General features: G+C 39.5%; 6 protein-coding genes across 6 annotated transcripts; 2 read left to right on the top strand and 4 right to left on the bottom strand.

Annotated features, from left to right (window-relative positions):
* Positions 1 to 7,821: 7,821 nt before the first annotated feature.
* LOC148099928 (uncharacterized) lies at positions 7,822 to 17,826 on the bottom strand. The gene is made up of 3 exons (XM_087850504.1): positions 17,591 to 17,826; positions 8,554 to 8,836; positions 7,822 to 8,052 (listed from the first exon to the last, which is right to left on the bottom strand). Exons 1-3 carry the CDS (start codon positions 17,824 to 17,826, stop codon positions 7,822 to 7,824), a joined length of 750 nt encoding a protein of 249 aa, XP_087706630.1.
* Positions 17,827 to 28,616: 10,790 nt separating this feature from the next.
* hcrtr2 (hypocretin (orexin) receptor 2) lies at positions 28,617 to 62,711 on the top strand. Its single transcript, XM_006800739.2, has 7 exons — positions 28,617 to 28,833; positions 57,934 to 58,112; positions 59,771 to 60,014; positions 61,499 to 61,614; positions 61,711 to 61,931; positions 62,101 to 62,222; positions 62,542 to 62,711. Exons 1-7 carry the CDS (start codon positions 28,617 to 28,619, stop codon positions 62,709 to 62,711), a joined length of 1,269 nt encoding a protein of 422 aa, XP_006800802.1.
* Positions 62,712 to 68,148: 5,437 nt separating this feature from the next.
* Positions 68,149 to 71,725, top strand: gfral (GDNF family receptor alpha like). The gene is made up of 9 exons (XM_087849718.1): positions 68,149 to 68,185; positions 68,491 to 68,604; positions 69,041 to 69,196; positions 69,357 to 69,416; positions 69,517 to 69,832; positions 70,953 to 71,212; positions 71,304 to 71,384; positions 71,495 to 71,573; positions 71,656 to 71,725. Exons 1-9 carry the CDS (start codon positions 68,149 to 68,151, stop codon positions 71,723 to 71,725), a joined length of 1,173 nt encoding a protein of 390 aa, XP_087705844.1.
* Positions 71,726 to 76,256: 4,531 nt separating this feature from the next.
* On the bottom strand, positions 76,257 to 89,685 carry hmgcll1 (3-hydroxymethyl-3-methylglutaryl-CoA lyase like 1). The gene is made up of 9 exons (XM_006800741.2): positions 89,430 to 89,685; positions 87,019 to 87,096; positions 86,432 to 86,539; positions 85,966 to 86,061; positions 85,618 to 85,766; positions 84,942 to 85,005; positions 84,331 to 84,519; positions 77,534 to 77,659; positions 76,257 to 77,154 (listed from the first exon to the last, which is right to left on the bottom strand). Exons 1-9 carry the CDS (start codon positions 89,523 to 89,525, stop codon positions 77,035 to 77,037), a joined length of 1,026 nt encoding a protein of 341 aa, XP_006800804.1. The 5' UTR covers positions 89,526 to 89,685; the 3' UTR covers positions 76,257 to 77,034.
* A 15,999-nt stretch (positions 89,686 to 105,684) lies between these two features.
* On the bottom strand, positions 105,685 to 116,117 carry bmp5 (bone morphogenetic protein 5). Its single transcript, XM_006800742.3, has 7 exons — positions 115,086 to 116,117; positions 112,578 to 112,770; positions 108,435 to 108,583; positions 107,877 to 108,074; positions 107,097 to 107,173; positions 106,861 to 106,971; positions 105,685 to 106,728 (listed from the first exon to the last, which is right to left on the bottom strand). The coding sequence occupies exons 1-7, from the start codon at positions 115,576 to 115,578 to the stop codon at positions 106,579 to 106,581; spliced, it is 1,371 nt and encodes a 456-aa protein (XP_006800805.1). The 5' UTR covers positions 115,579 to 116,117; the 3' UTR covers positions 105,685 to 106,578.
* A 995-nt stretch (positions 116,118 to 117,112) lies between these two features.
* col21a1 (collagen, type XXI, alpha 1) lies at positions 117,113 to 140,683 on the bottom strand. Its single transcript, XM_006800743.3, has 29 exons — positions 140,548 to 140,683; positions 136,335 to 136,462; positions 135,653 to 136,207; positions 135,314 to 135,479; positions 134,994 to 135,222; positions 133,733 to 133,903; positions 132,436 to 132,513; positions 131,238 to 131,312; positions 130,028 to 130,090; positions 129,552 to 129,605; positions 129,413 to 129,466; positions 129,269 to 129,322; positions 125,525 to 125,578; positions 125,386 to 125,439; positions 125,257 to 125,310; positions 124,854 to 124,907; positions 123,359 to 123,403; positions 123,207 to 123,260; positions 123,082 to 123,135; positions 122,010 to 122,063; positions 121,386 to 121,457; positions 121,014 to 121,049; positions 120,363 to 120,407; positions 119,917 to 119,949; positions 119,680 to 119,826; positions 119,519 to 119,573; positions 119,245 to 119,436; positions 119,089 to 119,166; positions 117,113 to 118,952 (listed from the first exon to the last, which is right to left on the bottom strand). Exons 2-29 carry the CDS (start codon positions 136,429 to 136,431, stop codon positions 118,765 to 118,767), a joined length of 2,865 nt encoding a protein of 954 aa, XP_006800806.1. The 5' UTR covers positions 136,432 to 136,462; positions 140,548 to 140,683; the 3' UTR covers positions 117,113 to 118,764.
* Between the last annotated feature and the right edge of the window lie 3,496 nt (positions 140,684 to 144,179).

Below are 144,179 nucleotides of genomic sequence, written 5' to 3' on the forward strand. Positions count from 1 at the left end.
ATAGTCCGGACTGATAAAGTGTAAGAAATGCCTTGAGTGCAGCGGGCTAAATGCAAACACGCTTACACACACATACACTAAATTAGGATAAGTCCTTGGGACATTCTGAATGTTCTAAACCAATTCTGAATCACCAAAAGATCAGTAGACAGCAACATTAGATTGTTAGAGCTAGGAAGAGAGGTGTTTTGGTTTTCTGTCTCTTACAGAGAAAGGAACAGACACCAGACAAGGTCACAGATATACGAGGATCCTTGGCAGCAGAGACAGATACGGTGACTGCGGAAACATCAACTGGGTTCAAGTGTCGTGGCATTTTGGGCTCCAGTTAGTCACCTAAAAAGGATGGATCAAATAAACACAGCGATAACCACGAAGGGGTGGACGGAAATCCAGGAACACCACACCAACGACGTTCGAGAGGCTGTTGGTCATAAGGAGAACACCTTTCTGTTCCTTTTCCTGGGGAACACAGCTGTGATCCCAGAATACACAGATCATTGTTTGAAATCGGGGCAGAATAATCCCCTGATCTGTGCAACGACTGAAGGGTTGTCTAACCCCTGAGGTTGAAGGAAACAAGAGCAGAGAATAACCGACTGGAAGACACTGGTGCCTACAGCAATAAAATAAAGGTTAAAAGCTCCTCGGACAGAGGTTCTAGTCCGAGTACGTTTGGAGGGTATAAGGTAGCACCGAAATAAAGCTGTGGGAGAACTGGGGAGTGATGGGAGTATCATCTGTACCTACTGTTGTTGTTGTAATAAAAGTTTTTCTTGCATCTGAACTGCGTAAACACAGAGGTCATCTCACATATGGTTCACCCAACAGGGGGACAGAGGCCTCAGGAGTAAGGAGAAATGAACCCGGCAAACACTGGATTGCGGGGTGTAAGTGAGCTCTTTATGTCTAAAGAGCTCATCAGGGGGAATTGTGGGATTATGATATTATTTTATGCCATGTTAGACCCCTAATTAAAGATTGTGAATTATTATGTAGTTTCAGTTTGCATTATGCTCCTGAACTAGAAGAAGGTGATAATTATTACATTTGGTAAACTGATTTGCATTACATTAGACTGTTGATTTATTGTGAATGAATGATATTGTTTTATGATGCATTATACTGCTGAGTTATAAGAAATACTGTTCACAGAAAGTCATCGTCTCATTTGTCTGATTAGAAGAGAACAGAGCATACTGCCCCATTTCATCAGGAGCAGATAAACAGGGAGCCAAGGTCGTAGCTTAGGCGCTGTGTGAGAAAGAATGTTTAGGCTCTGATGATTAGGTGGGGGCCACTAGAGGCTATAAGAGTTTGATCAAGGCTCCACCATTTTGAGATCTGATGCTGTCTGTGTATGGTGTCCATCTCCCACGCGTGTGTTCATTAAATCATCGTTTGACTTGACCCGGCCGGACCAGTGTTGTTATTTTGGTTTTCCTCTTGTATCCATTCCCAATATTTGAATCCGTAACAGTACCATATCAGTACCACATGGATCCATTCTGAGAGCTACACAGGTACCTGTGTGATGGGGTGAGGGTTCTGTATGTGTAGCACTGTAGTACAGTAATATGTTCTCTTTTTTTTACAGAGAATCTTGGCCATGGATGGAGCTGCACTGCCTCATGAATTCATTTTCATTGATGAAGCTGGATTTGACCTGTGCAAAACAAGATGACGGGGTCGTAATGTAATTGGCCAAAGGGCAATTGTGCACGTTCCAGAGGAAATATCACGTTGTGTGCCGCCATAAGCCTTCGAGGGCTTCTGCATCATCATGCAAAACTAGGTCCATACAATAGCCAACATATACTCACATTTCTAGATGCTCTCCATGATATAGTTGTACAGAACAGACCAGATCAGCCCAGGTTTGTAGTGATATGGGATAATGTCAGTTTCCATCGGGCTGCTCTGGTCCAGGCCTGGTTTCTACAACCACAACTAACTTGAAGTGGTATACTTGCCCCTTATTCACCATTTTTAAACCCTATAAAGGAATTTTTTTCGGCTTGGAGATGGCGTGTATATGACTGCCAACCACATGCCCGCATGCCTCTTCTGCAGGCAATGGAACAGGCCTGCGGTGACATTCAGGTGACAGCAATCCATGGATGGTTTCGACACGGAAGAGGATATTTTCCCCGGTGCCTAGCAGGAGAAGACATTGCTTGCGATGTCGATGAGGTCCTGTGGCCAGACCCCAACAGACGGCGGGATCCATGAGCCCACGTATGCACAATTGTCATGATTTTTTGTGTTTACAGTATGGTGTTTTTTCTATTACTGTATTATGTTTTTGTTTTTTTGCTTTATCTGAATTCATGGTACTGCAATGTACAATATTGAGTAGGCCTATTTGCTTTTTTGGTTGTTTGAAAATGTGTCTCCTGAAAATATGCCTTCTGAATAAACAATGAACATCAAAGACTGCAGTGTTTTATATAAAGTAGACTAGTGTGTTCCCCCTGATCTGTAAGTGTTTGCACATGATGCAAGTATGTGTCATTTTGTCAACAGAGTTACATTGTGACAAAGGAATGTTAGGTTTTGACAGCAGAGTTTAGGTTTTGAGAGTAGAGTTTCAATTTGGCACAGATGTGAATGGTATATTTCCCAGTGTTGTGTCATGTTTACTTGTGTTTAGAGTTTTGGCACAATGAGCGAAGTTTTGCAAAATGTGTTCAAGCAACGGGCAAAAACTGTAAATGAGGCTGTAACCGATTTCCCCTCTCTTCTTTCATTATTCTTTCAGTAGCCAAAAGGCTCAACTAGCAATTTAATAACCTGCACAGTTCTTCAGTTTGACTGTTAAATGTTTTTGTTTTTTTAGAATATGGGACTGCTTTTAGGTTATAGAGGATGAAACCCCATCTTTTCTCAGTGTAAAATAAAATGTTTAATGTCTGTTTGGTGCTATTGAGTGTAAATTAAACCCCCCCCCCCCCCCCCCCACCGCAACACAAAATATATTTACATCCTGGAACAAAAACCTCCTCTGCCTGTATTAAGTATTATGCGGGGGTGTTCATTTGAATTAACTGACGCGTTCTTTTCTATTCTTAGCTCATAAGCTACAAAAAGCATTCTTAGGAGCTGTTCAGTTTCCGAGGTAAGTACATTTTGTCTTAAGTCTGTTTACCTTTCCAACTTACCATTCCATATGTAATTGTCCCCATTCCTCCTCAAATTAGTCAGTGGAAGAATCAGATGCTAGCTAAACATTCCGGATTTGCTTTTCTTCAGTTCTCAGATTTCCACTAAACCTAGCTAGCTGCACTAGCTGACATCACCCCAGAGCCATGTACTACAAAGCAGAATTTGAACCTATCCAAGTAACTTCAGCGTTAACCCTGGGTTATCAATAGAGGTGGGCAGATCAATCCAAATATCAATTGTATTGAAACCAACACTGGTATCAGTGTCAGATCGATACTAACGCAACTGGATCGATACTTTGTTTCTGTCCTCAAAGTCTAGTATGTGAGGAGGGGGGGGCTGGAGCTTATCCCACCTGTCTTAGGGCGAGAGGCAGGGCGCACTCTGGACAGGTCACCAGTAGGGCTAACACAGAGAGACAGCCAATTATTCACACTCACATTCACACCTATGGGCAATTTAGGACCACCAGTAAACCTAAACCCACTGTCTCCCACTGAACTGTGTTAATTAAATATTGTGGCAGTTAAAACCACAACACTATTGTGTGGGTGTTCATTAAAATGTGTTCAAAATTTACCAAATGTACAATGATTCACACACTGCTCTCCCCTACATAAGCCCCCTTTATAGGTTAAAAGTATCTGTATCAGTAGTAGTATTAGCAATATTGCACACAGTTTACTTGGTATCGATCGATACCAAAATTTGCAGTATCACACACCACTAGTTTTCAGCGTTACAAAGGTGCCTCTCTTCTTTTGGAGAGTGCATTGCCATGGTTACGCTGCAGCCCTTTACCTGTTCAGAGTGAATTATGTTCGATATTAAAGATTTTTTCCCCCTCTGGTTAAATGGAAACAATTTTATACAAACGTTGTTGTTCTATATGTCTTATTATATGATCTTAAAACAGAACACCTATCTATACTAGTTGGCTATGACTTGTTAGAAGAATTTATACTTTTAGACTACACTGCTTTTCCTGCCACACACCCACGCTGCTGCTTTGGAAACTATTGCTTTCATTCTCTTTGTAACCCTCCGTGTGTAACCGCTTCATATTTTTCTCATATTATAATTTTGTCTTCTTTTGTAAAATCAGTTGCTCTGGTTCCAATAGATTTATCTATTAACTCTGGTCTGATCCAACCAATGCCACCCCTTTTATGTCCATGAGCTCATTGCTAGATTGAGTTATTTAGTTGATAACCTTTGTGTTACCACTTAGCCTGTTTGCCACTGTTTGGGTACGTGAAGCCAGATCAGGAAAGAGATCCTGGGTATGTTAAATTTGCTTCATAGAGCACAACTCATATTAGTCTTAAAAAAATAAAATTAAAAATAAGCTGATAGACAAGTTGCAAAATTTCAGGCTTCAAAGGGCAGTACAGTAACCAGCTGCTATTATCACATCGCAGAGGCTTCACTGTCTATTTTCTATGGCGTGTGAAGTCTTTGTGATTGGATTTAGAAATGTAGCCTGTCAGTGCAAAATCCAGATTCAAGGCAATCCTACCATATCCCATCGTATTCAGTCATTCTTTTTCATATATATAAATCTAAATTTGTGTACAAAAGTGGCTTCTTGCAATAAAAGCACACAAATATCTGACTTAGTTATCAGAAATAATAATTTTCATGCACATTAGTTAGTTATTTGGACCCACTAGTTAGTGTTTTTTCTAATTTGACAACAGACAAAACTGACAAAACTGACTGCAGCTAAACCCTTCATCACAAACAACAGCACTGCTATAGCAAAAATGAAGGAAAAGCTGTGTTATATACCAGCAGCTTACTGCAGCAAATTAGCAGATACCCTCACTCCCCTGACAAATCTGACTGAGTGACAGAATTGCTGCTGGCAAGTAACAAACAGGCAGTTATTACACATAGGCGATTTTCTGATACAGAAACCTGCCACTCCCGAAGAATCGTTACTCTATGCCATCCTATCATATTCTAAAATAACCCATTAAATCTTATTCTGCAAGTCCCTTCCTCTCTATCTTAATGTAAAAAGCCCAAGCAATATATTCAGTAACAATAATCTCAATATCTGATGCAATACAGCATTAATAGATCCTTCCTCCTCCTCATCTCCATTCACTAAAGATACTCTAACTTTTGATGGCAGTCATGAGTAGTGAGACTTTGAACTATTTGGATACAGCAAGCAACAAAAGCATATTCTCCACCTCCCTATTCTGAGCCCGGTGATGCTGTTGGTATGTCTTTCCATCTGATTGTAATGCAGTCCACCTCCAGCTGTAAAATTTGCCACAGGAGTGAATAAATATGACCCAATTACATTATTGTTGTCCCCGTGTGGGAGGGAAAGAGACGGTCTTGCTTACATGGTCCCTTGACAGCCTGATTGCGTCCTGAACACTATAGATTTTGGAAAATTTAACAGACGGCTGTGTCTACATTAGAGATTAGCTTTGAATAACCAGATAACAGAGGCATTGTCTTCTTGCAAGTCTTTAGAGAAGAACATATTTGTGTCCCATTAATCCATTTAGGAATAAGATCAGTGAAATGATCTTGATTAAGTAGTTTTTAATCAGTTAAATTATTCAAACAAACATGTTATAGACTGCTCCTATTATTCTGCATAGATTGCAGAAGTTTGGATATGAACTTCACTCCGATATGACGTTTTCACATTTTTCACAAAGATTCACTCTTTGAAATTCTGCACACGTCATATTTAGAGGTTTCAACAAAATGTTTCACAGCAGCATATAAAAGAAGCTGATTCAACAGCAGCACAGAGTTGCAATAAAAAAAAGCCATCTCCTAAACATTGAATAGAAAAGAAGGTGGGCAAAAGAATAGATGCTTGACAAAGAAGGACAAAAAGACTCTTTGTTTGACACCCTCAAAAGTCAGCATTAAGGTGTTGTGCCTTTGTTGACGCTGCTTTACAGGCACCATTTATTTTATCTCTTAGCTTTTTCTTCAGTTTTAACACGTTGATGTACCTCTTGCTCACTTTTTTTTTTGTTTTGGTTGTTCAGTGTGTGTTCTTGCGTGAAGGGACTATTAAAATTGTATCTTCTTTGCCAATTTTGAAATACCTTTCTTAAAAGAAAGCTCTCTTTTCCAGGCCACATTCAGACTCTAAAACTGACAAAGGCTGATACGTCATTAATTAAAAATGTTGCTTCTTTAATCATCACAAATGTTTTCACCTGCGCTTACATAATTGGAAAAGATTTTAATGATTAATCAACCTTTGCGAACATAAACTTGCCAGAGTTAAAAACAAAGTGGACCTCTGTAGTGCTTCCTACATTGACGATCATATTAAAAAGTTGCTAATCATTTATGCCTTTGTTAATCTTTAATTTAACTTTAATTTAATCAAAAAGAATTCCTTCATTTTCATCAGGTATTCATTCACATTAGGTAAACAATGAAGGATGCCATGCATTTGAAAAGACTGTGGAGTCTCATCAAAAAACTGGAAAACACACTTAGGCAAGAACTGATGTCTTCGTCACATAATTTGGTGTGTGGTAGTAACAGGTAAATGAACTTTTTTTTTTTTAATTATTTGAATATACCACATATATTTCTATATAAACATATATAAATAAAACCACTTTTTTTTTTACATTAGTAATTCCTTTTGTGCATAATTTTATATTATTGTTAATAATAACCTGAAGAGCCGGTTTGGAGCCGAAAGCGCCGGCTCTTTTTAGTGAGCCGAGCCGAAAGAGTTCTCGGTTCCCGGTTCTCTAAAATGAGCCGGAAATCCCATCACTAATAAGAAGTCTATTTATACAGTTAGATGTAGTAGAGAGACTAAGACTGCTCGGCTGAATGGCGGGGCTCTCTCCTCAGATTGTCCATGGGGAAAGAGCCATAGACTAGAGAATTATCCTGGTATGATTACTGTTCAGGGGAAAGAAGCCAGCAACAGAATGAGTTTGAGCAGTTGGGAGGTTACTGACAGAAAGTTGAAGATTAGTGGTTGAGACTGGGAGTGTAGCGAGCTGAAGGGTGCAAAGAAACTTGAAGACTGTTGGCTGAAGAAATGCCAGGGCAAAGTGTAACAAAGCTCAGCCAGTGCAGAAGCAGCTCAGGGGGGGCAGCAGGCAGCAATTGGCTGATTCTACAATCTGGCGGTGCAGTGGTGCAAAAGAGTGGAGGCTGGAGCTGCAGCAGGTGATTGGATAATTAGAACCCCTGAAGCCCCTCCTGTATTACAGTTTTTTCTGATTGCTTAAGCACATTTTTTGTAACTATTGGCTATTTTTGCAAAACTCTACACACAAATAAGAAAACCTGTCACCCAATTATCAAAACATTGTAGTTCACTTGCAAAAGCGAACACAGCTAGATTAACTCTTCACACCTTCGTAAAAATGGTGTTTTCGTATCAAACAGTACACACAAGCCATCATCTACTAAGCACACAATGCGCCAACTGCACACTGATGGTATGAATACAAAACACATCTGGCTTTTGCTTTCTCTGTGTACAAATGTCAATTTGAGGTCACACTTTTGTCATAGTGTCATGTAAACATACAAGGATCCAAACTTCAAGTACTGGTGTTTATTCACACTCATCAAAACCAAGACAAAGTCAGAACACAAAATAGGAATTTCACAAAAAAAAGGAAAAAAAAAAGACAATCAGCCTACATCATGTCGTCTTTCTGGGTCCGGCCACAAAATTTCGTCCACATCGCATGCAATATCCTCCAGTCCAAGGCACCGGGGAAAATATCTCCTTGAATGCCGTATCCAGGCCTGACATGATGCCTGGTCAATATCTCCACATGCCTCCTCCATTGCCTGTAAAAGGGCTACCTGTTGATGAGGATGACGGTCGTACACTTTCCAGCGCCAGGCAGAGAAGAACTCCTCGATGGGAGTGGAGAGTATGGAGGGAGGTTGAGTGCCATGAAGGATGGGTGGTCTGTAAATCAGTTGCGGACCAAAGCAGCCCTATGGAAACTAACATTGTCCCATATGATGACATATCGGGTCTGCTCTGGTCTCTGAACAGTGAGCATGTCATGCAAGGTGTCCAGGAATGCAATAATGTGTGCAGTGTTGTATGGGCCTATGGTTGCATGATGGTGAACAACACCATTTTGGCTTATAGCTGCACACATGGTTATGTTACCACCACGTTGTCCTGGGACATTGATGATGGCACGGTGTCCAATAATGTTCCTGCCACGTCTCCTGGTTTTACTGAGGTTAAAACTGGCCTCATCTACAAAAAGTAGCTCATGTCCCGTTGCATCTGCTTCTAGTTCCATCACTCTCTGGACAAGACAAAACAAATGCAACACATCAGGCCCATGCACAGCACTACAGTATGCACTTCCAAATTCAGAACCAATGACACTAGCTTACCTGCACATAGTCATATCGCAGTTGCTTTACACGTTCTGTGTTTCTCTCGAAAGGAACTCTGTAAATTTGCTTCATTCTTATTCTGTGGCGCGCAAGTACACGACTTAGTGCAGAAATGCTTGCACTGTGTATATTTTGAAAGATGGTGTCATTATCAATTATGCGCTGCTGTATTTCGCGCAGTCTTATTGCATTATTGGCAATCACCATGTTCACTATATGGGTCTCTTGCTCTGGAGTGAACATTCTGCCTCTGCCCCCAACATCTGGACGTCTAGCAATTCTGTAAAGTAACAATTTCAGTATTTTTGCATGTATGGTACTGTTGTGTTTCTCATTAGAGTATGGCAGTGTTAAAAGTACTTACCGATTCTCATTTCAAAATGTCCTAATGATGCTTGCCACAGTGTAGCGGCTCAGTTTAGGCTGAACCCGTTGGCCAGCTTCCCTCAAGGTCATCCCATGGTTGATGACATGGTCCACTATTGTAGCTCTGATGTCATCAGTTATTCTGTTTCTTACTCTTCTTACCCTTCCTCTTTCCCCTCCTTGTCCTCTTCTTGCTCCTCCTTGTCCTCTTCCTCTAACTTCCTCTAACCCTCTTGCTTCTTCACCTCCACGTCCTCTTCCTCCAACTTCTTCACCTCCACGTCCTCTCCCTCGCCCTCCTCTGATTCTCACTCTTCTCACTCTTACTGCTCCTTCCATTGTACTCCACATAGACAGCTTACCTGTGGCCTGTTTATAGTGCTTAGGCTGATTGCAAAGTGGACTAATTATCTAAAACAGTTTTCACATGTGAAAGTGTGCCAGACAGTTGGCAAAATAGTGTTAATGATAGCCATACATGTGTATAATTTTGCTAGGAGTGTGTTGGAAATTTGGTAATTGAGTGTAAGCAGTGAGTTGTGTTTAAAGTTCTGCAAAAAGAGTGTTGTGCAGTGAATTGTGCCTGCAGTTTTGCAAAGTGTGTGTTACAAAATTGCAAACTGAGTGCAAAGCAGTGTTTGTGCTTTTAGTTTTGCAAACTCAGTGAGTGGTTTTGCTATAAGTATTAATAGTTTTAGGAATTGTGCTATAAGAATCACAGTTAGGGTTAAAGCCATCAGAAAAAACTGTATAACAGACAGAGAAAGGGGAGGAGGGGAGTGGATAAGAGATGTCCACAGTAGGAGGAGGCAAACAAACAAAAAAACCCAGAAACAATTATTTTATTTTATTTTATTTTATGATGTACGAGAAGTTAGAGTTGAAATTCTCACTCTGACTGTTGTGTTTCACAGCTTCACCTCTTTATTATCGGCCTATTGCTTTAGTCTTCAATTTTCACATACACGAATGGACGCACGCACACATACACTACACATACACTGACCTTTGGGTTTTTCAAAAATACTCAACAAAACTGTGAATGAAAGGCTCTAAACATGAAGTTTAGGAACAGAGTCATTTAACACAGAACACATACTGTATCCCATATGTATTATGGATTACAGTAGGTGGAGTTTTAAGTAGGTTATTGCTGCTAGACAGACAGGTGTCAGACAGTGAGATCCAGCAGTGAGCACAGACCTGTGACTAATGGCTCCATGTGGTTCTATAATTGCTTTCTGGACCATATACTATACTTTTTGTTCACTGTTTTTGAATTAGCCATGATGGTTATTTTAATAGCTGCATCTTTAATGAGCTGTCAGAAACTTCTGTAAAAATTTTGCATTTCACCTGATCATTTTAAAAGACAAACTTTCTTAACATGAAACTTTTTGCAAGGTCAGACCTGCTGTATTTTTTTTTTTTTTCAAAATTCAAAATTCTGTTTTTTATTCTTTGTTTAGCGGTGACTCAAACAAAACTGCATCTTAGATACAGATTTTGGTGACCATTGTATGTTTGTACTGGTAATATACGTTAACTGTGACATGTGAAACAAACGCAAATGGACAATATAACATTGCATTTGCAGGTACTGAAAAAAAGAGCATGTTGGTTTTACTTAATTCAATAGCGGAAATTGGTTGCGCACAATTGTTTTGCTTTGTCAGAAACTTAAACAACTGAGTTAAATCAACACAACTTATTCATGTTCAATAAACCTGTGAATTTTGTGATGATAAACCGTGATTGAAACATGTCTAGATGAAGTAAGTGAGCTCTTGGAATATTTTAATCCTTCACAATTGTGTCATGTTTTTCCAACACTGTTCAATAACTTTTACCCCAATACAACTTGGTCACATAAATACTACATGTTGTTTTCATATTACAAATGTTTAACGAAGTCTAGAGTGTAGTTAATATAAAAATTGTCCTTGAATTTCATACAGATCCTACATGATTTAATTACTTGAAATTATTTTGTTCAAATTAGAAGTTAGACTTTTTAAAATGTAATTTCCTTTTATCAGTATACCAAAAAAGTGGCTGACTTTGACTTGACTGAGATGGATGCCTTCCTCAAACCACGATCCAAAGTCTGTGAGACAAAAACATGTGCGGTGCCGCGGGATTTAACATTGCTACATTATTGACTTACTTCACTCGAACATGATATGAACAATTTAATATACCCTCTCTGCATATCATGTTTCTACACTATATAGTTATACTTAACTTTAAAGCATGGGGCAATTATGTTAAATACACGCAAGATGCTTACATAAATCCAAGAGATGGCCAAACCCTTTTTTTCAGTGGGGTGCTGATGGATGAAGGAACAGATGTAATATTTAGGACAATATTCATGCAAAGTGTCGTTCAGATTCACCCTTCCATTAAGGAGGAAAAAGGGGTGACATACATGTACAGACATATATCTATTATCATTATATTATCATTATAGTAAAATACTTTTATTATCATTCCACAGACTGTATGCAAAAGATGGCTGCAGCTACCATGATGTCATTCATTGGTTTCTGTCTCCCATTTTAAAATTTTTGCCCATTTCCATCTTGTTTTTTAAGATGTGACAAGGTGTGAACCCGATTTGAAAGTCAAGGAAACCCAAAGTCACAAGGTTGACCCCTGCATTACTGTCTTTTTTCCTCTTAAAAGCACAACAATTTACTAAATGGGTTTCTTGATTTCCATGTCACATGGAACAAAGAACTGAAACAAAAAAGAAAAATAGTCATCACCTCCTGCAATCATCACCTCCTAGAAGAAATGCAGCTTTAGCTTTTTAAACCCCCAGCCTCTGTCGATTCTTTATATACAGTCTGTGTGTGGTATTTAGTTGTCAGTTCATACTGCACTGAAAAAGGGATTGGCCAACTCTTGGATTTACGTAAGCATCTTGCGTGTATTTAACACAAGTGCCTCATGCTTTAAAGTTAAGTGTCACTATATAGTGTAGAAACTACATGATATGCAGAGAGGCTAGATTAAATTGTTCATATCATGTTCGAGTGAAGTAAGTCAATAACTTACTGCGACACTGCACAGGATTTCAGTCTCACGCGCTGGATCGTGGTTTCAGGAAGGCATCCATCTCAGTCAAGTCGAGCAGCTGCCTCTACTTTTTTTGGTATACCGAAAAAAGTAAATTGTGTGGTTGTTACATTAAAAAAGTCCAGCTTGTAATTTGAACACAATAATTTCATGTTTCAATAAACGTAATTAAATCATGAAGGATCTGTACGAAATTCAACAACTTAATTTGTTCTTGTTGAGATGACATGATACAATCTAGTAAGAGTGGTTAGTTGCTGAACTCATGAAATTCACAAGATCGCACGAGATTTCAAACTACAGGAAAATCACTGGAGTTACAAGAGGCAGACAACGACACACACACCACATGTATGCTATTGCTATTTATTGTGGGTTAACCTGTCAAGGACAAAAACGTACAAAAAAATTCTGCATCAAACCTTGAAATCATAGCTTTCCTACATTTGTTAAGTCTGGATTGGTGGCATGGTGGTTAGTGCTGTTGCTTCACAGTAGGAAGATCCTAGGTTCAAATCTGCAATTTGGCAGGTTTGCACTGGGTTCTCTCTTGGTATTCTGGTTTCTTCCCACAGTTAAAAAGTCATGCAGTTGTTAGACCAGGGTGTACCCTGTCTTATAACCTATCACTTCAGGGTTATTTCCCAGCCCCCCTGCAACCAGGATAAAGATAGGAGGATGGTAGTTGTAGATCCATTGAATTTTTATGGTAACCAGACTCTAGACTTTGTTGAACATTATGTAATATGAAGACAACATGTTTTATCTAAGTGACCAAGTACTATTGGGGGTAAAAGTTATTGAATAATGTTGGAATAAAATGACAAAATTGTGAAGGATTAAGATATTCCAAGAGCTTACTTAACACAACTTACTAAACATCTAAACATGTTTCATTCGCGTTTTATGAACACAAAATTCACAGGTTTATTGAACATGAATAAGTTGTGTTGATTTAACTCAGTTGTTTAAGTTTCTGCCAAAGCAAAACATTTGTGTGCAACCAATGTCCGCTATTGAATCAAGTAAATCCAACATGGCCTTTTTTTCAGTGTGAATGAGACTATAAGCTGTGTCATATATCTGCCATTAATCAGCAACAGTGAGGATTTATTGCCCCCACAGCCATTATATGAGGTGGTGACATTAATGAGAAAAGCAGGCCAGGTAATGTAAAATGGTCATAAGTAACTAAGAGTAACACAACAGGAATAAAGGTCCTGCTGAAATGAGTTTAGTCAAAGGTCACTAGGATATACTGTATATAATTGACATTTATAATGCTAAGAATCATTCAAGAACGAAAGACCCTTGAGTCAAAGAAGAAAGGTGAGTTTAGCAGAAATTGTAGTAAATCTAAAGTTTACATCCACCCAGAAAAATCCAATACAGGTCTAAATTTTAATCTCTGCCATCTCTTCCCTAGGAGTACCCAGACGTTGAGACATGCTCATACATGCATAGAAAGTTGAATGTTGCAAAAGGGGTTTGGCAGATATAATCAGAACCAACCAAACCTGCAAATCATGATAAGGGGGAAAAAAACTTTAAAAAACAACAGACGATGAGTTCTGCATTGATGTCATTTCTCAGTATTTACTGAAATCCTGATTATGGATCGTTTTTAATATCTCTGCAAGGAGATAATAACAAAAATCAGAAACATTTAAGGTCATGTAATTAAAAAAGTGCTTAGATTCTGTATTTTCAATTAAAGAACAGGCTACCGTGGATATTGCTCATTGGGGATTTTTGGCAAACTGAATTGGGATTCAGAGCCTCAGGTTGACATTTCAACAAAAAATTAGATAACATGCTGCTTAGTTGTGATTATTATTTAATGCTGGACTTTATCTGATTAGCGGAGCACCAAAGGCACAATATCTGATTAATTTTTTTTATTTCTTTACAGTTAGGATACTTTAGAAGGCTCAATACTGAATGAGTATAGATCCTGGGTGTTACTAATTTTATGAGCGTGAGCTTCAGTCACATATTTGGTGAGCAACAACCAACATATAAACTCAAAAAACATAGCAAGAATAAAGAAGAGAACCTTAGAAATATTTTTGTTTAAACTGACTTGACTGATACTTTACACTCATTTTTCAATTACAGTGTGTGAGGATTAACATTAGGTACTCGTTACCCACACACAGAAATGAAAATGTTGCATTAAACAAGGCCTTTTACTAGAGATTGAGACCAATATCTCATTTGGAAAGTGTTTGCTGAAGCCATAAGAGAGTGAGCAATAGGGCCTAGATGTCTTTACAAACTGAGAAGCCTCCTGCTGGCAACAAGCTATGCATGTGTGCTTAAATGCATCAGGGCTAAAGAAACAACACATGATCACTGAGCAGTATTTTACATGTTTCACTCATGTTTGTATTGAAAGATGTGCAATTTCACAATTGCTCACATCAGCTTTTTAAGCAAAGAAAGACCAATTTTTTACCATCGTAATTTTATGTTGTGCCTGAATTCTGCTGGAGCCGTTCTTCTGGTTTGGGGGTTACAACTTCTAATGTTCCTGTTACTGCTATTGATTTTAACTTTGACATCTTTCATCCCCTGGTACTGCTCAGTTTTCTCGTGTGTCTTCTTTATGATGTGATAAATGCGGCAATCCCAGCTGATGGAAAATCAAAAGGAATTTCTCTGATGTGTGGCTGATTTGCTCTCAGCCAGGATTCCCACATCTTCAAGCTACCACTGTGTCTGGTTGGTTAGCCAGGAGCTGCATGTCTGTCTGGAAGTTGAGGTCCCACAGCACCTTAGCCTCTTTGTTTTCAATCACCTTAGCTGTTGTCTCCCATCTGGAATTGGAGCCTTCTAATCCATATGTGGCACAGATGTTTCTGTATACTATCCCAGCTGCTTAGTTGTGCATCTCTGTGTACGCTGTCCCATCTTGCTTCTTCCATCCTGCTACTATGAGCTGGGCTGTATCCAGGGCACCTTTGCACTGCCATCAACCTGAGTCCTGAGCCACTCCCTCTGTCTGTCAATAGCACATTAAATGCAGGGTCTTGGTCTTGCACCATACTTCCTCCTTTTGTTTCTTATCACCATCTGTCTTCAGCTGCCTGGGGCACTCTTGTAGCACCTCCTCTCAAAGGGGCCATCTTCCTTGTTGTGGTGTCGCAATGAGGAATAACCGGGGACGGTAACTAAGATATTGACAACGCCACCTGGGGGAGGGCGTTACACCCCAGGAAAGATTTCTCTAGCCAATGTACGTGTTGCACTGGCTACCAAAGCCCACAGACTCGTTATTAACGGCAGAGGTGAGACAAAGGAAGTTTACAAATCAAAATTTCTTAGCTGTTTCTTATAAGCCTGCTAATTATCGGCTGGGAAGGTGTGGATGTCAGTGGTGCGTTTGTGGATATCATGTAAAATCCTACCCCAGAATCTACTTCACTACATTATGTATTCTCATAGCTCTGACACCCACTAGTCCCCCTCTTCCACCCTTTATGGCTCAGAGAGCCATAGGGTGGAAACATCCATGCAAACATCTATGCATTGTGAGGAACTTTCATGTTTTGACATCCATGGCATTGATTTCCTCCTTTGGCCTTTTGCTATTCCAGCTGGGTATCTGTTGACCAGTAAGGCCTATGTATTGATTGCTTAAATCTTATTCATGCTGTTGATTTGGCTTCTCAGCTCCCATTTCACTAAATGGGAGTAACTGGCTATGGCTGACCTTTTGCAACTTCATCATTGTTCCCATTAGACGTTGGAATACCAAGGTGCTTGTAGCTGTTTTTTTCAATAACCTGCCAATATATATATGTACATTCTCTCCAGTATACATATAAAGCATTTTTATATACAGTATATAAATAGAATAACAAATGACACAGATAGTTTGTTTCATATTGCACATATTGCAAGAATAAAAGAGTTGTGATTTTGTAAACAGCTCAGTGTTCTCAGGTGTCTAAATGAAGACAAAAACCTAGCTGAGCAGATCGATACAAACAAAAGATGGATGTATTATTCTCAAACATGAAAATAAAAGCCGACTATGACAGCAGCTCACTCCTACATGGCACAAAATTAATGGATCAGACTTAGGATTTCATAGCTGATGCCTACTCATTATTGAAAATAATCTTCTTATATTTGGGTGCAAAACAAATTGCGATAATTTTGTCGACAGTCTTAGGTGAACCCTCTGAAGAGAAGCTTACCTGCATCGTGTTTGACATTGTTTTGCTGGAGGCTTGCTTCCTAAAATAATGAGTTCTGCTTCTATGTTCTGAGTGTAAATTGGGCTCAAAGAAAATAATCTGCTTTCACTGATGACACCTGAAACATATAGCATTAATTTAATAGAAAAAGGCAGCTTTGAAAAAGTGCATGCTATTCTCCTGTTAGAGACCTTGACACCCACTCAAAGTGACATGAACCCCAGGAGTTATTTCCGAATGCATAGCATACACGCTCAGAAATTTGGGAACAGTAAAAGTCTATTTCTGGTTTTATAGGTACAATATTTTTGAATGCACCCCCCGGGGCTAATCTTGGGCTTCCAGACTTTAAGATGCAATGTGAAAAAACAGCTTGTTTTTGGCTAAGGTTAAGGTTTTATGAGTTATTTATATTAAATGAAAAACAACTGTCATTCTCCGTCTGTCTTATATATATGTATTTAAAGGTGAAGAGCACTGCCACCTCACATCAAGAAGGAGCTGGGTCTGAAGATGTCTGCAGCCTTTGTTCTCTCTGTGCCTGAAACATTTTCTCCAGGTAGTCTCCTTCAAAGGTCCAAGGACATGTAAGTTAATTGCTGATTGTTAGCTGTGGGTGGAGAAAAAGACTCACATCACAGGGTACTCCTGCAGTGCCACACGGTTGTAGCAAGCAGCTGCTATTTTTTCTGAGAGTTTATTATGGATCAGATGTTTTTTCCTCTATATTATTCTTTGGGTATCGGCTATTACATCTCCATAATTGCATTAAAGTGGAAGATAAACATGAAAGGGTCTGCAAATTGGTGTGACACTGATACTTTCCCCATTTTGTCACAATAAACAAATTATGCACATTAGCAACTATAATAAATTGACCTCACAGTAGGCCAACACACCTCTCAACATTTTGAGAAATGTAGATCACTTTAATGTGCACATGTAGCCGCTAAACTGGTGGACCTAACTCTTAGCCACCACGTCCGTATATATACACAAGCGGAAAAGGGAGTGAGTGGGTCAGCGCTCGGAGAACAGAAGCTAAGCCAGCTTTAAACACACCATTTATTTTCAGGGTAAAACACAGTCAGAACCCCCAAATACAGGCTAAAATCCCCGCTACACAATAAAAATAATGGTCGCAACCCGCTAAAAGCCCTGCCGGCAGGAATAACTATACACTAAAAACCAAAAATAAATAAATGTTTTTTTGTATGATAAACACTTCCCCCCCATAGTCCTATATTCCCTCTTGTCCAGCCACACGCATGCGGGCAAATGTTCCTTAGCTGGAGAAGAAACAGGAGAGGAACTCCTCTTCCGGGATGGTAAAACTCGCCAGCAGCAGACCAGGGAGGAGGCTCCTATCTTCGCCTGACGGTACGCGGCCGCACAGTCCAGCCACTCTCCGCACCTGCACACGGCCTCCCTCGCAGCCCCGCCAAATGCAGGCAGAGGCGTCCCCCTGCCCTACTGTGGATTTCACGCGTTGCCTCCCACTGTTGCTATTTTGTCCGTCTGGACTGGATCGCCGGGTTATGCTGGCCGATCGTCGGCTATCTCGTGCCGTCCCACAGGCAGGCCGGTCTTTCTTTGCAGGTGCTGGGCTACACATGTTTTGTTTCCTGCTCCTCGTGTGTCTCTCCTCTCTCCTCTTTGTGCTCACCATCTCCCTTAAGTCCGTTTGGTGGCTGATAGGCCACCTCGGGAAACGCCCCCACATCACAGGTGCCTACAATTGTCCGCTTAATACACAGTGGAAAAAATACTATACAACAACACCAAACACGCACTATAAATATGGGGATAAAATCATGCAATAAAAATATAAATAAAAACATGCAATATCCCTATTACAATAAAAACATGCAAATAAAATCGACACTAAACAAAATATAAAAACACAATTTTCCACTGTGTGACATCCCCCCACATTTTACCTGTGACAGTCCCTGTCACACTAGTCAAGCGTCTGTCCAGGAGAGTGGCTCGCCAACATTTGAACCTGCTGGATACTGTGGCTTTGCCATTCCCTTCTGTACACATAACACATAAAACATCAGCAATAATCTGCTACCAATCAATCAGTTCTTTCGAATGCATCCTAGAAACATTACAGCATAGATGTGAGATGCAGTCTAGTTACCACATCCAGGTAACCTGCTTTTCTTCAATTTCGTGACCACATAGCATAGCTAACGTATGGGATTATCAGACTATTGGCTCCTCTCAGCTGGGCACTGCTGGGATCCTTCCAGGCATAACCTGGTCTTCGTGCCTCTCCTAAGCACTACTGCATAGCAGCAACCCACAATCCCACAGCCAGTAACTCTTGAAGCTCAACTCCTCTGATATCCCTGTGGTTGAACACTACTCATGACTCCTCACGTGGCAACAAAGTCTTTCCTGTACACCCTTTGCTCACAGTCCTCAGTGTGAGTAGCTGATTTAAACACTTGGCTTTGCATTCTATCATCTATATCTGTACCCCAGGTGCTGAACACTGCTCCCCAAACTTGTATCCTGTCGACAACGCCAAAATTATGTAGCCGCTAAACTGGTGGACCTAACTCTTAGCCACCACGTCCGTATATATACACAAGCGGAAAAGGGAGTGAGTGGGTCAGCGCTCGGAGAACAGAAGCTAAGCCAGCTTTAAACACACCATTTATTTTCAGGGTAAAACACAGTCAGAACCCCCAAATACAGGCTAAAATCCCCGCTACACAATAAAAATAATGGTCGCAACCCGCTAAAAGCCCTGCCGGCAGGAATAACTATACACTAAAAACCAAAAATAAATAAATGTTTTTTTGTATGATAAAAACTTCCCCCCCATAGTCCTATATTCCCTCTTGTCCAGCCACACGCATGCGGGCAAATGTTCCTTAGCTGGAGAAGAGACAGGAGAGGAACTCCTCTTCCGGGATGGTAAAACTCGCCAGCAGCAGACCAGGGAGGAGGCTCCTATCTTCGCCTGACGGTACGCGGCCGCACAGTCCAGCCACTCTCCGCACCTGCACACGGCCTCCCTCGCAGCCCCGCCAAATGCAGGCAGAGGCGTCCCCCTGCCCTACTGTGGATTTCACGCGTTGCCTCCCACTGTTGCTATTTTGTCCGTCTGGACTGGATCGCCGGGTTATGCTGGCCGATCGTCGGCTATCTCGTGCCGTCCCACAGGCAGGCCGGTCTTTCTTTGCAGGTGCTGGGCTACACATGTTTTGTTTCCTGCTCCTCGTGTGTCTCTCCTCTCTCCTCTTTGTGCTCACCATCTCCCTTAAGTCCGTTTGGTGGCTGATAGGCCACCTCGGGAAACGCCCCCACATCACAGGTGCCTACAATTGTCCGCTTAATACACAGTGGAAAAAATACTATACAACAACACCAAACACGCACTATAAATATGGGGATAAAATCATGCAATAAAAATATAAATAAAAACATGCAATATCCCTATTACAATAAAAACATGCAAATAAAATCGACACTAAACAAAATATAAAAACACAATTTTCCACTGTGTGACACACATGCTAAATGCAAGGTCACGTCCAACAAGCAATTAGCCTAGCTTTATACAAAGCAGGGGCAAACATGCTGTTAAAGGATACCAGGAGGTAAGTCTTAAAACAGTTTGGGATTTTCAGAAATACACTCATTTGCTTTTCCTAATGATGCAGGTTTCATAAGAGAAGATAAGATGACTCTAGACTCAGCGAGGCATTTTTACCCATGAACTATTGCTCATAGGCTATTTTCTCTTTTTTTCTTTAAAACCCTTGAAATGGTTTTGAGGCGAAATGCCAGAAGATCAGCAGTTTGAAAAACTCAGACCAGCATGTATGGTACCAACAACTACCCCACATCCAAAGTCCCTTGAATCTGATGCTCAGCTTGTACCTCAGTAGCTCGTCTCAAGCATGTTGTAGCAAAAGACCCGACACACACAGGATTGACGTGCTTCGGAAATGTTTATTTTGCTTGTTCTGCCGTTTCTTTTGCATTACAGCACAGGTGACTCAATGAGCAGCTTCTTCCTACTAGTGGAGGGCGGATCGATCCAAATATCGATAGTATCGATCCCAAGTCGGGATCGGTATCGGATCGATACTAGCCTGGTTAGATCGATTTTTTTACTTTGACTTCTGCTTGTTTGCTATGGTGTGCTTTCGGCAAAAACGAAACAGCCAGGGCGCTGAACTCACCGCTCATGTGTCAGAGGAGAGAAGGCACGCTAATGCTAGCTCGGTGTCTCACAGGCTAACCACTCACCTTTCATCCGGAGAGCTGCTGCAATTCCGACACCAGTGTGTGTTGGGCTTTTGTGAAACAGAGCAACGGTGAGCAACATGTTCTTAGCTGCTCTAAAGCTAGTTTTTGTCAGTTCACTGTGAGTTTAAAGTAACCTAGAGGGTAATTTTTAGTGCATTTCTCTCTCAGGAATAGGCCTATAGTGTGGAGAAATTAAGCACACTGCTTTAATACCTCTGAACTGAACTCACATGTATATTTTGTTGCTTATTTGCACATAGTTCTGAATTTGTTATGGTGTATTGTATTTTGAATGTCAATGGTTACTTACCATAAGTATTGTTTAATTAATGTTTACATGAATAGAGACATATTTGAGCAACTTAGATGTTTAGTTCTCATATTTGATATATTTGAAAATTTAATGTTGTACAACAGAACTGTGAGATTTGATAAGATTTAAGATGTTGATGCAATGAATATGAGGTTGATGCAATATTTTGATTTTTTACATTTTAACCTTAAACAATGCATCTGAAACAGACTGATTAGAATGTACATTTTATGACCTGGATTATAGGTCAGGTTTTTTTGGAGAGGACAGAAAAGTCCAAGGACCAGGACGATATTCCGGTTGTGATAGATGGCGAGCCAACCACTTTGAGGACGATCTACCCCAAAAGAAGATACACACCACACACACATACATTCCAATTACACTCACAAGGACCTTTGAAGTTGGCTATCGCCAGCTTAACTCTAAATTCTTAAAGGGCCCCAACGAGTACTTTTATTTTGTTTGAGTGTGCACACTATTTATTTTATTTTTTACTTTATCTGTACAAATTGGACAAATATCTGTTATACCTTGTAACAATACAAGAGTGGCTACTCAAAAGTTAACATTGTGTCCAGGTCATTATTGCTGCTCAATACTTTGGCTCCATACGAATTTGGTGTCTTCTGATTCTGGCCAGGGTCTTATTACGAGCCCAAGTAATTATTGCGCTGTAATTCACCTTTATACCTTAAAGTTGGTTACAATAGTACAACAGTATTTGTTTTGTTTATGGTTTGCGTACACTTAAGATTAAAAAAAAAAAAAAAAAGATCGCCACCACGGCAGACCCCATGGCATTTTCATGCTTCGCAGCATCATTTATTCTTACAATAATCACACGGTTGCTGTAACAGTACATTTAACGGCTGCAGTTCTCCCGCTGGCAGCCGTACACATCACCACCACCAAACCTGCAGCGGCATCGCAGAACACGCCCTGCCACATACCCCCATGGCCCGCTTCACCCCAGCCCGTGAGCATGCGAGGGAATCGGCCCGGACCATCGGCGCCCCATGCCCCGGCCCAGCCGCCTCCAGCGGAAGCCCAGGAGCTGGCCTGATGGCCACCCATATGGCAAGCAGAGGTGGCGAAGCAGGAGTGGAAGTGAGCCGGGGCTCAGAGGCAGCTGGGCAGAAGGCCAGTACGCAGGACAGTACGCAGCCTGCGTGCCGAAGCGGACAGCATGCAGCCCTCAGGCAGGACCCTCGCGCACCTCGACCTCCATCTCCAGCTTGGCAGGTCCCGCTGGCGCGCCAGCCTCCGGCTCACCCCGAGCCGCGGGCTGTTCACCCTTACAGTGATCACCCGGTTGCTGTAACAATAGCCTACATTCAACGGCTGCAGCCCTCCTGCTGCCAGCTGTACACATCAACACCATAAACAACAACAGCACAAGCAGCGCACAGGTTTTAAGCCGGTGAGGCATGATTGTAGATGCAGTGAAGGTGAGTCCATCTCACCTGCAGCAGCATCGCAGACCACGCCCGCCACAATAATAAAGCATTTTTTATTTAATTATAAATAAATTATTTCTCCTAATTATGTCCTGGGTTTTAAGTAATTAATAATACAAAAGGAAAAATCACAAAAAACACTTAAGGTCATGAAAATTAATTGCGATTTAGCAATTCAATGAGGCATCCACCTTTATTGAAAAGTATCGTATTGGTATCGGCGATACTGGCCCGTATTTACTTGGTATCGGATCGATACCAAAATATGCAGTATCGCACACCACTACTTCCTACCTACTGTGGCGTAATCTATATTGATGTACATCATGCGCCACTAGGCGGCAGTACTTACCCACTAAACAGGAAATAGGGGGCATGTAAAACAGCACGAGAGTAAGCTGTATTAAAGAAAGATTGTTGTTGCTCCACGTTATGGCTTGAGCGGGAGTTTTATTCAAGAGCCCAACACAACACCTACTCCACTCACACTTGTCTCCGAGGTCACTCTAGATATGGGGGGGAGAGAGAGCGCGCGTCATCAGTCACCTGCACGTACACCTGTCTCCTCTGTCACCTCAACGCCTACACTGCAGCAGGCCAGAGACCACACACCTGCCACACATGTCTTAGTGATGGAAATTCCGGCTCTTTTTAGAGAACCGACTCTTTCGGCTTGCCTCACTAAAAAGAGCCGGCCGTTTCGGGTACGAAGCGGTTCTTCAGGTTGTTTTGTTGCTTTAATTAATTTATTATCAACAGCAATTTAAAATTATACACAAAATGAACTATTAATGTAAAAAAATGTTTTTTTATTTATATATGTTTATTATATAAACTATATATATATATATATATATATATATATATATTAGGGGTGCAACGATACTCGTATCGATATTGAACCGTTCGAAACAGTGCTTTCGGTTCGGTACGCATATGTATTGAACAATACAAAATTTTTAATTTATTTTATCAACTTTCCTTCTGACGATGCTGTCTGTGTTGAGCGCTCAGTGGATCTGCGCTCGACAGTGCAGCCTAGGCGGAGTAGTCGAACGCAGATTCACTGGGCGCAGGGCAAGCTAGCGAGACAGAAGTTAAGCTCTCCTTGCAACATGGCAAATTGAACTTCCCCCACCCTCATTCAGATCTGGAGTTTGGAACTATTGGTTTTCATGTGACGTATGACCCTGAAGGTAAGCACATCATGGACTAAAGTAAAACAGTATGTTGGATGTGCCGCAATGCTCAATTGCGTGGCACATCCACAGTGGGGAACTAGTGCATTAGCGCAGTTAGCTCGTTAACGTGTTGGCCGTCCAGCCCCACGCACTGGGCGATCTGCGGTAGCTCGTTAACGGAGATTTGCCGTGTTGTGGTGTTAACGTCATTTCAACGAGATTAACGCTGACAGCACTTGTGGGAACACAACGAATATGACTGCACATTTACTCCGACATCATCCTAGTGCAAAGACAAGTGGAATCAGACAAAAACAACAAGCACACATGCTACAAACTTTACCGAGTCATTTAGACAGCCGTTAGCACATGATTCTCCTTATGGGGACTGATATGTTTAATATGCTGCTGAGAGTATAGCCCAGAAGAAGCTTATAGTATATCTTTTATTTTGGAAAGAGCCATTTCTCTGTAATAAAATCTCTTTTCCAAAGATGAGTGATTCCTCAATCAGATATATTTATTTTTTTATCCCTTTGTTGTTTCAGCAACATTAAATTTAAAAACTGTACTTTTGAGGTAAAATATATATTTATAATTTTAATAAATGACAAATTAAAAAGGCATGAACATTTTTTTTTGTATCAAAAAAATATTGAACCGTGACACCAAAGTATCGAACCAAACCGTGAATTTTGTGTATTGTTGCACCCCTAATATATATATATAGATATAGGTTGGCATTATTTAGAAATATTAATATCAAACTCAACTCACTGTGTGCTATCTTCCCATTGCAGTGATGGGTGGACAGTTCTCAGGTGCTTGTGCATTTTGTGTGTGGAGCCGGCTCTATATGATAGTCTTTTCTTACAGACTCTACACTCTGCCTTTGTATTGTCAATAAAATTAAAATGGTTCCAGATTTTGCTTCTTTTCTTGGTGTCACTCATTTTCTTTACCATACCTTTTTAATGTGACGATGTTGTCACTTGTTGTTGCTCCCGGTGTTCTGGGAATCCATCCTACCTGACAAACCATCCTACCCGTTGTTTCTGCGCATGCGCACAACACGAAATTAAGTGGTGAACAGTCCTAACTTTGTGAAAATGAGCTAGAAGCATACTTTAACAGCTAAAATTAAGTGGAAAATCATCATACCTTTATTAATAAGAGCTAGAAAAACACTTTAACGGGTAAAATTAAGTGGCAAACCGTCCTGGCTTTATGAGCTACAAGCCTACTCAGATGGGCGAATTTAAGTGGCAAACCATCATACCTACTTAAATTTGTGCTGGTATTACTCTGTGACAGCAGAAATGTGCATTAACTACTTACGGTAGGACATTTTGCCAAAGTAGGATGGTTTGTCAGATAACCCGGCTCTCTTTCTCTTTCTTTCCCTCCTGCTCTTTTCGTGTGCAAGTGTAACTACCGGCTGAGCAGAGGAGGCGGGGCGTAAAGGCAAGGGTCTGTTTGTTTCCTCCCATCTCTGCTCAGCGCAAACAAAAGGCTGACCTGCAAAAAAAAGAGACAAAGAAAAAATCCCACGGCTCCCAATAAGGAGTTGGCTCGCAACGTTCACTTCAACAAGCCGGCTCTAAGAGCCATTTCTTCGCGACCCATCACTTATGTCTATGTACCTAAATGCACTGAGTTGCTGCCATGTGATTGGCTCATTAGATAGTGGTTTTAACAGGCAGGTAAATAGGTGTAAGCTATAGTGAGCAATCAGTCTAGCATTAAGACAGGAAACATGGTGTGGGGTGACAACTAGTCTGCCACTTCTAACGATTATAGCTGAGCACTTGTTTGTCCTTCCTCTTGCCTGAACATGTTCTTTTTGCATTACTTTATGTTATCAAGAGTGAAGTCTTGAGAAAGGACACATAAGTGTCTGACCTTCAGGATAAGGAGGCATAGTTGTAATTACTCAGTTCATGGCTGCACTAAATAAAAAACTCTTTGATAAATCTCCACTTTGTGTCACATTAATGCAGTAAAAACGACTAATGAGGCATATGTAACACAAGTCTTCTCTGACATACAAGAAACGTTCATACAATGCAGTAAACAAGGCAAATTTCAGTGTAAAGAAAAAAAAAACCCTGCTGTCCCCTAATAATGAAATCACAGTCAGAAAAGTCAATACCTGGATGCTCTCTGGGAAAGCTAATGGACAATGACAATGACCGGGGTAAAAACAAATATTAATCAATTTGCTACAATAAATATAGATGACTCATGTTGCTGAACAGACCAATGTCTCCTAAAAGGTTTTAGCAATAACATTGACTGCAACAACAATTAAAAATTTATTATTTCATGAGCCACCTTCAAATTAATGTCAAGAAAACATTACAGTTTTTTCTGAATGCTTAAACCCTAACTGTGATTCTTATAGCACAATTCCTAAAACTATTAATACTTATAGCAAAACCACTCACTGAGTTTGCAAATCTAAAAGCACAAACACTGCTTTGCACTCAGTTTGCAATTTTGTAACACACACTTTGCAAAACTGTAGGCACAACTCACTGCTTACACTCAATTACCAAATTTCCAACACACTCCTAGCAAAATTATACACATGTATGGCTATCATTAACACTATTTTGCCAACTGTCTGGCACACTTTCACTTGTGAAAACTTTTTTAGATAATTAGTCCACTTTGCAATCAGCCTAAGCACTATAATACAGGTAAGCTCTGTGTGTGGAGTACAATGGAGGGAGCAGGAAGAGTGAGAAGTAGAGGAGGCCGAGGAAGAGGACGTGGAGGTGAAGAAGTAGGATGAAGAGGACGACAAGGACAAGGAGGAGCAGGAGGAGGATGAGAAGGGGGTAGAGGAGGACGAGGAGGGGGGAGAGGAAGGGTAAGAAGAGTAAGAAATAGAATTGCTGATGACATCAGAGCTACAATAGTGGACCATGTAATCAACCGTGGAATGACCCTGAGGGAAGCTGGCCAACGGGTTCAGCCTAACTCGAGCCACTACTCTGTAGCAAGCATCATAAGGACATTTTGAAATGAGAATCAGTTAGTACAGTCACTTTGCACTAAGATTTGTAGCACAACAATACCATAGATGTAAAAATACTGAAATTGTTACTTTACAGAATTGCTAGACGACCAGATGCTGGGGGCAGAGGAAGCATGTTCACTGCAGAACAAGAAACCCATATAGTCAATATGGCGATTGCAAATAATCCTATACTTGGAAATAAACACTTATGTTTGTTTTGATGTGTGTGAATAATAGTACTTGAAGTTAACTGACATAGCCTACCTTGTGCACAGAGAAAGCAAAAGCCAGATGTGTTTTTTATTCATACCATCAGTGTGCAGTTAGCGCATTGTGTGCTTAGTAGATGATGGCTTGTGTGTACTGTTTGATACGAAAACACCATTTTTACGAAGGTGTGAAGAGTTAATCTAGCTGTGTTCGCTTTTGCAAGAGAACTACAATGTTTTGATAATTGGGTGACAGGTTTTCTTATTTGTGTGTAGAGTTTTGCAAAAATAGCCAATAGTTACAAAAAATGTGCTTAAGCAATCAGAAAAAACTGTAATACAATTATTAGCAGTACCTCAATCAATGACACTTTTGAGGTACATTGAGGGACTAACTAGACACTAATGATTTTATACCACAGTGGATGGCTGAACAAATTTCACAACCGCTTATCCACCGAGACTCTCAGCTGACACTGGCTGAGAAGAATATAAAATGGACAGGCTGACAGTTTACGTGGCTAACGGACAGACAGATAACCGTTATATTCACACACACTTAAAGCTAAGTTTAAATTAATCTTAGATTAGATTTTAAACTGCAAGAAGAAAACAGATCACTCTGACAGGGAAACAAAATAGGGAAAGGGAGATCATACAAGGAGCCAACCAGAACTCAGTAGTGGGTAGCAATGTCCCCTTGGGACAGTTTGCTTCACAGGCACAGTAGCCCAGTACAATGTACGTGCATGCACACATAGATACATAAAGCATAATTTACAAAACCTAATCCTGGATTCAAATGTATTATGATGTCAACATAAACCATGAGGAAGAGGATTCAAATAAAAAATAATAATAAAAAATGCAGAGGCTTTTTAAAGGACCCTCACTTGATGTATATGTCTTATGTTATCAAGGGTACTGAAGCTTCCTGTAAGGCAGCCTTGTTAAGCACTGCTCCACCATGATACTCACATCTTTAATTCAAATGTACCATTTAATTCATTTTTAACTTCTCAGCAGGAGTCCGTGCAGTTGTGCTTTGACTGCTGTGCAGATTTAATCTGGTCTATTCATTTTGAATGGAATCATGATTTCCATACCGTCATCATAACACCATATTTGGCTCAGAAGAGCTGCCTAAACAAACCCAGCGACAGTATGCAGTATATGCCCCAAAAAAACAAGATGCTGAGATGATGTTCAGATTTATGATTTGTTCACACCAGAGCTGTTCACAGCTTATGACAAAGAGAAATAAGACTAAATAAATACAAATAAGGAGTCTTAATGGCATAAAAACAGCAGTTTATGTTGTTGTCATTGTTTCGTTTTGTTTTTTTAAATAAAAATTCGAAAACATGTCCCCAATAAATTGGTACACAGTCTGAGGCTTGTCCCACCATTCAGTCATTACCTTCACACAGTCACAACAATTTGCTCAAGCACTACAGGAGCCAGTTAAACCAATTAGTTTGAAACAAGTGCACTGTTGGATTAAGGGGGTTATCCGTGTCCGTTAATTGGTCTCAAGCCGTCCGTCCAGTGTGCCCTCTTTTATATGCTTGTAATTGAATTTCGCACAGAATTAGAAGCAGATTAAGCTGATGCATTTTAAATCACCCCATTCATTTCCAAACCTTGTTCATGCACCATGCGCCTCTCCGCAGAAATGCCCGAACACCCCGATTCTCTCTATTTTTACGTGAGTGGGCATTCGGGTTGCAGCTCAGAGCTCGTTGCTCGCTGCAATCTGCTGTGTTGGTGTTTGACCCTGCAGTGGCTTTGAATGGAGACAGAAGGGAGACCAGCGTCATTCTGACGAGTGGTCCGTGCGGAGCGCATTTAGAATCGCGTTTGCAGTGTGCTCAAACAACCTGCGGTCACTGCAGACGCACAAGCAACAGCTGCAGTTCATCGGGCACACAAAACACCTGGAAGCATGTCTGGCATCACTGGGAACGTGGACTGCGAGGAGTGCTTATCTTCTGGACATCTACCCAACAGCACGGAGTTACATGTGCATCCCACCTTGGATGACGACGAGGAACTTCTGAGATACATTTGGAGAGAGTATTTACACCCCAAGCAGTATGAATGGGTTCTCATTGTGGCTTACATTATTGTATTCTTCGTTTCACTTATTGGGAACTCGCTTGGTGAGTCGTACCTTTAAATACATTCATTTCTCTCTCTCTCCATTCATCTTAACAACTTGCAAAAATCATAAAGCAAAAGCACACTTCGAGCAACTTTTTCCCACCTCCCCATAATATCAGCGCAAATATTACTTGAAGTATGAGAAAAATCCAAATCAAGAGCGATCAATAACTAAAGAAGCGCATTCCCCCCCTCTGTGATGTTCACTAATCGCGGTCGCGTCTCTGCTGATGTGGAAGCATCAATGAGGAGGAGAAACCGTCAATCAGTCCAGGAAAGCGAGGTTCATTTTGGAAAATCGGTAACCTTTTGATTTCTTTGAAGATACATCGAGTAAAAATAAATTATTTCACACCGTGCATTTGCGTAACTTGCAAGTTTTGCAGACCGATTGTCTGCGAAATTCCATTATTGGACTGCTTGTGTATTTTCTCAATGGTTTAGCAGCAGGGGCAGTTTTACTATTTAGCAAAGAGAAGTCAGACTGACCTGTAGCTCTGTTTTTTTTTATTGTGAAATTTCTTATCGGGCTGCTACCACACATTTGAGAACCTCCTTCTTTGTGTCAGTGTGGGAGTCTTAGTTATGCTCTACTGAAGCTCGATTGTCACAGTCACTAAAATAACCTGCTCTTTTTCCGCTTGCACTTTGATCTATTTCAACTTTGAAAGCTGTCTTTGTGCAGGCTTGTGTTCTATGCCTCATCTCAGGGATCCCACTAGCTGTTTTTAGACTTTTTTTGGTAACAAGGAAAAGGGCCCCCACATAGATGCAGCTGTGCATTGCAGAATTGCACTCCAGCTTGGAAGGCTGAAGGTGTGCCACATTACCTGTCATTTTAGGCAACATTTATCAATCTAATAATTTGTATGGTATTTCAGCGAGGAAGACAGCATTCACCCTCTTGCCATCTTCATTATCCTTAATGCAACACCCACTCCCCAGACAGTGGATGACATTTTGAAATGGGCCACTGGAAATGCTGTCCAACAGAATTTTGTAGATGCTTTCAGAAAACAGCTTCCCACCCTTGTGCAGAGTCTACTTCCCCTTTTATGCTTTTAGTCTCACAATGGAATGAACAGACACTCTGAAAATGATACATGAGTGGATAAGTTACTATTCCAGAAATCAGACAGGCCAGCTATTCACAGTCTAATGTTCAACAGTTTCATATTAAACAGGTTAAGTGAAATAAGCAGGGTTATCATTTGCTTTTTAAAGCTCAGATTACAAAAATATGTGCTTTATAGTACTGGTTTACTAATAATACCTGGTTGCTGATGTAATCAATGCTTAATACTTCATAAATGACACAGAAACAAATTAGTTATTTTGTTTATGAGCAAAATTTGCATTTCTTTGCCGAACAGAGCAATCAAGGACATTGGAGGGGTCCATGTGTGTTTAATCAGTATGGCCATGAGTTTCAAAGCCAGAGATGACAGGTTCTCATTATAACTGTCAGTGTTAGATGAGGAAGCACAGCGCAAATCTTTTAAATCATCGCAGCTTCTCTTTCTTTGTTTCCTGCACTGTGTGCTGTTTTCTCTTGCTGCAGTTTTACATGCTATGAACAGCAGGAAGTGACAACAGAGGTGTCACCCCTGCCTGGAGAATCTCTTCCATAGACAGAAGTGAAGAGAAAAAAAAATCATAAAATCAGCATTTACGGTTGCATTTTTTATTCCTATAGGGGAAAAGGAATCCAGTGGAATTTTTGCTAGAGCTGAAAGTATTTGTTCTCATAGTAAATGGCCTTGCTGCTGTAATGGATTCAGGCAGACATTGTACAGTAGGTACTCAATTTAAAACTTTAGTCTTCCTTTTTGTAGAGGGTCTTTCAGTGTAATCCTCTTTAGCATTTCTTTCCTGCTGCTGTAAGTACGAATTTTGATTCATCAAATCGCTGCGTGTATTAACTTCACTGTTCACAGACGATGTTAGCGACCACCTGGCGAGCATAACATTAAGCAACTAAAGCACCAGATATTTCCCTCAGAGAGTTGGCAGAGACTGAACATGGAGTAAAAAGTAAAGAGAAACCACTAATAAATCTGTTCTGTATGTGATGGATGTGTAACTACAAGAAGCTTTTTGCTAAAATGTTTGCAACATTATTATGCTTTTGAACCTTGGACACAGTGTTTACACTTTGTGTTCAAGGCTCTCACCTTCCCATGCCAACATTTTACCCCATAGGCACTGAAACATTAGCTAAAATTCCAACTAATAATGGGCGGGCAATTGCCATTAGATCATCAGAAACATTAGGGCTACTTACCCTGCTCAACTTCTTGTTAACACAACAATCCAATGAGGCAGACATATGGCAGCAACTCAGTGCGCTCCTCCTCATGTTGACACGGTCAAGATGACCTACTGAAGTTCAAACTGAGCATCAGAATGGGGAAGAAGGGTAATTTAAGTGGCTTTGAATGTGACACATGGTTGTTTTTGCCAGAAGGACTGGTTTGAATATTTCAGAAACTGCTGATCTACTGGGCAGAAAACCATCCCTCTGGTTGCCTTATTCATTCAGAGGTCAGAGGAAAATGACCAGACTGCCTTGAGATGATAGAAAGGTAACATAAGCTCGAATAACCATTCTTTAGAACTAAGGTATACCAAACTGGATCACTAAACACATAAGATCTCAAACCTTGTATTCTGGTGCTGGGCTACAGCAGTTAAATTCCACACTGGACGCCACTCCTGTCAGGAAGGAACGGGAAACTGAGGCTGTGATTCACACAGGCTCATCTAGATTGGACAATAGAAGACTGGAAAAATGTTGCCTACTCTGATGAGTCATAATTTCTGCTGCAACATTCGTATGGTGAGAATTTAGCATGAGCAACATAATCAACATGAAACAACATGATCCTGTCTTGAATCACTGGATCAGGCTACTGGTGTTGTACTTGTGTGAGGGATATTATCGTGACTCGCTTTGGTCCCCTTATGAGTGTAGTTTAAACACTACAGCCTTCTTGAGCATTGTTATGACCTCAGTATACCCATCTTTCAATGGCTGCTTCCAGCAGGATAAAGTACATTGCCACAAAGCTCAAATCCCACTCAAACTGGTTTCTTAAACATGACAGTGAGCTCACTGTACTCAAATGGCCTCCACAGTCACCCGAGCTCAATCCAATAGAGCACCTTAGGGCAGTGTTTCCCAACCTTTTTGTTGGGAAACCAGAGCACCTTAGGGCAGTGTTTCACTGAAATATGGTTTTCTAATGTGAAAATCATATTTCACATTACAAAAATCACAGGGCACAACAAACAAAAATATCACAAAAAGCATATTGATCATTTTTACCTGCACATCAGGTATAGCAGAATTGGCTCAGTTTGTCCACAGTACACGTTTTTTCTTCTTCTGACCACTACTCACGCTAGGGTCTTAATATGTTTCGGAATTTCTCCAAGAACCAGGTCAGATTGACTAATTTTCCTTTCAAATATTTCTCTATTGCTTTTACAGATGTGCTTTCTCCTTTGCCTTCTTCTGTTTTACTGGCAGTTGGCAGCCCATTTAATTAGAGCAGGCAGTTGTACTGCCCTCTAGTGGAAGAGAATGTAATTGCTCTGCATGTTACTCACGCTAATTGCTTAGAGCAGCGGCCCCCAACCCCCGGGCCTCGGACCGGTACCGGTCCGTGAGTCGTTTGGCCGTCTGAGCGAGAGTTGAGGCTCAGGTGTGAAATGTATAGTTTTCAGGGTTTTTATCGGTTTTCAGCGTTATTTTGTTATCGTTTTTATCGTTTACTCGGTTTTCCTTGGTCTTTTCGTGTGTTATGAATAAATTTTCTTTTTTTTGGTACCGGTACTAGTTTTATTTTGTTGTATTTATCCGCGGCACCTTAAAGGCCGGTCCATGAAAATATTGTCGGGCATAAACCGGTCCGTGGCGCAAAAAAGGTTGGGGACCGCTGGCTTAGAGTACCTATCAGGTGGATCCAGATAATCTTCCGAGGCACACCTGATCATTTCTCATGGCACACCTATGTGCCGCGGCACAGTGGTTGGGAAACACTGCCTTAGGTATATGATGGAAGGAGCTCTTCACATCATGGACGTGAGGCCAAAGAATCTGCAGTAACTGTAATGCAACCATGTCAATATGGACCAAAATCTCTGAGAAATGTTTCCATCACCTTGTTAAATGTATTCAATGAAAAAATAAGACCGTTCTCTAAAACTCCAAAACTACCAAGGTCTACCTAACAAAGCATCAAGTGAGTGTAGAGTAGGTAACTAGTCTCCCATTTATTTCATTGCAAACTTCAGTTGGTTTTAACCATAGCTGGACTGGCCATCGGTGGGCAGGCCCGATGCTGACCGATGTGTAAAAATAACTCAGTTGTTTGGTGGTGGTTTCTATGGCAGAGCTTTCACAGAGTCCAGCAGGTGGATGAGGGAAAGGGTAGGCAGGAGGAGGAGAGACCTGAGGCGGCGGTCCGAGTGTCAGGTGAACTGAACATCTGGTAAGAAGTTATGACCTGGAGTCTGTCTGGGTCAGATGCAAACCAAGTTTAGGTGGAGTTTATTTTCGCTGTGCTGACTTTTTACAGTAAGTTACAATAACTCGTACTGCATACTAGCCAACATGACTGAGTTTCTATACAGCTGGGCGGGTGCTATGATGTTACTGATAGTGAACTTTATTTTATTCATAAGATTAGTTAGTAGAGTTGCCAACTGCTCCTTAAAAATTTGAATGGTCCCTCATTCAGAGAACGTTATTGTGTCGTTTCGCTGTCAGCTGGCTCTTCTTCTTCTCTCATTCTCTGCCCCTCTCTCGCCTGTTGCTACTTCAATCATGAAACTGATCAATGATCAGCTGATCGGCATTGCTGTCTTGTTTGTTTGTCTCCCACTTTGCACCAGAAAGAGGAAACCAGCGGATGTCGCGCTAAACAACAGCAGTACGTTTAAGCTTGATCAGCTGTTGTTAGAATTTATTTAATATTAATTTCTAGTATCAGCTGATGTTTGCTGGAGCCACAGCTGTAAAAGCTGCTGGTCATGATATCGGTTTGGTTATCTGGTGAGAGGGAAACATGAAGATGAAACCAGGAGATGTCCTTACTGAATTATCAGAGCTGAACAGGTGATGGAAAAACAGATTTACCTTTTAGGTGACATGAATGAGTTGAAGGGAAGTTATAAAATGTTCTAAGTAGCTGACAGCTGGTAACTGTGCCCTGCACAGTTACCAGCGGCGGGTCTAGCAAAGTTTTGCCAGGGGGCCAGGTAGAACATTAACAGGGAAAGGGGGGCACAAAGAAATACTTTTCTTTCTTATTCTCATTTAAAATGTCTAGCTTTTAATAAATAATTATCTGAATCTTACAACCAAAGTTTTTATCTGATGTAAAATGTATAGAAATCATACATATACCAACAAGACAGTGTACATCACTGTCACAACAGTGTCTGTTTTCATTCAAAGGCTTTATGGCTTTTCCTGTAATACCTGGTGGGTCTCTAGTCAAAATGCCCAGGCCGATATTTTGTCCCAGTCCAACCCTGGTCTTAACTGATCCACGCTTTTTCTTTAAATCCACAGATGATGAAGCTTTTTAAAATTTAGTGCATAAACTTTGGAATGGCATTTCCTCACTCATTAGGTCAACAAAATCAATAGTCTGTTTTTAAATGTCTGCTGAAAACACATTTTTAGAGATTAGATTTTCTTTTAAACGCACTCTACTTGTTTTCACTTTTTTTGGCAATGTGCCCTATAAAGGGCAGCGGGTATATTATTTGCCATCCGCCAGCAACGTATATCAGAAGCAGATGCTGGCCTTTTTTTTTTTGCCTTTAATGATAAACTTATATATAAACTTATTATGACTGCAATGAGAGGAGAGATCTTTGAAGTAGGCATGCACATCTGCTGCTGTGGCAGACACCCACAGGCAGCTGCAGGGGTGGCCGTGGGAGGTAGAGTGGGTCGTCTACTAATCGGAAGGTCTGTGATTCAATCCCCGGATCCTGTAGAATGCATGTTGAAGGATCCTTGGGCAAGATGCTGAAACCCAAGTTTCCCTTGATGCTGATCCACTGCAGTGTGTGTGTGTGTGTGTGTAAATGTTAGACAAAGAATAAAAGTGCTGTATAAATATGTGTGTGAGTGGCTGAACAAGTCCACAGTTACCATAGAAAAACACCCAGTCCATTGGGTACCTTCTGAAATTACTAGTTATTTCCTCAGCTGGGTTCATCTCTGGACCTACAGTAGGTTCATTCTTTTTTCTCTCTCTGTGTGTGTGTGTGTGTGTGTGTGTGTGTGTGTGTGTGTGCGCCAACATCTCAGATCTGACTTGCTGACTAAAGAGATAACCTTCTTTGGAAAACCAATCAGCATATTTTATACATTAACTTGAACCACACAAATCTGTGTACTTGTTTAATAAATCATACTGTTATGTAAAAAGTAGAGCAGTAAATGTCCTGTGAAACAGTACTATCTCCTGTATGATGCTCTAATCAGTAAATGCTTGGCGAAAGTTCAAACAAGAATTTAAACATGCATGTTAAATTTTAAAGGACTATTGACATTTATAAGTCTTTTCTGTTTAAGAATAATTGATCACAAGCTCTTTAAAAAAAGCAGTCCTCCATACTATTTTTTTACTATAACAACAGTAGAAACTGTTTGAATTAACTAACTAATTACCACACAGAGCCTGCAACAATTCAACTCAATAATCGTACACTGTGCACAGCTATCCAGCTGAAACAAGGAAATATTATCCAGCTCGAGTGTTTTTCTAGTTACCTCTTGTCCATTACTTAATAGCTTTTAGCAGTACATTGGTTCCAGTTCCACCTGAGTGATTCTGGCTTGCTAAATGTAGCTATATATATATATATATATATATATATTTTTTTAAAGCCCCTCATTATCTTTGCTTCAGCTTCTATGCACTTATTATCTACCTGTGAGTTTCTGCAAGTAGGTTACTGGGAGTTTTCAGGACAAACATTATCAGCTGTTTGGATTATGTTGATATTTATAAATCTATGGTATAATGTGCATTAGTCCTTTTTATAGTTTCATTACAGTGCTATGTTTATTTTGATTAAAAAAAACTTAATTGGGCTGTCAACTGGATCATTTGTTCTCATTCTAAATATAAAAAGAATCCCAAATAATCCACAGTTCAGGTTATTGTTGTTTAACCTCATCAAAGGGAAGCCTGAGACTTCTCAACACAACACTCAGTTCTTGTAACCTTGCTGTGTTGCAGCTAAACTAAATAATAGTTTTAGGATTTATTTTTGATCTGTTGTTTGTAGTTTATTTATTTCTTACCTCTCCTCGGCTCCAGTCTCGCTTGAATCCAGCAAATCCCAAACCAGGTCCCGGTCCTTTACACTAGAATTACTGAGCCTATTTTCCCTGGTGCAAGTCCCTACTACTAGATTTACTAGCCCTGTGCAAATTTTCGTAAATTCCCCCGACCCTAACACCTCTTGGCACCCCGCTGAGATTTTCACAGGTCTTCAGCTCCATTGTTCTCCTGCTTTTGTTGTGCAAAGACACCCTCCCCCCAACCATGAGAAATTCAGGTCTTTCCTTCCCTGCAAGGCTACTTTCCTTCCTTACCTGCAGCGTACAATACACCATGTTAGTTTCTATGTGCAATATTTCTCATATGCAATATTAGTTCTTGTCAATCCTTGTCACTACATTGCATGCCTGTCCATAAACATATATACACAGAGTTGTACATATATTTATATAGCCACACCTTACATAATATGCAAAAAGTCTAGTTATACACACACACACACACACATCTATATCTACATATATACATATGTGTGTATATATATATACATATATATATATATATACATATATATATATATATATATAATATATATATATATTTAAACCTGCTGTGATTCCTGTTGCAGCTCTCTTGCACCTGGCACTGCGTTGTCTTTACAGTCCCTGGCACAGCAGCTAATGTGCTAATATTTCCTTGAGCTGCATGAATCGGCAACGAAGTTGCTGAGCTAGAAGACTCAGAAACAATCTTCTTTTGCCTGTCCACCCTGTACATGCCTTGTACAAAATGTAGGCATTCACCGCCGCCAGGTCCAGCATATTGTAGAAAACCGCTACTGGCCACCTGCATGTTGCTGCTCTTACGGAATACATCCGCGCCATTTGGTCCAACACGTCTACACCACACTGTAAAAGCAGAGAGAGAGAGTCATGAGTATATGTTTTTTTCTATAGGCCTGTATAGCACACATCAGAAAACATTGTAGCACTGGTGTAAAATTGTACACACATTCACATACCTTCATGTGGTTATAGTCTGTTATTGTGTTGGGTTTCCTCTTTCTGCCGTCACCGATCGTCACGTCTTGGTGCATGGAACTTAGAACACACACAGTCTTGTTTTTTTTAGGTGCATAAATTGTCAAGGAGACACTGCCACTTCTAAGCACTGAAGTGGAGAATACCTCTCGCTTTGCAGTATCTTTTGCAAGTTGAGGAAGTTTACGCTGGACTTTATTCACCGTGCCCAGTAACGTTGTTTTGCACTGCAGCAGTCTGTGCGACAGTAACAGTGAAGTAAAGAAATTGTCCGTTGTGACATTTCTCCCATCATCCGAAAACGGCTCCATCAGTTTCATGACCACGTTCTCTGCCAGCCTCTCTCCCTTCTGACGACTGGGGTCCTTTCCCAAGTAAGGAGATGCACTGCAGACATATTTGGTGTCCAAATCCGTGGCCATCCAGAACTTGATCCCAAATTTGTCTGGCTTGGTTACAATATACTGTGTGAATGGACAGTGAAGTGAAGCACGAACGATTTGCTACTGCACTGGGCATTCCAATGTCCTCCTCAACCCACACAGTGCCGTCTTTTGCCGTGTGGCTCTGGCTGGGCTTCCCAGTACCACGGAGCCTCTTCCATGGAGGCATGTTGGGTTCTTGTTCCGTCTCCTTTTCAGATTCTTCTGAGGAGGTATCAGTGGCCTGCTGGACAAATGAAACCTCTCCTCCATCAGAATCTACTTCGTCCATTTCGTGAAGCAAGGCCAAAGCCTGTTGTGCGGAGAGGTTCTTCCTGCGTGGCAGTGATACGGAGGCCATCCTGATGTGCATTCTCAGAAATGCGAACAAGAAATCATTCTCCCGCCTGGGTCGGTCTGCTTTTATGCACAGCACTGTGCTGTAGTCAAGCAATGCCACTTCCTCACATACACAGTGACAATGGAACAATGGAAGATCTGTGCTGAGAGTCAAGGAAGGTGTGAATGTGTGTCTTTTATATTTGCAGGTCAGTCAATGTGTGGGATATTTTGTATAGGTACGGCAGGCATTTCTGAAAGTTATAACACAGAGGTTTGGCCTGACTTGGATCTGAGCAACTCTGTGTGAGCAAATGCAAATGTGCCAGGCCTCAAGGATAATGGGTGGTTTGCACAACAAAAGCTGGAGGAGAAACGAGCTGACGACCTCTGAAAATTTCAGCAGGGGTGCTTAACACCTCGGGACTTGCACCAGAAAATAAAAAAACAGTAATTCTAGGGGGTGTTGGGTTTAGGGAAGTTACGCAAATTTGCGCAGGTTTAGTAAATCTAGTGCTTGACTCTTTTTATCGTCGTGGTCCTGGGGGATGTCAGGGGGAGTTTTGTCTGATGTTTGAAGGATGTTTTGATTGTAAGCAAATGTAAAGCAGGCCCACTCTCTTAATGAAATTTAATTTGTTTTCCCACTGTTTCTTTATTATTCTCTTTTGAATGAAGGATTGAGCTCTGCTGTAAGTTAATTTTGTGCTCAGTATTTAATTTCCTGAATTGGGAGGTGCTTCTGACTATGCAGACATGAGTTTTAGCGCCTCTAGAGTCATTTTATATTAGGTTGTTTATTGAGCAGGCCATAGTAGGTATATTGACAGGGGGAAAAGCCTGGTGCAAAGCTGTTTCCTCAGTTTTTAGTTTTCATCATCTTTTAGATGGAGATTCTAAGTAAATTCTACATGTATTTTTCCACAACTCCAATTCATTTTCTTAGCTTTGTTTTTTTTTTTTTTTTTTTTTTTTTGTCCAAATGCAGTAAATAGGGTACACCAACCCACTGCTCTGAAGAAAAGGAGAATAAAAAAAGAAGATTGGACCACTGAAAGAGCCTTTTATTTTTGCCTCCACCACTCACTCAGCTTGGGACCATAATTGGCTGATTTTTAGCATGGACTGGTGACAATAAACATAATGAGCTTCGTAAATCACCCTCACCGTCTCTGTTATTTTATTATGTTTTGTGATATGTTGCAGCTGGTGAATCAGATCAGGAGGAAACCCAAAGCCGTGAATTTTCTTTGGGTTATTTTTTTGCAGGGCTACTTATGACCACTGAAAAATGAAATGGGAAAGCAGTGGCTCACATATTTTCTACTACAATTATTTAGGCAGTAGCATAGTTTTGGATTTTTTTAATGATTGTTTTCCATTTTTGTAATCACTCACCTCTATGAGCTCATCTTCAGCCCCCCATCAGTATCAGTATAATATTAATTTCTATGGACAGAAATTCTGTGCATATCCAGGTGATGGAGCGTCTTCACATCAGTCTTATCTCTGCTTTTTGTAGAACATATCCTTTGGTTTTATTGGGCATTGACCTCGCTTAAGAGTAGTTCACAACTGAGTGTGAAATGCAAGGAATGAGAATTAGCACTTCCGAGTCCAGGGCCGTGGTTCTCGGGTGAAAAAGAATAGAGTGCACACTGCACTGCACTCCACCTTTTTCAGGGCTGACTCACTGATGAGTGCTTTTTGAGGGGGAGTTAACATATTTTAAGAAACTGTAGCAGGAGACCGACAGATCAAGTGGTGCGGTGTCTGCAGTGATGTGGATGGTGTGCTGATCTGTTGTGCTGAAGAGAAAGCTAAGCGTGTAGGCAATACAGTAGATTTGACGGTTGAACTATGTTCCTACCTTCACCTATGACCATGAACTGTGGGAATTCAAAATCAAATCAAAACCAAAACAAGTAGCTGAAAGGAGGGTGGCTTTGCTCAATTTTAGTAATAGGATGAGAAGCTCAGTTATTCAGGAGGGACTAAGAATAGAGCCACCACTCCTTCACATTGAAAGGAAACAATCAGTAAGGGTTTTTGACCACGATGTTTCCAGGACACCTCCATTCTGTGGCCGACCAGGACACATCGTAACTTTTGACTTCATCTGTGGAAGCTACAAGAGGCCGAGCCCGATTGCAGCGTAACTAAGAAAGGTTTCAGAGTCACAGACCTAACTATAAGCTTTATCCGAAAGGAAAATTTTAAGCCCGATATTAAAAGTGGGGAGCGTATTTGTCTCCTGAATCCAAACTGGGAGCTGGTTCACAGGAGAGGTGCCTGGAAGCAGAAGGCTCTGCCTACCATTCTACTTTTAAGTACCCTAAGAGTCTTAGGAGTAGGAGTAAGTAAATCTGCAGTTCAAGAGTTAAGTGGTCTCTTGGGGTGATACTGTATGATAATTTCTTTAAGATAAGATGGGGAATGATTATTTAAGATATTGTATGTGAGGGAGAGGATTTTAAATTAAATTCTGTGTTTAACAAGGAGCCAATGAAGAGAATTCAATATGGCTTCTCTTCATTGGTTCCTTCATTGATTTGGCTCTCTGTTTAGTTCCTGTCTGTACTCTCACTGCAGCATTTTGGAACAGCTGAAGGCTTTTTGGGGAGTTTTTCGGACATCCTGATAATAATAAATTACAATAAGTCAGCCTAGAAGTAATAAACAGAATCTATAGGTATATAATTTAAGTTGAATTTACTGTCAGAGGCCATAAGAAGATTATTTGTAACTACTACAAACATAGATTGATTTTCACAAGGATATTTCTCCTGTATAGTAAAAAGATAATATTTTATTTCATTTTTCTTCCTCATAATGTAAACACTAAAACTAACTGTAGAATCTTCCATTTCTTCATTTTTAAACTCTTATTTTGTGGTGCAGTAATTTCAGTAACAGTAATTGTTCAAATATTTCATTTACAAAACATTACAGATAAAGTGGGAGATACTGCATATAATTTTAAACTGATTTTAGCATTTTATTTTGGGTTTAGACCAGAGAGTAATAGAAAAGCCTGTAATCTGTCAACATTTTCTTAAAAATTATGATATTGAATGTTAGTATTCTATCGTGGCCATAAACAGACTCTAAAAAAGATCTATTAATCATACATTTTTATAAAGAAATAAAAATTGGACTTGTCATCAGAGTTGGCACTGAAAATTGCAGTTTCTTTATTTGTAGTTCACTTCTGGCTCCAAAAACAGTAAGAGACAGTATGACAGCAGGCAAAATGCAGTCATTTACCCTTTAAAGCCTGACTTCAGAAACCAGTAAGCAATCAGCTTAATCACAATTTGTATCACGTCAGCTGCTTCCCCGATACTCACTCCTGTTTTTGGATTTAACTGAAATCAACAAGATGTGAGCAGATGTTTCACAAGTTATCGTGGCTGATTTCTAACCCCTAGACATAAGGTAGTATGAAAAGTTGAATTCTAAGTGAATCTATTCAGCATCATCACTTTAAACATAAACGGATGTTTTCTAGCCTTGATGTAATCTAACATTGAACGCCACAGCCTGCCCTGCACCATTACTGTAAACCTTACAACAGTACGTCAAACTGCCTGATATAGTATTTGAATAACAATGTTAGTGTAGTCAGAGCATGCAGTATTGCCAGTGAAAACTCTGATGATTTGCTCTCAAAGCTGCTCAAATAATCCCCCCCCCCCCCCACACCACACCACACCACACCACACCACACCACACACACACACACACTGGCTAGCTCATGGTCTCGGCATCACTGAAGTAAGGAGAGCATGATTAGTATATTGGGTTCAGCTGCCCCATCAGCCAGCCCGGCACCATTGCACCATTACCCATTGCACCACCCCTCCTCTGCAGCGGAACCGCAGACCACATCCCGCCACAGTTAGTATACTTCATTTGTTATGCAAGATGTTTTACAGAAACATAATTCAACAACACACGGCACATAGATCCATCGGATCTAAAAACTAAAAATGTATTAAGCCATCACTAAGGGCATAATTGAGCAGTCCGTACCTATGAAAATCTCTCAAACTTTCTTGCATCTTTTCTCTCCCTGGGAAATATAACAACTGTGTATTTATGGAGCTAGCGGACAGAGTTTGTGTCAAAGTGTACGGAAAACTTTGTGTGTTTGGCGATATTTGTCAAACTGTTTTAAAAGCTGCATTTTAAATGATCTTCCTTTAAAAAATTGGTTCATGCTCACTTGTACCAAGTGCCATGACTGCAGCTATATTTACTTTGCACCATAAATGCACAACCAGGTGAGAAGAAAAACAGGGCTGACGGATGTAATTATTTTGTCATTACTGTGCAAGTGTCACCTTGCTATCAATGCAAGCAGCATCAGGCTGCAGCACACAATCAAATATGCATCAACCTGCTGATCAGATTCAATTAATCTTCACGAATTGAAGGTGCTGTCCCAAATCGTTCCAGCACTCTTAAAAAACCTTGGTGTTGTCAGATGATCTTCATCTCTTCATCTCAATATAGTTTTTTGGGTTTTTTTTACTTTAATATCTTAGTCTCTGCAATCTGTTTCTTGATTTTAGCATGTTGTCTTTACATTTTGGGCACATAAAGTATCAACAGCGTGTTGACAGGTGCTTAAAGTCTGTTCCGAGTTCAGATCTCACTTGTATGCACAACAGGTCAGCATCATTGGCTGAGTCTGTGAGCGTGAGCGTTAAATGGCAGAGGTGGTGACCCCTATTCTGTGTCAAAATGTCAGTCTCTTGTTACTTGTTGATTGCAGTGATTCAATGTTTGATGCAGCTCGAGTTCCCTTTCCCATCTAGCATCTCGTTTTTTTGTGAAAATCTTCAGATCTAAGCAAGTATTTTTTAAGAACTTACTGAAAGTTTGTAGTTTTTAGTCTAAATGTTAATTAAATTGAGAAAAATCTCTGATAGCACAGCTTTATGGACAAAGATTTTAGATGCTTGTAAGATCTGAACCACATCGCATTCTAGGATAATCAAGTCATATTTCAAATGGTGCTGAGATGCGTGACAGTTTCTTTCTAGTATGGCTCAAGTGAGCTGTGCTGAACTCAGATGCCTTCATTCCTTGCAGGTTAGCATTCACATGCCTGTGCAGACTCTGCCAGTCGAGTGCTTATATACCATTTCACTCTGACACAGCCTACGTTCAACCGTTTATTCTGAAGATCAAAGTGCTTCAGAACAGCCGTCATATATTCTCTTTGCTTGTTCAAAACTTGCTGTCACTTAGAGAGAAAGGTGGAAAAGGATGCTGCCATCTTAGAGCCAACAGTTAACAACATTGTACATTAATTTAATATGATTTTTTTTTTCATGTATTAGGACTCCTGATACTGAAAAAACAGTCACATATTCATGTGCATCACTTGACTTTACACATAAGGTTCTTGATCGATACAAAAAGCTCTTCAGTGAAATCAAGTGGATAAACAGCATTTTCAGAACTCGTTTGATACAATATGAAAAATAACATTGCCTACTGAAGCTTAAATGCCAACAGCGCTGTGTTGTGCAAAAGGTATCTCAATTTTGATTAGAAATTATTCATAGATTACCTAAATCAACATATCTGTCTCCCTGATGAGCCCAATTCAAATCCTTGTGTGGCTGAACAAGAGGGAATAAAAATGGAAAGATGTATGAAAATAAAGCAACACATAAGCAGACATGTGTTTTTCCGTAATATTGGAGAAATCATTTCTCAGAACATGGAGCCTGTAATCAGGGCTGCTTTTCACTCTCTTTTGAGTTTGTTTACACTGTGAACATTTGTAGAAGAACATATTGTAAGTATAAATTTCTTTGCTTAAGAGCATAAAATTGTTTGCTGTGCATCCAGATGGATTTTAATTAGATATAAATTAGACAGAGACCCAGATACAGATAAGTTGAAATAAGACCTTTTTTATCTAACTGAAGCATTTATATCAGGCGCTGCCAATTCAAAGTGACTTTGCCTGACATAGACTGACATGTGATATGGACTTTTATGCAGCTTCCCTAAAGTTTGTTGTGATTTGCTTGCCTTTGATCTGAAATGACATGACGTTGAGACTGTATTTTCTTTCAGACGGTATCTGAAAAATGACAAAGAAAGAAATCCACACTTAAACGAATTTGATTAAAGAGGTCAACCAGATGAACAAAGACTACAGTGGACCATTCGATTCCTTCATTTCCTGCTGTTTGTGGAAGAGATGTGCTCTCCTTTCATCTTTTGTCCCTGCACGTTGCTAATCAAATTACTATATGCTTGTAGCGCTGGCCTTATAGGGTTTCGCTTTTTTTTTCTTTTTTCTTTTTTCTTTTTTACATTTAACTGATCAATGAATAGCACATGTGTAAGAGACCAATTGAATATGGGTAGGCAAAATCTTGCTGTTTTCTGTCACAGGAGGTCATTTTTTCTAAAGATTTGTGTGGCTCTTTGTTGAATCTGTTCATGGTATATAAAGTATAAAGCTAAAGAAAATATCAATTGGATGTTAATACTTCTGTTTTTCATATTATTGAATATAAATTCATCCCCAGCATTGCAGCTTTAATGCAAGTAAAGTAGTTTGCGTATTTGCCTAACAAGCAAAAAATCGCTAGAACGATCTGAGGAGGAGACACAAATACCCCGGAGGTGGGTTTTGTCAGGAAGGACAGCCAGTGTAGAAAATTTGCCATATCAAACATGCGGAGCTACCCGCTGTGGCAACCCCTCATGAATAAGAGCCAGCTGAAAGTAGCTTTAATGTAATGTTTCAGTTGTACACAGTGCCTGTAGTGCTTTTGCCCCTATTCCTGAATGTGAAGCTTTAAACCTTCGTATATGTATCCTTTACTGATACACATCTCAAACATAGCAAGTTGGCAGCCGCAGGCAGCGCCCAGAGATTCAAGCTCTAAGCCAGCACATTGTTCAAGAGCAGTAGCGGTTTTAGACACGGGCGACACGGGGGGCATCGTGGTGGGGGGCGGCATCACGGGTATCGGCAAAAAAAAAAAAAAAATGCTCGTACTCATGATGGTGCCCCGACGTCAGCCAGCGCATACTGGGAATGGCATAAGCACCGATCGGTTTTCTATCGCCCATTTGCTGGGAGTAGGGCGCCTGCTGCTTGCAGCGCAGAGAGGAGAAGGCGGGGCGGCGGGGGATCTTCTGACCGGCTGGAGCAGCATCAAATAACCATCTCGCAAAGTAAAACAAAATAAAAACAAACCAACAAACACGAAAACACCAGACATTATAATACAGATTTATAATTTGCACCGATGTTTTTTCGAAATTCTATACACGAAAAGTGAGCGCGAGAGCCCTCGGTGCGCCTGCTTGCTGCTGAAGTCAAAGTAAATGTGTTGCCCTTAAGGCATTTCTCTGAATAAATAGGTTCATAAGTTTGAAATAAATAATTCTAAAAAGATTTGCCATTAAAAAAATTAATATGTGTTGTTAAAATGAATAATTCATGCTTTACTTAAGTTTTAGTTAAAAGGAAAATATCGCTAAAATGTATTTCCTGTTCTGGCGGGGCACTTCCGGTTCCGGTCAAGCACTTCCGGTTTGGGTCAAGCACTCGGTTTTGCTGAGAAACAGGCTCCTCATGCTAAAGGCAGTATGGAGATGTAATCAAATGCCATCTACTCCGAATTATCAGGCTGGAACGCCGTAAGTTACTTTATATGACAGTTCATGCAGATAGCTTTGGATATTAATGTATATTTTGCTAACATGAATGTTTTAGTGAGAGTAATGCACTTTATTGATGTAAACATACTTCTGCCTGTTGAGATAGAGTTTATTTTCTGTCATTTCAGTTTTCACCACATGTTCATGGAGACAATTAAACAAGCTGCAACTAAACTCCAGGGTCTTCATTTGTGGTTTAACTCGGTGTCACCAACATCCTCGTTGAAAACACTACAGTGAAAAGGCGCCTACTGATGATTCATCACGGTCAAAATGGCATCCAGTAACAAGTCTGCACGCAGTATAAGGACCAGCCGCTCATCTGGATCAGCAGTAAGCGCTGCCCATGCTCGAGCTAAAGCAGAGGCTGCCAAGGTGAGAGCATGCTATGCAACAAAAGAAGCACAGTTAAAAGTTGAAAAAGCTCAAAGCGAACTGGAAAAAGCAAAAATAGATGCGGAATTAGAAGTGTTAACATTACAGAGGGAAGCTGATGCTGCTGTAGCTGAAGCAGAAGTGCTAGAGGAAGCTGAAGCAATACAAGAAGAACCTGAGAGTAGAAAATCTCCATCAGAAAGTGTAAAATTAGAACGTACAAATGAATATGTACGATCTCAAATGGACACCAAGCTATCTCCCAGTCCACAAAAATTACCAGCCACTTCTTGCCCCCAAGCAAGTTCACCCAACACATTTGTAACGTGGCATCCCTCTGAAGAAGGCAATTTAGAGCCACAACCCATCGACTCTGAAACAAGGCTTACCAAAGATAATATCGCTGCTCTAAATAAGCCCAGCCATATGAAAGGTGAAACAAAACCTAAAGTGGAGAAACAAAATACCTCTCTCAACCCATGCGGCTCACCATTCATACCTCAACATAACTATAACACCACGGCCAGCATTTTAAATCAAGCAGAGCCCTTTGCCCAATACATGGCACGTCGGGATTTAATAATCTCAGGCCTTTACCAGTTCGACGATAGGCCAGAGAACTACAGAGCATGGTGCTCTTCATTTACCAGCGCAACAGCTGAGGTCCAACTCACCCCCATTCAAGAGCTAGATCTCATGACGAAGTGGTTAGGGAGGGAGTCAAGTGATCAGGTGAAACGCATACGTTCAGTATATGTCAACAACCCCACATTAGCTCTATGCAAAGCATGGGAAAGACTGAATGAATGTTATGCAGCATCAGAAATAATCGAAAGGTCACTTTTCCAACGGTTGGACAGTTTCCCAAAAATAACAGTCAAAGATCATGTCAAGCTACGTGAACTAGGAGATTTACTGCAAGAGATTCAAGGCGCTAAGGAAGATGGCCATCTGCCTGGTCTACTCTATCTGGACACTTCTCGTGGAATTAGCCCAATCGTAGACAAACTCCCATATGGACTTCAGGAGAGGTGGATGTCACACGGCTCTCAATATAAAGAGAACAACCAAGGCTGTTTCCCACCCTTTGAGTACTTCTGTGAATTCATATGTAAAGAAGCAAAGAAACGTAATGATCCAAGTTTCCACCAGCAAAACTTAAAACCAGAAAAACCTTTTGCAAAAAACTTAAATTCCAGCAAGCCAATTACTGTACACAAAACCAATATTTCTCCCCCTAACAAGGACTTTAGCCGGAACTGCCCACTGCATAACAAGCCACACCCACTCAAAAGATGCAGAACATTGAGGAATAAACCACTGGACGAAAGAAAGGCCTTCCTCAAAGAGAAAGGAATATGCTTCAGATGCTGTTCTTCAGACACTCATCTTGCGAAGGAATGCAAATCTTCAGTAAAGTGTTCTGAATGTGACAGCACAAGTCACGACGCAGTCATGCATCCCGGTCCTCCACCACAGACCAACAAGGCTCCACCTCCGGCACAAGAGAATGGCGGGGAGAGAGAAAACAGTCATGACACGGTTGATGTCACAACAAGCTGCACAGACGTGTGCGGTCCAGGTCAGTGGGGACGTTCATGTTCCAAGATATGTCTCACATGGGTGTACCCTAAAGGTTACAAGGACAGAGCTGTTAAAGCATATGTAATACTAGACGATCAGAGCAATCGTTCTTTAGCCAAGCCTGAGTTCTTCGAACTTTTTGACATTAAAAGTGAACCTTTCTCCTACAATCTTAGAACATGCTCTGGTGTTGTAGAAACATGGGGTAAAATAGCTGAAGGCTTCCATATTGAGTCACTGGATAGGTCAGTAGTTATCCCTCTACCATCGCTCATAGAGTGTCAGGACATTCCTAACAATAGGAATGAAATCCCAACTCCTAGCGCAGTGCTACACCAGCCGCACCTCCGTACCATAGCAAAGTACATCCCAGAGCTAGACCCTAAAGCCGAAATACTCCTGCTACTAGGGAGAGACATTTTACAGGCACACAAGGTCAGGCAGAGAATTAACGGCCCCCATAATGCCCCCTTCGCCCAGCGCCTAGACCTAGGGTGGGTTGTAGTTGGGGAGGTCTGTCTGGGTAATGTTCATAAGCCTACAGTCAGCACTCTGAAGACAGTCGTTCTGGAAAATGGCCGCCCTACAGTTTTCAAACCATGCAATAGCCTTCTGCAACTCAAAGAAATGCCACACACAAACAGGCCAGGTAAAGCGCCCGAACAAACTCTGGGTCAAACGGTTTTTAACCGGACAGATAACGACAACAAACCAGCTCACTCAATACAGGACACTCTCTTTCTAAAAAAGATGGACAATGCTATGTACAGAGATGTGGACAACAGTTGGGTCGCCCCACTTCCATTTAAGGAACCCCGCCAGCAATTACCAAACAACAGACAGCAGGCGGCCACAAGGTTCTCCTCCCTAAAACGCACCCTTAATAGGAAACCTGAAATGCGGGAGCATTACGTGGCCTTCATGGAAAAAATCCTCTCCAATGGTCACGCTGAGGTGGCTCCTCCACTGGAAAAGGGAGAAGAGTGTTGGTATCTTCCAACATTTGGAGTCTACCACCCACAAAAACCCAATCAGATCAGGGTTGTCTTCGATTCTAGCGCCCAGTACTTGGGTGTCTCACTTAACAATGTCCTCCTTACTGGTCCTGATTTAAACAACACACTTGTCGGAGTTCTTCTCCGCTTCCGGACAGAAAGTGTTGCAATCATGGCAGATATACAGCAAATGTTTCACTGTTTTATGGTACGCGAAGACCACCGCAACTTCCTCCGTTTTCTGTGGCATAGGGACAACGACCTAAACAACGAAGTTGTGGAGTACCGGATGAAAGTCCACGTGTTTGGCAACTCAACATCCCCGGCTGTTGCCATTTATGGACTACGCAAGGCCATCAGGGCAGGTTCGAAAGACTATGGTGCAGATACAGTAAAGTTCGTGGAGAGGCACTTTTATGTAGATGACGGCTTGATCTCTGTCCCCTCTCCGGCTGAGGCTATAGACTTGCTTCAAAGAACACAAGCCTCACTCGCTGAATCTAACCTGCGCCTGCATAAGTTTGTTTCCAACTCTCAGGCAGTTATGCAGGCCTTCTGCCCAGAAGATTGTGCTCCTGTCATTAAAAACTTAGATTTAAGTGGCGAAGAGACACAATCCCAGCGAAGCCTTGGACTCATTTGGGAAATAACAAGAGACACATTCACTTACTCAGTGGCCACCTCAAGCAAGCCATTCACTCGCCGTGGCGTATTGTCCTCTGTCAATAGCGTCTTCGATCCCCTGGGCCTATTGGCACCCGTTACAATCCAAGGAAGGGCCCTACTCAGAGAGCTTACTTCAGAATGTTCAGATTGGGACGTACCTCTTCCAGAGGACAAACAAAGCAGATGGGAAACGTGGAGAAATTCCCTTCAGGATCTAAGAGAACTACATGTTCCCAGACCCTACACATCCACCTCACTAAGTCGAGCAAAGCGAAAGGAACTGTGTTTATTCTCAGATGCATCTACTAAGGCCATAGGAGCTGTAGCCTACTTAAAGGCAATTCAAACAGATGGGCAGGTCGAGGTTGGGTTCATAATGGGCAAAGCAAAACTAGCCCCCCTGTCAGAACCTACAATACCAAGACTTGAACTATGTGCAGCCGTCTTGGCAGCAGAAATGGCCGACCTCATTCAAGATGAGTTGGACTTAGACTTTGATGCAGTGCACTTCTATACGGACAGTAAGGTAGTGCTTGGCTACATCTGTAATGAGTCAAAAAGGTTTTACACATACGTTCACAACAGAGTACAGCGCATTCGCCAGTCATCAAAGCCAGAACAGTGGCATTATGTGCGCACAGAGGAAAATCCAGCAGACCATGCGTCTAGGTCACTGTCGGCATTCCAACTAAAAAAGTCCACCTGGTTCACCGGACCACCCTTCATCCACCGTCCTGCCGCAGAGACAACACAACTGAGTGGAACGTTTGACCTGATTGAACCAGATAAGGACTCAGAAATTAGACCAGAAGTAAAAACTTACGTCACTCACCTCCAAGTACTCATCTGTAAGCGTTTTGAGCACTTTTCTACTTTTCAGTCTTTAGTCAGAGCCATAGCAAATCTTATCCACATTGCAAAGTCCTTCAATGGGACTAATCCAAACAAAAAATGTAGAGGCTGGCACAAATGTCATCTGCCCCAAACTCCAGAGGAGATTGCTCAAGCAAAAACTGTCATCTTCAAAGAGACACAGAAGGCATACTTTGAGAAGGAACTTTCTGCCCTTGATGCTGGCAAGCCAATCTCAAAACAGAGCCCCCTCAAGAAGCTCAGCCCAATGTTACAGGACAGTCTCATTTCTGTTGGAGGCCGACTCAAACACGCAGAAATTGAGAGTGTTGAAAAGAGCCCAGTAATTCTTCCAAAAAACAGTCACATCTCCCTTCTGCTCACTCGCCATTACCACGAGCTAACAAGGCACCAAGGTCGCCATCTGACGGAAGGAGCAATCAGAGCTGCTGGGCTGTGGCTTTTAGGCGGCAAAAAACTAGTCAATTCAGTAATCCACAAATGTTTAACCTGCCGCAAACTACGTGGAAAACAAGAACAACAACTCATGGCGGACCTACCACCTGAACGCCTAAAAACTTGTCCTCCTTTCACCTACGTTGGCCTTGATGTCTTCGGACCGTGGTCCATAACAACCAGGCGTACCAGGGGCGGAGCAGCTGAAAGTAAGCGGTGGGCCATCATGTTTACCTGCATGAGTTCGAGAGCTGTGCATATTGAGGTAATCGAATCTCTGGACACATCCAGCTGCATAAACGCCCTCCGCCGCTTCTTCGCTCTGAGAGGCCCCGCCAAACAGCTGCTATCTGACCGTGGCACCAACTTTATTAGCACTTCAAAGGAACTTGGAATGGATAAATCACTCCAACAGTACCTAACTATCCAAGGCTGCAGTTGGGAGTTTAATCCACCACATGCATCCCACATGGGAGGCTCTTGGGAGCGCATGATCGGAGTCGCCCGCAGAATCCTGGACTCCATGCTACTACAAAATAAGGTTCAACTGACTCACGACGTGTTATGCACACTCATGGCTGAGGTTACAGGCATAATAAATGCAAGGCCGCTCATCCCAGTGTCTTCTGATCCAGAGAACCCTTTCGCCCTATCCCCTTCAATGCTCCTTACGCAGAAATCTTGTCTCCTATCCCCACCTGGAGACTTTTCGGATAAAGACCTCTACAACAAACAATGGAGACGGGTCCAAGCCCTTTCCAACCAGTTCTGGACACGCTGGAGGCGAGAGTATCTACCCACATTGCAGCAAAGGCAGAAATGGACTGGGTCGCGCAGAAACCTCCAAGTTGGTGACCTGGTTCTGCTCAAGGACAAGCAGGTTGCACGAAACAGCTGGCCCATGGCCAGGGTCACTGCCACATTCCCAAGCAAGGACGATCGAGTAAGGAAAATTGAGGTAAAGACATGCGATCAAGGATGCATAAAGACATTTATGCGACCAGTTACAGAAGTTATCCTCCTCATGCCAAAGGACTGAATGCATAATGTTTGTTTAGCAGAGTGGCCTCCCGAGGCCAGGCGGGGAGTGTGTTGCCCTTAAGGCATTTCTCTGAATAAATAGGTTCATAAGTTTGAAATAAATAATTCTAAAAAGATTTGCCATTAAAAAAATTAATATGTGTTGTTAAAATGAATAATTCATGCTTTACTTAAGTTTTAGTTAAAAGGAAAATATCGCTAAAATGTATTTCCTGTTCTGGCGGGGCACTTCCGGTTCCGGTCAAGCACTTCCGGTTTGGGTCAAGCACTCGGTTTTGCTGAGAAACAGGCTCCTCATGCTAAAGGCAGTATGGAGATGTAATCAAATGCCATCTACTCCGAATTATCAGGCTGGAACGCCGTAAGTTACTTTATATGACAGTTCATGCAGATAGCTTTGGATATTAATGTATATTTTGCTAACATGAATGTTTTAGTGAGAGTAATGCACTTTATTGATGTAAACATACTTCTGCCTGTTGAGATAGAGTTTATTTTCTGTCATTTCAGTTTTCACCACATGTTCATGGAGACAATTAAACAAGCTGCAACTAAACTCCAGGGTCTTCATTTGTGGTTTAACTCGGTGTCACCAACATCCTCGTTGAAAACACTACAGTAAACTTTATTGTAATCTCAGCTACATACAGTCCAGTATATAGAGAGAAGAGACGACGAGGCTCCAGTTGCAGCAGTGCAAGTAAACAAACAATATATATAAGAAGAGTACGAAAATAAATATGCACTTTAGGACCAGGGGTAAAGGGATCAATAACAATTTAAAATTTACAGTTTGATGATTTAAAGTCTCACACACAAGCCGTCGAAAGGGGAGGGGGGCCCTGCTGCTTCCAAATAGAGCACATTTCATTTAGAATGTTGTAAATCTAATCCCATTATGTATTCATGATTTGAATCCTGGGTTGTGTGAAGAGGGAGTGTTCGCCCAGGGCGCCAAACAGGCTAGGACCTTGAAGGCGAGTTTACCTATCATGATTTTGACAGTGAGAGCAACCAGAGTTCCTACAGGAATCTCCTGCTAGCACGTGGAGAACATGCAGACTCCGCAGAGAAGGGCCTCTCTCTGGTTTGAATGTCTAACTTTTTGCAGTGATGCAATGGTAGTCAGTGATGCAGGCATTAGAAAGAAAAGCAGCGTACAGACAACTTTCCCTCTGCAGAAAAGATATAATCCTCCAACAGTAGCTCACACTGCATGTTAACATACAATAGAACAAAGGGCAAGGAGAATATTAGTTTATATTTGAACAGTGTGTTTTACTGCAAAAAGATCAAACACTAATTCAGTCAAACCAAATGCGTGTGTTGACATCAGTATTACTCTATTCTAGATCCTCTGATTTATTCACAGCATTGTAGCAACTTTTCATATTCAAAGCACTGATCAGATATGCACAAGAAGATCATTTAAGTTGACTGTATCTTCTCTTTGATGTTGTATGTAGTTCAGTTACAGTCTAGACCTTTTATCCTCCTTATATAATCCACCCCAGGTCTGTACCATCACAGCACATATACAGGCCTGAGGCAAAAGTAAATATATGAGCCCTCTTTATACACATATCTTACCGCAGTCATAATTGAAGCTACAGGGTACTGAATGGATTGAGGAGCAAACTGAAGAGCCAGAAAGCCAGTCTGATCTGCATGGGTATGTATGCATTGAGATTTTGATTGGAATTTTCCAGCTGTTAAGGAGGGGAAAGCTTCTTTCTTTTTCATTATTTCTGGTATGTTTACTTGTGTGAGCTAATTGGAAAAGTGTACTAAGAGGATTTTTTTTTTTTTTTTGCCTGTCCCGTTTGGATCTTTAGCCATCAGAATTGTTTTCTGAAGGCCAAGAAAGATGCCAAGTGGATTTACTTTACCAAGTGGATCATCATGGCCTTGCCATATTGGTCCATTTGATTGACCTTTATTATAATTATGTATTTATTTTATTTTCGTTTTTTAAAGACGGGACAGACATGACTGGGGGACAGGACAGGGAGAAAGAATGAAAGAAAGAGAGGGAGAGAAATAAAAATAGAGGGGAGAAGAGATGGTGAGAAAGGGGGGAAGAAAAAAAAAGAAAAACAAACAAAACACCTGGATCACCTGTATGGAGATAAAAAAAAACCAGAAGAGAAAACAAACAACAAAGAGCAACATAATAAAAACAACACCATCACAATAAACTAGCTAACAGTAGATAACAGTAGATACTTTTTAAATTTCACCTGTTGAGAATGAAAAAAGAAAACAAGCAGAAGAAAACGAGAGCAATAGAATAAACAACATCACGATGATCTATGGGAATATAACAGTAAATACTAAATATTAAACATTATTGTGCAACATATCTTACCGCAGTCATAATTGAAGCTACAGGGTACTGAATGGATTGAGGAGCAAACTGAAGAGCCAGAAAGCCAGTCTGATCTGTATGGGTATGCATTGAGATTTTGATTGGAATTTTCCAGCTGTTAAGGAGGGAAAAACTTCTTTCTTTTCATTATTTCTGGTATGTTTACTTGTGTGAGCTAATTGGAAAAGTGTACTAAGAGGAATTTCTGTTTCTTATTCATTCTAAAGTGAATCCAAGCCTAGTGAAGACTTTGCTCACCTCCTGTAGGGTCATTCTGATGCAAAATTACAAGCTTCTGTAACATCTGCATGTCAGAGTGGGAAAAAAGCATATGCATATTAAGTAAATTCAGCGGTTTGCTACATTTTGCTCATCATGTGTTATCACTAACAGCACCTGTGCTTTTCCTGATATGACAACTGAAAATGTCTGCTGCGAAAAAGGCCAGTGTGCCATCCCTCTGAAGTTGCCCTATGCTATCTGGCAACAAGATGTTAGCAACAGATCATTTAAGTCCTTCAAGTTGTGAGACGGAGGTTCCTCTGAACATATTTTTTATCTTAGCATCATCCCTTTCATCTGTGAGTGGATATAATGTCTTGGCCCATTGGTGTATATTATGAAACATGCAGGGGTATAAATCCGATACATACTGTTACTAAAAGATAGTAGATTGTACCTGAAGTCCACCCTGGTCTCTGTCTGTGAGGTAATTTTCTGCTCTATTGTTTTTAGTTGTGCAGTGTTGCATTTTCTTGTCAGCCTTTTTCCAGGAGCTCTTCTTGGAGTGAATCAATTCTCTGCGGCAATACCATCTAACCTATAATTCTTATCCTCGCTAGAAACAAAATGTTGAAATGGCAGCACATGAAATGAGGGAAGGCAAAGCTACAGCGGGAGGTTTTTTTTGCGTATTTGTCAGTCACCGTGTTGTCGAATAAATCAGAATCCATTTGGGAAATGACTTTTAAAGTTTTAAAAAAGTGTACATTAAAGCTTCATTTGCATTTGAAAGCCTCTCACCTTGAATCATTAAAGGAGTTAGACAACCTTTGGCAAATGTGTGCATTGCATTCCCTGATTCAAACTGTTACTTTCGGGAGTGCTGTCTAATTTGTTTTTGTTTGTTTTCTTTCCTTCTGGAAAAATATATTTTGTGACAAAAAATGCATTTCTTCCACTTCAGAGATATTATTTTTTTCTCTACCAACCTTCCAAATCTTTTTATTTTCTAGGTTATAATTTCCCTGCACAGGAATGAATACTAAAAGCTATTTCAGAAGCAACAGCTGCCTCCCAGATACACAGAATATACCGTGACTATGCACTAATGTGGCATGAAAAGAAGAGAGAATGATTTTTATTACTTTGACATGTGACACCACTGATTTTAGCTGTGCATGAAGAAAACAAAAAAGGCAATGTTTGAACCCACAGTACCGTGCAAATATCTTGAGCCACCCCACATTTCTTTATATTTTACTTTCAAAGGTACTTTCTTCTAATTTTTTATTTTTTAGTGTCTTACAGGACAGCTCTTTAGACTTTTTTTTCCTCATTTGGACCGCTTTTCACTGATTTTCAGTCCAGTCCTTGAACCTGACCTGTAGGAGTCATTTTTTTGTGTTGTTACCTCATGTGTGCCGCTAGGGGTCACTTTTTGTAGAAACATGTAATTAGCGCCAGGTGTTATTGGTCGAAAGAAGCAAACAGTTTGTGACCGCTGCGCTGTTGTGATAAATGACGTTGGATAAAGAGAACTGTTCAACAACTACTGATGGAAGTGCATTAAAGATGGGGCAAGACAAAATAAGTACGGCTGGAGTTACTGGACTGAAGTTTCATGCATAACAGTGGCGTCGCGTCACCAACGAACACCTCAGTGGTTTCAAATGTAGGTTTAGCCTCTACATGGCCGTTATTAGAGGAATGGGGTTTTTTTGGTTGTTAAGCCAAAAAACAATTGAGTCATTCAAGCATGAAAAAACGTGCCTACTGCAACTCTATTAAGTGGAGTCTATGAAAAATCCCAGAGATAAGAGAAAGTAGCGTTTTTGCACCAACATGGTGATTCCCAAATAGTTATTAACTGGAAAGTTGGCATATTTCAGCATGGTGTGCAGTATATCCTTAAAAGATTGGGGCGAACTGAACAAGTGGAGAACAAAAGAAGAAATAGCAAACCTAAAATAATTTCTACAGCAGATGAGCAGTATCTGAAAGTCATGTCCTTAATAAATATGAAGAAATCCAGTAAAGACATGACACAGGACCCAATGGTTACATCTGGCCCTTCTACTGTTTACTGTAGTCTAATTTGGCTACGTTTTTGGTTTTGGTTATTCACTCCACTTGGGCACATTCTACGTGTCACTTACTGTTTACTTTTTCGTGCAATGGGTATGACAGAAAGAGGTGCTAACATGCTAAATAATGAACTTGAACTTTCAGAGTTCTTCAAACAAGAGCTTTCAAGAAGTGAAGTGTTTTCAGGTTAACACACAAGCAAAAGTGTTCTATAGTGTTTTAAATTGGTGCTTTGCATATGGAATAAACATGTGTAGTCAAAGACTGTAGACCTTCACTTTGTGACTCAGGGAGACAAGAAGCCATTTTTAAGATAAGATAGATGAGATAAAATACACTTTATTAGTCCAACAGGTAGGAAAATTCACATTATTAAAAAAGCAAAGTGGATGTGGCAGAAATAAATAGATGCAGCACAACTGATAATGCTATACAGAAGCAATAAAAGAAAATGTTACAATATAAGGTAGAAGAAGATTAGATGCCTAGCAGCAAACCAGGATACTTCATAGTGGCATAGCAGGCATTGAGTGTTGAACTTTGAAATATGTACAGACCACAGAGTGTGCATGTGTGTGTTCATATGTGTACAATCACTGCTGTCATGCATTTACTGCTGTTGACTCTGACAGCAGATGGAAGGAAAGACAGCTTGGCATGCCGTGGGTGCAGCAACCTGTCAGTGAAGGAGATGCTCAGTGCTGTCAGAGCGACCTGCATGAGATTGGAGGTGTTCTCTAGAAGGGATGACAGTTTAACCACCATACTTCCATCTGGTCAGGAGGGTGTCCCAAAACAGAGCTGGTCTTCTTGAACAGCCTGTTCAGTTTTTATTATCCCCAGCAGACCACACACACACACACACAAAAGATGGCAGATTCCACCACAGAGTCATAGGAGGAGTTCAGGAGCTCCTCTTGCAATCCAAAAGACCTAAGTCTCTGTAGCAGATACAGCCTGCTCTGTCCTTTCCAAGATTGCATTTCTCTTGTTAGTCCGGTCCAATTTATTAGTCAGTTGAACACCCAGGTACGTATATGAGTCCATCATCTCGATCTCCACGGAGATTAAGAGGGTGAAAAAGCGAGAAAAGGCTTTGCTATGCCAGTTTACGTAAGAACTAAACTGAAAGTCAGTGGCAACAGGTCTTACGGAGTAATCCAAACCTGAATGTTTTTAACTGAAATTGTTGTCAACATGTACGGAGGAGGTCAGGAGAGAGGCACAACAATGAGTGTCTACAGCCATGTAAAAGAATAAAGGTGACCAAATATTCACTTTAAAGCGTGTTAGAATTGTACAAACTGTGTTTTGCCTTGAATTCTGTAATTCCACGTATGTTTGTTCATGACTAAATAAATCACTGCAGCTGTTTTCCTGGCAAAATTTTAAGAAAGGCTCAAGATTTTTGCACAGTACTGTACATGAGCTTTTTTCTTTTAATGTCTAAAAGTTTTATATTTTTTTCCTGATTTAGGCAACTGAAACAATGCTGCAGTTAAATTTTAGTTCAGACTTTGTGTATGATAGCATACACAGAGTATCAAGACACTGGTGGCTCAAATAGAATTCACATGCACTGATGTGATAAATGTTTGCCTTTCTTTGGCCCATCCTTGATTGTGCATCACTTTCAGTTTGTTTTGCAGTATGGAAGAACCGTCACATGCGCACCGTGACAAACTATTTCATAGTGAATCTTTCCCTGGCTGATGTGCTGGTCACCATTATCTGCCTGCCTGCGAGTCTTGTGGTAGACATCACAGAGACGTGGTTCTTTGGAAACACTCTCTGCAAAATTGTCCCTTATCTGCAGGTAAGCCTTGAACCCTGACATCTGCTTTTCAAACAGGATATTGGAATCTTTGACCTTTTCATAAGCAATTCACAAGGTCTGTGGATGCAAGCCAAGCCATTTCTATTATTCTACCATTTTTCTCCATGGTATTCATGAGGGTAAAAAAAAAAACCTCTTTTTCATATCCCCCAGGATGTGCACTGAGTGAGACCTTTGATGTTACTCTAAAGTGATTTAATGCCTCGGGCAACACTGCTTTAGCGCCACTCTGGCAATATGTATGCAAAAAAGACAATCTTATTTAATATTGTTGATCACAATGATATGTATCGAAAGCATGAACCAAAGTCCCAAACTACCCTGCACAGATTATATATCTCATACTCTTAATAGACTGTGTTATATTATATTGTTTATGCACAGCAAAGTAAATTCTAGCCTCATGGTGGCACGACTTTCACTATATGTTCTGCAGGGATGCAGCTGTAAAGCAAAGAAATTCTAATGTGAATTCTTGTGTGTCAGGAGCTAGTTTAGCAAACATGCTGCACCTCATGGCAATTAATTAGCAATCTCTTTGAAGGTTTTCATAGTGACATTCACCCCATTTACTGTTGAGCTTTGTATCATAAACTGCCGCTGCAGTATTTGCTTGAGGGCCATCTCCCGCTGCTTTCTTTTTAAATCCAGGAGCATCAACTCTAATTCCCCTTTGGTGATTCATTTTATGTAACATTTTGGTATGATTCCTATTCTACTGTTCTACATTGTATGCTGGGGGTCTATAATACCTTGAATAGGTTCACAGCAGGGCGCAACAGAAGCCAAATGCAGCACATTGTATAATATTTTAAAAAGGGGGTCCATATTTCAGCTTGCAGCTGGTGTCCGGATTAAACCCATCCATGATTTCCCAGTGTAATGTGCAAGCAAGTGAAAAATGATCATTGCAATTTACAATGAGCAGTGTGGTGGAAATAATGCTGTTTTGGCCTAAATGCAGCAGGTTGTTTTGTGTGTGTGGGAACGTCATTTTAACATATACATTTCAAAGCATTTAAATGTCACAGACAGTTCCTGTTGTCTCGCAAACAATGATTCCCTTCCCTCAAGGTTTCTCTCACTGGTTTCAGTGTTTACATATGTTTCATATTCAGCATACTTCACCTGTAACCATCCAGGATGCATCCAAACTCAATAACATCCAAACTCAATGAACAATTGACTTTCTGTCAGTTGAAGGGCAATGAGGATGTGCCCTGCTCTGCCTAAGGTGCAATCTTTCCTTTCTTTTTTAAGATAGTTTAAATGAACATTTTAAATTAGGCAGCGAGATTTATTTTAAGCTAACCCTTTACAAAAACAAGGAACCACTGCCTTTTATTTCCAAGAAAAATTGACCACCCACTGCTTTTAAACCTGCACGTGGAATTTGTGCCGCTCCTCTGAAGTGAACAGACTCATCTGCAACACGGAGATAAGAGCATCTCCAGCATAGGAGGTGTCCCATGCATCAGTGTTTGCCAATCTATGATTCAGGTCTACAAATACATGTTCTGAAATTATTTTCCTCATGAGCATTTAGTATTTTCTGTAACAACTGCAAACTGTATCAATATTAAATGGTGAACATCTTTGTGTATCTAGTTAAAAGTTTTTTTTTTCATTCTTCGCAGACCATCTCTGTTTCTGTATCAGTCCTAACGCTGAGCTGCATCGCCCAGGACCGTTGGTATGCGATCTGTCACCCACTGTTGTTCAAGAGTACAGCCAAGAGGGCGCGCAAGAGTATAGTTGTCATCTGGGTTGTGTCGTGTATCATCATGATCCCCCAGGCCATCGTGATGGAGTGTAGCAGCCTGCTGCCTGAACTCACAAATAAGACCAGTCTGTTCACGGTGTGTGATGAGCACTGGGGAGGTTAGTTTTCACAGTTCACAAACTAAATGAGCGCATTATGAAAATGTATGTGTCCCTTGCTGCTAGAAGCACAGTTTCAACTTTAACTGAATGACTCACTAAATTACTTAAACAACAACTGCAGTGACATTTATTAAGCTTTTCCACCCCCAGTATAGATGGGTTGATCACGTGTCATACCACTTTTTATCCATAAAGCGTGAGCACCTAAGCGGGATGGATGGATGGATTTTGCTTTGCTCAGATGAAATAGCTCAGGATGCCTCTGTGATTGAAGAAGTCAAAAGAGGAAAACCTTACAAAGAGAGGAAGCTTTTCATCTACTCACATTAATTATATTACAGTAATGATGGGTACCTTTAATGACTACCTTTGAAACGTGGATTGCTTTCTTTAATAAGCTTGCAGTCATCATTGAAAGTGTGCAGTGCAAGACTGACAGGCAGAGCAGTAATAAGAGGAAAATTATGTTTTTTGTTACATAAAGTACACAAAAATGTCAGAAGTTGATGAGGGGTAAATGAATCAGTAATGACTAGATTTTTAAATGGCAGTCAGTCAGTATCTCATGAATGACTCTGATCGAAGAACTATACAAGGACAGAACACAAAGTTCAGAGACTCCGCCCATGAAAACAGCCTTACCAAATTTGCATTTGGCCTAACTCACCTCTAATTTCGTCTCCTTCAGCAGCACTCCAACAACCTTTCACAGATGCTGTTTTTTCTTGAAACGTTTGCGCAAAACTTGATTTCCTGTAGCATGTCAAAATGGCAACCCCTCAACTTCATCTTCATTCTAAAAAGTTATCAAAGTAGTTAAAAAACAAGATAAAATGATAAATATGACTGAGGAATTCTTCCGTGTGCTGATGCAAGATGGCAGGATGACACAGTGGTATGCACCACAGTTCAGGTTGTCTGATATTGTGGCATGAATTCACAGTGCTCTGTCAACAGAAGAATAATTATGAGCAAGAAGTTGAACCCCTTACTTATTGTGCCACCTTTGGGTTTGGACGCTGAAGATTCTTGTTTTGAAAGCAGCTATTTGGCTGACTAAGAGGCAGATCAGCTTGGCAAAAAAGTGGATGTTTGCTGGATGCCTGCACTGGCAAATGGTGAAAGTTGTCAGGCCTTTCAGGAAACAAAAATACCAGCCACATGGTAAACTGGGGGAAACTTAAAGGGGAAACTGACTATATTTGTGGAATCTGCTGAATTTGGAATTTTATGAGTAGTGTTGCAGAACATTTAGTATATAAAAAAAGCATTAAACTTTACCCGCTCTCAATCATTAAGCCATTAGTTTGTGCCACTCAACAGAAGGTTCAGTTAATAATAAGCCGCTTATGAAAAAGTGGTCAGTGGACATGTTTGTTCTCTAGACGATCTTCATTATCTGCTTTTTAGCCTTTAACTACTAAGTAACTACTCATGTTTTCTCTACAATATTAAGTGTTTCCTTTTAAATCCTTCAACAGCTGAGATCTACCCAAAGGTGTACCACACCTGTTTCTTCATTGTCACATACTTCGCACCACTGTGTCTCATGGTCTTGGCATACATTCAGATTTGTCACAAGCTGTGGTGTCAACAGGTGCGTATTCCACCATTTGCTATAAATATTAATTTCACAATGGGCTTCCAGGGTCTGGTGTGCGAGTGTATCCACTTTAATGTATTCATTCAACAGATTCCTGGAAGCACATCAGTGCTGCAGAGGAAGTGGAAGTCTATCAAATGCTCAGCTCCAACTCCAGGACCGGGAGAGTCGGTGAGGGTTAGAACCAGCACGGTTTGTGCTGAGATCAAACAAGTCAGAGCCCGGAGGAAGACAGCTCGCATGCTGATGGTGGTGCTCTTTGTTTTCGCCCTGTGCTACCTGCCAATCAGTGTGCTCAATGTCATGAAAAGGTAATAATCTCTCAAGGAAGCTCTGCTGCATCCCGGATCTACAGTAGAGCTTGCTATAAGCCATATTTTATATAGTTTTTCCCCCCTGACAGGTTTGTGATTAAAATGCATGCATGCATGCAAAAAAAAAAGAATGAATAAAATGATACCATGTTTTTTTTATCTCCAGAGTGTTTGGGACATTCAAGAAGACAAACGACAGAGAGACAGTGTATGCGTGGTTCACTTTCTCACACTGGCTCATATATGCCAACAGTGCTGCAAATCCAATCATCTACAATTTCCTAAGTGGTAAGTTTTGAACTCTCCTCTAAGGATTCATTACTGCCCTCTAGTGAACAAACTGGTAACAACAACACAATTCACAGCTTTATCTGCTAATAACCTGAAAACAGAAAAATGTAAATGCGAGCTAAAGTTAATTCTGAGAAAGCAGCAAGTTCTTAATTCATGCATTCATGAAAGAAAAGCTCTTAGAATGATTCGCTGTGATGCCCAGCAAATTAAAGCTATTTTTGCAAAACATTTAAGCTATTTTTAATGCAAGCTTGTAGATGGTTTTTAAAGAAGGTGGACTTTATAAAGATTTTGTTGTCGTTTTTTTCTTAAGGGAAGTTCCGCGAGGAGTTCAAATCAGCCTTTTCTTGTCATTGTTGTGGCCAGCATGAAAATGAAACAAGGAGGATAAGGACCAGAACGCGCACAGACAGTCGAAAATCCCTCTCCACTCAAGTTCACAATGTGGACAACGTGTCACGCATATCAGATCAGATGGTGTAGTCGTCTTATATTCCAGCTGGGGCGCCTGAAGGACACGGTGATCTTTAAGTTAGACGTGTGATAATGTGCAGATCTCATTATTTTTGGATGACATTTAAAGGGAAAAGAATTGTATTTGATGTTTTCTGTTTGGTTGATTTGAAAAGGACAGACTTTCTCTCTTCTGTTATGCAAATGCAAATGTTGATTAATTATGAAAGACACAGTTTGTTCAGTGTTTTACATCTCTCTTTTATGTGTAATTTCTGTAAATTTTGTATGTATTTTTGTTTTGGTTTGCCTAATTACGTCTAATTAAGTGGTAGCATCACCTTTGATATAACTAGCTGGTTTAAGGGATTTGAAGCTTTAAAGGTGCAGTCGGTCACATGTCCATCTCAAGTCCTCAGTGTAAATGCCCAGAAATGTATGTTCCTGTGCACTGAGTATGTTAATGAAGCCAGCGCAATTCATCAAAGTACAGAATATTCAATGTGACCCCTGCATGAACGTGACCGCAATGTGAAGCCTGTTTCTTGCATTTGAAACACTCCAGGTTTGTGTTTGGATAACATCGGCAAAGCGGACATTTTCCAGCAAAATATATGTTACAAAATAATCATTGTGGTTGAATTTTTCAGCTGTGGGTAAGAGCTGCTCACAGTCACATTTACAGGCGACTCTATGGTGGGTTGTTTTTTATACTGATGCTAAATGTAAAAACAAGAAACATGTCCTGCATGTGCTTTCCATTTTTTTTTGTGGCAGTCTGCAAGCATGTATGAATAATAACTGTGTTGCCAACATATTTTGCTGATTATCTGTTATTACTTAATTATCTGCTGTTTTAAGTTATTACTGGGTCAGAAAAAAGTGAATTATGGCAAGATTTGAAACTGTTTGCACAGATGAAAAAACTATCACTGCGTCAGTAGGTCCTCAACTTCCTCACAGACAGACTCCAATCAGTGAGGGTGGGAAAACAAGTCCCCCCCCTCCATCTCACTCAGCACTGGAGCGCCTCAGGGCTGTGTTTTAAGCCCCCTGCTGTACTCACTGTACACTTATGACTGTGTAGCCACATCAGACACCACCTCCATCGTCAAGTTTGCTGACGACACTGTTGTTGTGGGCCTGATCTCCGACAACATCGAGACGGCCTACCTGGTGGAGATTAGGAACCTGGAGACCTGGTGCCAGCTGATCGTGGACTTCACTACAAAGCAGGCGAGGAATTACAAACCCCTCATCATTAGTGGCACGCCAGTGGAGAGAGTGGACAGTTTCCGATACCTGGGTGTCCACATCACTCAGGACCTCTCATGGTCCTGTCACATCAATGCCCTGGTTAAGAAAGCCCGTCAGCATCTGTTCTTCCTCAGAAGACTTAGAGACTTCCATCTACCACTGAAGGTGCTCAAGAACTTTTACTCCTGCACCATCGAGAGCATCCTGACGGGAAACATCTGCACCTGGTTTGGGAACAGCACCAAGCAGGACAGACGAGATCTGCAAAGAGTGGTGTGCTCGGCCGAACGCATCATTCAATCAGAGCTCCGTGACCTGCTGTCCATCTACACCAAGCGGTGCAAGACCAAAGCTAGGAAGATTATGATGGACCTCTCCCATCCCAACAATGGACTCTTCTCACTGTTGAGGTCTGGGAAGCGCTTCCGCTCCCTTAAGGCCAAAACAGAGAAAATGAGGAGGAGCTTCTTCCCCCAGGCTATTCGGGCCCTGAACCAGGTGTAGGACTGGACTCTCCCACACACATCACATCACTATAAGACTGGACTCTCACACACATCACATCACCACACGCACTCTGGTTTTTCTTCATGCACACTTCCTGTAATTTATAATCTCTTTCTGCTATTTGCACATTTTTACTGTAAATTTCTAAGTTAAATCTGTAAATTTTGTAATAACCTGTAAATTGTAAATACTATAAAACCACTGTCATTTAATGGTCGGGCATTGCATCGCACAGCTTCAAGCATTTCACATTATGTCATACTGTGTATGGTTGTGTGTGTGACGAATAAAATTTTAATTTGATTTTGAATTTGATACGCTGAAAATTGTATTTTGTAAAATAATTGTAAATTTTTTTATTTAAAGTGTAAGTAAATATTTATTGTGATAGATTTATGTATCAGAATAAGAAAACAATCCAAATCTTGATCTCTGATTCATCAGGACATTTTTCTGCTCCAGAACTCTTGGTATAAATGTTTTGACCTTTTCTTGATAAGAAATGATTGTACTGACAGCTACAATGCGTATTGTTTTTCTTCTTCTTCCGTATACTTCATTGTTTCTTTCGCAGGAATGGCCTACTCGTACTTGATGACACACTTAGAAGTTGCCTTTGAGCATCTCTGATAGAGCATCTGGGAGGTCAAAGGCTTTGATCAAGGGCATCTCAGTGGTGAAAATGAGGCAATTACAAACATGCTTTTTCATGTTCCCCACCAAAAATTACCTGCTGCTGCAGAGACAGCGTGTATAAAGCCTTCCTCCCATTTCTAACCAGAACAGTGAATTTCCCATTTCAAACGTGCCTCATTCAGATGAGCAACTTGCAGCCTGACTCAGTAATTGCAGTCATTCATAGCAGCCGATTTGGATTGTCAACACTTTGCTGTGGTGGTTCAACAGCATTGGTTTAGAACGGCAGTCAGTCGGGCATATAGTATTTGGTGATATCTTAAATGATTTTATATGCATGAGCTAGCATTTAAAGACAATTGCTGCAGCTTGCCCTGTGTGTGCCTGAGAAGCACAGTTAATGCCCACATACATCATTTTTAAAAAGGATTCCCTAAACTGTGCACAACTGTTTGTATGTGTGCCGAAATGTTAACGCTAACATGCAGGGCTATTTTTATTAGTTGCTTGCAAGTTTGATTTTATGTCAGTGAATGAAGTCTACACACACAAATACACATATGGCTAACCCTGTTCACAAGCAGCGCTGACTTTTTGTCAGACCCCTCATCCAAACAGCATCAGATATGACTTCCTCAAAACTGCAGCAATTGCCTAGGGTGAAGTGGATCAGAGTAATGGTTGTGCAGAACAGAAAGACATGCACACAACTCTTTATGCAGAGAGCACCCTGATTAAACCGATGTCCCTTCAAGAGTAGCTTCCATCTTTCTTGAGAACCCCTCACCCAGTGAACGTGAGTAAGCGGCTGAAGCCATTCATTTTAGCTACTTGCACATTACTGGAAGAAGATAAAAGCAGAAAATTTATTTAAAGAGTATTTGCAAAGAGATTTACAACTGTACACTGCAGCACACTGGAAACTCAGAGAATCCACATCCTCAAACATACAGCACAACAAAGTTTGCATTCAGAAACACAAAGCAAATATTAATCATCAGTGTAATCAACAGTAGACAAAATCCTTAAGACAAAGTGCTATAGTTTGGATGCAAAGGACAAAAATGAATAAACAAGGAGGACGTGGAAATCTTGTCAAATCAGGCTAATCAGTTTAAATAAAACTAAAAAGGCAATCAGGAAAAAGGCATAATAGGAAAGAATGACAGAAAAAAACCAATAACAGGAAACAGAGAGGAAAACAATCCCTGCCAGGGCAGCATGATTGTAATTAATCTAGGTTTGATTGTTCAGTTCAGCTTGATGTGTTTAATGTGGGGAAATTGTTTATGAGCATAGATTTGATTTAGTAATTATGTTTATAAATTTTATAGACTTTAAACTATGACTATGACACAACAACGACACATGTGGGACTTTTTTCACAAGAATTTCTTCATTTTGAACTAAATGTGAAATGTTTGCATCCCCACATAAAGTATTTAGAAAACCCTTCTCAGCCCAGGTCTTGAATGCTGTTCAGAGTAAAACAGTGCATACAATTGTCTTTAACAACTTCTGAATAGACATGAAGCTGTCAAATTAAAGTCTCTTCTTTTTGCATCACTTTTTACAAAAATGTATAATGTATCTTGTAACTTTTTCCAGTGCACTTTAAGCCTTTTTGTCTTCCAATGTTTCATACTTCATTGTGCAACACTTTGATCAGTATTTGTTGAATTTTTTTTTTTTGCTTGATAAATAAATCATCTTGATTGGAGGCTTTATGAAAGTTAATCACTGTTGACTTCTAGCCACTAGGGAGCAGCAGAAATGAGCTAAAAAGAGAAGGTTATTGAGAGAACTTATTGAATAAACTCTTTTAAATATTTTACATTTTTCTTGTATTATTGTACTTTGTCACTGGTCTATTGAAAAACTATATAGTTTGTCCCATTGCCTTTAGTTGAATATATGAAAAATGGCAAAATGACACAGTTTGACAGATCTAAATGCTATTAGCTTAAAATTTGGCATGGTGTGCAATTTGTCCTTAAAAATTTTTGAGGATGAAGGCAGAACAAAAGCAGAGGATAAAAGAAGAAGTGGTAGTTCTAAGAAATTATGCCACATTCCTAAAAGTATTCACACTCCTTCCTTCACACCCATGTTATCTTGAATGACAGCCCATTCTAAATCCATATAAAATATAATAAAATGTAATAAAACACCTTCAACTCTTCTGGAAAGGCTTTCCACAAGGTTCCACTGACTGTGGAATATTTAGTAGCGAGGAAATTCCAGGACTGCACTTGTTGCAGAGCGACCCATTCTTTCACAAATGTTTGGAGAAGGGACACAGATGTTTGAGTTTATACACCTGTCGTCATTAAAGTGATTGGAATACCCGAATTCAGCTATTTGGATGGGTAAGTGGTTCATTTTGACAGTGTAGTGTATCTTTGTTTTGGTTTTTGGTTCAAATCATCTTCAGGATGTAAGGGCATGTCGACTGGCAACAGCAGTAAAATCATACCTGGCAGGAAAAGACACAATGCAAAACTTCAGTCATGGATTGGTCTCCCAAGAACAACATTGAAGCCTCAAGCCATTAAAATATTAAATAATATTAAAAGTCTTTTGTTTGCTTGTTTGTTTGTTTTTTGATTATTTAGAGCACATCCAAAAGCATTTTGTCTGAAATGTGCTGCATAAATATGTTTACTTTCCTCTTAGTTATTGTTGGAAAAAGAATGCAAGTGAAAACAATCTGACACAAATTTAAATCAGCAGATCAGACCAGGGATCAACTGTTTTTTATTTCCTATCTCTGAAGTAATATCGCACTACTCCTAAGAGATAATACTATTACTTAAGCCCACAAAATATAATAATGACAATATTAAAATACTATATGCACTAATTTTTTCCCCTTTTTTGTTGCAGCTCTGTTTCATTGCATTTGTCATTTTTATTCTAAGATGCAGGGTACAGCCTCCAGTAAATGTGTTACATCCTCCTGACAGCGGGTGGTGTATCCCAGCTTAAATGCTGACACCAACAAGAGGGACACATCAGCTGCTGGTGAGAGCTTCATTTGTCTGCTCAAAGCTTTGCAACAGCTATCATGCAACTGAGACGACTGGAAGCTGCAGTTATATTTGGTGAGTTTAAGCCGAACCATTACCATAAAATTACAGATTTCTGATAGAACAAACAAATTGATTAGTGTTATTGTATGTTTTTTGTGCTATAAAATTAGCATTACTAGAAGTGTTTCATGTCTTGTAGTTTGTACCACATGTATAGTCAAAGCGTAGCTACAGTTAGTCATGTGAGACATTAACATTTAATTTTTGAATGTCCCTTTTCATATAAAACCTCAAGACAAAACTTATCTCCGTGAAATAAATCCACATAAAAACCAATGATAAAGTAAATAAATTCTTAAAGTCTGCTTGTATTTCAGTGATTATTGCTCCTCAGATTTCATTGCTGGCTTCTGAGTGTTTGGCTGCTGTGAAAATCTGCATGTCAGATTTATGCAAGCGTGAACAGGCATTTTATGACGGCATCTGTGAAGGTAAAAAAAACACATTTCCATTATATTGTTATTATTACCAAGGGTTGAGACACATAAGTATTACGTAAAGTGATTACATTTCCTCAGGAAGTTCAGCAAATGAGACTATTCGACCGAATTGCTTTTCATGGAAAATGGCTAAAATGTAATAAGTGAGGAAACAGCCCGAAGCAAAATGTATATAACAAAATAAAGTGACAATAAATCACTTTTCTGATGCCTTTAATGCACACAGTATGTCTGTTTTGACATCGAAATCCTCCATTATTACACTGAATTTGATATACCAGCCTATATCGGGATACATAACCAGACATCACGAGGAAAACTGTCAGAGCAGCAGGCACATAGAAAACACCTGTTGCTCAAACAAGATCTTGCTCGCTTATGGAAAATCCTGTTTTTCCACCTTCCTCTTATGTTTCTGTCATTCAAGATGGAGGGTGCCAAATAAAAGGCTCAGAGGTCTGTAACATGACCATCCAGACAATACTGCACCAATTTCCTTCTCTGCCAGGGTGCGTGTGTGCATGGGAGGAGGAGCTTTGTGATTCTATACAAGTGCTGGCCACACAATGCCACCAAAAGCCAGGTGCGGTATTCTCAGAAGTCTCTACGATAAGCATTTAGATGTGAAATTACGTTTTTGTTTGCCAAAGGTGGACAATTATTGCGCTACAAAATGACTGTTAAGAGGATCTTTAATGTGCCTTTGTTGGTGGGAGAGATAATCATGTTGATTATTTGAACAGCAGTTCAGCTCATGAGGAGTGCAGTAATGGATTGGCAGTCAAGCACTTTATTAAATTATGGTAATTATATTTTATTACGCTAATCTCAGATGAAATCTAGTGAAGATGAGTCAAAACTGGTGAAACCCATTCACTACCTTTCTCTCTCTTTGTTTTTTAGTATATGATGGTGCCGGATCATGTTTGGATCAATTTAGGGCTTGTCTCAGCGATTCAGTTTGCAACAGGTTCCTGGCTCCTATGCTCCAAGCCTGTAAGTCAGGCCAGTGCAATGATGAAGGGTGTCAGCAGGAAACTCTGCAGTTCTACAGGAACGTACCCCAAAATGTTGCAGAGATGCTGGTCATGTGCGAGTGTGAAGCTTCAGATCAGAGCTGTCTGAGCATGAAAACCGAATTGCACAGTGGCACCTGTGGAGATGAGATCCGGGTCTGTCAGCGTGTACTTAACCAGTGCACTGAGGACAGTAACTGCAGGTATGCTGTTCTGTCCTCAGATGTTTTTGTTTTTTTTGTTGTTGTCTTTTTCAGGATTATTGTACAAATACTATTATTATTAAATGCACGTTCGGGGATGAAACCACCAAATCAGATGCAAATTCATTGTTTGCACAATGATGAAATGTATGAGCAGCATCTGTCGGATGAGATTGCTGGAGGGAATAACAAAAGCTGATAGGAACATTGTTGTGCGAGGCATGCGGGGAGGAGAAAAAAGGTGTCTTGTGTATAGGCTGTGCAGCAGGAAGGATAAGCACTTTAAAATGCAAGGAAGGGATTCAGTCAACAAACTAACAATCACTAAATTGGAGAAGGAAAAATAGCGTTCATCATTCGAGAGTCCTTTCCAGCCTTAAAAAGGCTGTGAGTGAACGAGTGAGTGATACTGGAAATGAGTGTATAAAATAATGCCAGCTCACTGCTAGTAACAGAAAAGAAGAAGTCTGCAGAGGTGGTACAATAGTTGAATACGTAACTACCAACACTGAGCCAGACACAGAAATAACAAAATGTGAATTCTCAACCTTTAAGCGAACAATGAAGAAGAACTAATGCTGAGGTAGTCCAGTATAGGGCCGCATTAGTGTACAATAGCACTCCTAACCGAAATCCTTTTTACATTGTCCTGTTTGTCCTTTTAGAACATACATGGCAGCAAGCTTTCATAGAGAGTGCCAAGTGCTGGTCCAGCCATTAGGAGCAATTTGTGGTTCAGTGTCTTCTTCAAGTGGATGCCCTCCTCACTTGTCCATACTCGAGCTGATTTCATTATAGAAACCTAGATTTTCAGGTTATAGTTCCATCAAATCCAATGCTGTTTCTTTTTTTTAAAATGGCCATTTTTTAAGACCACATCTCCAATTACTATCTAATAAAATTTTTCAGAAACCACTTTACACGTAGACTGCAGCCTTTTATAATCCAAGTTCCACCTGTGTGATTGGTGCACTTTTCCCGCTGCCATTTTTAATGTAATTCCATAAATATATGTGAAATGATCATGAAGTAATATGTACAATCTACCATAACACATAAACATCTATAAATCACAGCACTCACTCATTCCACATAACACACATTTTCTCTGTATTAACAGGGGCTTATTAGAAAATTTTCAAGCCAATTGTTGGAGTCCTGAAGAAGCCCAGTGCATTGACAGTGACCTCCCAAGAGATGAATGCTTCACCCAGATGGATCCAGAGCTCATCCTTGGTGCAGACGCTGAATGCAAAAGGGCCTTCGTGGCTACTTTAGGCACAGTGCTTCACCATCCTTGTACATGTAAAAGACTCTACAATGACAATCTTCTGACATGCAGCATGATTCACGACGTGCTTCACAATAGATCACGCTTCAGTGAGTATCTTTTTTTTTTCTAACCAGGCATTTTTAAATGTAACAATCATTTTTCTGGAAAGATTGTAAATTATTTTTATTTGTATTTCAGTGGCATCTTCAGAAACAATCATTCGCCCCTCTAAACCTCCTCAGACCATTGAATCAGATCATGCTTATGCTTGGTTACAAGGTAAATTTGCATTCAAGAATTAACTCTTAATGCTAATCGTAGTATGATTCACATGAATTTAAATTATCAAAACAATTTTTGAGTGGGTTTGGAATATTTTGTCTTTCCAGATTATCTTCTGTACGTTGTTGCAACCATCCTGCTTGCTGGTGTCATATTAATGCCTCTGGTTATTGTCAGTAAAAAATGGTAAGCATCGGTGTTGAATCAATGTTAAGTCGCTTTATCAAAATATTATGTATAATTTACTTTTATTTCTGTTTCCTTGTAGGATCTCGAGAAAGAGAGATAAAACAAAATTTCACCATCCACAGAAAAGCAACTGTGTCGTTATTCTCTGATGTTTATTCCTCTTCCCACTGAATAAAATAATCATCATTTTTTTCTCTTTTAACTCAAGATCACAGCTGAATAGATTCGTGAGGTTCCTTTGAGTTTGCTGCACATGCAGTCATCTCATATTTCTTTGCTGTAATAGGTAATAGAGTTTATTAAGAAAATAACTAAATTGAGAATGCTTTAAAACACTGTCATCGATAGCCAAAATGAATATTGTTGTAATCATCCTTTGCAAAGGTCTCCACACTTTGTTTTTCAAAGTACTTGGTAGGTGATTGATGAGTTTGACATGAGGGCTCTGTGGGAGTCATACAATCTGTACAAGGACTGATTGTTCTTCTTGCTGTAGTTCAGTAACTCTAGGTCTAGAGTTGCCGTATGTTTGAAGCACTTGTCACACTGCCAAGTGGTGTTACTTGATTGATAAGACTATAAGAAGCTTTTGCACATCCTGTGAAGTAGCATTGTTTAGTTCTTCTGTAGTGCACCCTTAATCTTTGTGTTGTTGCAAACAGTGATCTTGTGCTGCTTTATTAAAGAACATATTGTATATTTGTAGATACAACCTTTATGTTTAAAGTTAATTGAAAAGATTTTGTTGTTAATCTTTCACACCGAGACTTATTATAGAAAAAAACAACAGATCTGACAGGTTTAAGATTGCTTTAAGTTATAACTTCAAGTGTGATGATTTATTTGTGCTTCATCTCACTCTTGTGCTCTGTCCCTCTGTATCTGATAATAAACTTCCCACTAAAAGCCTTAAAGCCCCACAGTTTGTTCAAAATGCTACATTTTACGTGACGATTCCTATAAAAGGAGCTTTTAAAGAAAAACTTCAAAATCAGAATTTAAATCATTTCTCATTTTTTTTATAGTTCCAGTCAGTGTGCATGAAAGCCTTCAACCTGAAGCAGTGAACACAAAAAGATTTGTTTTTCCTTTTATTAGTTCATAGACAGCTATCGAGAAAGCCCTGTCAGCATAGTCCACTTAGTCCTGGAATCAGGGACAGAGTGGAGCCTTTGGTCAGGTGACAACCCTATTCACCCCTTTGTGCACAAACAGCAGGGGAGAGGCACTGATGGGAGTTATCTGTATTGACCTGTAAACACACTTACTTTAGCATTTGGAGACAGGGTAACGAGGTCTGAGTGGTGGCAAAAGAGAAGCAATTGCAGCAATCAAGATGAGTGGATTTGCTTCACTTTAATCGGGCCAAAGACACCAAATTGTTTTTGTCACTGGAGCTGATCTAACCCTGATTCACTGATCTGCTCTGTTTTATACGATTGAGCTATAGGTGAGTATTTCTGGACTCATTCTGCTCGGGAAAGATTTAAAGTTCTGTCCAATAGTCAAATTAAAGGTCAGTGTGGATAAATATAATTAATGTTTTAACCCATGATTGAATTATTTTTTCTATCATGTTAAGCACACACAACATACAGTCTGATCTTTTGTGTGGAGGGCTCTGTGCCTGTGAGGAAAATGAACAACCATGTCTGGAAATCTATATATTTGAAAGGATGCAACAGTAGATACAGCGATAAATCCAAACACATGCTAAAAAGTTCCCAGCTGGTTTGAAGGCAGGGATTTTTGTTGGACAGGAAGAGTTGATTGGGAGGTAAAGAAGGCTTTTTTCAGGAAAACAGGACAAAAGGGAACTAAACACTAAACAGTGAGCAAAACATGTTCATTCACAGGCAAACACTAACTATTTATATACTTAGGCCTAATTTCAGATGTAGGAGATAATAAAGTACAAAACCTTCACTACCGTACTTACGTAGAACTTTCAGGCGTCTGTATTTTACTTTAAATTTTGATGTTTTTGTACAAATCTTTACTTTTTAATTCTTACATTTTCAAAAAGGGGGGCGGGGATTATTTCTGTCACTGCTTGCTTTCAAACATCAAAGCAATTTGAACCTAAATCGAGTGGAAAATAACATGAAAGACAATTCTGTTGGTGTGTGTCTATCGCATGTGCTTATCTCACACAAAGGGATGGAAGACAGAAAAACACATCATCTAGCCATCATATCTAGGACTATGCTCAGGTTTTAGACTGAGTTTGAATGTGGCAGGTGATTTTAAATGCTACGTTTCCAACAGCTAAACAAATATTAGCAAACAGACAAACTGTTTCTGCACAGTTTGTCACACAGTGTGTTGCTAGCTAAAGGCACAGCTGCTCTATTTCCCAGGGAGAGAAAACGTGGGCGATAACTTCACTCAGAGATGGAGAAAGGATAAGGAAGGATAGGAAGAAAAAGAGGTCATTTTTAAAGCTGAGGACTGCTCGGTGACATTTGATATACTGGAAATGTAAAGCTTACATTTTAAAGGTTTGGTTCATTTTATAGTTTATCAAACAGATATTGATTACATGAAAATATCTGTCTGTTTAATGCAGGGTTAGTTCACCAGAGTATGTTGTACTCTGGTGAAGTTTAGTGATGGAGCAGAGTGACTGTGGTGATCACAATCAACCTTAGGTTATATCACAGGCAGCAGACATCAAAATAAATTTAAGCTGGTGGTGCTGCTTGGATTCATTCACTGACTTCCACATTTATATTAGCTTTATACAGACTAGTGGTGGGCATTAGCTGTGATAGTTCATGTAACATCTGCTTATATCTTCTTGAATTAGGCTGTGCAAATCCACAAAGAGAGGAAGCAGCACCTACCATGTGATTAAAATCTATTTGTGCTGATAGCAGAAACTACTGGGACTTATTTCTATTCACTTCAGCTGGTCTTAGAGTCCCCCCTGTACCCATTATTTCTGGTTAGGTGTGGAGCCAAAGTTACCCGTCAGTGTAGGCAACAACAAACAGAGCAAATTTTTTTGCTTTGTTTTCTTCATGTTTGTGCTACATAACAGCCGATAGAAATTTGATTAACATTAGAATTGGAATTTAATATAAAGATTGTATTCCTTTATATCGGTGTTATTTTATTATGATATCAATAATGACATGAGGTTCAAAGCATAAGGGAGCTAAAAACAATTGATAAACTCAAACAATGAGTGGAAAATAAATACCAAGAATCAGAGCCTTGTTTAAACAGGCGTCCACAATTCAATGAAAACTAGAAAAGAACCCCATCATAGTAAAACTAAAGCTCAGCCAACTAGAATAATGGAAACATGAACCAAAACACAGGCTTGCAAAACTAGAAAAAACATGAAGTAATTGTAGAAATCAAAGACTCAACAATATCACAAAACACAAAGCCACTATTAGAATAATAAAGAGATCAAATCAGGAATCCAAAACATCAAATACTACAACAATCAAATCTAAGAACCCACAATTTATATCCACAAAAACTCTGGGACCATGACAGTAATTGTTTTTTTCTCATCTTCCACTTTTTGCTTTGCATGACAAAAACTGACCAAAATTATTGGCTGTTTAAGCCTTTCATCTTTCAAAAGATTTTTATATGATCTTAATATTACAAAATTTCACTTACACGGTTGATAATTATGGGATTGAAGCTATCTGATTCCCCTCTTTCTATGTATTTTTTCCCAAGACACATCACTGCACATGACTGATAGATCTAGGAAAACAAAGGTCAGAACTAAGAGCCTCTTTGGAGCCATGTGGCCAGTAGAGGGCCCCAAAAGGGTGTAAAATGTCTCACTAAAGTTGTTGTTTGCCATTAAAAGATAACATAAAGTAAACAAACAAACAAAAAACACTCACAAGGGCGAGAACAGCATAGAGGGTAAAGTTGTGGTGCTATTTTAGGTACTACTGTGTTAGTAGCATAACTTAAGCTTCTTGGCTCGCTTGTAGCTACTACCACGACTATGTTCTGTGAGTTTTTGGCTCATAAAAGTGAGAGTCAAATACATTTAATAAGTGCCTTTAATAAGTGTTTACTGTTTTTATAAGGCACAGCTCTGTTAAAATGCATTTACACAAATAAAAATTGTAGATACCAAATCTGCAGCAATATATGGACACTGGCTACTGTTTACCTGGGTGTACTGGGGAATATGAATGCACAGTCAACTATCCAGGTAAGCCAGGCTTAATATTAATATTGGAAAAAAATATCTATTGTCAATAAATATTGTTTGTTTGAACATCGGTCATTTCTTAGAGATGGAAACTGTTTTAAACAGACTGTAGTGGGAGCACTGGGTATCAGGTGTGACTAAATGTGGTTCACATGGTTCACAGGCAGAACTTTTGCTTGGGGGTGGAGACAGGTCAGGACTGAGTCTGTGTGCAACTGCACATGAATGCATAATTTTCTTTTTTGTTACGTGATTAAGATGGACCGCCATGGGCAGACAATTATAACATTTTAATACACTTATGCAAATCCAACATCTATTCATTAGTGTGGAGTGCTTTTCTTTCCCAGTTGGCATCATGCTGGCATCCTAATTAGTCAGATTTTTGAAAATAGGGATGTAAGGTGAATGCAATTAAGCCGTAGGAAAGAAAGCCAGAGGAACAGGACACAAGAGCTAACAACAGATTTTTTTTTATTCTTTACTTTCTGATTCACAGATTGCACAGCAGGGTGTAAACATGACAAAAAATGAAAGGGCATTTGACTTTACAGAGACAATTGTCTCAGAAAGTAGTTTATGTCATGGTAAAATTCTAAAATACAAAAAAAAAAGACTATAAAGAGGAACTTTTTAAGGGATCTTTGGCAAACCTGATGGCAAAAACTCCTCTGTGCCTCCTTTAAAATGCTATCTTTGTGGTAATTTGAGAGTTGTCTTATTTTGAATTATTTATACAAGCTCACAGGAAATTGCAAAAGGTCTTCAGAGAAGCAAAGTGCATATGGATATATAATACATATGCATATTATAATACGCTGTTACATAATTTTATAAGGCCACTGATCAATGCAAACTAATAAAATCATAAGATAATAAATTATCAAGCCATCAACACAAACCTCAATCACAAATGAATACATTTCCTCTTGATAATTACCAGCTTCCTGTCACTTTCCATTCAGTGTGGTCGATGCTTGCTTTTGTTATATCAAAAATTGTGTAGAGCAAAAACTAAGCCAAGAAAGATGCACGTGTTCAGCAGATTATAAAGGTACTCAGATGGCAGATATAGACTGGAAATGAACAATAAAGTAAAAAAAATAATAAAAATGAGATAGTTTTCAATATTATTTAGGTGACATGCAAGAGATACATGGAACAATGTAGTTCAAATACAGACAGATAGGCAACAAATCTGAAGGCAGCAACAATGGGGAAGCACTTTAAAGGGAACAGACTAAAATATTTAAAGACGTTCCATTACAGAGACGCATCACAGCAGGCCGTGCTTCTTGCTTGGGCAACCTTGGAGTTTGTCTTGCGAGATAAAGCACTGCAGATGAAGGAACCAGCCTCTATGACTTTGGCAATGTTCACACCCTGCAAAAACATCCCAGCATCAGTTAAAGTGTAATTAATATAATAAGCGCAAGACAAACAAGAAATGGCAAGTTTAAGGTTTTCTCACTGAAATTAAAAGAAGACGTGTAACAGGTGACAGAAAATTAACCCGCAGTAAACCTTTTCTACCAGCAGGGGTAGGAATTGTTAAATAAATTGTTCCTGAGAAGTGTGTGCAACACCACAGTCTTGCACAAGTTATGTAGAACCACTAATATGATCAAATAAACTGTTACAGGGCAGTATGTTTGCAGAACGATGTGTTTATGTGAATGAGCTCTGAAAGATTGTATAACTTTGGTTTTGTTTAGATTAGACACAAGTGTACATACAAACCAGACAGCGAAGTCATACTTACTGTTTCAATGCCCATGCCATGAAGCATGTAGAGAACATCCTCAGTGGAAACATTGCCAGATGAACCCTGAGCGTAAGGGCATCCTCCCAGGCCAGCTACTGCCGAATCCACCACAGAGACCCCCATCTGCAAGGACAAACAACAGAGGCATTCGGCAAATCCGTGAAAGACTTTATGTCAAGTAAAATCCAGGAACAAAGATCTTTGTTCTATTGGGTTGTTCTGCCTGGTGCCGTGCACCTTGCCAGGCCTGTGGTTGGGTTTTACAGCTGTTTCTGAGAACCGTGGGCTTAAGGCTTGAAGATGAGTGGGCACAGAATGGCTTAGTCATCCTCTTTGTCAGCTCAAACCACCAGCACCACATAATTATGGCCTTGTTCATATGACAGGAATATTATAAAGGCTGAGCAGAACATTTCATATGTTTCTGATTGTCCTGGTTACTCATGTTTTTACAGCACAACTCTGCTCTTCACCATAGGGATTCACTTTCTTGCCACATCGAGAAGACATTTTTTTTTCTCTTGGCCGCTTAGTGTCCAATCAAACTGTGCCAATAAACTTAATGCATTTGTACACAAATGGACATGTGCTACAAAAAAAATCATTAATGGCAAACTATTTCGCTGATCTCCTTGATTACAAATGTTTCTGCTTTCTAAGGGCCTCTTTGTTTACAGGAATGTAAGAATATACAAGAGATAAAGAGATAAAATTCAAGTTGTGTACTCTACTGCGTTTTTCTTTTTTTTTTTTTTTCTTTTTTTGGCTCACCAGCGCTCACGACAAACATTACTGCTGAAATTTGTGGGAAAGTTTTTCCTTTTTTTACTGCCGACGATAGCGAGCGCCTGGCCTCCATATGAAAATTAATGATGCGTTTTCAGTTGTTCTTCTCAATCCGTTGCTTTTGTTGGACAGCTTTCCCAACATTATAAAAGGCTGCCCAGGAAACAGTACCCCGGTGCTTTTGTTGCAGCTCGATGTTGACATTGAAATTTACAGAAGGACATTTTACTCTTTCTCTGAATGCACATATTACTCAAAGACACACAGTCACAGTTCTTGCCATGGACGTGCGCGATCCAGTCATGAATAAAACCTTTGTTTTCACACCAAGACAGGCCTTCAGTTTTCAGAGTCATTATGGACTAAGGTCTTGGGATGTTTTCCACATGTCCCTGGGATTGTCATGAGAATATTAAAGATGTTTTCCAGCTTCCGCGGTAGAACCAGATGTCAGAGGATCCTACAGTGAGACATTATTAAATTAACACACTGATCCTCTCAGTGGCACTGGGTCATGAAGGACTGGTACCCCACAGAGCAGGACCAAGCAAGTTAAATTAAAAGAATCTCTATTGCTTTTTTGGAACAATGATGCTAATTGGTTGCTTTTCCTCCAGACAAGAACCTACTTCTTTCAGGGGGCTGTCTGAGCCAGCCGTAATTGCTGTTTATGTTGGCAAGGGAAGAGGAGGAGGTGGGTAGAAGGAGGAGGAGATCTACTCCGGTGTGTGCAGTGCACGAGATTTCCAGACCTTGGTTAAAGCCAGAGCAGGATATTGTACTAGGCAGAATTTTTTTGTAGTATAAACACAGAGTTGTAATCTGCCATGCCAATCCTCTCGCTTCTAGCTATAAGGTCACAGGTCTTCAGCGTACTGTTTCCGAGAGGAACAGAACAAACCCTTTCAGCAGCGTGCCCCGTACCCCTGGACACTAATCACGCAGGAACTGGTGGTCAGCAGCTCGGGCTTGCCAATGCTCAGTTAGGTTCACACTACCCAGAAACCAGATGTGTGCTCAGTGTTAAAAAGCCATACTGAGTGAGCAGCGGCTATATAAAAACAATGCATTCCTGGGTAAAGACACAGAGCATTTTCAAACTTGCATGATTTGGGATAAGCTTGTTTACATTCTGCGCTCTGAGTGGACGAGGCTGAAGATGGACAAGCTCCCATTTTGGTTTTATAACTGCGTCACAGAGCGAGCGAAAGAAAGAGTGTGCATTCAGCGAAGGACACGAAGCAGTGATGCTTCACCCACAACTACATAAACTGGAAGGCTGACAGAAACTGTCACGGATCCCGTGCTGACACTTATATCACTTCTTTCGAGGAGCCCGTTAAATAAGGGAGCGAACCCCGGACAGCAAAAGGCAAACAAGCACTTAAAGAATAAATAAATCACATTTTACTTTATCATTTCCAAAAGAAAATTTTGACTAATGTTTGACTAATGTGATGTGACAAATATAAAGTTATTCAACTTTAATATGCAATCCTATTTTTAATATAATGTAAATGAATACTAAAAAGTAGTAGTACTACTACTACTAATAATAATAATATAACATATTTATCACCTTAAAACATGAATTTGGTTGGAACTGAAGAAAAAATATTACAATTCACAGATAATCCATTTTTCTAGGAATTTATTTACTTGCTAATTAAATTATTTATTGATTTTGAATAATAAACATTTATATTTCAGCTCTTCATCTGTTTTTATTTATTTTGTATAACAGCAATCGTCCCAGGGGCTGCAGATGAAAATGAGCTTTTTGACACATTTATTACATCAGTGTTGCTTCCTTTACATACATGTTAAAAGAATATAAGTTTGGTTTTTTTTTTAAAAAAGTAAAATAAAGCCTAAGAATAGAGAAAAAAGAAAAATAAATGTTCTTTTACTGTTATTTTGTCCTTTTGTGGTTTTTATGTGGGTTTTACGGTTGTCTTTTAAATATATATTCCAGTATGTCACAAGGGCTCATTTTAAAAAAAAAAGTTAATAATCTATAATAAATATTTTCTAGTTTAGCTGAAATTGATTTTATTTGTTTACTCAACAGAAAGTATTATCTGTGGCTTTGATTCAGAGCGGATTTCACTCTTTGAAATAGCAAATCACCAGTCACAAGATAAAATGATCCCTTATAACTTCTACCATTCAGTCAAAGAAGCCAACATAAAGTTGCACTAAAGTTATCAACACACTGCTCAACACAGCTACCAGGTAACTGGATGTTAGTAAAATATGTTAGTAAACTAAGGCTGAACAGAGTCTCATGTATGGAGACAAAAGAAAATACTGCAGATGGATGTTATTGTCAGTAAAGATCTCTAGTGTGAGCCCAGACAGGTTATACTGTATTCCCCAGCTGCAGTAGTACACAATACACCAAAATTGCAGGTAAGATTAAATAATTTTCCTTGCCAAGCCTGTGAAATCTAAGTACATACATTGTCATTGTGTGACCTGCCAGGGTAGGTTTGTAACAAAGCCCCCCTAGACCTCCTGAAAAAAGGTACAAAGACTAAGGAATGTCTTTATCGGGAACAAAAGAGGTGACTCAGGGCTGACAGCACTGGGGGAATTCATTTCTCTCCCAGTTGGTGGTGTGGAGTTCTGGCACACAGTAATGAAAAACTATGATAAAATCTTTAATTTCCTACTTGTTTATGGGTGAGCAAATGGTGAGCTAAATATCTCTGGCTGCTATTATTTCTTGTGGCCATGGGGCAGCTGCGATGAATCATTGTAAATATGATCCACGCAGGAATTTCACCATCTCTCTGTACTTTTTCTTTTTCAAAGCCATTCAGAATCAGATTTAACCTTAAAAATATTTGCTTCTTTACATGACATGGATCAGCTGCCTTTCCGAACAATGTTTGACCATAAATTGTACCAGAGAAGTACAATATTAGATTAATTCCATCATAATTATTAGAAGGGATAAGTGTTCAAATGCAAGTTTCACAATGGAACAACAGTTTCTTTAGTGGATGTGTAACATTAGTGAATGAATGAATGATTTAATTTACACATTACATTTGCAGTCATACAGTGATTTGTGCAAATTGAAGCATAAATACTATACTAACAGACGTTTACAGACGAGTAAAATAAAGTACTTGAGTAGACGTTTCTAGAGCTGCGTCTGCAGCTGCAACACCATTCATCACATGCTCACCGTAGAGCAAATGAAAGGATCATTTTCCACTGGCCTTTAAGCATGCCATTGTCAGAAAGTTCAACAGCCAAGTGGCAGACGAGCTAGAAGCCCCCCCACCCCCCCAGGGCCCTCCGATCCACCTAGCTCTCAGTCGCTTTGTCCAATAGACACTGAATAGGTGAGCCATTGTGCTGACCCCCTCACATCTGTTGACCCACCCAGCCCCCAGTGTGCTTCCTCCTCTGTGGTGACAATGCGCTCCAGTAAAACTGATACAGCCCTGCCCGCATTGCCTCTGTTTTATGTTTGGATATATGTCAGGTTTACTGGCTCGCAACAGGCAAAGTGGTGACAAATGCCCCCACGACAGCTCCTTCACAAAGATTCACAACCCAAATGCACTTATAGAGTGTATAACTTTAACTGTACAATACATATTGTTAAGTTCATTAAGATTCTGGGATTTTTTTCTTTTCTTTTTGAAGGCAGTTTGTGAATCATCTTGCTTTGTGGGGAAGCTTAGATCATGTTTCTTAATGCCGATTTTCCTCGTTGACTGATGGTTTCTGGTTCTCTGTGTGTCCCATTGTAGTCTACACATACATAACAGAGAACACATTCATCATGCCATAGACTGACAGACTGTCATTAAAGCTCAGGCACATATGTGCGCTTTTTAAAAAGTAAAAAAAAAAAAAAAATTTAAGCTCTGAAATACTCTAAAATAAAAGTTTGCAATAAAAGGTTTTACATCATTTTAAAGTGGCATATATGGCCAAAATAACTATACATCAGTCTTATTGATATATTACATTATTTGGCTTCCTTTTTCCTGACTCCAGCGGAAAATAAAAACAATTTTTCTTTTTCTCGTTGCAAAGAAAGGACACTGTATTTCAATGGACTGTAGCATGTGAGCAAGTGTCTAAAAAGATGGATTGGGAGAAGCTTAACAAATGGTGCTTCCCAGCAGGGATAATGATTTAAATCAACCTAAAAAAAACCAAAGACCTGTGATCTCTATGATGCTGGCAGAAAGTTGAATGATATCCTGGAACAAGAATCACCACTTCTATTTTGCCTCCACATCTGGTTGCTCCTCTTCATGTCATCATGAGTAACTACATTGATTTATGCAAAGGCCGGGCATTTATCCATAATCGGTCTGTGGTTCTCCACGAGAACATTCATATTCATCACAGGGAGAGGGATGTGCATGTGAAGGCAAAGGTATCCCAAATCCACTGGGAAAGCAGAAAGTAAAGCTGTCAGACAATTTAACATGAGAGGATATGGGGATCAAGAGGATGATGCATTGCTGTCTTGTGCTTGTCCAAAAGGAGAATCTACACTACAAACTTCGGCAAGAGGGCTTCCTCTTCTAACTTTACCAGCATTTGTAAGCTTAACACAGACCTCTCCACTTAGCACCTTTTATGTCTCTCCCACAAGAATCAGAAGGTTTTTGTCTCACAACAGAAGTGTGGGCACATCTGTCCTCCCAGAGTTGTCAGGCTTTATATTATCCCTTTATTCGTTTGGATCTTTGAACTGTTTTACCTTTCTGTTTATCCAGAGACCTCCATACCCTCCAATCACACCAACAAATTAGCTGAACTGTGTCTGATTGCCTCTGTTTTTAAAGATCCCTCTCGGCTGCCTGTTAGGTTCAGAGAGTTTTTCCATAATTCACAGTTCCTACCCTATCGACCTTTCAATAGTCCTGGAGCTAGTCTCCTTCCTTTATTGACTTCCGTTAACAAACTAACTTCATTTACTTTTAAATGTTTGTTTTTAGTTTTTGACTCATTATTAACGTATTTTATGTCTAATCTTAGACTTATGAAATAGCTGCACAAAAGCTGGTTTACAAGACAGATGTAGGGCATTAAATAAGATAATCCTGTCATGTACTTCATGACAGATGGAGAATTAAGGATGCCTTAGTGTCATTACAGAAACAAGCAAAACACTTCTCATCTATCCAGAGACAACTTCAATAATCACCAAAAATGAATTACAACACTAATTACATTAATGCATTCAGTAGGTTGTTCCTAGCACTGATTGTAAAAGTACTTGACTATATTATTCTATAATCCAATCCAGAGTCTATCTCATCAGACACAGGAACAAATACATTGAGTAATATGAACCCAACATTAAGGGTTCTTTTAATAAGATTTTATATAGACACTGTTTATAATGGACAATGGATGTATTAACCAGTTTTCACGATCACTGTTTGCATCGTTAAGCTACTCACATGCATGACTGTAATGAAGCTTGGAAACGTTCTGGAGTCACAAGCTGATCCTCAACAGGTGTCATCTGTTGCTTTTATCATCTAATAGTTCTCTAGTTAAACACACTAGACTGTCTATTGGATTTCTTTTCAGATTTCCATCTGCTCTCTTTGTTTGTCAAGCTAACTGCTTTGACAAAGACTTTGCTGTACTTTCGACTTAAGAGCTCTTTCTGTCGCTACAGTACTCATAATATTAACAACTGCAGTAATAGCAATAACTATAAACAACAATGAATAATAAATCTAATCATCATTAGATCATTAGCAATTTCTCGGATGGTTCTGAGATTACTGGCAGTACCACATCTTAGGGGTTCTTATCTGGATGCACTAAGAATGTTGGCAGTGCTTGCCCATAGGTGTCATGGCAATGAACCGTTAAAACTTCTTGTTTTCTTGGAGATATTAATTATAGTAACAATAATAATAATAATATAAACAATAACGTAAGAAACCAAATCATCATAGGTAGAAGCATAAGTACTTTTGAGACTACTGGCCACACATTACCCGTGTTCTTACCTGGAGTGCAGTAAGGATGTTGGGCAGTGCTTGCCCATAGGTGTCATGGCAGTGAACTGCAAGCGCATTGATGGGCACGTCCTTCATCACCCTCTGCAGCATCTTAAGCATAGATCCTGGAGTACCAATACCAATGGTGTCTCCCAAGGAAATCTCATAGCAGCCCATTTCATATAATCTCTTTGCCACCTAAAAATAATAAAAATATAGAAAATGCTCTCTTTATAAGAGGATCACATAGTAAAAGAACATTTTTTTTTCAAATATAAGTACCATATTATGTTTGGTTAGGCAGTGAAATGGAAGAGAATATAAATGCTATATTTTACATTTTTTCAGTTAATTCAATCTGTGCTTACCGAAAGAATATGAACATTTATTGTGATTTTACATAAAGCAATGAACTGACAATAATTAGATTTGAGTTTTGACATATATATCGAAAAGCACTGACATCCACAAAATTAATTAATTCCAGGAAAAACAAGTAAAAAAAACCCCCCAAAAAACAGAAAAACAAAACGCAAACAACAATTTAGTTTAGTTTAGATAATTTAAATAAATAAACAGACAGGTTTTAAAAGACCTGTAAGTGTAAAGAATAATCCTACCTCTGCCACTTTGGAAGGTTCAATGTGTCCCTCATGGGGACACCCAAGGGCACAAGAAACATACCTGAGAAGATAAAGTCAACAAGTATCATTATTTTGTCAGTTTCAGCAACTGACAAAAAAAAAAACGTCAAAAGCTGTTGAACATTTTCTATACTATAGTGTGCTCTTCAAAAAAAAAAGAATTGGGTCCAGAAGCCTATTAGTGCTTTGGTGTCTTTTATGGACAAAGCAGTTCGTATAATTTAAAAAAAATCTCTCTCTCTCTCTCTCTCTACATATCTCTCTCTCTCTCTCTCTCTCTCTCTCTCTCTCTATATATATATATATATATATATATACAGTATATATATATATATATATATATATATATATATATATAAATTTCCATGTATGATAAAAGGCCCACATTAGTAAAAGTTAGCCTGTTTGGTTTACTTCATCTGGCCTCGTGGTTTACTAATGCATAGATATAGTCCTGGTGAACATCTGGAACTTTGCTATAACAGTATCATTACTGAACTGTGTGTTTTCTTCTATATAAAAACTGCAGTATGTTCAAATGCCCTGCTTTCCTATGGGGAAAAGTAAAAATCTGTGTGAAGCTCAGAAATCAAGGGAAATCTGAAATGTGTTTTCATTTTTGTAGCAGAGAATTAATAGCCAGAATACTAACCCTCGAACTGGAATTTGTCGCTTTTTGGCGGCGTTAATGACTTCCTCAAACCTCAGCATACTTTCATCAACAGAACAGTTAATATTTTTTTTACTGAAGGTTTCAGATGCCGACCCAAACACAGCCACTTCAGTAGCACCAGCTGCAACCTTAAATCGCCAGAGAAAACAAACTTGTAAAACCGTGTTCACTGTGAGTCACGCTAACGTAAGTGCAGGAACTATTTTAATAAAAACAATGTAGTGCCAACAGTTAACTCAAACTGACAAGCTTGAGTAAACATGATGAATTATATGAGTAAAGGTATATAGCACGGGTCATTACGCTGAAGTGAAAATTCATGCTTACAGCATCCTGAAAGCCTTGCAAGTTAGGTGTCAAAACAGGATATTGAACATTAGATGCTTTCTGGATTCCTCTGAGTACATCAGTGTGGTCTGCCATCTAAATAAAGGGAGGAAGATATATTGATTAGATGTTAAAGGTAATAACATAACAGGCAATAACATAGGTAAGGTAATAACATAATAACATATTAACATGTTCCTGGGATTTCACAAATGCTTTCACACGTTTGAAGGCAGCATTAAAGATCAAATTAATTATCATTTTTCTCAGTACAAAAGGAGACACGTGTTAACGTCTGACTTTGTATCCAAGTAGTAAATAGGGGTACAATTTGATTGAGAAAGAGACTACAAAACGAATAAAATACCTTCTCCAAAACCATCTGCAGCTCCAACAAGAGGAGCAAGAAAGAGGGCCTAATAAATCACTCAGCATTCAACTGCAGTTTAAAAAGAAGAATTTTTACCTGTGGGACCCACTTTGAAGAGACAAAGCTGGTGGCCTCGATCACAGACAGGCCTGTTCCTGAGAGCATATCTATCAGCTGGATTTTCACCCCAGTTGGAACAATCTCCTGGGGAACAATGAAATTGAAATAGCTTATTCTGTATTTGAGTCCTCTCATGATACAGTTGGAGATGTAACAAGCAGATATACGGCTTATTATTTTGCTGTGCTGCGTGTTATTTATACAGATAGCCATATTTGACATGATCAATTTTGCACTTGCTGAAAACTCTGAGATAGCTCCGCTATATGCCAAATTTCAGATAATATGTTGAAGAAATAAAATTACTTCCCCTCATCCAGTATAATCTCTAAATGGTAGGTAAAGAGAGTGAACTCAGCCAAAAGCTGTTCCATCTTTCCTATTCAATTTCAAAGAAAATGTGAAACATATGCTTCTAGCAATTATGGCACAAAACCCATATGTTATGAATCGTTATATGTATAGAAAAAATGGGAGTTTCCAGGGAGGATTGTGTGTAGTATTAGAAAACAAAGGTACCCATAAATATAAATAAGGTTTGTAATTGTAATTGCAGAGTATACCTTTTCATTTTGAAGTCCATCTCTTGGCCCAACTTCAACAATTTTAACAAACTCTGGATAGGCATGTCCTGTAATTGTCTGGGAAAATATCAAATGGAGGAAAAAATAAATAAATAAAAAGAGAAACACCGCTCAACAAGACACAGAAGACGGAGAAGACAGCCATCCTTTTACCGTGGGATGCTCCAGGTCATGTTGTTTCTAACATGAATAACTTTCAACCTCAACCCAGCTGAAACTTTAGAACCCAAATATAAGCTTGCTATGTCATTAAGACGCAAACTCATGAGATGTGACACAGAGGAAAGGCTGAGAAGAAGGGTTAGAGTAACTCCACTAAAACCGCAAGGAATATTCTGAGGATCAAGGTATTTTTTTTTCCTGGTCTCAACCTTATAATTTTAAAGAAAAAGACCCTTGTTGAACTAAATGCAAAACCTCAACAGACCTTAAAGATTACAATATGAACCTAGCAACAGTGATATTTAAGCAGAATGCAAAGACCACATATCTGACTATAGCCGTCAAAAATATCTATTTAAGTTTTTTCCAGTGGGGAGCAGTGAAACAAAGAAAGCTAACCAATATCCCAGCTTAACTCTTCTACAAGCAGGCCTGAAATGTGAAATAATCCACTCAGTTTCAATTTTTAGTCTAATCTTTGTAAATTTTCAAGGGGTAAAGAGCTAATGTGTTATATCTATGGAAGATAGATATCAAATATTTATTCAGAACAAACTGAGCACACAGTACTGTGCTCAGAAATATACAGTACTGTGCAAAAGTGTCCAGCTACCCCTTGTTTCTTTATATTTTACTAGAAAATGAAAACTAGATGCAGTTGTTTGCTGAAATGTGTGCAAACATACATGGAAACAGTGTTTGTGCAATTCTAACAAGCTTGAATGTGAATGTTTGATTTGATCACCTTTATTCTTCAACACAGCTTTAACTCTTTTAGACAAGCTTTCTTGTAATTTATTTTAGTCTTCAGGAATAGTTCTCCAAGCTTCTTGAAGGACATTCAAAACCCTTCTTTGGATGTTGGCTGCCATTTGTTTGATTCTCTATCAAGATTATCCCACACTGCTTTGAATGCTTCAATAATGTTGAGGTCTCGGCTCTGGGGAGGCCAATCCATGGTTGATATTGTTCCACTGTGTGTTTTTCTATGCAGGTATGCTTTCACTGCACTGATCCCAAACACCATTGGCCGAAATCCAGTCCCAAGCTATGACAGAGGATCCATCGTGTTTTACAGATAGCTGGACAGGAGACAGGAGACAGGTACAACAGACTTTTGTACAGCCACTGTTCCACTGAGACTTCAGTGAACAGATAGATTAAGTATAGAGGCAGATGTATCTCTCAGTTCCTGTGTCAGTTCTTTTCCACATTTTATCCTGACTAATTAGATAAGAGGAACAGATACTGTTTAACTACCATGGATAGTTTTTCTAGGTGGGACATTTCCTCTTTTATCCACTTTACTAGTTTCTTCATTTTTTTAAGGCTACACTACACACCATGCAAAGTTTTAAGCTATAAGCTCTTTGGGAATCACCTTGTTGGTGCAAAATTACCATTTTAAGCCCGTCAAACATTGTTATCTTTGGCATTTTCATAGAGTCAACTACAGAAATTATAGCAAATTATGTGGCTTTGCAATGGGTGCTAGTAACAAAGTGCCTAGAGATAAAATTTAAAATTCGATCTTTACTAAGTTGTCTGTCTTTTAATGCATGGCTCAGTGTTAAGTGGTGTAACAAACAAACAAAACACATTCCTCTGAAAATAGTTATGTATAAGGACTGGACTGAAAATGAGTGAAAAAGCAACCCAGAAGTTAAAAAATTACATAAAAGACTGGCTCCTTGGAAACATAATATACAGAAACAAGAGTTGACTGAAGACTTTTGCACAGTACTGCATGTGGTTTAGCTTGCTATATCTTTAACTGTTATGAGTGAAATGTACGTTTTTTACAGATAGACATGAACTATTTGTAAAATATACTCATACTTTGGATTACAAAAACGTTATAAAGTAAAAGTGAAAATAAATTCGAAAATGCAGCAATAAAATCGAGCGGACTCTTTCACGACTTTTACCTCTAATAGGCTACAATACAACTGAAAATGAAGCCTGGGGCAGCTCATATTCTGTTGTATTTTATTCTATTCATATTCTATTGAGTGTATTTTATTACCCCAAACATTAATAATACGAACGTAATACTCTTTTTGAGAAAAAGGACCACGCATGTTCATCTTCTTCTTTTTTTAACCACCTTAGTTACAGCAGCATCTGCGCTGTCATCGATGGCCTTGTGTTGTGCTCCTCTCTGTCATGAGGAAGTCATGTGGCCGAACATGTGCAGCTGATTAAAAACAAGGAAAACCGACGCCCACCTTGTCCTCCTGCAGCCAGCGTCTCAGCCACGGGTAGTCCTCGATGAGTTGCTCATAGCTCAGGCAGTGCTTCACTGTGGTGGGCACGTTACCCATCCGTGTGGCTGCTGCTCAGCCCGCTGCAGCTCCGTGTTCTCCGGGAATAACCTTCGCAGATCGCGGGAACTACCCAGAGCAAATTACTGTGTCGCATCCGTGTGCTAATGCAGGCCTGGATGGCGGAGGGCCTCGCTGCATGCAGAGATTAAATATGAAGATGGCTACTTACAGTAGAGGATGACTCAGCGGTTGTCATGACAACCACATCTCCTAAAGTGGGGGAAGGAGGCCAGAGAGCGAGAGAGGAAATTAAGCACAGAGGAGTATTTTCCTTTATTTTTAAGGAAAATAAATGAATGAAATAAAGAAAATAAAGGGCAGGAAAAGGTGCTTCCAGCTTGAAGGCTGGTGATTTTTTTCTTCTTAATTGATTCAACAAGTTCACATACACATTCACCTCCCTGTACTGCTGAGAATTGAAGGTTTCAGTGTAACAACCTGCTTTGATTGATCTCCTGTGACCTGAACCGGCGGAACAGTTTCCATTGCCAGGCGTGCCACTGCTGCCAATGTCAACTGCATATTGTAATAAAATCCCCCGTTAAGCCAAGGCAACATTTACCAGAGAAAACAGGCATTCTGAACCCAGATGTTAACAATAGAGGGGCTTAATGAAGTCCTCGCATTCAACCATCTCACCAAGCTGAACTGCCCTGTGATGAGAGACCTGTACCTCAATCTCCTAGGGGAGGAGGACGACTCATGCATCAGCCTTAGGAAAGACGTTTTTTTGTAGCAGACCTAAAACTTGATGACTGTCAGTTGTCAACCTAAATGTTTTAATCTAAAGAGTGTATTGCCTCTAATGACTTTTAAATGCTCCTCTTGGGTACAAAAATGAAATAAAAGTAGAGCAGCATTATTCTAAAGGTTTAAACTAAAACTAAATCTAAATCTGGTTTTGATTGCAGTGCATTTCTCCAAATTAGTATTTGTTAAATTATATTTTTGCCACCAGATAAACTTTAATTCATATTAATGGTCCTCGTGGTTTGTTGGGCTTGGAATTCTTTTCAGATGATTGTGAATCCGAAACTGCAGCTCATCTAAGTCTGTATTTGACGTCTGTTTTCAGGGCAATGATTGGACTCCTGAGGGGAAAAAAGGCCTTTTTAGTGTATAATTTTGATAACTGCATCAACTGCTTAAACTGAACCAGCCTTTTGACATTTCAGCTTTCAAGGAAACTCCGCATCTATGGTTTATCTTCTTGACAAAAACCAGCTGGGAAAGGTCACTTTAAAGAACTGGCCTTGAGGGGTTTTCCCCATCTAAGGAATCAATATAATGCAGGTGAGTTTAAACACTATCACCAGAACACAGTTCATCCAACAAGGAGAACTGTATGTCCAGGTTAACACATTTGACGTTTAAATGGTATAAAACTAGAACAAATGATCAAAATTTAGTCTCAATGTTCACATATAATTTCAGTTTTTTAGATTCTACATGAGCTACTGAATTTCTCAAAATGTAAATTAGAGTCCACTATAATCAAATAGTGGATTGTTGTATAATGGCATCAATAAATCTGTGTGACTGCAAAATTCAAAAATGATTGATATCTGCTTTGTTCAGCAATTCAAACTAAAGTAGAATAAAGAAGCGAAAAAAATTGACAGTGCGTTCGAATTAGCAGGTCACCAACACAGTGAAACAACTGCACAGCCTTAAGATGTCTTCTAAGAAGATTAAACTCTGTAAAGAAACATAGTCTTCAGGTTTGTGTAGATTAGGCAAACAGATATGCCCTGACAGGAAAGGGGATGTCTCTGTGCTAGTTTGTTAGCTTCTCCTGAGAACAATATATTTTTGCACATGAGGATTCTGGAGACCAGGCAGAAGATGAATGCCTCAACATATTAAATAAAATGCAAACATTGTCACACCATGTTTATGAACTTGGAAAAAAATTCCATTAAAAAAAGAACAAGACTAGACTCTGTTGCTCTCTCTCTTCCTCCCTCTCTCTGTATCTCTCTCTCTCTTTTTTTTTACAGAGGTAGAAACAGATGTGAAAAACAGTACTTTATGGAGTACAGGTTTCGGCATGGCATGAAAGAAGTTTTAAACTCTTAGATACACACTCAAAACAAAGTGGAAGGGGAAAAAAACAGGAACCAGAACAAATCAATTTTCATCCTCCATCCGTCTTCAATTTCTACATCATGAATGTAACTGTAACAACAAGAGAGTTCTGGTGCTGAGCGAATAGCACATCATCATCACCGTGGAAGTAATAATAATGACATGGTCTTTCATATACAGAGAAGATGAAAAGGTTTGTTGGATATACACCCCCAGACCACTTGGTGCATATAACTGAAACTGAATTATACATTACATATGCTGCACAGAAAAGCAAAGAATGTACATATATATATATATATATATATATATATATATATATATATATATATATATATATATATATATATATATGTGTGTGTGTGTGTGTGTGTGTGTTTGTGTGTGTGTGTGTGCATATATAGAAAGAGAGAGAGAGAGAGATACATAAACACGTGTGTGTGTGTATTTATGCTCTTATGTTACCCTTTTCAATTTTCAGTTTATTCAAATTTGTACCACAAAAAACCACAAACATTTTTTTAAAGAAATAAAATGTGAGGTCTTTATAAAAATAGCAACGTGTCCTACAGTTTTTTCTGGAAGGCCGACCACTCTTAGCCAACTTTCCACAGCTCCCCTTTGAGACAGCATGTGTGTTAAAGATTATCCTCACAGTAATCACACCACTGAGCACCCCATGGTTTTTAGTCACAAAAGCCTCTGACTGATGTTTTGGGTATGAGTCCACACATTATCATAAAGGCTGAGCATCATTTCTAGTGCACATGCAGTCTACTGGAAGGTTGTGGGAGTTGTCTTTTTCATAATAATGATCACTTTTCTATATTTATTAGTGGGTGCAAGTGTGAAATGTCAATCGGGGCGATCGGGGCTCAAGAGCTGGTAGTTTGTCTTATAATCGGAAGGTTGCCAGTTTGAGCCCCGGCTCCGACAGTCTTGGTCGTTGCGTCCTTGATACTTCACCCGTTGCCTACTGGTGGTGGTCAGAGGGCCCGGTGGCGCCAGTGTCCGGCAGCCTTGCCTCTGTCAGTGCACCCCAGGTCAGCTGTGGCTACAATGTAGCTTGCCATCACCAGTGTGTGAATGGGTAGATGACTGAATGTAGTGTAAAGCGCTTTGGGGTCCTTAAGGGACTAAGTAAAGCGCTATACAAATACAGGCCATTTACCAATCCACACTGTTTAACAAGGTGCAATAAAATCAGATCATTCATTCTTCACAAAGCCACTCCTTAAAATCGCTTTGTTACAAATGAATTTAAGAGGATGTTTCTAAGCAGCTGGATATTTATTGTGCAGATTTTTATATTGCACCACAGAGGACTTCATGGCTGGATTACGGCTCCACCTGGATCATAAAGTGTAAAGATTTCCTTCAGTGTATTCTTATTCTTGGTGGGAGAAACTGAATTTCACAGCATAAGTTACAACTGCCAGAATACACACGAGCTTGGTTTAAGTCATATCTGTTGACATCTCTGTGTGCCTTCAGCTGTAAACTGATAACAGTAGTGTGTTTTACTAATTACTTTACTGGATGTGTGGGAAGATTGGGGTAGAAAACACCAACCAGGTAAACTCAAACTCATCGTACGTCACACATGCCAAAATACAGTCGGCAGGCAAAAGTCCACAAAAATCCATGCAGGCAAACTGAAGAAAGAGGCAAAGAGTAAGAAAAATAACCAAGCATCCAGGAGATAAAGAGTCTAAGAGTTCAGACAGATAACCTAACAGCAGACGAACATGGGAGCTAAGAATCCTGGGCCAATTGCTCCAAAGGGGATGGGAAGACCCAGGTAAACACTCAGTTAGGTGGAGCAACTCAGCTCAGTCAGACCATGATGACGACTCTGGAGGGCAGCCAGGAGGCTCAGTAAACAGGAGAGGCTACTTTTGAGGTTGGCCTAGTGGTAGGGTAGTCAGGCAAGACCAAGGTTGGAGGTGAGAAGAAGACTATCTGAAGGCCCAGCAGGAACACTACAGAGAGAATAGAACGTCTCAGAAGACTGGCGGTAAAGATGGGAGCTCTCTGGAGGTCTCTACGGCTGGCGAGCCAGACATAGTACTTCAGGCAGGATGTGGAACAGAAAGCTTGGAACCAGTGCAGTCAGGCATCTGCCAGGTATCAGCAGAGAGGGCGGGTGCTTGTTAGCTTGGATGTCAGCCTGAGGGTCCATCAGGAGGGATGGCTCTGGAGCTGGCAGATTGACTGTCAGACTGACTTGGGAGCAGTCTCTGCACTCACCAGTTGCAAGATGTAACACTCAAACTGAGCAACAGGGAAGAAGGCAGACTCTCTGGGACAGTTTGTGTTGGCTGTGGAAAGAATCTGGGTTTAGCATGGGTTGATTCTGAGGCAGGATGTCATTGCAAGCAAAGGTTAACCAGGTCTCCACAATAAAGTAGACTCCTGAGTGAGGTGGAAGAGCAGGAACTGGCTAGAGGTCAGCAGGCCCACTTCTAGGACCTGTGGTGCTGCGGTGAGTTCAGTGGCTGGGCCAGGCAAGGAGCTATGCTAATATGATGACCAATAGCCCTAAGGCTAGCCAACTCTGGTACAGGTAGAAAGCTAGCTGACACAGGAGCTGGATGAACAAAGATTTCCTGACAAGCTAGTGATCAGATGCAATGAGATAGACAAAGGACAACAGGTTGAAAGCTGCCCAACATGAACTGTTCCATATATTTACTCAAATGATTTCTTTTTTTTGTACCAGTGAAAAAGTTCTGCTATGAAGTTGGGCATTTTAACAGGAGTCCATGTGGGAATGACTCACTTTTGGAGCATGCTGCAAGTGACCACTTCAAGAGCTGCAGTTTTTGGCTAATCTGTATTGGCTTGATTTTTCTGAGCTAGAGGTTGCTGCTTGGTTCAAATGCAGGGAGTTGTTGCAAAACCATAAGTCAAGATTCATTACCTAAAATTTGACCCCTAAAAAGTATTTTAGGGCAAACAGAAATACAAAGAAAGGCTAAAGTATATAAAAACCATTTGGAAAAAACGGATGCAGGAAGCAAAGTAACAAAAAATGAATAAATTAAGAAAAAATAAAAGCTAACACTAGAGCCTTTTGAGGTACAGCAATTTGAAACTTCATTCATACAGTAAATCGCCATGATTATTACAGGACAGACACAGATTTGGATTCAGAGACAGGGAAATATCCTGTTCATCAGCTTTTGTTTATACACTCAAAAAAGTCAACTAAGGCAGTTGTTTGATTTATTCAATATACATTTGTCTATTTAACATGAACATATTGAGTTTAGGTTTTTAAATCATTATCAGTTGTTGGTTTAACATAAAATAACAAAAAGTTTAATGAACTAGATTTGCATTCTTCAGTTCAATTAAATGTAATTATTTTAAATCAACAACTCTAAAACCGATGCCTAGTGCGCATGCTCAAACTTCCCAGAAGTGAAGAGGCGGGAACGCGGAGAAAGTTATGTGTTCAGTGAACTGCCGTTTCCCTCTGCGGAATCTTCCACAATACAGGTAAGTAATAAATAACTGAAAATATCTTAGTCAAACAAAGTTGTTCCGTCCGTTAATTGTTTACCAATGTTTTTAATTCCAAATGTGTAATTTGTCATTAGACAGCGGGAGTGGAGCAAATACAGTGAAAATCGGGTATTAGACGGTGCCAATCGGTACCGTCTAATACCTGATTTCTAATCCGCTCCGGCTATATTTATATTATTATTAGCATTTCCATTTCATTCTTTTTTTTGTTACCCGTTTTTGCAGTTAGTCTTATAGTGTTTTTAGCGGTTATTAATGTGTTTAATTCAATATTTAACACGTTTGAAATTCAATTTCAAAGTAAATGAAGTTAGCTAAAGTTGTATGGTTGTCTCATTGAACTTTTACCTAGCTCTGTTAGCATTCACTTTGGTTTTAAATGACGGTTATTGCAAGACATGGTCTTTCTTCACTTTTTTTTTTATTATCATTTGCATTTCTTCTTTCATTCTCTCTCCTTTTTTTTAAGCATTCGGCCTCTTGCAGTAATGCAAGTTAAACTAGCATGCGCGAGTTGCTAAATATTAGCTGTGTCCAAATTCAGGGACTGCATCCTTTGAATTGACTTAAACGCTAGTGCATGGGGAAAAGACCATAAACACGAGGTCAGAGGAAAAGGCAATGGCGGATAGTTATGAAAATTGCCTGTTGGACCTTTACCGCAACTACCAGCATCTTTATTGCATAGTGTGAAACACTGCTATTACATTTGGCAACAGATTGGATATTTATCTGTGAATTTTATATTGCAAGAGGTATTTATATGTATTTGTATTTTTTTATACGTTTGCAACAAAGTAAAAAAAAATCCACTGTGGAGTTTTTATAAATTTTTTTGTCTGTTTTCTTTACCATAGTAACACCACAAAGAAAGTTGACCCCTTTTCTGATTGTTTGTGCCTCCTCTTTAATACATGGTAAGTTTTTACCATCATATATTTTTATGATAGTTTTATGATTTAATCAAAGTAAAAAAAAAGGTGGTCAATAAAACCATCCTTAAAACTGCTTCTCTTTTTTTCTTTCAGTGACTTGTATGTGGCAGTGCAAGCGTTGTTCCATCAGGGAGAGTAGTAGGTAAAAAAAATTGAAACACTGTACAGGGCTCGCAAAATCGCTAGCCCGACATCCCGGGGCTAGCGATTTTTCCAGTTGGGCCACCAAAATCTATCTCTGCCCTGCCCGTCGGGCTGTCATAGGAAGGAAAAATATATGTCAATGCTTTTGCATTCTTTCGGAAATGTAGCTGGGTAATTATGTCATTGGCATTGGTGAGCCACTGTCAATATGTGACATATTGAAATCGCGTTTGAATTTGCGCTTGTTTTTTGCTTTCACTTTGCAATCGCGCGAACTGTGTATAGAGAGCGACAGCACTGATTGGTGAGTGATGATAATTTGCGCACCAATTCCTCTGACATCGTCTTATCAATTGTTAGCTTACTATGCAAACATGACAAGTGAAATCTCCCGCAGCAAGCTTAAACATGTGAGAGGTTGATCGCGCAGAGAATCGCTGAGCGTTATGTGAGTGTGTGTGTAAAAGCAGCAGGATATATATTTTAGTTCTGCTGAGCCAAATAAGACAGGTCAGGGTGCAGAAGTGACAGCCAAAGAAAATCTTACCACAAAACGGAAAAATTATTACAAATCAGACTATAAGGCAAAAAGAAAGTGCAGCTTAATGGTTTCATGGACAAAAGAATTTCTGTGGCTGCAATATGACGAGCTATATAACCAGGGGTGCACATAAGTGGTCCGCAGGTGCGCATTCACTGTCAAAATAAAAAACGCGCACAAGATAAGAAGTTGCAACGCGTGTTTGCGTACATAAGATTTTCTGGAGGAGGACAGACATTTGTTTAGAACTCTTAAAGATGTCGAAGAAGCTCCTTTAAGCAATTACTTTGTTGTTCCTCCACCTCCAAAGAAATGTCAGGAGTCCAAACCACAAAAGAAGCGCGTATTCTCGGAAAAGTGGTTGCAGGAGGTGAGCTGGCTTCAAACAAATGATGAACGCACAGAGATGTGGTGCAGAATGTGCCGTGAAAATCCCACTCTAGCGGACAAAAACAGTGCCTTTTATATGGACGCAAATGCGCGTTGCAACTTCTTATCTGGTGCGCGTCTTTTATTTTGACAGCGAATGCGCACATGCGGACCACGTATGTGCACCCGTGTAAATAACATAATGTTCTGCCGGTTGTGTTGTTGGTTTTCCCTCGATTTCTGAGTCGACAAGCGCCTTTGTTACTGGGACCAGTACATTTAAGAAAGGCCCCCATTAGAAATGCATTATTGCTCAGTCTGCAATATCTTTCCCAGAACAAACACCAATTGCAAATAACATACTAAAAATAAACCTGAAAAAGCGTACTATGTTGCAAAGAGTGAACTACCACTGGCACAATTTAGCAGTCTTTGCAAACTTCAAAAAGCAAATGGCCTAGATCTTGGTTCCATTTGCCTCTTACCTGTGACTTCAGTGGAAATTTTAAATTCAGGATCTGACACAGACTGATTCATGTTCTACACAGACAGCACTGATGTCTGCATGGTCTTCTAAAAGCAGCTTTAGTCAGCTTAGATGTGAAGTTAGTGAAATATACAGTTGAGTTTTTAATCAATGTATTTATTTTCTATTGCAGATTGACAAGGAGTTTCTGCGAATCACCAGAAAGCCTCTGCTATCTACTTTCTTTGCCGAGCTTGACCAATACGCGCCACGCTTAATGGAAATCTTTCTGAGCAAAGGAGGGACACCTGGAAAGAAAATAAGAGGTCTCATGCTTGCCATCTCCAAGGTTTGTATTAGGATTGAGTAGATTTTGTCATAGGCAGCAAAAATAACTTTTATTTGGAGATGAAGTTGTCAATTTTGTTTCGGCTTAACAAATGGAGAGTTGGGAGTTCGCCTTGTAATCGGAAGGTTGCCGGTTCGAGCCCCGGCTTGGACAGTCTCGGCCGTTGTGTCCTTGGGCAAGACACTTCACCCGTTGCCTACTGGTGGTGTTCAGAGGGCCCGGTGGCGCCAGTGTCCGGTAGCCTCGCCTCTGTCAGTGCGCCCCAGGGCGGCTGTGGCTACAATGTAGCTTGCCATCACCAGTGTGTGAATGTGTGTGTGAATGGGTGGATGACTGGATATGTAAAGCGCTTTGGGGTCCTTAGGGACTAGTAAGGCGCTATATAAATGCAGGCCATTTACCATTTTATTTACCATACAAATTGTGACGTTGCCTCAAATGCAAATCGTTAAAATTAAAATTTTGAGATTAGCAACAAGACACCTGGTATTGGGGAAAGGATGTCTTGAATACCAAACAGTATTAAGCGTTGCAATAAAGAATTTATGGAATTTGGTATTGGAAGGAAAGAAATTTATGCATACCGTAGTTAAACTTGATACACAAACATACAATGCATTTAACATGCATCAAGACAATATTGCTTTTGAATCTGCACTTGGATTAAAACAAGTCCTGTTGTTTTTTCATTGCTATGGTCATCAGTATTTGTAAATAGAAATGTCTATGAATTTTGAGCTGTTTAGTACTAACACTTCTATACCTGTTTTATTTTAGCAGCTGAGTTAGCCTTTTCTCGAGTCCTGTCCCCCTAAGTTACTCTTGCTATGTCCGACAAACAAATGGTTTCCTCTGCGCACCAATGGGTACCCAAATGTGCGAGCAGACATGCTTCATAATGTTTGGTACATTTACCTGGGAGTGGGGCCATCCACACTGTTTAATCCATTCACGTTGTTTTTGACTTTGTGAATGGAAAGAACACAACTCCTCCAGACACAATCTCTCGGGGTATCGGTGGGCACACTGCTTCTCCATCTTGCTTGAGGTTAATGTTTGTCAGACACAGTAATGGTTGCTATAATGTGTAATTGGACAATGGCCCTTTTGGGGGAGGGGCTGGTGAGAGGTCAATTATGCCACCTCTTTTGACATGAGAGGTGTATTTTATAATTTATGTATTGGAGTAATTACTAACAACTACTTTAGTGGTGTAATTTTCTGTTTATTACTTTGACTACTTGGATTTTATGAACAGCATAGAAACAGTTGTTTAAACAATCTCTTAAATTTTACTTTGTTGTCTTATATTTGTTCATGTAGGATACGGACAGCGAGGCAAAAAGCTGCATGGAGCAAACTGTGATGGGGGTGTACGTCATCCAGAAGGAGGGTGCTGAACCTGAAGATGACCCAGAGAACGTTGGTGTCCTGATTGAGGGTGTGGAGGCTAACACTGATTTGGGTAACATTGCACAAGCATGGGCTCTGTTGTTTGGACTCGTATACTGTTTGAACCTGAGCTACCCACCAGAACTTAAATGCACCTTTGAAGTCCTCCAGAAGATACTTTTAAATCTTGATGGACAAAAGCTCTCTTCAAAGGCACAGTTTCTGAAAAACAAGCTTATGGGGTGAGAGCACTTGAAAATGATTGATAGGTCTTGAATGGTTCATTGGTGCAATGGTGATTTCCAATATATAATGTTAATATTTGAGTTGTTTATATTTTTTCTATTATTTAAAAAATATTTTAAAGTTTTTGGATTCTCTCTGTTGGGCAATTCACCTTTTATACAGCACTGCAGATGATTTTTGTTTGTCCTTATATAGATGGCTCAAAATGGATCAGAAGTACTGACAGAAGTACTGTTCTGTTAATTATTTTTCATTTAATTTTGACTTTGTAGTATAGGTACTAATTCACACATACCATAATGCTGTCATGTGTTGAATGAAGAAAAAAAAAAAGAGGGGGGCACTAAAGCACTCCATTGGAGTGCTTTAGCGCCCCCCTCTTTTTTTTTTTCTTCTCCTTTGTAGAACAAAGTTACCATTTTACAGAAACTGCATTGAGGGGTTTTCCCAAAGAAATGTTCATTGTTGTTTTTAGCTGCACTGTTACTATGTTGTGTCAAGGGCCTGTAAAGTTTAAGACCACTGCCACCTGTTAAGTTCACTGTATTATTGTGTCCATTTTGCTTGCTAGCATGTTTTAATAAACACAGCAAAACTATATTGGTAGCTGTGGAGGACTGCAACAAAAATTAAAAAATAAATACAGAAATATAAAAATTGGTCAAACTAATAATTATTACAATGAGATACACCAAACAAATATAGATTTTCATTTCAAATAATTAATTGCATTTGAAAAAAAAATGTCATCTGTCATTTAATTTGATGTTAAGCCTTCTGTTTCTATTTTCGTTTTACTTCCTAAATTTTTTTTAATCCCTATATTTTTTTTATTATTATTATTTTTTTTTACCTATGGATTTTTTGTTGTTGTTGTTGTATTGCCCCCAAATTATTTCTAATTTTTTTTTTTTTTTTTCCAAATTCACACAATAGTAATTCTTTTTTGTCACATGTTTTAACTTGCCAAGTGGGAGATGTATTTTTATCTTTTAGTTTAATTTTTTAAAATACAGTTGAAATATTTAGCAAATTTTGCATCTGTTTTTAGTTGTGGAAGCTTTGGTTCCAACATATTACCTATGTAAATAAGTATTCTAACGTTATACCTTTTGAAGTGGCATAATGCTTGCAGGTGTACAAAAATGGTAAGCTTTTATATTGTCCACTAAATCCAGTTAATAAAGTTAATGTTATCATTATCTGATTGTGACTTTTTTTTGTAAAGTAGTGGGTTTCTAAATGTGTAACAAATGTAAACAAATCTAATTGAAATAATTTGATTGAAATGAGTGAAATCATCGACCCCCATATTGGTTTATTAAGCAAGACTTGCAGTAGTTGCCTTGATTAACAAAGTAGTTGTTGAAACAACAAGATTTAATTGTGTTTTCCTAAACTTTTTAACGTGTGTAGAATGAATTAAAACAAATTTCACTCTACATACTTAAATAAATCACTTCAAATCAATGTAAGTATACTATGTTGATCCAACGTAATCTGATTACATTAAACCGCCAAATGCTAAATGTGTTGGTTTGACATGATTGAAAATGGTTTATTGTACTTGGTTAAATCGTGTGCAAATTGGGTGCCATGATTAAATTGTGTTCATCCAACAACACATTTTTTTGAGTGTATGTTACATTATTTAAAATTCCACATGTTCTTTGACAAAAATAGTCCAACCCAAGCAACATGGAAAAAGAAGACAGCAGGCATAGTTAATCATAACATATCATGTTAGAAGCTATTTTTGTGCTAAGAAAAAAAACACAAAGGAATCTTTAAAGACTACCATGCTCTATGCATTTCCATGGAAAAAATCTGTTGTGCAAATGCTGCATGCAATAGAAAGAGAAAACGGCTCAATGTTCGATTAGCATTTAAAAACATGCAGTATGCAAAGTAAACTGGACATTTAAATTTTTAATTCTAGCCTATTTCTTGCATTCCATCAGGAAAGACCAATGCATTTTGAAAACATGCTAATTAGACTGAAAGGAGAACATTTTAAAAATATAGAAAGAGTTGAAATGCACAGGTGCCAACTATAACATTAATTGGAGTTGACAGCTGAGTTCACAAACAGTCTGCTGTAAATTAGAGAACCTGAGAGCCCCTTTTCTCTTACTCTCAAAGATTATGCGCATAAGGGAATAACAAGCAAACATAATAGTGTTTCTGCACTGCCCCTTGTGAGGACACATTCCTCGATGGTCCTACTGCAGCCTTGTCATACCAAACAATGTGTAAAAATGTGACCCATATGGTCTCCTTTTCAAGAGGGTCTGATTGAGCTATATGGAAGCCATAGCCCACCCACAGAATACAAATAAGGAGAACCATATGTGGGGAGATGAATTAGGTAAACTACACAACATTTTTATTAGATACAATTTCACTTGCCTTGTGGATGGACTGCAAGGTGACACTTTCAAAATAAACTCTGAGCCACAGAAAGAAAAAGATCTCTGGTTGACACAGTGTAAATCAATAAAACACGGAATTACTAAACTAAATGAACAACGGCTATTATTTTGCGCAGCTATATTAGACTGAACAAAATGTGATCAAGCCAAGCTTTGTTTCAGTTATCGAAACTGCCTGCAGCCCACAGCAGCAGTAATTGATCACATCAATGATAGTCAAAGTCAAAAATGTTCAGGTTAATTGTGTGGAAGTGTGCATTTGCAGTGTACCCAGCATATTAATCTCCACTAAGGCGGCGGATAAATGTTTAGTTTCACAGTTTGTGAGTATATTTATGAACAGTTCCAATTCCAATTCGTGAACAACTGGTTACATGTGCTTTTTATTTCAAACAGTCTGATTTGCATCACTTGTTTAGAAAATTGATAACTCATAATACTTCAGATGCACTTTAAAATAAACTGGAACAAACTATTGGAAATGAAATTAAATACTCAAAAGGGCCAGTAGCCTTAAGTTTAAAAAAAAAGAAGAAACAGTGTTAAAATAATATGGTGGACTTTGTGTCATGTATGGCAAGGTACCAAGTTTTATCATACAGGGGTGAACAGATATAAATATGTGTTGTGTACAAAAGTACACTTTCTTTATATTTTGCTTGAAAAATATGAAATATGTGCAGCAATTTATTAAAACTTCTTCAAATTGACATGGAAATACAGTATGTAAGGTTAAAACTCAAAACAAATAAGAGTATTTTAGTTGCAGAAACTTCGTGAAGGACATTCAAAGCTCCTCTTTGGATCTTGGCTGCCTTTTGTTCTGTTCTCTGTCAAGATGATCCCACACTGCTTCAATAATGTTAAGGGCTTAGCTCTGGGGATGCCAATCCATGTCTGGTAGCGTGTTTTTCTATCCACGTATGCTATGACAGTGTGTCTGTCATGCTAAAAAATAAAGCTTTTGCCAAGCAGACCCTTTAAATATGGTATTGTCAAAATGCCAAATTTGGATTAATCACTGCATAAGACTTCTTGCCACAGATTTTCAGTCCAGTTCTTGTGTAATTTAGCATAGCACTGCTTATACTCCTCTAAGAATGGGTTCTTAACAGCTACCATACACTGAGACAAATTCTGATGATGCTTCAGCAAACAGCAGCTGGACCAAATTGAAGACTCAGATGCATCTTTAGGTCCTGTGTTAGGTCTTTTTTTTCTTATTTCTTAAGGAAATGACTTTAAGATACTGCTCATCTGTTTATGCCCATCAAACTTCTTTGGCACTTTTTGTAAATTTGATTACTTTTTCTAAGACTAAAACAACAAATGATGTGTGTGACAGGCTGCTATTACAATTTAAAATTGGTTCTTTACTTTAAATTGTATGGTTGGCCCAACACTGGTTCATCCCTTGAGTATGGTGACATTTTATGCTAGAATGATTCATAGGTCAGGGTTAAGTGGCTTAACAAACAAAACATTCCCCTGAAAGTGGTGAAGTACAAGGACTGGACTGAACTGGCTGAGTGAGAAGGCAGCCAGTGGCCAAAGAAAAATTATGAAAGACTTGAACATTACAAGAAAGTCTGGCTCCTTAGAAGCAAAGTTTAAAGTAAGGAGGGATGGCATGATATTTTTACATTAGACAATACTTTGCTTTTTCTATCCATCCTCGTCTGCTTATCCTTATTAGGGTTGCAGGGGGCTGGAGCATACCCCAGCTTCTTTGCTTTTCTAGTATTTCTAAAATATTTATTTTTGTGTAGTTTTACCCATTTAGAACCAGCTCCTCTTGACTATGGAAATCTTTTAGATGATGACTGATATGCCTCACTGCACTAAAAGGAATTACATTTTTTCAAAAGGAAAAAAGACTGCAACATTCTGCCTCTTTAAAAAAAAAAAAATCTGTGATTCTAATTTTGTCATCTCTAAGTGGCCACCTCTGTTTGTGGTCTGACAAGATTAATGGCACGTTATAGCAGTTTTTTGTATTTGTTTTTCAGCATGGGTCAAAGCATTTCCTGTGGTGGTGGATTCGTTTACATTAAAATGACCTAAATCCTCAAGCACTTGTGACTTTTGGCCCAGTCAGGTAGGAGCTTCAAGATGATGTCTCCTTAATAAATATATCCTGAATAAAAGAACATGTTCTTAACAGCTGCTGAAATGGATACCTCTGTTTTCTTAATCAGGTAAAGACGATAAACATGTTTGTGGTAGAAAAAAAATATCAGCACATGGAAACACATCTCAACATTATGCAACTATGTTTATGTAAAGCCAACAACATGTTGTGACATATACTATAAACCGAGTGCACGATGCATGAATAATTCACAAGCAACCATTCAGGAAAGGTAAACTACCAGAGGTTGTGACCTTTTTCAGAAGTGGCCACTACAAGTGCGGATCTGATAAATGTCAAGGCACCTCTGACTCACTGCTGGCTGCTTTTGACCGCGGGGGTCTCGGAGGAAAAGGGGCCACTATATTAATCCGCCCCGAGTATGGCAATTGTTACCCTTTCATGTGGTCAAGAGGTTACTGTTGAGGAGGGTTGTGTCATTTTGGAGAACCTAAATAGAAGCTCATTCATAGCAGCTCCTGCGTTACAGACAAGGAAGAAATGTTGCTGAATTGGAAAGAATCCATCATATTAAACAGTAGATGGGATTGTTAAGTGCTAGGAGTAATCATGCCAGGCAACAGGCCACAGGAATGCAAATCACCCCTCAAGCCAAGAGTTAAGTTAGCAGGTGGCCTCTTCTATTCACTGAATGTCAACACTCCTTTTAGATGGAGCCCACATAACATCTGGGCAGGCCAGCCACTGCTTTTAATTAAGTGAAATACAGTCACTCAATGTTCTGCCATGTCAGAAAAAATGTTATAAAACAGGGAGGGTGGAGGGGGAAAGTGCAACAGTACATATCCTGTGTTCAGTGAGGGTCAACACAGTTGTGCAAATAAATATTAATCCTTAACCTAATCCCTGCATTTCCAAGACCATTGAAGAGTTCTGCGTAACCATAGTACTTTTTTGGAAAAAGCACATTCCCTCGCACTTTTCGGGAAGTCCTGCTTATCCATGGATGAGTGCACCAACACTCACTCGGTTTTGTTTATGGTTTCCACTTTGTTTCCAAGGTTGAATCTTAGCTCGAAGCAGATGGGCAGTGACAAAATGTGAATTTACAGCATGCCGGTAAGTATATGTGTATCAAGCATGTCACATAAATAATGTGGTTGATGGGAACTTTCCACCATAATCTGGAAAATGTTGCTTTTCTCTGCTGTCATTCTCATGATAATCACCCTTTTGGGCTGGTATCGGAGGTCACAGCATTGCCTTGCTGGTAGCATCGTACTACTTAGCATTACCGCTCCCTAAGAGCATGTCATCAGGCTCTGTGGGTGTACTTCTAGTTTATATCATACTTGTCAAACATTGATAAATCTGAGACGGTACTTTGGCAGCAGTGAGTAAAAGATCCACAGAATTCCAAACAGAAATACCTAAAAAATAAAAAATAAATAAATAATGCATTTATTTCACCACGGATTTTTTTTTCTTCTTACAGATTTATAGCTGTGTGTGATAAATGAAGAAAGAAAAGCTGCGAAGTCAATAAAAGCCGAGCAAAGATAAGAGCTTTCAAGTGGTACATTTATTAAATACACAGCACTCTACGTTAAGATACACTACTTTCCAAACATGAGATCGAATATGTGCGGCGCAAAGATGTAACTATGACAAAGTCCACAGAGAAATGAGAAACAGTGTTTATGTAAGAGATAAACATTGTTAAAAAAATAAGCGAACACTCAACATTATAAGCGTTTCATTCCAGACTGACATATTCCCTTTCTGAGAACACCAGAGAAAAAAAAACTGGCTTGGAAAAGGTGAAACAGTATCAACGCTGAAAGACGGTGACAGCTTGAAAACAGCTTTGGGCAGTTTGGTTTATATTAGAGACGCTCAGTGTGTTATTTTAATCCTGTGATCCGATTTAATTTGAAATATTTCCAAGAGCCTGTTGAAGTTGAGACGTTAGTGTTAATAGCATAATATGGAGATCCCCCTTGTTAATAAAATGTGCTTGTGTTACAGTATCGCGGGACATTATTCTGTATGCGTCTGTCATGAACGATTACCGTTCTGAACTGGGAATGAACTCATTAAGAAATGAACATTGAAATACAGTGTTTATAGCGTTTGTAACACACTATGTATAGAAAAAAAAGAAGAAAAGAAAACAACAGAAGAGGAAGCGATCATAGTGACTCCAGTGAACAGTTTTCTCATAAAAGATATACAGTCCTAACCAATACAAAGTATATGCCAACGGACACAGAAGTTAAATGATAACTGTTGTAAAGTAAAATTAGTATTTTGTCCTAATCATTTAAATATCAAAATATTCAGTGCTATTTTTTTTAAAAAAGGAAAATAAATTAATAAAACTCTATATACATAATACTGAACATGACATCACACCTCCAGCAATTCCCATGCCAGACTGCATAAATTAAAATTGGCCTCGCCTGTTAATGGCACCCGCAAGACCTAACTACCATATTTCTATATTTCTTCAGGATAACATTTGAGCTGTCATCAAAGTAAAGTACTGATATTGCGTTGAGCTTGGTTGGGGCGCAGCATGGTTTTGGCACATTGTCAGGAAACATTAAGTGGACCTATAAATGAGAGCATAAAGTAGAGTTTAAAGAGGTGCAACAGCAGAGAGTTACAAATGGTAAGAACGTTATTAGCTTAAAGCCAGACTTTACTGCAACGCGCATGCGGGATACACTCTAAAGAATGCTTACCAGAGTTTGCACAATAGCATGATTTGTTGCATTCATGTGTGCGTTGAGTGGAAAAGAGCACTCGCCATCACAGTAAAAAGCAGCATAGCCCTCCGGTGCAATGATCCAATCCTTTAGAAAAAGAAGACATTTAGTATACCTGATTGATAATCTCATAATTTGACTAAATGAGTAATTTTTGTGTGATTACCTAACAATTTTTTCATTGTAAGAGATGTCGAATATTTGTGTTTTACCTGCCAACCCAAGTCCCGAAAGCTGACATAAAGCTCGTGCTTCTTACAGGCTTGCTTCTGTTCACTGGTGTTATAATCTGAAAAATAATAGTACTTTTTTATGACAAGAAATAATTTTTTTGACTTACTACAACATGCTATTATGAATGTATTGCTTTTGGAGTTAACGGATGTTTCAGAGAATTATTAATACAAGTTGAAGTAAAATTCCTTTCATTTATAAAGGTAATTGGTGGATAATAAGCATTAATCAATGTGCTGGATTATTTATCGAAATGAACAATGACATGTGTAGCCACTTATAAACAAATTTCTTTCCAAAGAAAGAAATCAAGAAAATACTTTGAGAAGAAGAACAAAGAACAGCAGAACTATGATTACAACTGCCTCCTTGTGGCTGTCAAGCTCACATTTCACAATATGAAACCAAAGACAAACATAAAACTAACAATACTGACTCACTAATTAGGAATCTTGCCAGTAACAGGGATAAAATGTAAGGTTCGTTTTGAGGTTAAAACCATAAAGAAAGGAACATGTAAGGTAATAAAATATTTTTTTTTAAAAACGTCATCCTCTGGCGAGTGCTGCCAAGTGATTCTGGAAATACAGACCAATAATTTTTAATCTGACAAGCACGGACAGACAGTCTGCTGAACAGGTCAGCAACAGGAACAAAGGATGTAGTGAAACGGATTATTAAAAGACTCTGTGTAGGGTAAAAGAAAGTATTCACAAAAACATATTTTAGCATCTAAGCTGCATTTTAAGCCCACTTACCTCCAGTTTTTGGTGCCTTTGAGGATTGTTGTTGATTATTCAATTTATTGCGATTGTGGTTCTTTTTTTTCCCACCAGCAGCTCTGACTGAGCGAAGCAACACCCCGCTGGCCTTGAAGAAAGCAACCAGGAATGGCTGTTTGGACTGGGGCCCGTTCCTCCCGATGATTCCGGCAGATTTTATGTTTATACTTCGTCCTTTAAAAAAATAAAAAGGTAAATAAAACTTTTGCAACATTTAAAGTCAGTGGGTAGTTTTAGAAATTTATGACTGCTTTCAGAGTAAGCACAAATACAAAAACCAGGTCAGCTCATCTTAATTTTTTTTGATTTATGGCAATTAATTGGTGGGAATTGGTGATAAATAATCATAATCCAAACACTGCCAGACATTTGACCTGATGTCACATAAAACATTTTTGTAAAATCAAATGCAGATATTGTGGATTGTCTTGAAAGGTGAAGTTGACCTTTTAAAAGGTTAGGAGTTTAAAATAAATCTAAAGTGATTACAAGAGAAAAAAAAAGGAATGGAAAGAAAAACTGAACTCCACTTGCCATCTACAGTTTCCACACAGAGTTGCAGGCCCAGGTTCTGCTGTGGATTCATCACCCAATGGTTACTGGTAGCTGTTATGTCAAACACTAGCCAGCCTCCATCAGATGCCTGGACCTTTTTGGAGTCAAGTAAGAACGTCTCTGCATCTCTAAAAAGTCAATGAAAACAATGTCATAAACATCTGCACTAAATAAGCTACAGTTAAAATGAGCAAAAACAGCTGGTGCATATATCACTGGCTACTTTGTTAGGCACATCCATTCAGCTGCTTGTTAACACAACTGTCTAATCAGACATTCACGTGGCAGCAACTGAGAGAATTCAATCATGGTAAAGACAACCTGCTGAAATTCAAACCGATTCAGAATGGGGAAGAAAAGCGACTGAGATCAGAGAAGAATGGCCATAAACGCAAACGCAACTCAAATAACCATTTCTTAAAACCAAGCTAACCAAAAGAACTTGTCTGCGTGCACAAAAATTGGACAACAGAAAATTGTGAAAATATTAGGTAAGGTCAGAATTTGGCCTAAACAACATGAAATAATGGATCCATCCCGCCTAGTATCTGCAGCCTACCTGAATATTGTTGCTGACCATCCCTTTATGACCTCAATGTATCCAGCTTTCTGTCTATACTCTCTTTCCCCTTACCCTCCAACTGGTCATGACAGTTTCTTCAGTTTCTTCCTATGAAAAAGGAGTTTTTTATTCCCACCCTCACAAAGTGCTTGCTTATAGGAGATTGTCTGATTTTGCTGTAGGATATTTACCCTGGCATAAAGCACCCTGGGGTGACTGTCGATGTGATTTGGCACTAAACCTGAATTAAATTGAATTGAACCTAATTGAATTGAATCTTCTGATAGCTGCTTTCAACAGGATAAAGGACCATGTCACAGAGCTCAGACTGTTTAAAACTTGTTTCTTGAACATGACAATGAGTTCACTGTACTCAAATGGCCTTCAGAGACACCAGATCTTAATCCAACAGGGCACCTCTGGGATGCGATGGAATGAAAGATTGGCATCATAGATGTTCAGCTGACAAATCTGCATCACCTGTGTAATCATATCAATATGGACCAAAATGTCTGAGAAAATAAAGTGGCTGGTGAGTGCACATGTACTTGGCATTATTTTCTAGAACATGTAGACTGAATCTTATCACGACTGAGTACTTTATTCCAAACTCTGTGGCAACTCTTCCCTCCCTCCTTTAGAAATCAAACATTTTCATTCTTTTTTTTCCATATGTGTATTTGCAAAGATATATAATGACTTTAATTTGTGTGATTTCTTTTGGGGTTGTTTTTTTTTCTCTTGTTTGTCTGATTTGTTATGTTTTTATGCTTTTCCTGATAATGAATAAAAACTAAAAAATAATTAAGAAATCAAACATTTATCTTAGTACTGAAATGTGCTGATTTGGTCTGTAAGAGTGTTAAACTCATTACTGTGTGCTGGACCTGAAAAGAAAGCGGTGCTTTTGTTGGAAAAACCTTTCGCTAGTAATAAATAGCAGAGTCGTGGGGCACAGGGTTTGCCAGTACTTCAGAACTTTCAGGAGCTATGAATCATGCAGATCAGCTGTTTTTCTTTTGCTGTTTTTTAACATAAGCTTGACATAAGGCCTCAATCAACTCAACGTTGAAAAAAAAGCCCTACTTCCTAATTTGCATTGGATTCCTTTCAAGTTGCAGATCAGATAAAGCAGAGCCTGTTACGTTTTTGTGGTTGCCTGATGCTGGTCAGAGACAACCAAGATTTTCCGTCAGTCCTTCAGGAACCATTTATGTCTTTATTGCAGGTGTAATAAAAAGCAAGCATAATCTTTATGCATGACATACTTCTAAACTTCCTTTTTGACTTTTGTAGCTTTTAGCTTATTTCCTGTGATAATTTAGCCTGAGTAGGTACAGGTTTTTAGCTGTATCCAAGAGTGCAAATGTTTATCCTACATTTTAATCTGGGGTCACTAGATGTACTGCTCCACAAAGAATGTGACTGAACACCAAAGCTGAGTGGTAACTGTTCAGACTGCTCTGTGTTTAACAAACTATGTTCACAAGTTAATATTTTCCATTAGGAATTCATGTTCAGCAGTAAAGTTCAGTACCAGAGCAGGTGTGACTCTGAGATAGGTGTGTAGTTGTTTGAAACTACAAGTACTCTGACTTTAAGTATACATTTGACAACCTGTATGGATACAAAGTAGAGCATTTTCACATTGTTTCTGTGTTTCATTAACTCAGTGAAGACACTAGCAAGTAAACATAAACCCTGCAAGTTTAAAATAGCAAAATAATTTGTGCTAATGTTATAAATTTTAAAAAAACAACTTAAAGTTCAAAGAACTTATTAGTCCTCAAATACATACATAAAGTGTATTCTGGTTACAGACTCCACAGACTTCCAAAATACCAGCATCTTATATACAGTGTTATTCTCATGCACCATTTAACACATTTTCTCTATCACTGGCCATTGCTTTTACTTAACTTTTATTATTTTAAGTAAATGGCAGAACATGTGGACAGGAAACAATTTTTTTAGTGGGATTTGATTTTCTTTAATCAAATCCCACTATTATATTAATGTCAGTCTCATAAAACCCCTAAAAAACCCAAACAAAATGGCTTTTAATTTGCTACAGAGACCACAACCTGTTCAATCTGTGCTAAACTGATTTTGTTGAATGGGCCAAATGAGAACCACTGGCAATCATGAGTATTTATATAATCAGCATTTTGTAGAAACTTAGTAGAGGTTTGTGGCACAACTTCACCCGCTTCCAACGTACAAGGTGAAGAGGATATGGTTTAAAAGGGGGTCAGCAACTTGTGTAGTATATAAAACAACATTAAGGGCACAGGCTGAAACTCGTCTGTGTCCATAAGCAGCATTCTGCCTAACGTGCTAGAGGCAAACACAAAAGAATCTGTTTGGCCTACTCATACTGTAACTGCATTTAAGCTTTTATGAAAAATCAAGAAAACTGTTCTCTAAGATTTCAGTCACTGTGAAAGACTCGTGCCTGTTTGTGAGCACTAATTCAAATACATGAATTAGTGCTCACAAAGCATGTGTGAAAACATGAACTGAGCATTCTTCCCCTTTAAGATGGTAGAGTCCATTGACTTGGACCTTTTCAAAGCCCCGGAGGGCCATATCTTCCCTTCAATCACCCACACACATTTTTGGCAAGCAAATGTGGGCCCACTTTTAAGTGCACCCTTGTGTATTCAGCTATGTCTTGCTTTAAACTTCCGGAATATTGTTAAGACAGGCAGGTGGCGGGCATAACAGTGACCACGGGAGCACCCTAGGGAGCCTCCAACCCCCCGCCCCCCGATACGGGCCCTCGTGGTTTCATCTGGGACACAGCCAGCTTGGCAGGCAACACAAGACGAGTGATAACTGACGGACCTTCCAAGCTTCATAAGTGGCCAACTTGCTAATGGAGTTCTCTTTATCCGTGAACTATATTTGTAAGGCAGACATGGTGCGAATGAAGGAGAGCAGAGTTTGAGATGGGAGGATGTGCTTTGCAAGTGGAAAGTTTCAACCCCCGACAGACAATGGCCATTATGAAATAAGATACAAATCGAGATGCAAATAGTTTTAAATAGTTCTCACTTTTTGCAGTAGCAGCTACTTCATTCTGCTTTTTCACTACAAGGAAGAAGCTTCCAGCCTGTCTTACATTTCACTAAACCTTTAAATAACTGAGAACAAACTTAACATAGGTCCTTTGTCTTTGTTCTTTTTTTAAAAAGACTGACTCACTTTATGACTCATTTTCCCCCCTTGTTTATCTACAATCATTTTATGCCCATAAAATGAAGCAGTAAGTCCTTTAAACTGTAATCCAAAAAGTGCTGGGACATTTTAGTTAAATGCAAGTGACCGCATTAGTAAAAAGAACACTTTCATGAGTTTACTAAAGCAGTAAACACCAACTGGTTGAGGTAAAGCATTTTAGTTACTGGACAGTTTAAGCTATCGTTATGTAATAAAAATATCAGAAATTATTTAGAGATTACCCAGTTAAACAGTTCAGGACTTGGGCGAATGCACAGAGGTACAATCACATTTAATATGCACATTTAATACATAGTTGCGGTTGGTCTGGCACTTACTTGTTTTGATACTCTTTGATGACTTGATATATGGTCACCTTCAGGGTAATATTGTCGTAGCGGGCATGACTACGGTCCTTATAGATCCTAAACTCAGCTGCAGTCACTGCCTCCCCGTCCGGTATTTGAGTCAGATCAAAACGGAACTCCTTGTAGTGTCTTCGTTGGTGAGAAAAATCTTTATCTTTCTCCACTGGAAAAGAAAATACTTTATGACAAAGTTGATTTCTACCGGGAAGAAAAGTTGATAAAAATATATATATATATGTATAAATGTATGAGTTCACCTCCTAAACTGCTTCTTAAGCTGTTTAAAGGAAAAAATATGCTAGCATCAATGCGCAGGAAAAAAGTGTAATTTATCACATCTTCTTTTGCATTCAAGGTCCAATCCAAACATTTTGACTACCAACAAAAGCACTTTCCAGTTCATTAAATCAGTCAACTCAATACAGGTAGCAGTTCCCAGACAGGCCCTCTACTGTGTGCCTAACTGCATTCTCTGGCCATGATGAATGGGCTGTCAGTTAAGAAAAACAGGCTGATTTCAATTAAAGACACTTTCGTCTGCTCCTCAAGTAAGAAAAAGAGCAGACAGGATTCTTCAGCATCACATGAGTGTCTACTCTGACCTCTTTTCTGACCTCATTCTGACCCCTGCTAGGCTTCATAAAAAGTAGCTAACCCTTAAGCTTGAAAGTAAAATATTTCTAATATAACAGATAATATAAGATTGCTTTTTAAGGCTTGTCTTTTTTTTTCTTAATCGGTAGATTTGTTTTATACCTATGTGGAGACAAGTGGAGGATATCTGATTTTATATATATATATATATCCTCAATTTCAGCATCAAAGAGCTCCAGTGTACCTACATTAGGAACATGCTGACAAAGTGACCTCGGCCATCTCTCACCTCCACCTGGTAGCAGAGAAAAGGCATGTGGCTGAGGTCAGCGGATGTTCTGACATCCACGGTGATATCATGCAGTGCATTTCCCTGATATTTTATCGAGAGGGAACGCCTGCCGTTACTTAGCACAAACAGGTCAGAGGTCAGCTCTGACTTTTACCCACTGAGCGCGTTCCATTATATTAGCCACGGGTGGTAATCTGAAACAGAAGTGCCACTGAGAACACAGAGCATTTACCTTTGAAATAGCAAATTATTAAATAAAAATGTAAGATATCAGTTTTATTCAGCTGGTTCTAACTGGGCTGTAATGAAATTATCAAATGACTGATGTTTCATTAATAAAAGACCCCCTTTTTATGCTGTCTTGTGTGTTTGGATGTTTGAATAGCTGGCTTCTTATTGATACTAGAGTAAGCATATTAAACCGCATAAAATACCACATAGACATTTTAAAACAGTTGAGGTCAGTAGCTATATGTGAGTGTACTGTAATAAAGACAGAGCCCCATTGAACACTCCACTGACAGTCTCCAGAATGAGAGCAGAGCCTTCAAGCCTGACAGTGTACATGCCCTGGTGTAGCTGTAAGTGGAAACAGATGGGCTGAGACCAAGGTGAGGGAATAATGTTACAAGCAAGTCTCCACAAATTCGCTTTAACATGTTTTACTTTGTATTTTGGAAAATACAATCCTTAAAGAATAAAATTGTGAAACTTTGTTAATGATATGTTACAGGGATTTGTTTTTAAATATTCAGTTCTGCAGGACTGTGTAATAGTTTGATTAATATTCTCAGTGGCATTGCAAATATTTTTAATCTCATGATGGAATAATAAATGGTACAAATAGCACAAATATTATGAAAGGGGCTTGTGGTTTCTCTTAGTGACAGAACCTCAAATATGAGTATCAGTCAGTATCACCCTCTTTTAACAACAGGAAATAATTTAGGCCAATTTTCTCAAGGTCAGACAGTCATCTGATAAGTCGCTGTGAACTGCTGGGTTAAGGGTCGCAGCTACCGAACAAACACAATCATTATACATAAAAGCGACTTAAGAAAAAAGTAGAAAGCAGCACAAATTGATGGGTCAAAACGTTCAGCTCGATTGTGTTAAATACAAAATATTTAACAGGAGTCTGTAGCAACCCCTAGGTACTCTGAGAATGACTGATGTCTGACGACGAACTTTAATTTTTTACATTTAGATGCACAAATGTCTTTTCAAAAATTATAAATCTTGAATTTGCTCCTCGGCAAGTTTTTGTATGAGAGGTAGCACAGGTTTCTTAAAAAAAATATTGCACGTGTGTCCGGTTATTTTCCAGAAATAAGTGTTAATATTTTTCATCCCAAAAAGCAGGCTCGTTCAGCTTATGTTGGTATTTTAAGATTTGCCTTAATGTCATCTATAATAAGAGAAATAAAAAGTTTAAAATCCCTCACTTATCTCTGTCGAGGAAATAGAAATCTAGTGAAAGATGAACAAGTCAATTTCTTTCAGTGTCCGTGATAACCAAGAATCACCTGCACATAATGTATATATTGATTTATAGCACGTGTGGATATTGATCCCGTCTTAATGACACTTACCCAAATTGACAAAACTCATAACCATGTCGGCGTCATTGAGAAAGTTGGTGTCTTGCGCTGTGGTGAGTGCGGGGCTGTGGCCTACGAGAGGGGCCGCTCGGTAAGGCTGTGCCACACGGGAGTAGCCGGCATGCTGGGGGTTGTAGTAACTTTTCCTAGAGTGCCCTTGAGCCTTGGCACTAAAGCTCTTCCCTGCGCTCTCCTGCACGCCCTCCTCCTCATCCACGGCCATGGCGTTGTACAGGTCGAGCATGAACAGCGGCGCGGAGGACGCCTGCTTCCCGGGAGAGAAGGGCCTGGGACGGTGAGGCAAGCCCAGGATGGAGAGGATCTCTCTCTGTATCTCCCTGCGCTCGTGATTGCGCAACCTCCTGTAAATAAAACTGGAGTGCACATGATTGTCACTTAAAACGCAATGCACGCACGACAGGAAACTCAAACAGCTCCACGCAAGTCCAAGTACGGCACGGTTCAAAGGTGTAAGCGCTGTCATCTTGACAAATCAGCTCACTTTGAGATGTGAAGATGAACTACATCGCACTCAGTGAAGGGAGAGAAAAAAGCGCAACAATTTATGCTATAGTTGTGCCAACACGGAATCATAGACTTTCCATATTAGCCAGAGGCACCACAACTTTCACGGTGGTAACTGAGGAGGCTTTTAGCAGTCTGCCCTTCTACAAATGAGGTATCAGCTTGCAGAAAAATCGCCGCTCCTCTCCTGTGTGCGAGCTTCCTCCAGCAGCAGTATTTACGCCTCCAGGGTCCATCCGAAGTCTCAGCCACACCAAGTATTTATGGAGCTGTGTGACCCCGTCCCTCACCTTACTCCTTTGTGATGAAAAAACGTGTAGGTACGCCCATAACGTCGGGGGATAACCTGGAGTTTCCAAGTGGATAAAATGTGTTGAACGGTGTCAAAATTAAGCAGAGAGAAGCGTTCGACTCATGCCCCGGCGCGCATTTTTCTTTCCCCCCTCTCTCTCACTTTTTTTCTCCCCACTGAGAATGTGTATTGGGGCTAGTTGCCCTTTGAGTCCACCCCACACTCCTCAGCTTTTGTTTTTGCGTCCTCCTCTAGCGGCCGCAATAAAACTTCAGCCCGGTCCCATGATGAATGTGGCGGCTCAGGAGTGTAAAAGGAGACACTTGAAATCCGAGAGGCCTTCTTAACGAGTGAAAGAATAATGACAGAGCCTTTTAATCACCTCAAGTTATTGAAGTCTTCATAAAAGAGGGTTTCAGCTGCGTCCACCGCAAAACAACGAGGGTCATATTTTTATCATGTATGGAGGATTCACAGGTATGGAAATATTAAATACACTAACAAACAAGGAGAATATAGTAAAGCCATAATTCAGGACGGGAGGAGATAAAGGCCTACTGTAAACCACATACCGCACGTGGCTATATGCTTTAATTTAAAATTACATAAATTCACTCAACAGCAAGAATTAAACATGAGTATTTAAGTTTATTGCAGAAAGCTCCACCCTCATGGGACATGAAATAAACACAAGCGAAAGCCGCCGTGCTGGGATAATTAAACATATAAACAGAGAGGGATTCACGTGTGATGAGTGGCTACTGTCCAAAAAGGGGGAAAAGGAAGTCTTCTTAGAAAAATTCATACGCATACTAAGATGTTGCCACATAGCGCCATCTAGCGTAAAAACCTGAACCTGAAGTGACTGAAGTTTCCCTGCCAGTCACAGAGCGTTTTAGCTGAAGCTGCGCTCATCCAAGTTTCCTAAAGCAGTGTGTCCTAATTCGACGAGCCACGCGATGATCTCTCTCCTCTTTTTTCTTCCAAACCCATCACCGCACTTAATCCCCTTTTGATGCTTCACTTTGAGTGGAAACTCCCAAGTGCAAACCACACCCACGATTCCATGTGAAAGATGAGATCAGTGATGTGATAGGAGAGCAGAAATAAACGCTTTAGTTCAGAGACAGGACAGCAAAAGCCAAACAAAGTTCACAAATCCTTTAAAATATTTTTTTTTAATTCTAGTTTTTAAAAAAGAAAATAAAAATGGCAAAAGTCATACCTTCACACCAAATAATAACATTACAAAAGATGTTTAAGAAAGGTCACTGCTGAAATGTGATGTGCCTCTCTTATAAATTAAAAAAACAACCTGCTACAGTAATGAAAGGTAAGCTGGGGGAACATAAATGGATTAAAATGTGAAACTAAAGTGTTGGTGTGTTCATAGATGGAACATTTTTATATATATATATATTTTACATCCTAAATATAGAACAAATAAGACATGGCAATGAATGGAGAAGTATTGCAGTAGGAGGGTAACCGGGGTGATGTGTTTTCACGCACAAAAGTCAGAATGCTTTATGAACTCGAGCTTCCAGGAGTGAGTACTCAGCAAGAGGATATCAAAGTCACAGTTTTGCGCTAAAACGTGTTCATTTCTGTGATAATTCATCACGAATCAATTCACAAATCATCATTGTTTTTTCATGTGTGTGTATGTGTGTTGATTTTTGTTGTTCTGTTTTTTAGTGGAACATGTGGCACCTGCCCTATGTGCAGTAAAATCTTATAACGCAACATGCAGTGAAGGAACACAAGGGGGCAATATAAGAAAGTGTACCAGCCACAGGGACATACAGTACAAACTTCAAGATTATTAGGAGTCAAATATGTCAGCCAACTGCAGTCAAATGCTTTAGTAACACCTTATTAAGATGTGACCAAACAATCACCGTTCATTTAGCATTCACAAACAATTTGCACAGACTCACAATGTACACATAGGCCTTATACTCATAGGTGTCACACTGGAAATGGTGGGTTTATTTAGGTGTGGTGTTCACAAGAATCGAAAGGTTGCATGTAAATAATGTTCAACATAATTGACTGTATGTGTAATCTGCACATACAATCTACACCTCACGTTTTGAAGTAGGTATGCATGTAATTAGTTGATGTTAATGCAGTGCATGCCATAAATCTCATTCAAAGTAAATGATGGCATGGCTCAAAATGGGTCCTTCCTCTGAGCTTACTAAATGCCAACAGCTTCAGACAACAGCAGGATTGACAAACACCTCAGACTCAAAGGTGTTCTCATTAGTTCTAATTATAAATTCATCTCTTCATCGAGATTAAATATAAGGCTCAAACAGTAAACAGGTGTGTGTTTTTTGTCAGCAAAGCAGAAGATTTGGTAAGATTGTGTTGGAAAACCATAATAAGCTTTCTTGATATGCAATAAAATCTTGATTAGACATTTATGTTTGCTGGCGTTTGGTATGCTGCACCTAATACAACATCCATCAAACTGTTAGCTGTAGTGTGTTCATAGATGGTGTGCATGAGTCTATGCGTAGTAATCTTAAATGCAGTGAGTACTGTGCGTTACATGGCTGGCACATTTGATACCTCATACAAGGTGCTTGGATAAGAGGTATTCACTGGAGCCAATCATTAATCCTCTTAACACCATTAAATTTTCAAAGAATGTTCAAAGCCATATGACTAATAATACAAAATACCATCAAAGAAACTGGGATGCTTAAAAGGTGTCACATAAACGGTGTCAGAAGAGGTACGTTTTGTTTCCATGTCAGAGAGGAACTATAATGGTGAGATCTTCCTGAGAATATCTGTTCTGCATCAGCTTTACACTGGTGCCTGCAGTGATGCTGCCTTGTGTCAATAGTTTGGGCCTTTGCTGTAAGAATCCCGCCTCATCATGCCTCCATAGCACATGGATGGATCGCACACACCAGGCTCACCAGGGATGCCAGGATTACCACTTTTACCCTCTGGGCCATTTTGACCAGGGGGCCCAGGTTTGCCTGGAGTACCTGGTTTACCATGTCCCTCCGGACCCATTGGACCTGTGAAGATATAAATAACAAGCAACCACAATGGAACACAGCTGAAAGCTAAATACCAGATATCCACTAAAAGTGCTTCTGCACTTTTACATGACCTTATCAAATGAATGACAAATAAATCTGTGATGTTCTTTACCTGGAGGTCCAGGAGGCCCATGATCTCCAATCATGACCCGACCAGGGCTCCCCTTCTCCCCTTTGAAACCTGGTTCTCCTGCAAACACAAGTGTCCTTGTTAGAGAGATTGTGCAGAAAGTTTTAGGATATGCGACTAACTTGACCTTTATTTTACCTTTGAGACCATTAATCCCAGGATACCCCGGCCGACCAGGGCGGCCTGGCAGTCCCCTAGAACCACTAAGCCCAGGAAGACCTCTGAGTCCCTGGGGCCCCATTGGACCTGGTGGGCCAGGAGATCCAGGCTGACTTTGACACCTGGTACAGCTACTCTGCTGATTGCTCAGTATCAATAGAGGCAGCTCAGCTGGAAGGATTGATAATGAGATAGTTTCATTTGGGGAAAATACATAAAAAATGTTCAGCAGGTAGTTTAAAATGATACGTACCCTGAAGAACCTCTCTGCATATCTGCCGAATGTGATTGTCTGACATTGCACTTAACTGCAATATAAAGTGATAGACCACGACCAACCACTAAGTTATACATAACACGATTACAAAAAACCTATTACAAACAAGGTGTTAGTACAGTATAAGGCACACGTACATATCTTCCTTCGGGTCCAGGTGGGCCAGGAGGGCCCATATCTCCCCGCAACCCTCGGGGGCCTGGTTGGCCTGACTGACCTGGCTGTCCAGGTCGTCCAACTTGACCTTCTTGACCTCTCTGCCCCAGATCCCCTGCTGTCCCTTTCTGGCAAGGATACCACCCCATTATTAGTAATACTAGTTATTATTCATGTTACACTGAGGTAAGGTAATTGCTTTATTGAGCTTGACATACCTCTCCTTTCAGACCCATTGGACCAGCTGATCCCTGTCAATCAAAGTAATGATAAATAATTTAAAAAGATGATAAAACATTCTGAAAAGCACTGTAATTGACATTTACTATTATCATTCTCACTACGTACCACTTATTAGCATTTGTGTGTTTAGGAGTATGCCTGCCCCCCCCCCCCCAAAAAAAAAAAAAAAAAAAAAAAACTAGAATAGTAGGGCATCAAACTCCAAAATATAGACAGATAATCTGATTTTTGGAGGTATTGAAGAAAAAATATTATCTACTGATTTTCTTGTCCAAATTTAGTTAAATCTCAATACCCGGGTAAGTAAGTATTTTGGTGGACTGGGCCATGAATCGGTGATGCTAAACTATGCATTTGTACCAGAAACTGTTTTCTTACACGTGTAGTTATGATGCAACAAAGCCTTTCAAAATTAACTCACCACACCCCCTGGTTGCCCCTGCTCTCCGTTTTCACCTTTCATCCCCTGGTGCGGAAATCATTAGGTCAACATTAGATTATAAAAAAAAATAACACATAAAATCAGGTTTCAGACTTCAGCCAATGCTGTATATGCAAAGTACTGTAGATGGTGCTGTCCATCAAAAATTCCACTTAAAACAGGAAGAATGACACATATTTATAGTAGTATTGGGTTTTAATGTAGGGTGTAGCCATTTCATTCTCATTAGCATTGCTTAAATTAAAAAAACATGTTGTTTACATCCCAGATCAGAGAAACTTCCAAAAAAGCAAGTAAAGCTGACGTGAAAGCTTCCAAATCCAGATACAAGATGTGATAATAATGATTTGTAAATATATTAGTAGACTGAACTATTGTGAATTCTATGTCCAAAAAACCTTCCATCAGGAGAGGTTCATCCTTCCAGACAGCAGACACAAGCCTGGAATAGACTTTTGATTTGAGGTTCCATGGTTTCACTGTAATTGCTGTTTTTGGACAGAAGCAAATCTTAATCCAACACCCAATGGTGATGTAATTTAAAACAGAGGTTGTGTTCTCACTTTTCTAACCATTATTTGATCTGCTTAACTTGTGCTGAGTGCAATATAATTTTGTCTTGAATCTTACCATGTCGCCCCTTTCACCTGGGTTCCCCCTCTGTCCCTGTGAAAACAACAAAGGCACAGAGTTTCATTTTATAACATGCTTTTAAAGTTAAACACACTAAAGTCTGTGCATATCACAAAAAGAAAACTAACACCAGACTTTTTGTAGCGTCTTTGTACAAATTACAAATATTACCTACAAAACTGATTGTGATTTACGGCTAATTGATATGAGTGTACAGTCATTTTTATAACTGCCATTTCTCCAGACCATGGACTTAAAATTCAAAATCTAAACAGACTTAACCCTGACCTGGAATCAAGAGAATACTTTGAATTTCTGACTAGATGTCAAAATTCTGGTGATATCAACAAAAACAGATCATGGAAATACCTTGCTTCCCTTCATTCCTGGCATGCCTGGGTGCCCTGGTTGACCTGGACTTCCTGGTTGCCCTGCAATGCCCTTTAAAAGCATTCAGTTAAACCCAGTAGTTAAAAATGGAAGCAAACAAAAGAAATAACTGTTATTTAAGAAAGATGCTGTTCAGCCAGAACATCATAACCAGACCCTTCAAAACAGTAGCATAGGACCTGTCAGGGTGTCCTGTAGGGTCTAGCACAGGGTTGTAGAGCTTCTGGATTAATGAGTAGGGCCTCTGTGGGGTCATGCTGTGGTATTCAATGGGTTTTGCAGCTGAGGAGTTTCTATAGGAGTTTGTCATTTTCTTTTTGCAGTTCTTTATCAGTGTTTGTGGTGTGGCAGGGTGCATTGTCTGCCTTTGTGGTCTGTAACACCGTTTAGGTATGTAGTATGCATCAAAGTTTAAATGCCAAATGTTTCCCACTAGAACATTCCATTTTAAATAAAGGAAATAATGTATTTTACCTGTCAGTGTGGTTTGTAGTTAATGTTGTGGCTAATCAGTGTGTACTGTGGTTTTGATTTATATACTGCATTAATTATCAGCTTCCAAAAGAACTTGCTCATCTGGTTCATATTTAAATGGTAACATACCGCAAGCCCCGGTGTGCCTTTTATGCCCGGACTTCCTCTTTCACCCATATTCCCCTTAATGAAGAGATAAAACACATTTTAGATTGCAGAAAGAATACAATGAGATAGCATCCAAACCACATCCTATTATGAACTGGAGTGTGGCTGATATTTTCGCTTTCTTATCATAATTCATTTTCAGTGATACATGCCATAGTTTGAGCATACTGTCATGAGGTTTTGGGATTGTGTAGTTTGAAGTTTAATTGTGTCTAGTCGGTGCTTTCTTTTCCAGCTGAACAAGCCTCTGTAATTGCAGTCTGAAGTTCAGCCATAAAATCAAAGTAGTGCCTGCATGTCCATAAACTACGTTTTCACTTGTGTGCCATTTACCAATACGCATTGGCTTGTTAAAAGCAGATCAGCTAATGAAAAATGATTAGGAGACAGCGTGTCCAGACCAGACAAGCCCAGACTGCTTACATTTCCACTAAAATTCCACTGACGAAAGCACTAGGTCCTGATCATTGCTTAATTTAGCTCCACTGGAGAGGCCAGAAGATCGTTACTTGTTCTAAAGTGTATTATAGCAAAACAGGGACCAAACAAAACATGCAATGCTGCCGGCGAAGTACTTTTTCTTGTTTTTCCTCAAAGCTTAGAAAGCATCAAAGATTCAACATTATCCAAACTAATGTGATCATGTGCTGCAATTCATTTAGTATCGGCTGGACAATATATATACTGATGCATGACATCATGCCATACTGGTCTGCTGTACTTGGAGGCAGCTGCACTGCATTGTAATTGGAGACAGTTTCAATCAAGCTTGAGCTTGCTGCTCACTAATGCAAGCATGGATTAATGTGGATTAATCTTAAGTTATTGATTTCTCTGTGTCGCACTTTTAACTAGTGCATTCACAGCCCGAGGGCTATGGAGGGGGATAAACTCACGTTAACCTCATAGTTTATCCTGTATTAAATGTCTGTTGGTAAGATCAAAGTCAGCCATTATTTCAGTTCATTCTTTTTTTCATCACAGCTGTTTGAAGAAGCTGAAACATGATGTTCTAACAGGCGTAAATCATTACCTTCAGTCCGATCGGTCCTTGCAAACCTGGTTCACCAGGTAATCCCATTTCACCCTGCAAAAGAGGGCAAAACTGTGTTGCTAACTCTTCAGATCAAACATAAACAAGAACAGCTATTAACTTACAGGTGGTCCAGTCGATCCTTTAAAGCCCCTGGGTCCAGGCTCACCAACTTCTCCCTTTAATGAGAATCTTATCAGTCAAATATAGTCATAAATAAATAAATAAAGCAAAACCATTGTTGAGTTTGCTTTGCACATACATTAGGAGCTCTTACCTTTTGTCCATCAAGGCCTGCATTTCCAGGCAATCCAGGCATACCCTAAGAGCAACGTGGTGTTCCAGTTAGTATATTTAATAATGCAAAGAAGACAATATGACTATCAGTGCTACAAATTTGCATTGTAAGAAACAGAAATGGCATTTTTTATAAAATTTCGAAGGCATCGTTTGACTTTATGCCTTATCATTGTTGTGAAATGATCATTTCATTGTGTCAGTAGCAATTGTTGTTATTTTCTCTCCATAAAAAAACATTATCTTGTCCTTGTGGATGGAGAAATGCCTACCAAAATGTTATGCTTCCCAGATGTGGTTGGTTAGTTTACATGAGAAGCAGAGTAAAGTAGCTTGAGGCTTTTTCTGAGGCTAAATTCTTGTGAGTAACAATTTAGTAAATGTAATCACCCCCAAATCAAACTATTTCCTGCAATTTAAGTTTGTTCTTTAAACTAAACCACATAGATCCCTGGAAAAACCCTATGTGCCTCAGCTGAACCTCAGTTAAATACACTGTATTTGCAGATAAATGCAATAATTTTTAAGTGAATGGTTTAATGCACTGAAAGGTTTTTAAGGTCAGCGTGCAGCAATTACTATACTTTTTTGTGTTTCAGTTATCTTTTCTTAAATAAATGCTTTCAGATGCAGCCTTACAAAGAAGTTTCAGTGTGCATAGAGGACAAATGGGATAGGAAGGCAGTGAGAGAGTATATAGTGTTGCCGTGAACACACTCCTCGCCAACACGTGAAGAAATCCCCTTGTTGGGACCTACAAAGAAGAACTGCATCTTGTTTTAACTTGAGGAAGCGCAGTTCTAATCCTGCCTCCTTGGATACGTTGCTAGCACTATTGTTCTGATGGGGGAAAATGGCTTACAGCCTTGTGGAGCAACTGAGTCATCTTTTGCGGACCCATCGCAAACGTTTGGATGAGGCTTATAATCATGATCAGTGGGGTGGCTGCCCAGTTGAAAGACTTTCTTCCTAAAACAGATTTGCCAGAGCGTCATAGCATTCCCCCGATGAGTTACTTTCACTGCATGAGTCTGTTACATAACAGGGTTATCCTGGGATGAACTACAGGGGAAATACCCCTAATTTACTGCCTGTCAGGGGTAGTCTTTGTACTGACACTGTGTTAACACTGCAGTCTTCATACACCAAAAAACATTATACGTGCAAACCTGCATGATCCGTGAAATCGGCTCTTGCATTGGCCTACTTTACTCTTCTCTTTGTATGTTTCTACTATTATTTCATGCTAGAACATTTGTAAAACATTATGTAATGTACCACAGTCACAGTGGTCTGCACTTCTGGTTCAAAATGCTTTGCTTAAAAGTTAAAATCTAAAAAACAATATGATATTCATGCAAGTCTTCAATGTCTAGGACTCCAATTAAAGTTGCAAGACAATACCAGCATCTTAAGCAACCTGGAAAATACCAAACCTTTGATCAGCACTGTCTATGTGTGTGTTTATGACTTACAGGATGGCCTTCCCTTCCGTCAGTACCAGGAATACCACTGGCTCCAGCTTCTCCCTTAATACATTTGGAAAAAAAACTGACATTTAATTTCATCAAAATTTATAGTTAGAAGCCCTCAATTCCGATACCTACATGCCAGCTCAATCACAGTGCCCGACATTTTAGTCAATTTGAGTCAGTCAGTCGACATCTATTTAAAATGTGAACTGCATGCTCGATGTTTGCAAAAGCTGGGAATTGGAAAAGAACAAGAGGGACACTTGGTTATGCATGATTCGATTTCAACATAGGGGAACAACTAAGTCTTTTAGGAGTGTGTGCACTCATCCAACCTTGTGTCTCTATTATTCTCCTAATCCCTGAATGAGCTTTGTAACATACTACACTGTCAGAACAAACAGACCTTTTGACCAGGTCTTCCTGGAAATCCACTCTTTCCATCTCTCCCAGGTAGACCCTGAAATCACAGAAAATTATATTATATACACAATTATGATGGGCTGTGAGTCGATTCTCAGTTTTTTATACATACAGGTTCTCCCAGAGGACCTTGTGGCCCAAGAGGTCCTATACTTCCTTTTTCTCCCTGACAGTAGACAATCAGCCAGTTAAAGCATGCATATTTCATGTTTAAACCTCTGAACTACTTTCAGGATTGTGTGCACACGTACCACTTGTCCAGTTTTTCCTGGTAACCCTGCTGCTCCCGGGGTCCCTTGTGCACCCTAAGGAAAGATTTTAACCTTCAGACAGCCGTGTATCAACATCTGCTCCAGAGTATCAGAGTTGTTTGTGATATACATTGATGGAAAAGCAAACAACTTTTTGTTAATCTAATGTAGACAGAGAACTTCATAGTAAAGTCTGCTCTGTGACAAATATGCAGCAGCAGTGGTCTTTTCTGTTGCCTAGATAAACTGAAAGACTGAAACTTCAGGGAGTGGCATGTTGTATTGCATCATTGGATATTTTTAAATTTGCACTTGTTGACCGAAAACTAGACATTAGTAAAGTTTCTGTTATGCATTGCCAAGTTAAGGGAACAATGCGTCACTGGATTATCACATACTCAGAAGGAAAAAAGCCTGATTTTGGAACAAACGGGGAATTGCATCACTTGTTTTTCTGCATTCAAAACTATGCTAATGGCCTCAAGAAGGAACACATTACCAAGATGACATTTGTTACTGGCTGACTCAGTGACTTTGGTTGTCGACATTTTTGTTGAGATTCTGTTTGCAAAAATATGCTGAATGCAAAAAACACCGTTGGAAAAGTGTAGACGTTTCTCTCTTTCTGTCTCAGCCCCATTTGTTGTTCACTTAATAAACATGACCCAGTAGCATGCTCATACTCAACTCTCAAAAAACACATCAGAAATCTCCTTGGCTATAATACTGTAATCTTGTTTGCAATGGATATCAAATGAGCTATGGCAGAGGGATTAAAGACGCATTTATGAAAGCTTGTTGTTGGTCTTCACGCTGCAGTGAGTTTTGATAAATAGGGTTTAGTTTTACTTGTAAATGCTAAGATGTGCCAACCTATATGACAACACAGAGCTTAAAAGAAGGACAGTCTTGGAGACTGCACTATAAGCTGACTGACCAGCGACTTGCAGAAAGCTTTTGCTATGGGTCTCATGCTAACAGGTGTGTTTACTTTCGAAGCAGAGATGCGGTTTTCATTGATTTCTGCTGAAATGAATGCCACCATTGTAGTTACAGTGTTAATAAACTACAGAGATCAATATCACAGGCTGGATGCCCACATAATTAGCAACAAATTGTTCATTGAAGGGTGATGAATGACTGTGGCCATGAACAACTACCACAGACTGCAAATACACAAACATAACCTTGAATTATGTCCTCCTGGCTTAATTTGGCAGACATCTCATGTTTCTGTTCTCTACATCCTATGCCAGGAAAAAAAGATTGCACCCTTGGTGGTCTTACTATATGGGAATAGTTTGAAAAGGCAGATTGAAACATGTTTGTATCCAAAGAAAACAGTTTATTCTGCAAAGGGAGGAACCTAAAGAAAAGCTTTCGTAGGTCCTTGCTAAGAAAGGTTTTTTGGCTATTGTTCTGCATTGGAAACAGAACAATAGCTGAGAGGAAACGCCTTTTGACCCAGACATGAAGGGAAATTTGGTTTAATTAGACTATTTAAAGCTGATTGCCAAATGGTTATAATTTATGATATAATATTTATTCTTTCTCCCACAGCTAGGAGGATTTCATGCATGTAGTCCAATAATGCTCTTTTCACTGTTTTGGCCTCACAATGTGTGTGGAATGTCCTTCAGTGAAGTCCGGGCAGAAAAGCCTCTGTCCATCTTCTGACGGAGACTAAAAACCACTTTTTCAGACTACCTCTGCTACCTCTTACTCAACAAGAGCAATCCAAGACTGCATGCCTCTGCCAAGGTTGAAAAATTCCCTCCACATCATCCATGAATTAAATCCCTGGATCCAGAAAGATATCTGGATCTGGACTAGTTTGTGATACTGAGACAATGTCTCTCTGCATTTCTCGTAATGGTAAAGAATTCTTCCAAAGGTTTCCTGGATCTAGACTCATATTTAGATTGACTCCAAACCCCTTATTACTTATAATCTGGGCAGACCCTATTCCTGGTAAAATCTTCATGCATATCTTTAAGAGTCCTGCAAGCAACCTAAGAAACCAAACCAAACCAATTACGTAACACAAAAATCTTTTAGAGCTCTGTTTATAAAAGAGGTACTCCCACATTTGGATGATATTTAGCTTTTGCTCCACTTAGGTTAAAATTCACTTCTTGTAAGTCACTGTCTGCCAGAAGAATGTAACACAAGTAGAGGTCCAATTATGGGATTTCAAAAGAGTGCTGGAAATGGGATAAAATAAATAAATAAATTCACCTGGTGCTTAATAGTGCAGTGTCTGCTTATCGAGAAGACCGTCCAGCAGCTTGTAAAAACCTAATGTGATACATCCTGGACACATGTGTCTGGGACAGATGGCACAGGAGGATTTACTCCAGGTGCAGAAAAGTGTCAGCAGCCAGTTGAGAGAAGTTTTTAGACCAACACTAAGTGCTTGAATTGTTCTCCCCTTCAGCCAAATAGCAGGGGGCCCCTGTGGTCCCATTGATAACTGATGATATGACAGAAATGATGCAGTTTGCAGCAGCTGCATTAACTTACTGAACTTTAAAGCAATGCTAAACGCAAAATGCTGTTCAGATGAACATAAAAGGGACTCTGCTGTGTCTGTTGTTGCTGTTTCGGTTATCGAATAAGCAAAAAATGCTGGATCACTTAGGCTTCGCTTGCTTTTAATTGACGGTGCATTTCTACGAAAAAATGTCCTTCCAAGGAAGATTTTTAGACTTTCTTGTTGCTGGATAAAATTTTAATTTTCTCAATTTTTTCATTTGGACCTGTTGTGGTGGCTGGCACATTTCAGCGTACATATGATGTATCCTATCATATAACAGCATGCATAATTTCTATTTGTGTGACTTTTTAGCTGATGCACCACTTATTGTGGGTAAGTCTTGATTCCCTAACTTGGTTTTGTTGTCATCTAAGGCTTAGAGATTCCATTCATCAATTTCTGAAAATCACTTGTCCAAATAAGGGTCATAGGTCAGAAAGTGCTTTTCCCAGCGGTCATGGGATGAGAGGCAGGGTAAACCCTGGGCAGGTTGCTAGTCACTTGTATTTTTTCCAGAATTATGAGGTTTATTCCTAACTGAGATCCATGTGACACATATAGTCCTCTGTCAAGGCGTGATCAGTTTTGTTAGTTTGGTTTCTCAGATCACGTGGTCTATCCACAACTAAATATTAACCGCACTTCTTGTAATCCAGTCTTAGGACCTCTACCTTAAATATTGGAGTTATAGACTAAGAAGCAAGGAGAAGATGCAACTCGGGGTGAACAAGACACCAAGAGGAAAGAAGATGCACCCCCGGTTCTCTTTTTTAACGTTCCTAGGAAATGGCGGTACAAAAGTCAGGAAATATGAACACATTTAAAAGGTCTCCGATGACCCTCCTGCTCTCTCTGCTCTCTTGTTCCACACTATAGATGCTGTACTTTTTACTCTCCCAATGGATCTGCTTTATCTTCAAAACATATGGCTTCTGGAGTGATTGATGCAACAATGTTCAAAGTTGATGTGTCTAGCAGGGATTTCCTCTCAATCCTACATTTGATCTCATAAAAAAAAGATTTAGCTTGAAAATTCAATGTGTTTTTCTACTTTTAACTATCGTTTCTTTTTCTTTTTTTTCCTTCCAGCTATAGCAGAGTTTCCATGCTTGAGCTGATTTCTACAGAAATATAAGGAACTGGATCTAGATACTATATTAATGAATAGAAATGAGGCAACAGCTGAAAATAATAAATAACATCAGCACCTTCTCGCCTGGTTGTCCAGGTGGCCCCGGTAACCCAGGAATACCCCTCTCACCCTGAAAGAATGAACTTGTGTTTAAAAAAAATGTCTGTTAGTCGCTACAAAATCATGCGTGACGCCATAAAGTGTTATTTGACCTTCCTACCGAAACACCGGGCCTCCCTTGCTCTCCTTTGTACCCATCTGGTCCACGTGATCCCTTAAAACAAGGAACATGAAAGCAGCTTTAAATTTTCAACACTCTATCTTATCACTGACTTTTCATCCACTGGTTATTGATTTACCTTAATTCCCGGCGAACCTGGGAGACCTGGAATTCCTCTAAGCCCAGGGATACCCTTGAAATAAAAATAAAAAAAGACAAGAGATGCACACGTTTGTTTAAACATCTGAATCCCCTCCACTGTGTGCATGCTCTCTGGGTGATTCTAGGCTGCGGGCACATGCTTTTTCTGAGTTTTTGATCATGCTGTAGAACATGTGGTTTACTTTTGGATAGTTTTCATCACACAAAATCACCACCATGTTGCCAGTGCTGCTATAAGCAAAGATGTTTCTTATTTAACCACTGGAAAATTAAGAAAGTAAGCACATTTACCAGTGTGTTTTAACATTCTGAAGCAGTCCCGACCACATATAATGAATAAGAAGAAAACCGTTATGATCTACTGGACACAGATACTCAACTGGTTTTCTCAAAAGCTGTTGTGGATGCTGCTGTTGGTGATTATGTTTGTATATTGAACTATGTAGTACTCACAGGCTTACCATCAGCACCAGGAGGACCAGGCTGACCAGGAATACCAATGCTTCCTTGCTCTCCCTAAAGAAAGTGGAATGACATTATTCAACCATGTGTGATTAAAACTGTATCATGCAGTCTCAAAGCAGTAAAGTAATCCATTTAACACACCTCCGGTAACAGTAAACTTTCTCACAGTGTTGATTTAATTTATCTATAAAGAATGCTTAGCAAGCTTGTTTATCTAATGTAAGATGCACCATGTGGGGTCTTAAAGAACATCTGCACGCCAGCAATGTTCCCAGCATTTTGGATCTATTAGTAAATGTAATAAAAGCATACCGGTGACCTTATAAACACAAACATTAACAAAGAGAGTCTTTTGCCAAGCTTATATCTCTCTGAGGTCCTTGTATAACGGCTTTTATGACCGGGGCTTTTTGATACCCTGTGATCAATAATGGCAAACATGTAGGTTTTATTTCCCACTTTGGTAATTTTCCATTGCACCCAGTATTTATCTTTGACAGCAGTCTGGTTTGGTTTAAGAAAAAAAAAGTACAATACTCCGTACATGTCCTTACAAGACAAACTTACACACACAAACACACCATAGCAAGCCTCACTGGAGAAAAAAAGACCACTTGGTGCATTCATAAATTATAATACTGTTAGTTTTCAGCAGGTAACTGTGTGCTTAAGAGCTGAGTGTTAAAACTTCCCACTCAGCACCGTTTCTGACACAATCTGTTTTCACAAGCTAGTAGGATCTGATCTGTTGGTGAAGTGCAATGTGTGCTCGTCATTTACAGGACGTCTGCACACAGTTCACTAAGGCTGAGCTATAAGAGAGGGAAGGTTTGAGTTCTGCCCTAATACAGTTTGTCATTCCTGAGTTTACACATAAATTCATACTGTTAAAGATAAAGTTGCTTTTGTGATAATTAATCTCTTCAGTCCACTACAACTTAAAGCAAATATTTAATGAGCTGTCTGGACACTGAGGAGCTGGACAAGGCAGCAATGTATGCCAAAGCAGGAACGAAGTCAATTTGTCTGCAGTGTTGGCACACAGGCAAAGAAAGATCTTGTGACTAGATTCAGCTCTTTTTTTAATATGAACAGGGCAATAGGGTGTCTGAGCGATCTCATGGTTATATACTGTGTGCAAAGCAAAATGACAAAAGGCAAAGACTGTGAGGAAAGAGACAGGAAAAAAAAAACTGACCTTCATTCCTGGTTGTCCGGGAGGTCCAGGAGGACAAACACAAGGTTCTGGAGTCGGTTCAGCGCGATCAGAGCACTGTAATAACCAAGCATAACAAGAAATCACAGCCACACACTAAACATAATCTGCAAAGCTCTGATATTAAGGTTTAGTCTTTGGGTTATTTGGTATTTCTCATTAAAACTGAAAATATGCATCACAGTTTCTTGAAACCACTTTAAAGCTGCAAAACATGAGAGAGTGATATAATATTCAAAGGATGCAAAACAGAGAAAAACAACACATTCTCAAAAATCAGAAGGTGAACGACAAGTGCAGGCTTTAAAAATTCAGTTCAATTCAGTTTTATTTCTATAGCACCAAATTACAAACAAATACTTCAAGGCGCTCTATATTGTAAGTGAAAAACCCTACAATCCCCTGTGGTCGAGCAAATGAATAAATAACATCCTTACATATGAATTGTTCTTGTCATTTTTAATTAAATTTTTTAAGAATTCTAAGAATAGTAAAATAGAGTTGATAACATGATATAAACAGCTTCACTATGTTTAGCTCTAGCCTACTTGCATATGTACACTGGATATGTAGGTGTCAGAGAGCCTCCATTCAAAAGAAAATTGATGACCAATGCTGGAGATTCCAAACAAACCACTGAAAAGCACACACAGAGAGAGGAGAGAAGTAGCGATACTTGGAAAGCATTTGTAATTTTAGGCTTCTCATCTTGTCTCTTTTGATATTTTTATCCAACAGCTTCACATGAAAAACAGTTATTTGGCACTGGCTTTTGCGGTTGTAGCAAATCCCAAGCCAACAACGGGCCACTGCTTTGCAAACACAGTTAGAGCCAGCAGGCAATAAAAAATATAGTGCAACATGTCTGAAGCTGAGCCAAGGGTCCTCCTCCAGCAAATTATTCTGCGCATGAACAGATGTGTCTTAAAATTAATATGCTGAGCTTACACCTTCGCTTGTAACGCTGCAACGGACTACTGATGAAATAACAGCAAAGAAAGCATCACTTTACAGCTTGAGGTGTGGAGTTAACCGAGGATGAAATCTTTGGCTCTGCCATCACGGGGCGCATTGCAGAGCAGAAGCAGATGTAATTAGGAGAGGTGAAAAGTAGGTGAAAGTACGTTATCTTTTGGATGGAAAAACAGGTGTTGGGCCAAGCAGACTCATATATACTTACAACTCCAGGTATTTCACAAGCAGTCTCCCGGTTGTTCTGCTCAGGGTCACAGTAAATGCGAAGTTTCTGAATTTCAAACTGGGAAAAATAAATTTAAAGGAAGAGGCTGTTGTTAGAAACAAAACTTCCGATATTGGGGACAAACAGATTGTAATATGTGGCCAATTACGCGATACTTATTTTAGTTTTATCGGTGCTTTGCCACTAATGAATTGTAACAGCTGTTGTATAACTGCTGAAGAAAAATAAGTGCCCTGATTGGCTGCTGAGCTGCTACACGTTGCCAGACCTCCCTCAGTGTGCACAAATGCTCTGCAGTGATGTTACGCTATTCTTCCATTATTTGGTTTGTTGTGCTGGTAGTGAAACGTCTCCAGGAGTTCCCAGGGACTGCGTCACTTCAGTTACCATGTGAGCATAATAATAATAATTTACATTTTAAAAAAATAACCCAAATCAACACATAGCTTTGATAATGGCACTGACTTTAAACCTAAATAGGTTTGAATATAGTAATATAATTTCTAGTTGGATGAGTTTTACTTATATTGTTAGTGTAAATTGGCTAGTTTTATCTTTCTGTGTTTATAAAGGCTCAATAACAAAGATGTGTTTTCAATTACAAGTGTGTTTATTCAGAAATAATACCATGACTGACATTGTTAAATAGCTCAGAAATTCATGGTCCTTATGACAATGGATAAGCACATAGAAAAACATTCACTGTGTTTAATATTGTGGTTCATGTGAATATATTCCCAGGAATGTTGAATGAATAAAAGTTTCAAAACAAAGGATTTTCTCATGCTTCCCAGTTCTTCACGTGTCTTGTTTTAGTTCTGGTGAATCTTATTGCATTAACTAACACTGTGGCACAACGGTGACATGAGAAACCCGCACATCTATATCATGCATATGGGCCTCGGGCTCCTTTATGTAATTGTTTGTGTTTCATCAAACTAGAGTGCAGAGAACATCTATTCTTCTTTTCAGCGTGATTATTGTTGCCTCACTGAAAACTGACCTCCATATATCTATCTATGGAGCAAATTACAACACAGCACTACTAATACAACATTTTTAGTGCAAATGGTGCCAACTGAGACAAATAAAACAATGATTCATAAGACCATGTGAACAAAAGGGTTCATTTTTGCCAAGGATTTATCACCCACGGAGTTAAACATGTCTCCTAGGAGGTAGCAGTAAACTGCATGGTATTGTGTGATCTAGTTAAAAACATATATCAGCACTGAGTTTGCTTAGCTACTCATTAACCAAATGCTCATAGACTTACTGGCACTGTTGTTTCCTTTCTGACATATTTTCCTACTTGGGTTTTTCCATTGATGAAAATGCCAACAGGGGGCTCCAGTGATAAGGTTTCAATTTCCAAGTCATCAACATAAAGAGTGACATCCTCTTCGGTGACCAGCAGACGTAGCTGGTGCCATTCCTCATCAAACAGCTTCATTTATCATAGAAAAAAAACGAGAATAGCCAAAACACATTGAAACAACCTAGTGTGATGATAAACACGTGAAAAGTGAACCTATTATGCTCACTGCCAGATCTGTGTTGTTTTTTCTTTTTCTTGGACTCTAGAAGATTAGCTCTGCATGATTCACAGTTTGAAACTAGTTTTTATTGTAAAATGGGCCTTTAAACAGCCCCTCACTGTCTGAAAACAGTCTTTTTCTCATTGGCTGCCCCTCACAAACAGAAGGTTTGAACAACAAGTGAGTGAGTATATGGCAAACTATAAAGAAGAGCATAATAGGTAAACTTAAAATAAAACTTTGTGTACATTGCTTTGCAACAGTTTGATCTTCTTCAAAGCTATACAAAGCTGGCATCAGGATTCGATTTTGACCCTTACACTTTAATAAGGATTGTTTGGCAGTCATAGCTACCATACAATCTCACAATACTCATTTAGGACATTTTTCCACTTCAGTTTTAAGGATGTTCACAGTTTTATAAACAAATAACAGCAAACTGCTGCCAGGCAGTTTTGAGATGTGAACTAAAAGTGAGAACCAAGATCATCATTTTGATCAGGTGTTTCAGCAAGAAAGAAGATTTTATGTATGTTTTGCACTTATAACTTTACTCCAGTGGGGATCATGTTTTGTATTTCTGTCTGAAAAAGAAATCGCATTTATTGTATATTCTAACCTGTTTGTTTTGTTGTGTTGTACAAAGACATGAAGAGAAGATAAATGACCCAGTACAGCTTAAAAGCATCAGTAAAAACTAGAAAACTATTAAAGGTACAAGAGACAGATTGAACCAGAATGGGCCAAATGAAACCCTTAGAAGCTGAGATAGCCCAACTTTTAGCCACTTGTATGGCTTCTAAATGAGCTTTACATCTTTTCCCATAATGCAAATCTGTTTTGAATTAGCCTGTCTTCCTCTTAAACATCCTCATGTTCTCTGAAATAGCTGGAGCTGTCTTGAAAGGCAAAGAGAACTTACACTGACAACACTTATTTTGACTTAATAAAGCTTTTACAAAACAACAGAGGATACAGCCTTTACACAGTGTTACCTACCTTTGCTGTCTGTTGTGAAAAAGTAACAGTCTGAATCCCATTTGGTGCCTTGCTGGTTGTTGTGAACATGACGGTGTGGTCAAAACCATTTAAAGTTACCGCCATCTGAGGTTTACCATCTCGTGTCTGTACTCTCCACAGGTCCCACTCCTCTTCTGCAAGTGATCCTTTGTACCTCAATGTGGCCACGAAAACATATGAAGGAGGCAGGCCATCAGGAAAAAGGTTCCTGAAAAATAGAATAAATAGAAGATGGTCAGCACGTCATACTTTGTCATACATAAAGATGATAAAGAAAAGTGAAAAGCATCCATAATTACCGTGTAGCTTCACTCAAGTCAACACGAGACGTCACCTGATAGGCCTTAGTGCCATAAAGTGTCCCTTTAGTGTTCTTTGCTTTTTTTGCCAGATTTAAATGTAACAGGATATCAAAGCCCTTCTCATCACGGGAATCTATAGGAATTCTGGCGGGACAAACAGTCTCTGTAACAGAGAAACGCAATAAAAAGGACAGAGCAAGAGGCTGGATGACAAATGGAGTTCTTTATTATATTAAGAAAAAACACTATACTACTAGCACGAGAGTAACATTTGACCACATTTAACATCATCATATTGGAGAAGAAAAACACAGACGACAATCAACAGCTGCTTACCTTCACATAGTTTCTGTCTTATGACCTGCCTGATCCTGGAAATAGCTTTGTAGTCCTCAACAGAGAAGACATAAGTTGAAAATGGCTTGTTTGCAATGTCCCTCAGCTCATCCTTTTCTGTCTCTGGACCAACACCAATTGCAAACAGGATTACTCGTTTTTTCCTCGCTGCCTCAGCAGCTTTCAGAACCTCATCTTGAGACTTCCCATCTGTGAGGACAACAGCAATTCTGGAAACGCTCGCTCGCTCAGAGAGGCCAAATAGTCTGTCTGTAGCAAACTCAATAGCTGCCCCGGTATTTGTGTTACCCCCCCTGTATTCAATGGACTCCATCGCCTTGATGAGGTCTCTGTTGGTGGAGTGCTTCCCCAGAGGTATTTCTAAATGGGGACTGTCGCTGTACTGGACGACTCCAACCTGGGTAAACCTCTGCCCGACATTGAAGCTCGTCGTTATGTTGACTAGCCATCGCTTCACTATTTCAAAATTGACATCTTCAACACTCCACGAGCCATCTAGAATAAAGACCAAATCACATGGTGCAGTCCTACAACCTGAAGTGGACAAGAAGCGCACAATTAGCAATGCAAAAAAATAATAATTAATAAATCATATTTAGTTGTACGGCTACTAGATATGCAATGCGTTACATGTGATAAATGAAGACAGAAGCATTCTTACTTCTTAGGTCTTCATCTTGAGCCACACTAAAGAAATGGAGAAGCATGAAGCACAGGCATCTTAACACACAATGCATGGATGTTGATTTGTAACCCATTATGGAGCAGTAACTAGTTCCAAATATGCACCTACAGGAAAAGGGAAAAATATGCTTTATATAGCACGGAAAAACAAATGGACAATGCATGTATTTATGACATGGTCACTGTGTATTTCTTGCCTTGAAAAAAGGTAATGACTCAGGCTATTGTTTTCCCAGTTATTATTGTTATTATTAAATGCTTGGCTGACATTTATTTTGGCTCACCCCCAAACCACATGTAGGTGATTATACAGGGTGTGCAATACCTTAAGTTGTGACAAGGATGTTGGCCACATAATGGGTTTTTCAAAATGATGATGAATGATTCAAGCTTTGTGTACACATGCAAATTAGAAGCAACTGTGCAACATTTACGCTTTGAGGTCATGACAATTGCGTGAATTAATGATTCATACTCTAGTTATGCATTTAATGTTTATCCCCTTGTGCTTTTTCTTTTTTAGAACTGTCTTCGCCACAGATATTACTAGAGATCAATGTCTCGTCAAGCTGTCTTGGTCCATTATTAGAAACTATACTGTAAACTTTGTTGTCAGGTTGAGGCCCAAGTTAAGCAGAGGACAGATGGGGTGATCGGCAGATATCGCACTGTGTTTCTAATGAACTGAAACAATAAAGTTGTAGGGGAAAAAAACAGAAAGACAATGACCTTAAAAAGATGCAAAGAGCTGAGATACTGCAGAGTCAGCTAATAATTCATCCTTGAAAGTGACATTTTCACATTAAAGTTGGGTACTTGATTTATTTCACGTTAAAAATAAATATTAGTTGGAGCAGCTTTAAATTCAAAGTAGAATGCTATTAGTGGTATCTTAAACTAACCCTAACCCAAAAAGTATGTTTTGGCATCAGCCACACATAAGGTAATGTAATTGTGACATAATGCAGGACGAGTTTTCACACTACGCTTTTCCTAGAGTGCTAAACCGCAAAAGGAAAAGCTACAGGGTATCATGCTCTGTTGACAGCACTACTCAGTAGCCACCCAGAATATGACATGACTGACTCGCGCTGCTGCTGTCAGGTATAAATCCTATTATCCTGCATTTGCTTACATTCACTTCCTCGCTCCAATGCTGCCACAATTCCCGCGTGACTCCAGAAATTCCATATTTACTAATAAGCACCACTAATCTCCTCACATCTCCCTCGCATCCTTCCTTCATGTGGTGCACAATATTTTTCCGATCTCACTGCACAGCCTCCGCCACCTCAGTACACCTAAGCATTTTCCCTTCGAGCCTCATCAACCACATCCTCACATGGCTCTGTCAGCTTCACCAAGTAAACAATTCATTGGACCTCTGACCACAACTGCTCTGAAAACCAGTGCTCAGTGTTTCCTGTGGGATTATCAGCTGTTTCCTCAAATCTGCTGCCATTTGCCAATCTCTGCCCACCCTTGGCCCAAATACAGGACGCCTGCCCAGAAAAGCTTCACTCCCACACTTTCCCTCCTCCTCTTCCTTCTTTCCCATCAGCACATGGAGAAATGTTAACCGGTGTCTGCCACATGCTGCTAAAGACGTACAACAGTTATGTTGTCAGGTGGGTCATTCTTAAGAGTAAGGTTATTGTAAACTCTGGCAAAATGTTTAAAGTTTTGGCAGAAATGAACATAGAGAATGAAAGTTTGGGGAGATGCCTGCTAAAGTGTTTTGCACTTATGATTAATCACTTTTGTTTTTCTTCCATATTATTTTAAACTCTCTTCGGCTTATTCATCACTTTTCTGGCTCTGCTACATTAGCCTCACTCGTGCTGACAATTTATTAACTAATTGACAAACTCCATCGTGATCTCACTTTCCAGCCTCTACTTATCCACCTGCACAACAATGTTATTGAATGATACTGAAATAAAGCAGTTTCAAGGCAAGTGCACAAAGCAGAGTTTGCCTTTTAACAGTACTTAATACTAAAAATATATGTATGTCTGTATTTTGTTTAGTATACTTTACAAGTAAGCACTAATGCTGTTGCATTATATTGCAGTGTAGTGATCATTATGTTTGTTCTAATAGATATATGAACAACACCGTAAAACGATGAAAGTTTTGTTTTTATATTTAGCATAATGAACTAGAGAGTGCAACATACAACTGTGTGTTGCTTCTCTGGCTCTTCTATTAAATCATCCTTTACAGTGGTTCCCAACACGTGAAAGAAAGAAACTGCTGACATGCTGAAAGGAAGCGGTTACAAATGAGGACCAGATATGCCGCATGCAGTAAAAGACTCAGGCCTTGTGGAAGGAATTTGATGGGAAAAAACTGACCATATACCTTTTTGAAGCTTTTGATTGTGACATGTGAAGGTCAACGAACACACGGAGCAGGATATGACCCCTGGCCTCACGAGTATTTTTATTCCTGTGCGGGCAAAGAGCGGTCACACTCTTTAACATAACTAAGTTTTTCCACTGTGTAAAGTCAGCGTGGAAGTGACACCAGCTGAAGGAGGCGTTAAGCTGCCATCGTTGTGCAAGCCGTTTTCCTCAGAATTTTTTTCCCCCGCTAGAGAGCTGGAGGAGGTTGCTGGAAAACCCCCTCACTGGCAGCGTCCAGCCAGGATGACTTTCCCCTCAACTGACTTTCCTCAAACCGAGTATTTCTACACCTCTGCTCGAGCCACATGGAAATGATTTGCGCCATCAGACAGTCAAATTCCAGCTGTGGACGGTGACCAGACACATGTAGTCATGATGAAGGGAGTCATCCTTCATCGAGGGATAAAGAAAAGCAACGTTGCACGTGCCGTGCCGTCATCCTTCATGCATAATGTAGCAGAGTTAACAGGTGCACTCGTGTTGCAGGTAATGATCCCACTGGCGCACTGATCTCTTGTGTTATTGGAGGCAGCACAGACGCTATTAACCTCCAGGTTTTGTTTTTGATGGTCTCAACAGTGAAGCTGGTATGCAGAGGATTAAATAAAACTAAGTTAAAAGGTCTAAAATAGCTACCACAAGACACTCATTCTGTGCTGAATCTGTTGTTTGCTGCATTTTATTCTACTTTAATAGAATTTTTGTGAAGCTTAGTTTAGTAGCACTTTAGCTCCAGCTGGAAATGCTGTTCAGAAAGCTGCTGAACAAATGATATCTCACATTTCCCCAGATAACATTTCACTTGTTCAGGGTGGGCGACACACACTGAGTCATCACAGATACTAATGAGAGTATCAGACCTCATATTTTAAGCTTAATAATTACACCTTACTTGAAATGTGACCATGATAGCACTTTTTATTACTAAGCTCGCAACGGGAGAAAATTAACACATTTTTCTATTTGTCTTGTTTCTGTAGTGTGCGCAATGCAACTGCAGACTTTAACTCCACGTGAATTGCTGAAGTTAAAGTTATCTGCTGCAAATTTGGCTAAAGGAAGTTGTTCCATTCCAGAAACAACAACTGCTGTTCAGCATGTGCAGCACTTGCCAAGATCGAGGGGATTTATTGCTGCCAAATTCTTCAAGCAACAAGGGAAAGCCAAACCCTATCAGTTGTTCTGCGTGGAAATCTGTTCAACTAATCCAAACGGTTAAATAATGCGTTGTAAAACGTTAGCTCATAGAGGTCCTATAGCTTTTCAGCAAACATCTCCATTTTTAAATGAGTTCATTCCTTATTTATGAAGACGACTGTGCTTGACATGCATGCAATTCTTACATATGTTTAAAAAAAAGTGCACGAGTACAATACATGCAGTGCAGTGATGCATTATCCAGAATGTTTGCAAAGATTTGAGAAATATGACAGAAAAAAACATTTTATGAGAGGAGAAATTGCCAGGAAAAAAAAAATCCTGAGATGAATCCCATTCATTCTTTTATGATAGTTTCATAAACAAGGGACTGATAGCTTATTTAACGTCTTCAATATGCAACTGCAACAAGTCTAGTACACCAAACTAAGCAGTCAAATCTGAGCAATGTTACCACATTATAACACACAGCAGACTGAAAATCATGTCAACATGTGAATGTCAGTGATCATGAACAGACACTTTGAAATTAGCTAACAGTTGTTTTGCTATGCACACACCTATACCTATACAGCACAACAGCATCTTTAAGTCAGTAAAAACAGAAAGGAAGTCAAAAGTTACCAGTAAGCGTCCAAGCACTTGTCTGAATTCCCATTAATCCTCTCATTGAGAGCCAGTGATCAATACTGTTCACAGCCCCAGATTCACAGAAAGTGGATTTCGCGAGAAGTGCACATGTTTCACTGCTGAATGAAAGCCTGCCCTTTCTAGAAGCTCTTCTCTGTTTCTGTCCTTCTTCCTCTCAAACCGGCCCCCCTCACTCCGGACTTTTACTGGCCCGCAGCCACCCTCAATTACCATGGGTGGAAAGAGAAGCAGATAAGGAGAGCATGAAATAGTGAACCAGACAACCCATCTCCAACAGTCCAAAGGGAAAATAATAGTAATGAGCAGAACTTCTTTCCAAGTTTTGAGGGTTTGGATTGTTGCTTAAGGCATAACCAGAGAACATGGAGTTTTCTGCAGGACAAGCAGCATACAGCTTTTGCTGCACTGAGTCACACATATTGTATTCTTTCATGGTACCCTCACCAGGATCAAGAGTGCTCAGCAATGCCTTGCACTACCCCTGTTTGAATTCCCCCTTACTCACTCCAATTCACCACTCAATGGGGCAGCAGATCATGTTCTCCAACTCGGCAATAAACAAGGTGTGAAAAGCTACTGCAGTGCTTTTCTCTGCACAGACAGCTGGAAGTCATTAGAAATGCACAACTTAATCTGCTATCTGCAGAGCAGGCAGATTTCATTTTGATCCGCACTAACAAGTTTTATCATGTTTGTACTCAGGAGCAGCCTGCAGCCTGCTCTACAGTTGCAAATTAACCTTTGCAACTGTAGATATAACCAAAACAATGCAAGAAAAACTCAAAAATGTCTCATTTGCATTAAAACAACTGGAATACTAACATTTAATTTCATTATGGGAAATTTATTGAAGTTATTTAATACAAGTAGATGTACTCAAGCAGTTAAAGTAAGATTCCTATTATGTTAATTACCAGTAATAATGAAGATTTGTAATGCAAAATAAAACTAGATTTGATTTTTTAAAAGGCCAGCGTTCCACACTTCTATTTCTGATTATTCTTCATTTGTAATTACATTAAGAATTAAAAAGGAAACTGCACAATTCTTCTTATACTACTCTATACATTACCCCCCTCTGTATAGGGTAAACCAAATTGGTCGACAGCACGGTGATAAAATATCTAAAAATAGAAATGTCATCTTACGCTAAGAGCAGCAGTGGTTCCTTGATGACGCCCTTGTTGACCCTGAGCCTCAGCACACTCTGGTGGATCACACAGGCATATACTAACTTGGTGCTGGGAACCTGGGAGTGGCCAGCCTTCTGGTGAGACCAGACTTTCCAATGCTGAGTAATCTCCTGTCTCTGTGGACTTTAGTTTGTAACCAACAGGAGATGATCATCAAAGAAACCACAGAGGAGAATTTGTATTTATGCTAGAAGAAATCTAGAACGGATCAGTGGTCGTATCTGGAAAATATCTGATCTGAGATTATTCAATTAAATGGCACAGGACACTTCAGATAAGCTGTTTTAAGGAAAGCATGAAATAATCAATAAGTCTTATTTGATTAATCTTACTTTAATACACAAAACTGTTGTCTGTGTGTTTGTTTGTTTGTTTATCTGCAAACTGCTCCTACATGATCAGGATTTGAGCAGTAAAACTTCGCACAATGTTGCATCTTAGGTCCCTCAGGGTTCTCATCTATACCATGTATCATGATGTCATCATAATTCTGTGCAACCACCTAGCATTTGGCTAAAAGTGACCTGTTTTCACATTTTAGTACCCCTTTTTTTTTAAATCATCATTGATATTTACACAAGTTATACAAGAAATATTATGGCACCGTCATGATACTTGGCTACCACATAGAAATTGGTTAAAATGGCCTGGTTTTTTTGTTTTTGTTTTGTTTTTTACCTATGTTAACCTACAAGCATCCCATCATTTTAATTTTATGACAATAACATGTAATTTATATCTAGAAATGCTCAGTAATGCAGATCATAATGCAAACACCTACTAAAAGGCTAAAAATTACCACCCTGTGTAATACAAAATGGACAGATTTCTTCCTTCAAATAAAATACAGACTCAGCTACTGTAGCCATGGTTATTGTACAGCTGTTAACAGGGTTAGGGATTGGAGCAGAAAAATCCCTGATGGTGGTGCAACTATACAGCTGTATATATATCTACAGCTGCATCTATAGATATCGATAGATAGATAGATAGATAGATAGATAGATAGATAGATAGATAGATAGATAGATAGATAGATAGATAGATAGATAGATAGATAGATAGATAGATTTACCATTTACCATAATCAACAACAACAAAAGATAGCTGGAACCTTTCAATCAAAAGACGGTCATGCACAGGATACAAACCACAGTCTCCTTGGGTAAAGTCATGTGCTAGTATTTTTTATCCCAACCCAAGAGGAGTCTTTGTTGGGCTTTTATTTGGCAAACATTCACATGTTGCTTGAGGAAACAACCTATTCTGTCTCTGAGGTATATAAATGTGTTCATGTAGTCTTGTGTGCAATTGTTGCTTCAAAAATTATGTTCTCTCCTCATTGATTTCTGACTTGTGATACAACACTTCTTCCTAGGCCTTTTTCTAGTGATTCCTGATTAGTACAACAGTGTGCATACACATAATATATCCAGAATTTTGTGCAGCAGAGTGTAGATTTTCTTTTTTTCTTACTGGTTAATTATTACACAACCCATTGTTTTTACTGACCCAGTGCAACAGGAAAAAGAATGTTGTTTAGGTGAATAACGGAAACACGTGTCTGGACTTCTTTAAGTTTTCTGAAGACATTTCACCTCTCATTTGAGAAGCTTCTTTAGTTCTAAGCGCAGTTGGTGGAGAGTTGCCCTGGCTGTGTGGTTGAGATCATTGTCTTGCTGAAACGTCCACCCGAGTTTCATCTTCATCATCCTGCTAGATGGCAGCAGATTTTTATCAAGAATGCCTTGGTACATTTTTCCATTCATCCTTTCTTCAGTTATATGAAGCACGCCAGTGCCGTATGCTGAAAAACAGCCACACACCATCATGCTCCCAAGTCAAAAACCTCACTGTTGGTTTGGTGTTTTTGGGGTGATATGCAGTACCTTTTGACCTCCAAACATGGCGTGTAATATGGCATTCAAAGACTTGAATCTTGGTCTCATCTGACCACACTATATTCTCACAGAATTTCACAGGCTTGTCTGTATGTTGTTCAGTTATCTTTAAATGGGTTAGGGTTAACATGTCTTCAACATGCTTATTATCACCAACAGTGCTCACCAGAACCTTCAGTAGTGTAAAATTCTTCTGTAACTGGTTTTACCCTGTTTAAAGCATGGTTTAAAGCAAGAGCTGCTCCATCCCACTTTGGATGGAGCAGCTCTCATTTCTAGAAATATCGACAAATTTATTAAACCCCTCAAAACATGACTATCCAGAGTTGGGACCAGGAAGCAGAGTTGCAGTCTTACACGCCTCTCTGCAGCTTCTCTCCTCCTGCTACCCCCCCAAAAACCCATCTCCATAGAGACTGTGTCTGCTTCCAAAAAGACAAAAAACAAACTAAAAACCAGCAACAAACAACTTAAACATTTACAAAGAAAGAACAATACAGTATCCACATCT

The sequence above is a fragment of the Neolamprologus brichardi genome, chromosome 13 (assembly GCF_056152115.1).
Source record: "Neolamprologus brichardi isolate AB-2024 chromosome 13, ASM5615211v1, whole genome shotgun sequence".
NCBI classification, from domain to species: Eukaryota; Metazoa; Chordata; class Actinopteri; order Cichliformes; family Cichlidae; genus Neolamprologus; species Neolamprologus brichardi.

Bases quoted from the DNA above. Each gene is read 5' to 3' on its own strand.
- LOC148099928 (XM_087850504.1), bottom strand. From the start codon at position 17,826: ATGTGTAGCCCAGCACCTGCAAAGAAAGACCGGCCTGCCTGTGGGACG. The intron at 8,837-17,590 runs GTCAGGCGAAGA...GTTACTTTACAG, and splicing joins GGACTGTGCGGCCGCGTACC to AATTGCTAGACGTCCAGATG. The intron at 8,053-8,553 runs GTAAGCTAGTGT...ACTCCCATCGAG, and splicing joins TGCGATATGACTATGTGCAG to GAGTTCTTCTCTGCCTGGCG.
- hcrtr2 (XM_006800739.2), top strand. From the start codon at position 28,617: ATGTCTGGCATCACTGGGAACGTGGACTGCGAGGAGTGCTTATCTTCT. The intron at 28,834-57,933 runs GTGAGTCGTACC...CATCACTTTCAG, and splicing joins ACTTATTGGGAACTCGCTTG to TTTGTTTTGCAGTATGGAAG. The intron at 61,932-62,100 runs GTAATAATCTCT...TTTTATCTCCAG, and splicing joins GTGCTCAATGTCATGAAAAG to AGTGTTTGGGACATTCAAGA.
- gfral (XM_087849718.1), top strand. From the start codon at position 68,149: ATGCAACTGAGACGACTGGAAGCTGCAGTTATATTTG. The intron at 69,417-69,516 runs GTAATTATATTT...TTTGTTTTTTAG, and splicing joins AAGCACTTTATTAAATTATG to TATATGATGGTGCCGGATCA. The intron at 71,213-71,303 runs GTGAGTATCTTT...TTTGTATTTCAG, and splicing joins TCACAATAGATCACGCTTCA to TGGCATCTTCAGAAACAATC.
- hmgcll1 (XM_006800741.2), bottom strand. From the start codon at position 89,525: ATGGGTAACGTGCCCACCACAGTGAAGCACTGCCTGAGCTATGAGCAA. The intron at 85,767-85,965 runs GTAAGCATGAAT...TGGCGATTTAAG, and splicing joins TGCAAGGCTTTCAGGATGCT to GTTGCAGCTGGTGCTACTGA. The intron at 84,520-84,941 runs GTAGGATTATTC...TATTATTTTTAG, and splicing joins AACCTTCCAAAGTGGCAGAG to GTGGCAAAGAGATTATATGA.
- bmp5 (XM_006800742.3), bottom strand. From the start codon at position 115,578: ATGACAGCGCTTACACCTTTGAACCGTGCCGTACTTGGACTTGCGTGG. The intron at 108,075-108,434 runs GCAAGTGGAGTT...ATTTTTTTAAAG, and splicing joins CTGTGTGGAAACTGTAGATG to GACGAAGTATAAACATAAAA. The intron at 107,174-107,876 runs GTAAGTGGGCTT...ATTATTTTTCAG, and splicing joins AAAGGCACCAAAAACTGGAG to ATTATAACACCAGTGAACAG.
- col21a1 (XM_006800743.3), bottom strand. From the start codon at position 136,431: ATGGGTTACAAATCAACATCCATGCATTGTGTGTTAAGATGCCTGTGC. The intron at 129,467-129,551 runs GTAAATCAATAA...CCTTGTTTTAAG, and splicing joins CAGGTTCGCCGGGAATTAAG to GGATCACGTGGACCAGATGG. The intron at 125,440-125,524 runs GTACGTGTGCAC...GTCTACTGTCAG, and splicing joins CAGGAAAAACTGGACAAGTG to GGAGAAAAAGGAAGTATAGG.